At 36.9% G+C, this 144179-nt stretch overlaps 4 protein-coding genes across 7 annotated transcripts; 3 read left to right on the top strand and 1 right to left on the bottom strand.

The window, feature by feature from the left end:
• Nucleotides 1-2128: 2128 nt before the first annotated feature.
• On the top strand, nt 2129-4743 carry LOC132295306 (F-box protein SKIP28). The gene is made up of 2 exons (XM_059793513.1): nt 2129-2727; nt 3937-4743. The coding sequence occupies exons 1-2, from the start codon at nt 2371-2373 to the stop codon at nt 4540-4542; spliced, it is 963 nt and encodes a 320-aa protein (XP_059649496.1). The 5' UTR covers nt 2129-2370; the 3' UTR covers nt 4543-4743.
• A 39744-nt stretch (nt 4744-44487) lies between these two features.
• LOC132295305 (mediator of RNA polymerase II transcription subunit 23) lies at nt 44488-121838 on the top strand. Its single transcript, XM_059793512.1, has 21 exons — nt 44488-44789; nt 44895-44938; nt 54548-54647; nt 54745-55728; nt 56945-57185; nt 73811-74028; nt 74324-74540; nt 78778-79040; nt 89400-89483; nt 91699-91793; nt 92059-92221; nt 92307-92552; nt 93763-93933; nt 94082-94195; nt 94327-94452; nt 102078-102226; nt 107912-108152; nt 108229-109003; nt 110064-110245; nt 121213-121316; nt 121423-121838. Exons 1-21 carry the CDS (start codon nt 44703-44705, stop codon nt 121622-121624), a joined length of 4806 nt encoding a protein of 1601 aa, XP_059649495.1. The 5' UTR covers nt 44488-44702; the 3' UTR covers nt 121625-121838.
• Nucleotides 121839-122959: 1121 nt separating this feature from the next.
• LOC132295304 (cysteine protease ATG4-like) lies at nt 122960-135765 on the bottom strand. 4 transcript variants are annotated; one of them, XM_059793508.1, is made up of 10 exons: nt 135683-135764; nt 135134-135193; nt 134445-134988; nt 134261-134346; nt 134032-134082; nt 133489-133868; nt 131672-131810; nt 123844-123899; nt 123656-123726; nt 122960-123558 (listed from the first exon to the last, which is right to left on the bottom strand). In XM_059793508.1, exons 3-10 carry the CDS (start codon nt 134860-134862, stop codon nt 123338-123340), a joined length of 1422 nt encoding a protein of 473 aa, XP_059649491.1. In that variant the 5' UTR covers nt 134863-134988; nt 135134-135193; nt 135683-135764; the 3' UTR covers nt 122960-123337. The 4 variants fall into 4 exon arrangements, with proteins under 4 accessions (XP_059649491.1, XP_059649490.1, XP_059649493.1 ...); XM_059793507.1 differs by lacking the exon at nt 135134-135193 and having other exon boundaries at nt 135683-135765; XM_059793510.1 differs by lacking the exon at nt 135134-135193 and having other exon boundaries at nt 134445-134725; nt 135683-135762.
• A 961-nt stretch (nt 135766-136726) lies between these two features.
• On the top strand, nt 136727-137713 carry LOC132287541 (uncharacterized). The gene is made up of 2 exons (XM_059789787.1): nt 136727-136982; nt 137128-137713. The coding sequence occupies exons 1-2, from the start codon at nt 136741-136743 to the stop codon at nt 137306-137308; spliced, it is 423 nt and encodes a 140-aa protein (XP_059645770.1). The 5' UTR covers nt 136727-136740; the 3' UTR covers nt 137309-137713.
• The last annotated feature ends 6466 nt before the right edge of the window (nt 137714-144179 follow it).

The following is a 144179-nucleotide window of genomic DNA, read 5'->3' as shown; positions in this document are numbered from 1 at the left end:
TCTAGAAGTTGATACTTGGGTTCTAGATATTTATCCTTTAAATCTTGTATCTTTAAATAGTCAAAATCAAACATAATTTTATCTAGAATTTCATCTTCTAATCTATCATAGAGGACATTAATTTCTTCGGAATCTTTTGGATGGTTATGTTTTACATATTTTATTATTATCAAGAATCTTTTGGATGGTTTTATTAAGATTTGGTAATTCCCATTCAGTTCCTTCGTATATTTCGCTACTTAATTTCCTAACTTCAATCATTTGAACGTATTTACTACTAAATGGCTTAACTATTTCATCAAATTGTGCCTTAAACTTTTGGTTATACTGATTAACTGTTTTTCCCATAAATAAAGTATTAATTAATAGGTTTTCATATTGCTCAGCCATATTATATCCCTTTGTAGATATTGCTATCTTAATATGTTTGCTAAATTCTCTAGTGGTCATTGTGAAATTAGGAATACATCCTACAATGGCTGCGTTAACTGCTAAATCTATTTATGCGTTAGCTATTTGTGCTTGTTGATGGTTAGTCCATATGTCGTCGTAGATATAAACAAGTGTTTTGGTTCCTACTTCTGATCTATTTAATCCTACTATACCAATCATAATAAAACCTAAATGCATAAGATCTAATTTAGTTTTTTCTAATTCATGATAAGCTTCTGGTGTTATGAGATCTAATATTACTTAATTATTAACTACACTTATTCTTCTTTGGCTAAGATGATCATATATTTTACTATGAAAATTTAACAGATTACTAGAATAAAGGTTAACTTTCTTAGGTACTTTCTTCATTCCATTTCCTATATAATTTTGAGCATCATGCTCATTATCAAATAAATATTCTACGCGCATTATTTCTTTAGCTTTGCTAAGAATAATGGCCATTCTTTATATGGTTGTAATAGATTTACTCGCTTGGTGTTTTTAGCCGAGAAATGATTAGTTGATAATTTTAAATTCTTTATTTTATCTAAAAGTTCAGTTTTTTATTTAGAAGATTCTTTAGAAATACTTTCTTACAATACTTCTAATTTCTCTTCAAGTTTATTAACCATTTCAGATAATTGGAGTAATAATTGGACTAAAAAGTTGTCTTGTCGAATATATATATTAGTTGATTTTACGTCTGTCGTAAAACTTATAAATCTTTTAGGTTCTTTATCTATTTTATAAAGCTCGGATAAGGCTTGTAGGTAATCACTGGTACTCATAAATTATTGTAATACCCCTTAGATATCTTCTTTTAGTGATTTTATTGTCTAAATTTCTGAGGCTGGAATTATGATCGATTTGTGTTTTAATATAATCTAAGTTCTTGCCGAGTCGTTTTATCAAGGTGTCTAGGTTATTAAAGTCTATTATGCTCATCAGCTTAACTAAAACCTTTGTCGTCTAGCTTCTAAAATTTTTTGTATAAGAATAATTCTATATCGAAGTTCTTCTATTCTTCGTTAAAGGTTATGTGTTGTATTTCCTAATTCTAATGAAGTGTAACAGTTCCTAAGTGCTACTTGACAATATTTTAGAATTTCTACAAGTTATTCTTTGGGTAAATTGTGCATAAAATAAACTTTAGGGGTGAAAAAATAATTTTAACTTATAAAAGGGGTTCAATTAGAAATTGGTTGTGTGGAAGTAAAATATTTTTTTATTTTTAAAATTTAATAAAAATAATTTATTCATCAATTTTAGACAAATTATATCATATGCTGAAAACAAGGTTCTCGATTTGCTAGTTAAGACGAAAAATAGAACTTATTATTATACTAAGTAATTCTCAGTCACTCGAACTCAACCTTGACCTCAACCTTTACCGAACACAAAAAAATAATAATAATAAATAATAATAATATATTTTACTTTAAAATATATATATTTTCTGAAAAAAAGTATTTTGCTTCGAAACAAATAAAGCCTAATACAAAATCCACAGTATCTAAGCATTTTATAGCTAGACAAAAATGCATTTTGACATGGACTCACATTCTCTTCCATAAACAAATTTTCGAAGTGGTTCATTAGCAAATACTTTGTGAGAGGTTATTATTGGGTTTAAATAAATTATAGGGAACACGTTTGTGGTCCTAAAAAGTTCTGTTCAGAATTTGATTGGATGCTATTTGTGCACATCTTAAAAGAGAAATCAAAATGTGAAACCTCTCTCCACTCTCCAGACAAAAAAGATTATATTTCACCATATTTTTTCTTTTTTCTTTTTTCTTATTCAACAAGTCTTGAATCTTAATCAGTCTTCTTCTCCCCCCATCTCTAAAAACATTTTGAGTTCAACCCACGAGTTCTATTCTTTGAAAACCAAAATTTCTATAACCCAATTATAATTTCTTTGTATACTTGGAAATGAACCCTTCACTTTCTGCTGAGAACAAAGAAGAAGAAGTCATTGATAATTCCACACATAGTAGTCCACCCCATGAAGCCATGTTTCTTGTCTTAGCTTACCTTCCTCTATTTGAGCTTCTGGCCCTGAGTCAAGCTTGTAGGTCACTGAGAGATGCAGTGAACAACGATATACTACCATGGCTTAATAATATTGTCGTGAAAAAGCCGTTAAACTCGCGGCTTTCTGATGATATTCTGATGAAAATAGCTTCCAAATCAAACGGTCGGATGAGGACTTTGGCTTTGGTGAACTGTGTGAAGATCACAGATGATGGACTTCAAAGGGTTGTGGAAAAGAATCCTCTTATTAGCAAGGTATGCTTATTTCTCCTTTAGCAGGTGAAGTATGAGTCAACAAACAATAATACTAGTTTAAATTCATTAATTTATTGTTTAAATTGATTTAATTGAATTATTTTAATGAATCAGTTATTTACTTTCCGAACTGTGATATGCCCCGAGGAAACTTTTTTTTGGGTTTTTGGAGATGGGAAAGGATAAGATATGATTGGTGAGAATTTCATTCCTTTTTTATTTTATTTTTCAATTTTTTCCCCTTCTCACTAGTGGTGAATTTTGATATAGCATCTCTAAAATTTTATAAAATTTTATAAAAATTGAAAACCAAATTAGAGTAAATTAAATAATCTAGTAGTGATTTCCACATCTAAATATACATTCTATTTTTCTCTAGTTATTAAGAACTGGTATGAATTATGGGATTAATTGAGTTTGCTTGGTAATTTGGCATATGATGTCCAGCAGAATTTAACAAACTCGAATACAAAAATGAAATGATTTGAATGATTCCACCGCGTGATGCAACCTCATCAAGGGTTTATTCAACTCAAATTCCTGCTAAATTGCTAGTTAACTTGTAATCCCAATTTATAATTAGTTTCTCAACTTTCTTCCATATAACAATTATCTAAATGGGGCAAATAAATGCGTTTCAATTAACAGGATTGAAAAAAGATTAGAAGATAACGCGTTGGAAGTAATATATAAATCACTGAAATTGCAGACCTGCACTTGGAGTACCTAAAGAAATCTGTATACAGCAGTCAGTAGTAATGCTCTATCAAGCTTTCATATACCCTGATTTTTTTTTTATTAGTCCGTATTATTTTTTTTAAGTAGCAAATTCATCTATTCTGTCTACAGTAGTATGCTCTATCAAGCTTTCATCCCTGTTTTTATGCACCTGTGTCATTACGTTCCTTTAAGTATGGTATACAATTAAGTTATTAAAATAGTGGTTGCATATGTTATTGAGGGACAACAATAACAGAAGCACATTTAGCAGTGTTTGGACAACATTAAACTAGAGTTGAAAACATATATGTATATATATACCCATAAAAATTTGGTTGCTTTCTCAAATGATTATCATGCTTTTCCTGATACATTCCTAGGACATACGTACAACCAAAACTGCTTCAGGAAAGGCTTGGAATTCCTATATAATATGCTTTATTGCTAGCTCAAGCCCAGAAATTCTAACGTTTTTTTCGTGATTTTCAGCTCTATATTCCATCATGCACAGCATTAACACCCGAGGGAGTCATTAACACAGTGAAGATCCTAACTGGCAACAATCTCAGTTTAGTTAGCTTAAAGATTAGCGGTATCTACAACATAAACAAAGAGCACCTCAAAACTCTGCACTCTTATCTTGATATCAACCCAAGACTACAAAGAAGGCAAAAACAACAATGCAGCTTATATGTTGAGTCTAAAAAATTCTCCACATTTGGGCACGACGAAAGTGATTGTCCATTAATTGACATAGATATCTGTCCGAAATGTGATGAAGTAAGGATGGTTTTCGACTGCCCAAAGGAGAGTTGTGAGATCAAGAGGCAGCTCCAACAGATAGAGTGTAGAGGATGCTACCACTGCATTCCGAGGTGTGAAGAGTGCGGGAAATGCATAGGATTTGAAGAGCTGGGAGAGGCAGCTTGTGCAGATTTCTTGTGTTCGGAATGCTGGTTTGAGCTTCCGAAATGTAACTTCTGTAATCAGCCATATTGTAGCCAACACGCTGATCAGCAGTGCAGTCTTCCAGGCTCTTCAGGGTTTGTTTGTGGTGATTGTTATATGAAATTCATTAGCAATTCAAATGATTGAGTTGGTATATAAATTAGCATTCGAGTTATAGAATGTTTTCGTAGATTCTATATAGAGAATACTTCTATAGTCAAGTTGAAATAAAATGTAACTATTATGGATCACCCTATTTATTATTCAGCTTTTGGGGCAACTTTATGTAAATGACTGCTTTAGTTTCTAATACAGATATATGCTCAGAAATAGGTACATTTTTAATCACCATGTATATATATTTTTTTGGGTACTAAGAAATCTTTTTGTGGGTAATCACCAATTTTTTTTTTGGTACTAAGAAATCATAATTTATAAGGTCTCCTTATTTAAGCAATCAAGCTTCATATTCATCATGTCCTTATTCATTTATGTTGCCCCCTATCCCTTCTTTAAAAATAAAATAAGGGAATATATATATCTTAATTTTAGTTTTTTTTTGTTTTTTTTTAAATATATATATTCTTGATATTTGAAAGAGTGAGTTTTGAATGTAAAAGTTATGTAGAAGTTGAGTTTAGGAAATTCTCAAGTTTAAAAAATGGTGCATTTTCAAGCATTAAAGAGTTTTTAACGAATTTCAACAGAATACTGTCCTAGAGCATATTAGGGAACTAACAACCATGTTGGGGTGATGTGATCAGAACCTAATTGTGTCTTAAAAAATAAACATGACCGAAATGCGCTCCTAATGAATAATCAAAATTGTTGCAATAACTGTTAAAATTCCAATTTTTGAGAAAAAAACAAAATTGTTAACATTCCAATTACTGAGAAAAAATCAAATTTGTTAAAATTCCAATTTTTGGGAAAAAAATAAAATAAATTTTTTTTTTTTTATTTTTTTATGGCAAGAATTTTAGGGATAAGTTGTTAGAGGAGAGGAGGAGGGCGCATTACTCCAACACGAGGAGCTATGCAATAACCCGGACAACACGACACTTACAGAGAAAAAAAAAAAAAAGCCATAAAAATGATTTTTCCATAAACAAAACAGGATATAATTATGTTGGCAAAAATGGTTTAATTTTGAAACAATTAGAAAATTAATGTTCTCAAAGGTAATAATGAAGGGTCCATTCTGAACTTCAGCAATTTTTCGGCATACTATTTGGAGCAAAAATATTTTTCTTTTTCAAGTAAAATATAGATCTTTTTTTAATTTCTCGATATTTGATAAGGGTATAAATCAAGGTTGAGATCAAATCTATCTGGTTCGTAAATATTTTATGACAACCAAATGCCAGTAAATAAAAAATATCAAAATTAAAATAAATAAAAAAAATCATGTATACGACACAGTTTGTATTATTTTACATCCAAACAAATGGTGTCGTATACATGAATTTTTTTTTTTTTTTTGTGCAAAATCTAAAATGATTACTCCGTAATTATGATTCGAAAAGCATTGCCTAACCTAATGGACCAAAAATGGTGATATTGTCGTCATTTAGATTGAATCCACAATTGAAAGGATTTTGGGAGATGATAAAAACATTATTTTCAAAATTACTCTATTTATGAAGAAAAAAATAGAGATAATTAAAGAAGAAGCTAATTAATTCCTAATAGAAGACGAACTCCTAGTGCAAAGATATTTGTAGGAAAGAAAATGGAAATAATTAAATAAGGAATTAAATTTCTAATTGAAGACGGAACAATAGGGGATCAGAAATAATATTAAAAGTTCAATACTTTGTAATAAGCTAGCATGACCCACTGCTAAATATTATTTGTCTTTTTGTATCATACAAATTCTACCTAACAAATCGGTCTAATTTTTTTTGTCTAGTTTCACGACTATTTTTTTTAAAAGAAAAATGATATTTGGGCCGACCATTTTGGCAAATTTGTTAGACCGAAGCATACGTGGCCAGCCACATTATGATAATCTCCCACGTTGTCCTGAACCAAAATTAGACTCTTCCGACTAACCAAGTTTCATTGGAGTTGTTGTTCTTGTTGACGCTCACTGTTACTAGAGCATGGCCGAAATCTCAGGTGCCAGAACTAGGTGATCAGTGATGAATGCCAAAGTGAAACTCACAGCCGCCAGAGAAAAGCTGAGACTGCGTTCTCCTCTTCTTAGCAAATTTTTTTTATTTTTCTTTCGGATCGCGAAATTAATTCATCGATATTTTGCTCTTGGTCGGTATTGCTGCCGTGGTCTATAGTTGTGAGTTGAGTCCCTGACTAAGTTGCGATTGATGCTTGTAACAATCGCGATCTAAGGTTCTTTAACGCCGCCATCATGTGTGTAATCTATAGTCCCCGAAGAGTTGTTGTAGAGTTATGGTTGTATCATCACCGTCCATCGTCTATGAGTTTGGATCGATCACCACTGCTAAACTAAACTGGGCCGTGATGTCTTGGTGCTCGCCAGACTGAAAGGAAGAGAAGCTCGCGAATAACGATTTTGGAATAGAAGATTCATAGGTGATGACTCCGGAAGCTTCTCGTAGGCACGTGGCTTGGGTTGAATGGCGCCAGAGGTGAGGTGAGGGGAGCAAATGTGTCGGGCGTGTGGGGCACGTGATTTGGAGGAAGAAGATGCATGAAGTGCGTAAGGTGCGTTATTAACACTCGTGTTATAGACGGAGGTGTGATAAGTTTTTCGTGGCTGCCATGGTCAGATTTGTGATGGTTACCGATGCATGAAGGCTCTCGGTTCAGTCACTGGGCTAAACTGGGTCGTGATGGCTTGGTGCTCGCCTGATTGAAAGGAAGAGAAGCTCTCAAACCACGAGTTCAGTTCGTGCCCGCATCTCTAGCATCAGTCCTTACTCTCGCTAAACACCTCCAGCTTTAGTCCTTACTGCCTACCGTGCAATTGCAAAGAACTGGAGTTTTTCTCCACTTTAGTGGTATGACTAAGCCGCTACTCGCTGGACTAAATTGGGTTTGAGCTCGACGGATTCAGTGGTCAGTGGAGTTACAACAAGAGACAACGTCATAGAAGGAGTCGTCACTGCCTGCGGCAAAGAATCTACCAGAGATTCGCTCGACAGCTGAGTGATGATGAAGATGTTGATGGTGGCCGACACATAAGCGCTTGATGTCAATAATAAAATACCACCCCAATAGAACGAATCATTTGATGCTACTTATAGGGTGTCGAACCTCAGGGGCTACAGTGGTTTATTAGGTCTTCAATTTCTTACTATTTTAATTCAGAGAAAAAGATTTGTTTGATTTGTTGTGTGTCATTAGCATAAATAAAATTAAACTAAATAAAGGAATGAGATTAAAGAGAGAAGATCTTAGGGATTGATTTCACCACGAACCTCATACTATGGTCAATTGTTCAACCTTGGGATTTCAACACTTATGTATAATATGAAATTAAACTCAATAACATTCGTTTAATTCAGATTTAAAGAGAGATATTTCATGAATTTCAATTAATAATAACCTATATTCGGTTGGCATGAATTATCTACCTATGTACTTCTAACTAATATTGTAGTATAACTCATCTTCCCTAGGTATAAACTATAAAAACATTTATTCATAAAAAACATTTGAACACCATTGCATGATCTTTACTCTTATTGTCCTTAGCCGCAAATCTCATACACTAAGAATAGGTTGAATATAATTAATGAACAATTAAATCTAAGAGAAGGTATTAATCATTCAAAAATTATATACTTCATTAAAATCCAATTGATCTAAATCAATTACCCATAATCATGCAACCAAAATGCAGAATAAGTCAAATTCCCAAAGTATAGATCAATCAAATCATAGTATTCGGATTCAGGTTACATCAATGCCCTAAGAAATGATTTAGCTACTCATGACGATGCAAGATATCATCTGTGTTGTTGTGGACTTCATCATCATGGACTACAATCTTCACCTTTAATGTTTCAAATAAAACTCCAAAAACCCTAAAAGCTTCCACTAGATCTAGAATAGAGAAAACTAAAACGAAAGAGTTTTTATGTGGCCTTGTTCATCCTTTTATAGAAGCAACTAATTTCTAACAAAGATAGGATAAGCTTTAGGTCTTCTAGAGTCATCTAGGCCGTCTGGGACGAATTAGGACTTAATTAGAATAAATCCTGCAACTTAGAAATTTAACTTAACAACAAAGGCTCGAGCAGAGAAGCTTTTGCTCGAGCTTTTTGGCATGTGCTCGAGCCTTTTAGATTGTGCTCGAGCAGGAATTCTATACTTAGCCAATATTCTTCAAACAATTTTCGAAGCGTCTTTTTCATCATCGCTTAGAATATTTTAGGATAATTTCTTCATGGTGCTCGATCACCTTGACTCAGTGCTCGAGCCTTAGGACTTCTGCTCGAGCAGAAAGATCTATGCTCGAGCTTTTTAGTCTCTGCTCGAGGTCTGGCAACATGGATCTTCCGAAGCGTCTTTTAATATTCTAAGGCAATTTATACTCGATCCCTTTTGCAAAGGCTCGAGTACCTTGAGTCTGTGCTCGAACATAAAGATCTCTGCTTGAGCCTTTTGGCCTTGGTTATTTTTCTTACTTCAGTTGACTTTGTGCTCCAGCTAAGGAACTTGTGCTCGAGCTTTGGCACTTGAACTTCTCCCAAATCACCATTTTGACTCTGAGCTTGCTTCAGATGATCGACAATGACTCTGTAAACTTTGATATCAGTCTTTTCATTATAAAATCCTGATTTTATCAATTTCTTTTGGAAAGTACCTACAAAAGCAAAGTAAACTAAAATCAGTCTAAAACTAGATAGAAATACTACTTAAGGTCTTAACATACGCATATTTAGGGGCTCGAATATACAACATTCATCACACCCCAAAACTATGATACCCCTCGAATCTAAGACATGGGTTGATCAGGCCCAAGCCCGAACCCGAGGGAATATCAAACAATTAATACTTAAATGAACACAGATTATAAAATGAATTAAGAAATAAATAATTAAAAGCTGAAAGAATTCTAAAATATAATCCTTTAAAAATTAGATACTTTAAATCCAATAATCCCAAACTTTCTAAAACCTCTAATACTTAAACAATTCGGGAATTCATCTCTAGTGAACCCTAATAAAAAATCCAAACTGAAATGTAAATAACTGAAAGAACATCCAAAGTTAAACCACGAAGAGAAGTCTTACATCGTCAGAAGAGTGAGTGATAGTCTCTGCTCAGCATGATCAAGCCTATGACTGGAACTGTCGATTACCTAAAAAAATAGAAGTGGGTCAAGCCCAGGAACAAGTTATATCCTACTATAATCCAGACAGAGACTCGATACGCATGTACATCCTAAACAACTCAACAATAGCTATGTAGTCCGTACATATATATATCCACACTACGGGACTCTCACTGGACTATGAAGAGGGTCTCAACCTGAATAGAAGGCAACACGCAAAACGCACCTGAGTGGGCATGAGTACCTAAGCCTAAACAGGGTATACCTCAACCACATTAGCCAGTTACGCATTCTACTGCATATACACTCCCTAACCGTCGATCCTGAGACTTAAGCTCATATCGAGGTACCATAATCATATATATAAAATCCTATCATATCCATCCGTAAGAAATCCAGTAAGTTATTCAACTTGTGCAGTTTCTTTGACTTAGCATGAATAGCAAGTAATCCAGTTAGTCATTCAGCTTGTGCAGCTTCTTTGGCTTAGCATAAATATAAGTAGGATTTATTTTATAATCCATTCTCTTATTCCGTATAGGTAGGATTTAGTATTTTAAAATTAATCCATCCCTAGTATGCCACCGTCCCATACCGATGCATACAATCCATACATCCAGTAGTTGATAATACAGATAATGAAAATATCAACTAATCCATACATCCAACAATTAATAATTAAAATATTAAATATAAACATCAATTGTTCCATACTAAGTATGTTAAAACTTTGTAATTTAACAGGCTTATTTGATATTACTCCACACAGTCCATTAATTGATAATACAGATCATATATGTAAACATCAATTAATTCCAAGTAAGCATAATAGAATATATAAATTCATATGCTTATTATATAACACTGGAACATGGTTAAACTATAAAACCATTCTTGAAAAATTGGTAAGATAATGCTGAATAATTTAAATCCTCCGCATCCAAAAACAGTATACCAATTTGTGTAAGAATTTTATACTGTTCAAGCTATAATTCAAGGTGGTTTACTATGCATTAACTAAGCCCCTTGGGAGTTTTAAATACGCTTAGGACACCTCTGAAAACCTCCAGTATAGCTTCTAATTAAGTTGGAAACTTCAAAATCCAAGTACCGAAGCAAAACCCTCGCTGAAACTAAAAAAAAAATATGAAAATCCACATTGGAGCAGGCTCCAAAAAAATGTAGAGCAGGCTCCAAAAAAAATGTAGAGCAGGCTCCAAAAATATGTGGAGCCGCCTCCACCCCATGGAGCCGCCTCCAATAAGGTGTGGAGCCACCTCCACTCTTCCCAGCCTCGTCTTCTCCGACGTCGGCTATTCCCTGACTTTCTGATCCTCCGTCCTCCATTCCTAAGATTCTTAGGTGTCTAAAATTAAGTCCCATGTGTTCTAGAAAATATTAAATTCATTATGCATCAATTAACATCAATAAAATCATGAATTACGCAAGAAAGATTTAAAACAAAGAAATACTATTTCATGAATAAATACTGATTTAATCAAATCTAACATGCAAACTAGATTAATCTTTAATGTTTATTTACTCCTGGAGTTATGTTAGGCATGTAAAGAACACAAGCCAAAGGAAAAGAGTTAGGAGTAGAACTTGCCTGCGAGATTTTGAATTAAAATCTCTACGCCGTCTTCCTAGATCTTCCGGCGATCCTACAATGTTCTAACTCCTCTGTTTCCTCATTGGTTCAACAAACGAACCAACACCCCTTTAATCCTTCCTTGGTTCAGCCTTAGTCCCATCTAAACCTTAGTTTTCCTCTCTCTATTTCTCTAAAGTCTCTCTCTGTTTCACTCTGCCTCCAGTACATGAATAGGGTTTTCTAAAGCCCTTGGCGTACCTACTGTTATATTTATAGGCTTAAGCAAAATACCAACCTAAACATATATTAATGAAAGAAAGCAAAGCCCTAATTAAACAATTAAAACAATTAAGTCCACCTAAACATATATTAATGTAAGAAAAATAATAATTAAATCAAATTCTAAATTAAATAAACAATATCAACAAATAATGCAATTAAACACAATTAAACAAGTAAACCAAATAAATAAAATTTAAATTAAACAATTAAGCAAATAATCAAACAAAAATTAAACAATTAAGCAAATAATCAAACAAAATGCAATAAAACCATAATTAAATGCCGAGACTATTCTTTTAAAATTAGGAGTATTACAAAAACTTACATATTGCTAGTCTCTTAGCAATACAGAACTAAAAAGCCGTTTTTGTGGGGATCATGGTTACATTTAACCTATGCAACAAGCCTTTAAACCCCTAGGGTACCCCTAGTGGACGAGTTATAATCTCGTAAGGTTTCCAGTGATGGTACTCATAAACATCTCAAATCCGTGCCTTACTCGCACAATGAGCTCATTTAAACCTGTCTTCACATTATAATGTCCCAGCAATGCATTAATCAATCAAATACAACAAGTATAAAGAATTACATTACTCAAGAAAATTTTCAAACTCTTAATATCCTATCAACAACTATAGTCCCCATGTGTTAGTTTAATCACATATCTAACAATCCCGATACCCAAAATCCTTTTAAGAAGTGAACCTTCAGTTTTAAACATGTGGCTTACTATCCATACTCATATATGTTCCATGATATCCCTTAATTCACTAGTAAACCTCTCAAATCCCGATCCCCAAGGTATTTTTCTTATTTTCACAAGTATGCTTTTATTTCATTCATCACTCAAATTTTTTTTACTTAAGGCACTATGCAATGTTCAGGTCTCTTATACTCTCTAAATCACTTGTATAACGAGTTTTCAGCCAATGACTCCCAAACCAGACGGTTTTAGGGCACTAGGTGTTGAAACAACCCTAAAGACTTAATTGCTCAAGCAATCTAGGTTACAGATCCAAACTTGACCATTTGTTTCTTTTTATTGTCTCTTTCAATTTTCTGTGAGTCCTGAATGCTTAATGAGGTAAGAGTCCCAATTACTTGGTGAAAAATCTCTTTTTATTTTTATTGCATACATACCATTTTTTTTATACCTCGGTTCTCAAAATTATTAAATTCGCCTACTCATCTCAGTTTAACACAAAACATAATAAGATTTCAGGTTTATACCTCACAGAATGCATGTAAGTGTAAACATGTGCAAAATAAAATATTCTAGGAATCAAAATAATCAAATTGCAATTATTTTGACAAAGTGGACCACAGGCCACCAACTGATTTAAAAAATTTTCAAAAATTCATCTTAAACCAATATTAGACTACAAATGGACATCATAACACAACAACGGATTCAAACTCATGCTTAAATAGTTAAAATTCATCCTCTTGTGTATAACATATCAACAGCAAAATTTTAAAGGACACTGCCTTACCCCCATACTTATGATGCACATTGTCCTCAATGTGTGAAAACAAATGCAGAGTTAGAAAGATATTACCAAAATATGCAGAACCAGCAAAGATTACGCAATTAGAACTCTGAAAGGCAAAATAGGCATATCACCCCCAAACTTGGTCCATAGAACCTGACAAAACAATCACACTCCACAGCACATATCAGAGTATCAAGTATATGGAGTAAAATAGATTGTGCACAGTCAAATAGAACATCCATCCATAAACAATGGTAAGATAGGCAATGAACATGTAAATATATGTCAAAATCAGTACAATGCTTTATAATATGACTTAGGGCAGGAATATAGCAGATAAAAGCAAAATAAAACAAAAACATCTGCCCTAGTCAATATAAATGCTTATACATCGAAAAGAAATAAAAAACTGGCCCTAAGCAGCTAATCAGATAGATGAAGGAATGTCTGTAGAAATAAAAGCTGGAGACGAAGAACGGCGAAGAAGCTCATCCAAAGTACTCCGCTGATCAGTCAACAGGCCCCGAATGATATCCAAAGCCTAGGAATGCTCAAAACGAGACTCTAATAGCTCAGCCCTAGACTTGGCTAACTCACTGATCGGTTGATCAACTATACATCAACCTTCGCAATAGCACAAATCATTGTAAAATAGGGCTATTGGTCGGGTAAGTCGAACCACTGGGACTGCGCTAGTCTATGGCAACCTAAGAGTCTAGAATTGTTCTTAGAATGATAAGGGGTAATAAGGGTTTGTTTGATTGGTTTGTCACTAAGCTAGTAATTGAAGTGCATAAAACAATAAATTGCAAGGAAATTAAAGGAGTGAGATACAAGTAGAAAAGACTAGGGAGATGAATCCACACTACACCCTAAGTACATGCTAGATTAAGGCTAAATTGGGGAAGTACAATGTATAAAATGGTCACGGAATATATAGCAACACTAGATTACCATATACCCTTAGAGAAGTTCATTAAATCATTAAACAAGAATAATCCCTCAAAAATTAATACATTTGAGCTACCTAAACTAAAGTGTAGCCTTCAACATACTCACTCAAGCAAGAACTATCAAGTTTGTAATCAAATGATAAAGCACATGAAGTAGGAAACTAGCATAACCCATCAAAGGAAGTTCCTAAGCAATGGACTATCCATTTTCTCTATCAACATGCCTTGAAAATTATTCATAATCCTATCTCCATTGTCACCATGAAGAAGCAAGCATTATGATTACTACAAGAAACCATCTAAGACAAGATAAATCACTTACAACAATCATTTATAAACATTAGAATTCATTACAAGAAGTAATATGCTCTAGATTATGAAAAGACCAAAAAATGATACATCATAATCCCCAAAATAGATCCTAATCTAGAACATAAGCAAAAGGGGAGGCTTCATCACCTCCCTAGATGAGGTTTAGTTACCCATGAGTGAGCCTAGATGAAGGAAGAAGCAAGGCTTTCCCCTCCATTTTCGAGCTTCCTCCTTGAAGCTTCAAGAACTCCTCCTCCTTGCTCTCTTCTCTCTCCTCTATCTTCCCAAAATGAAGCTTAATGATATTGTGTGGCTCTTATCCCTCTTATCTACCACCAAAAGGCCACCAACCAACATCTCCAACCACTTCATTAAAGAGGAAAACAAAATGAAGAAACCAAGGTGCAAGTGGGCTGAAATGAGCCATTTCCGAAGGGCATTCTGCCCAAAATTCGAGCACTCTAAGCAAGGCCTCGAGCACTCGAATTTAGTGTAAAAAGCTCCATGCTTCACTTGCTCCGCCCAGACCTACTTTGGTTAAACAGCCATAACTTTGCGCTCCGAACTCCGAATGATGAACCGTTTGAATATTTACAAAGCTAATTCAGAGGTATAAATATTTCATGTTTTGGTGGAGATCCAATTCTCAAGGATGGTTGGTCGAAAATGAAGATTAAGGCAGAATTTCATTGCTGCCAGGTAGTTCTGCGCACCTCTGGTAACAAGGCCATAACTCTCTGCTCCGAGCTCCGAATGACAAACCGTTTGAAGATTTAGAAAGCTAATTCAGAGCTCTAAATCTTTCATGTTATGAGGGAAGTCCAGTTCTTGAGTTTGGAAGGTCAAAATGGGGAGCAAAGTCCAGGTTCTACTGCTGCCAGAATTCAGCATTGGCACCTTTTGTTGCTCAAGATTCCACAAGGCCTTATTCTTGTTCCATTTTGGCCAATGAACCTGAAAATGCATAAAAACATAGAAATGAAGATAATCTACATAAATTAACATACAACGGACTTTACTAATGCAATTTAGGGCGCTTGAATATACAATATTCGGCGCTTATCACTCACCCCGCAGTTGTGCCACCTTGGCACGTAGGTCTATGAGCTCAGCCTGAGAAGATCTCTCAGACTGTGGTGCAGGCTCTACCTGTCTCTGTGTCTGTGCCTGACCCTTGGAGGTGTCCATGTCCTCCTCAAAACCAGCACTCTCATCATCCTTCTCTCTGTCAACTGGAGGCGCTCTCTCATCAGTAGCATCTCTCTCCTTTGCCTAGGGCTACAAATGAACCAAGCTGTTCATGAACAGCTTGGGCTCGGCTTATTAAAGGCTCAACTCAGGCTTTTTCGTTAAGCAAACGAGCCAAGCTTGAGCCCAATTTTTAGGCTCGTTTAGTAAACGAGTCGAGCTTGAGCAACATTGGGCTCGGCTCGCATAGGCTCGTAAATGTTCGTGAACAAAGCTCGTATAAGGCTCGTTATATTTATATATACATGATTTTATTATAATTTATAGCTTAAGTACCCAAAATAAAATAGATTAAATTTCAAACCTATTGGCTAATATTACACACCTATCAATTGCTCAAAAACCTTATCTCTTGGAAATCTTATCTGTTGGGAAATCTCGATGAAACCTCTTATTATTCAATTTATTCTTATCTCTTGACCGAGTTAACTCTATCTCCATCTTCCCATATTCCCTAATTTATTTATTTTATTATTCTTTATTTTTTTTGGGGTGTGGATTCAGTCGTTTGTTACATTGCTAAACGTGTGATATTTTTTTTGGGTGTGGATTCAGCCATTTATTTTTTAGTTTTCCTCAGCAGCTTCCAATTTCGATATTCCATTGCTAAGTTTGTTTCTCTGGGCTTTTGTGATTCCCCTCGATTCTAAAGCCACGGGTGATCAAGTCCGAGCACAAATTTGATGGATACCAAACAATTAAGTATATAAACAAGTATAGAATACAAGAAGAATTTAAAAATAAATAAATAAAGTTGAAAAGAAACTAAATAATAATCCTTGAATTAATAAATAAATCCTTAAGTTATAATATAAATAAGCCTCCAATAAAACATATCCAAATCCTCTGATATCATTACAACTCAGGATTCTATCCAGTGGACCCCAAATTATATCCAACTAGAAAACAACTGAAGATGAAAAAAACATCAAATAAAGTCCTACGTCAAATCGAAAGAGTGAATGACTGTCTCTACTCAGCACGAACAATTTCTAAGACTAGAACTGTTGAACACCTAAAAAATAATAGTGGATCAGGCCCACGAACAAGTTCTACTCTACTACAATCCAAACAGAGACCCGAAACCCATGTACATCCTAGACAACTCAACAATATCTATATAGTCCACATATATATATATTTAGATACACACTAAAGGGACTCTCACTGGACTACAAGGCAGTCTTAACCTGACTAGTAGGCAACATGCAAAACGCACTTGAAGTAGGCATGAGTACCTAGACCTAACAGGGTACACCACTAACCATAATAGCCAGCTATGCATCCCACTGCATATACGCTCCCTAACCATCGATCCTAAGACTCAAGCTCATAGCGTGGTATATATCCATACATATATAAATCCATCCAAAACTAAGATATGTCATTCAACTATTCGTTAACCTGACACGAATATAAGTATGACTTAACATTGTAGTTAATCTATTCCCTTATACCAGAATAGGTAGGACTTAGCGTTTTGAGCTAATCCATCCCTATTATGCCACCGTCTCATACCGGTGCATATAGTCCATGTGACACCCCTCGATTCTAGAGCCACGGGTGATCAAGTCCGAGTACAGATCCGAGGGATACCAAACAATTAATATGTAAACAAGCAGAAAATAAAAACCGAGTAAAAAAAATAAAAATAAAAATAAAAAAACTTAATAACCATACGCTGGAAGAAAACTAAAATAAGAATCCTCAGACTTGAATTAATAAATTAATATAATTTTAAACCGTACAACTCGGGAATCCACCTAGTGGACCCCTAAACCCAAAACCTCAAAAAAAATTACATAATTAAAAACCAAAATTAAAGTAGAAAGGAAATCCAATGTAACCGAAAGAGTGAGTGTCTGTATCTGCATCAACACGATCAAGCTCCAAGCCTGGTACTGTCAAACACCTGAAAAAATAATAGAGTGGGTCAGGCCCACATGCAAGTCCTGATCTACTACGATCCAAACAGTAATCCGATAAGCTCCAAGCCTGGTACTGTCAAACACCTGAAAAAATAATAAAGTGGGTCAGGCCCACATGCAAGTCCTGATCTACTACAATCCAAACAGTAATCCGATACGCAGATACATCCTAGAAAGACTCAACAATATCTAGAGTAGTCCATATATGTATATATAGTACACACTATAGGACGCTCGCTAGTCCAGTAGGTCTGTCTCAGCCTGAATAGGAGGCAACATGCGAATACGCACTCTAAGGTGGGCATGAGTACCTAGACCTACAAGGGAACAACACCTATGTCCAGTTATCCATCCTAGGCGATATACGCGCCCTAACCATGGTCCTGAGACTCAAGCTCATACCATAGCACATATAATAAATATATAAAGTCCGTATTCCTCCTAGTACAGACTATCATCCATCTGTGTAGTGGTCTGATATCTATATAATAAATCTATTCGGAAACCATAGTAGATCATTCAATTCACAATTGATATGACACATGTAGGTGATGGACTTAACCTTTATGGTTAATCCATTCCTGAATCCAAATTGGGTCGGACTTAGTGTTTTGAACTAATCCATTCCCAATATAGGTAGGTCTTAGTGTTTTGAACTAAGCAATCCCTAATATGACACCGTCCCATACCGGTTCATATACATCCATATAAGTGGGACTTAACCTTTTTATGGTTAATCCAACTCATTCCAAATTAGGTAGGACTTAGTGCTTGAACAAATCCTAACCTAGTATGTCACCGTCCCATACCGGTACATACAATCCTCCAGTTAACATAGTTGATAAATCAATATTAAATAACCATCAACCATTATCCATAATATGCACAAGACAAGTTAATTCATGTACATAAATATTAGACATTTAATGCAGAGCCCAAAATCCAACTCCAATAATGTAAATTGATACATAATTTGCACACATTTACATTCTCCAACATAATCCCTGAATTGATACAATTTAGTACCATTTAAGTATCAAATAAAACCAAATTAAGCATAAGGAAAATTAGTTAATTCCCAATACTTCAAATACTACAGAACTATGATTTATATGTATATTTAAATCATACATAACAACCTTGCCAAGCTCCCGTATATAAACCTACTAAATCCTCCAATATAATCCATGAATTGATACAGTTAATAGATATTTGAGTATCAATTAAACCCAACCTAAGTATAGTTGATTTCTAATTAATTCACCATACTTAACACTGTGTAAAAATACAATTTTACCCAATTAAATCATCAATACGACTTGTTAAGTTCCAGTGGATACAACAGTGTACACTACACTAAGTTTCCCTTAGACTTTGTATTTCTCCCCCAATTAATCCCAGTTTAAATTAATGTTCCTAAAGACTAAGTTTAGGTTTAAAATAGCTCCATACAGTGTTTAAAATAATTTAAACGAAGTCCTAATACACTGCACAGTCAAAACCACGCACAAAATCACACAGTAATGCAATTTCTAGGCAAAAACAGGCTCCAAAATTTGAGAGCCTGCTCTATTTAAAGGGAGAGCCGGCTCTAGGCTCCAAGAGCCGGCTCTAGGGCTGCAAGAGCCGGCTCCCCCATCCTTGGGAGCCGGCTCTAAGAGTAGGAGGAGCCTGCTCTTCCTCTCTTAGATGCCGTCGTCTGTTTTTGCGTCTTCTTCTCCAACTCCGGTGATTACAAAGCCTCTGTGGTATGTTCTAATTCTTATTCTAGGTTCAATATTAGTCCTAAACAAGTTTAAACCACTGAGATCCAACCCTAACATGTGTAGATACACAAGTTCTAAAGCCACAACTACAACACCTCTGTTAACCAATTTTAAGCAAGCTGCGACAGATTTAGTTTAGATTAATTTGATGCCATTAAATACTGTTCTAAGCACCTGTTCTAGAGTTCAAACTCAGTCCTAGATTAATTACTAGGCAACCATACAAATCGTTGATCTCAATTAGATAAGAAAATAAACATGTTACAGGAGAAACCAACTAACAAAAATCTAAAGAATTTTGGTATAACAGTTCCATGCAACGAAGCTAATTATCAGTTTAAACATGCATAATAGATTGTTTAAGCATTAGTTTAATCCCTGGAGTCTTCCTAAGCATGCATAGAACACGAATTAACGGGAAAGAATAGACCAGAACTTGCCTCTAGGTTTCAGTTTGAAACCTTCAACCTTCGTCTGCAAATTCCGGTAAACCTAATACATTCCCTTCCTCCTTTGGTCACTGCCCCTTTTTCCTCTGTTTTGCCTTCTCAAAACTAATACGTGCATAGGGTTTTCTAACCCTAGCAGACTTATTTTGTTCAATATATATAGGCCTTCATTCTATATTTAACCTACTTTTAATTTCGACTAATTTACAAGTCGGCTAAATACTCCCCGTAAAAGAAAACCCTAACCCTAATCTATATCCACGACCATTTAAAATATAAACCAAATGAGTCACCCAAGCATAACTGTAAATAAAGCAAAAAAAAAAAAAAAAAAAAAAAATTAAATAAACAATTAACAAATAAATTATATAAACTAACCAACAATACACGTCAATTAAATCATACTAATAAAATAATTAAATTAAATCACACATAACAGTAATTAAGCAATTTAAATTAAATACACACAACTAATAATTAAGCAACTAAGCAAATACACATAAAATAAATTCCCCAAATAAAACAATCAATTCAAACAACTAAGTCATATAATCAAATAAAAATGAAATAAAAACCAAAATGCAAAATTAAATTCCCATTTTGTCCTTTTGAAAACTAAGGGTATTACAGTCCAACAAATCCAATAATTGATAAAGTAAATAAAAATAAAATATCAATTAAATCTAAAAAGTAAGCATAATAAAAATCAGATTATAACATAACTATATTACACTGCTATCTCATGATTAAAAATCATATTACAAACATTTAAATTGCTAAAACATTACTAAGCAATTAAATCCTTCATTAATAATATGCAAATTTATTGTCAATTTCATATTATTCAAAACCATGCTCACAATAGTGTAGATTACACATTCTATGAATTATTTATGTCCATCTCAGTCATTTAAATGATCTATAGCAACTTAAACAACTCTGTAACACTTTATTTATCAAAAACTGTAGCTAAAAACCATATCCATAGTATTTCCAGCAAGGGAGCCATCTCCATTGGAGATGGAGCTACCTCCATTCCAATGGAGGCACCTCCACTCCTGTTATTCTCCATTTTTTCCGTCTCCAGTGAGTTCTAATCCCTCTATACTCCATTACTAATGGTCCCAAGGGTCTAAACATTGTCCCACATCATTCCAGAAACTCATATAAACCCAATATGCACCATTAACAAAAATTAAAACACATATCATGAAACAATTTATAAGATAAATCAATTTCAATTAAAAACACATAATAAAGTTTAAACTCTAAATTAACATGCATACAAGATGAATTTTAATGTCTGATTAATCCTGGAGATTACCTAGGTATATACAAAACATAAGTCTAGGGGAAAGAGTAAGAGAAAGAACTTGCCTCAAGTTTCAGATTGAAACTTAATCTTCTTCTTCCTAGATTTTTCGGCGACTTCGGCCTACCGTTAAGATCTCTGATGTACTGTCCTAGCCTACGCACAACCTCTCCTTCTTCCTCCTTGGTCTGGTCTTGGACCTTGGCATAACCCTAGCCCTTTTTTTCTCTTTGTTTATCTCTCTGTTCTCGCCTCTCTAATAGATACGTGAATAGGGTTTTCTAAACCCTAAGGCAGACATATAACATATATATATAGGCTTATACAATAACCTAATTCTAATTATATGAGGAGAAGTAAAAGAAAAAGAAAAGAAAATATAATATAAAATAAATATATATAAGTCTGCTACCCACGACGTGATATCGTATATATATATATATATATCAAACCTTAAAGCTATGTAATACATATTTACTGAATATTACTACTAATTTAACCATTAATAATTCAACTAACCTTATATACATATATACCCATATATATATGTATAACTATCCATGGGTAATAACTGTATCCATTTAATCTCTAGTCTATGAGACCCAAACGATTGGTCCATTACTATAATCCAAGCCCAACTCCTTTAAAAAAAAAAAATAAACAGAATAAATATTTAATTTAAACAATTAATTACAACTAAATACTTAGCACACATCATCTAATCACATTATTTAATTAACCAAATTATTCAAATAAAACAACAAATAAACAATTAGATAATGAAATCAATTACATTTTTATTTGATTATGTGATTATATAAATACTGAGACTATCATTTTAAAATTAGAGGTATTATAGCTTTTATTTGTGTCTTTATCTGTTTGAAGTATTCTATTGTAACTTGTAATAATAATAACTTTAGTTACAATTTTATATATATATATGCTTGAATAACATATATTGGCAAAATCGGTAACAGAGTTGTTTCCTGTTAAATATCATTTTTTTTTTCTTGATATACAACTCTGTTACCAATCTTGCCAATACCGATTTTGCCAATATATATTATTTATTATCTCTTTAATTATATTATATGTTTGGATGTTCTCTCTTCTGTTACATATCTTCTTCTTTTTTCTTGATATCCAACTTTGTTACTGATTTTGCCAATATATCTTATTTATCATCTCTTTGGGTTTAAGTTTTACTCTATCGTTATATATATATATATATACAGCTATGTCAAATGAAAATCCAACTTTCTCTTCGAATTCTTCAACATCAGATTCAGAGAGTTTAGAAATAGATAGTAAAAATGAAAATACCAAAAGGCCAATTGATGAAGTTAATGAAGTGATTAATGTTGAGGTCAGTAAAGAAAGCCCATTTCAAACAAAGAAAAGAAAAAAACACATCTCATGTCTGGAATGATTTTGAGATAGTTACAGAGCCGGAAAATGCAAATTTTGCAAGACAAAGCTTGCTACTAAGGTAGGGGGTCCTACAACTCATCTTATTAAGCACTTGAACAACTGTCCACATCATTTACTGGTTGATAAAAAACAAAATGTTCCAAGTGTAGGAAAAGGAGGATTGGGAAGTGAACCAAATATTACAAATTTCAAGTATAATCATGCAAAGGTTAAAGAAGCTGATGCGCACATGATACTCGTATATAAATATTCATTTAACATGATGGAGCATGAATTTTTCAATCAGTTCATGAATACGGCCACCCCACATTATCAAAAGATATCGCGTACTACGGCGAAGAATAATTGTATGGCAGTTTATGAGATGGAGAAGAAAGGATTGAAAACAGCATTTAAAAGTGTTAACAAAGTCAATATCACATCAGATTTCTAGAAGTCTGGTTAGCAGATTGGTTATATGTGCCTTACAGGACATTTTATCAATTCTAAATGGAAATTACATAAGTGGATCTTGAATTTCTGCGATGTGCCGCCTCCTCATACTAGCGTTGTTATAGCTGATACTATTTTTCAATGTCTAATTGATTGGGGAATTGGAAATAAAGTATCAACGATTACTTTTGACAATGTAAGTAATAATGATGCAGCTATCAGGATTTTGAGAGATAACTTCACCATTAAAAGTAAACTGTTTTTTGGTGGAAAGATATTTCATGTACTTTGTTGTGCATATATTTTAAACCTCACAGTGCAAGATGGGCTTAGTGAAATCCAGGATGTGATTGAAATGTTCGTGAGAGTGTTAAGTACTTAAAGGCATCTGAGGCACGGCTTCTCAAATTCAGTGAGATTGTGAAACAGTTGCAATTGCCTTCAAGGAAGTTAATTTTAAATGTTCCGGTCCCACGCGTTGGAATGCAACATATGTTATGTTGAAAGCGGCAACAAAATTTAAGGAGGTGTTTCTAAGATATCAAGCTAGAGATCCCAGTTATAGATGGTTGCCTAGTTTAGCGGATTAGAGTAGAGTAGAGGAGGTGTGTCAATTTTTAAAGGTTTTTCAGGAAGTGACAAACACTATATTTGGAAGTGTGTACCAAACTTCAAACATGTTTCTGCCTGAAGTGTGGAAGATAAAAGAAGCCTTGAGTGAAAATTCCTTGGGTGAAAATATTTATATGCGATCAATAGCCAACAAAATGAAAGAAAAGTTTCACAAGTATTGGGGTGAATGCAATCTTTTGATGGCTATAGGTGCAATTTTGGATCCAAGGTACAAAATGGTGCTTATTGAGTTTTGCTTTCCCAAAATATATTCTGAGATAAAAACATTGACATATTGCGCAAGGCATTATATGATTTATTTAAAGAGTATGTAGAAACTTATACTTCCACCAACTTGGAGCAATGAGTGAATGTAACAGTTTCAGCTATTGATTATGAGTCTAGTCACACTTCTAAGTTCAAAAGTAAAGGAAGGCTTGAATTTGATCTTTTTGTTAGAAAAAATGAGTGTGTTCAGCCTTCAAAATCTGAATTGGACATGTATTTAGAAGAAGGTGTTTTCATTTGTCATGGTGAGATGGATCACTCTTTTGATGCAATAGAATGGTGGAAAGTCAATAATCTCAAATTTCGCATTCTATCCAAAATGGCAGTTGATATTTTGTCAATTCCTATCACTGCAGTTACTTCTGAGGCTGCTTTTAGCACTGGAGGTTGAACTATAGATCCATATCGTGCATCATTATTTACAAAAACAGTGGAAGCTTTGATTTGTGCTAGTAACTGGGTACGTTCTATTCATGGAGTAAAAGAAGTATTAAATGTAAGTATTTATGAACTTTCTAATATAACTTTCATTCTCTTATATTTGAAATTAAATTGAAATAATTTTAATTTTTAATTTTCAATTTTCAATTTTCGTAGAGTACAACTGAAGATATAAAGAAGATAAAACTACCTTAGTCATCCCACAAATGGTAAGTAATTTTTTTTCCCATTTGTATAGATTACTAACATACTTAACTATATTTTAATTCTTAATCTTATTTTATTTCATTTATGTGCAGGTTGGAACTTTTTGGTGATTTTGAGTTTGGAAAATAGAAAACCTGCATAATATTGTTATATAATCCAATTTGGCCAGTTGCTTGGCTAGAAACTATTTCTTTTGGCAAGTAATTTTTTTTTTTTTTTTTTTTTTCATTTGTATAGATTACTAACATACTTAACTAAATTCTAATTCTTAATCTTATTTTATTTCATTTATGGGTAGGTTGGAGCTTTTAGGTGATTTTGATTTTGGAAAAGAGAAAACCTGCATAATATTGTTATATGATCCATTTTGGGCAGTCCCTTGACTGGAAACTATTTCTTTTGGTAAGTAATTTTTTTTTTTCCCATTTGTATAAATTACTAACATAATTAACTAAATTCTAATTCTTAATCTTATTTTATTTCATTTATGGGTAAGTTGGAACTTTTTAGTGATTTTGATTTTGGAAAAGAGAAAACCTGCATAATATTGTTACATGATTCATTTTGGGCAATCCCTTGACTTGAAACTATTTCTTTTGGTAAGTAAATTTTTTTTCTTCCTTTTGTGTAGATTACTAACATACTTAACTAAATTCTAATTCTTAATCTTATTTTATTTCATTTATGTGTAGGTTGGAGCTTTTTGGTGATTTTGATTTTGGAAAAGAGAAAACCTACATAATATTGTTATATGATCCATTTTGGGTAGTCCCTTCATTGGAAACTATTTATTTTGGTAAGTAATTTTTTTTCCATTTGTGTAGATTACTAATATACTTAACTATATTCTAATTCTTAATCTTATTTTATTTCATTTATGTGTAGGTTGGAGCTTTTTGGAGATTTTGATTTTGGAAAAGAGAAAACCTGCATAATATTGTTATAAGAAGTAAGTTTCTATTACTTTTCTAGTGCTGCTGAGTTGTATGTTTCATTTATTGTTATTCTGAATTCATAGGCTTTCTAAATTCTTTACAGGTCTCTTCCACATATTCCTAAAGTTCATCTTCTAAAGAATCCATTCCTCCAGGTTGCCTCTTCCTTGAGGATTGAAATTAACCAAGCTTTTTCTGTGTTGCTTGACATTGCATCTGAAAGAGTTCTAAAGCAGTTTCCATCTGTATGTTACTACTATTTACTTTTTTATTTTTAATATTTTTTTTCCTCTTTGCTAGTCATCATGCATTGGTAAGCTGCAGAATCGTTGCAGTGGTTATTCTTCTTCAGTTAATCTGCAATGATTCTTCCGCAAAAAAATATACCTAAAAAAGCAATTCATGATAGTAATAAATCTTTGAAAAAAAAAGATTATGAATGTTGTACTATTCTTCTTAAGTTATGAAATATTAACTTCTTCCACAGATAAATTTAGGAAATGTATATTTTCTACTCCTGCCTCACAGATGTGATGTCTCTTTCTTATTAATATTATCAAAATTCATTTTTAATTATATTTAGTTCTAAATTTCTAAAAGTCCAGTCCTAACAAATGTATCTCACCTATTCATCCAATCATGGTTCATACTGTGATTAGGCTTGGATTATCTTCATACCTATACAGAAGAACTGGAATTTTGTTCCCCATTTGCTCAACATTTGGTTAGTTAAAGTTGTACTGTATTTCCTTGTATTGCCTTTGTACTGGATTTCCTGTAGGAGGTTTCTTTGTATTGCCTTATATGGCTAATTATGGCACTACCAAGGAGAGTGTTCCTTAGGGGGTGTTGGATTGACTTATGAGTTATGATGCACATATTTTTTCATTTTGTGAGTTCTGTCAATTGGGGGAATTGGTGCAACTTCTTGACGCTATTTTATATAAGTAATGACTTAGATATTTTGTGAATTTTTTTTCTTACATTGAATACATATATATTTATTATAAATGTTGTACTATGTTTTGATTATCATAATTTTCAATGAAACAGCATACGGTGCATACAAAGTATGAGGACCAAGTTGATCACTTTGCAGAAAACGCAAATATTTAAATCAAGTAGCAGTATGCAGTTTTTGATGCCAAAGCTGTGATAAGATTCCAAGAGGGCCATTAAAAGACAAGAAAAAGGCTTAAGAGAAGTGATGTTTCCTTTTTGGTAGACAAATTGGGTGGCTATGAGTTTTTATAGATGTTTACCTAAAATATTAGCTTTCAGTTTTATTTTATGATGTTTCTAGAGGTTGAATTCTCAATTTGGATGAAATTTTACTTTCCTAGCTTGTTTGCTCGGATCATTTGCAGCTATAGTCTGTACTCTGTAGGTTTCCTCTCTGGTAAACACAATGAATATTGTAATGACACAAATATAGCAATTTGTTGTTATTGTTGTGTTTTTTTGCATGATAGTGTGTTGTCTCACTATGGCCTATAGAATACTAATTAATTTTGAATTTTAATTTTATTTTTTTTGTTAAACGAGTCGAGCCTGAGCTGAGCTCAAGCTTTTAAAATCAAGACAAGCCCAAGCCCGAGCTCAAATCTTTGAGCTCGTCACGAGTTGAGCCCGAGCTCAAATTTTTGAGCTCGTCACGAGCTGAGCTCAAGCTGATCCCATAAACAAACGAGCCGAGCCCGAACAGCCTAAAGCTCAGTTTGGCTCAGCTCATTTACAACCCTACCTCTGCCTATCCAACATAAATATTAGTTGGAGCTAGTGGGAATGGAGGTTCATCAGTCACATGCTCCTCACCGTGGGCCTCGGCAGTTACTCATTGTCACTCTTCCTGGATCTTGTCATCCAGGCCCCACTCCCTCTTCCTAAGCTTCAGCATTTAACCCCAAACATTGCTTCATTACTGGGAGCAAAATTTAGGCCACTCCGAGATAAAAGCCTCATTCTGAGGCACTGGAATCTGAGCGAGCTCCAGAAGATGGGTGATAAGGCAGGAGAAAAGAAATGGATAGGTAGGAGGCCGTTTCGTCGGTCCCATCTCCCCCCATGGCTTTCGCAGTTGGCCAAAGACGACTCTGGGTATGAAGACCAAGTGGCCAATGTGGAAAGCATACAAAGCCTTTAAAAATCATTGTGTCGCTCTATCTTGTGTCGGATAGGGCGCGCATTAGCTGCCAGAACTGTGTCATAAAACCAAAATCACCTCGGGAGCTGAGACTTCCGAGTGAACTCCCGGGTACTAGCATATCTCCCCTGGGTTATAGACTGAACCATCCTCTCGTGGGTAAGGCCATGGGGAACTGGTGTAAACTGCTCTCTAAGTGCCTTTGGGACCTTTTGATGGCATCCCACGGCCTCAGCAATGGAGGAGCATGTAATTATAAGCTCTCTGCCCTCTACGGTGGCAGTGAAGAACTCCTCTGCGTCCTCAGCATCATCACTAGTATGTAGAATCAAACTCCAGTAGCAGTCCTTGATGAGCCGAGGGTGTGACGAAAGAACCCTGTGAGCTAGCGAGCTCACAAAGCCTCTACCGACCAAAAAAATGTGTCGGTGTCGCTCAAAATCTCCAACTATAACATCTGTCTCTGTCTGTATGGGAAAAACTGCCATGTAGCGTCTAACGCACCGATCGCAAGCCTAGGTGCTCTCCTCGGTCCTCGAGCTATCACTATATGTAAATATCTACTAAAATAGCTCTCCAATCAAAAAGATCAACTCTAGCCTAAAGCAATGTCAAATACGCCCCCCCCCCCCCCCCCCCCCCCCCGCGCCCCGCCCCCCCAACTCACTAATAATCACTCTACAACAACACACAATGGAAGTAGGCCTAAACAATCCCAACTCTCAAATCTAAACCACAAGGCTCGAGCTCTGAGTGCTGAAAGGCTTGAGAACTCTGCTTGAGCAGAAACTAGGTTTTTGCAAGACGAATCAAACCTCTTCAAAACCTATCCAAAGCCACCAAATCACCTCCACACGTCTCCCTTTGTCAACACACAACCAAACCAACCTCAAAATTCTACCCAAAGCAAGCAAAACACCAACCCCAAACCGTTTTTGTGTTCGCCAAATCCTTTGAGTAGATTCAGAATTTCTGTAAAAATTCGAGGTTTATGGGTTAGGGCTAATGATCTATAAGAATTATAGAGAGTTTTTGAAGAGGTTTAGGGGGATTTTGGGGCTCAATCCAAGAGATATATACTATATATACACGTATATATACACACATATATAGACGTTTTGCAATTTTTCCCTTTTTTCCATTTTTAAGGCATTTTTCATTTTTTTCTGAATTTATTTATTCATCGCCTTGTTTTGCGTGCTAGGCACTGTGGGGTGTGCCATGTGAATCCCGAGAGTTGTTTGGAGTATTTCTTCAAGTTCAAGACTCTTAGAAATGCATTGTCAGCCATTTCGGCATTTTTCAGATTTTCAGGCCAGGAGGTCCTGTGTAGGTCCCATGCCCAGATTTTTCTTGTACGGATAGTCTTTTTGGGTCCATATACATTCATTATTATTATTTGGTATATATATCTATGTGGGTATGCGATTAAATGAGTAATTGTAACATGTATATGTATATATATAATGAAGGAGGCAAAAGAGATATTTTTGAAGCAAGTGGGATCCACAGTTGACTATGTATATGTAAAGACCACATTTTTTCTTTCTTTTTGGTCATTCTTTCCCTTGTTTCTGTTGAGCTTCTCTCTCTCTCTTTCTAAAATTTTTTTATTTCTTTAAAGCTTACACTTTCAAGCCTAGATCTCTTCATTTCTAGTTAGTTTTGATCTTTGCATTGAAGGCAAAGTTGGAGAGCTCGACAAGAGCTTCAAATTGATTGAAGCATATTTCCAACTGGGTGATTTTGGTAAATTTTAAAATTTGAAGAAATTGGGGCTCTTGCTTCAAATCAAGGTAGAGTTGTTTAATTGTCATATTCCTTGGGTTCGGTAGTTGGTTGGATGTTTTTCCCCATTTTTAATGTGCAAATTTGATGTCTAGTTGTATGACTTGATTCTAAGGTTTGGTTTATATTTAAGCTTTATCAAATTGATGTGTTTTATGGAGTTATATGTTATCTTGAGTATAAATTACAAAGAAAATATTGTTAACTTGCTATGTGATGAATTTGATAGTTTTCCTTACATAGTTGTTGTGATGTCTTTGACTAATCACATGCTAGAAGATATTTCAATATTTAAGACATGCTATAAATGTGAATTAATCTTGTTGTGGTCATAAAATTGTCTATAGTATTATGGAAGCATAATGAGTAATGATTGATTATAATTGAAACATTTCTATATGCATGGCATGAGGGTATTCATGACCAAAGGAGTGTTGTGTGGGTCGAGGGAAGTATGTGTGGATATGTGAGGTTGTGGATGTGGTGGAGGGTTGCATTGGGCATTTTATGCATTGCCTTGCATATGGATGGTATGATGATTATTTGAAAATAGAAGTGTTGCATGTGAACCCCTTGCATGATCCCTTGTTCTTTTTCCTATTTATTGTATGTAAGGCATGTGATCACTTACCTTATTTGAGGAGATGCCACTTAGGCAATCTCTACTGGGCCCTGTACTCACTCTTCTACATTTTTTAGGTCACGGGGAAGAGGTGGTGGATGAGGATCCTCCACAAGTGTAGACGGGACTAAAAATGATTTCCTTTCTGCTATATTGTATTAGGATGTATATTTTGTAAGGTCTTATCAAATTTTATGTAATGGCTTTATAGTTGAAATATAATGACCCGGTCATTTCCTTCCTTTTCTTTTTCCTCAAAATTTCACAGATAAATTTTTTTTCGTTGAAATTTCCTTTCTGAGTTTAGTTTCTCGTCACTTAATGTTGTCTCGAGTGCTCGGAAATGGTTTCTGAGACTCTTTCCTTTGGATTGACAACTTACTTTGAGGACCGAGTCATTTCCACATTTTTCGTTTTTCGACACTATTCACTTTTCGTCCTTTTTTCCTGTTTTGTCCTTTTCCTCATTTTGTCTTTTCCTCGTTTGTCACTTTGTTGGCATAACCTCACTCTTTGTGTTCGGAGTTGGTTTTTGACTTCACGTATCTTCATTTTAAGTGGTTTCCACGAAATACGTATATTTACTTTTGCAAGAAAGTACTCTGGCTGCTCCCGGTGTCCATAGGGGCATGGATACAAAGTTCTTTGGAATTATTTTCTTTTCTTGGGGTTTTCATAAATATCTTTTGAAGATATTTTATTTCAGGGGTTTTTAACAAAATATTTTTTGGAATATATTTTCATTCAGGGCCAATAGTGCAGTTTTCACTTTTTGGAGGGGCCATTATGTAATTAATGAAAGTTATTGCAAAATTGCCTCATTTTGATCCGGGATCCTCATACGGGATTCATTTTCACTTTTTGTTGAGTCGTGTACTCATGGAATTTCCTTCTGGTCGTTTTTCTCCAATTTCAGGGTTTCTGGCCCTAGTTGCCGCCGAACTTGTTTAAGGCATAACTCTTTGCTCGGGACTCAGTTTTTGATGCCGCTTCTTTTGTTATTTATATTTTCTCATTTTAAATCTTTTTTGTTCACGGAGTTTTTCCGTTTGAGCGCGTTTGCTCAAAATTTACTTTTCCGGACCCGAAGGGACCCGTTCGGAGCATTTTTGAGATTTTCTATAAATAGGGGGACTTAAAATTAAAAAGTCATCTTCTCCCCTCTCCATGCACAACCAGAACCTGCTATGGCAGCCCAAGGGGGCTGCCACCCTTATTCTTTCATTTGAACCTTCTTCCCTTTGTTAAAAAGTGGAAGTGCCTTCGCATTTTGTGTTTGTCTTGACCACGCGCATCTTTTCCCCTTATTAGAACCCGTTTTTGGCCAAATTTTGAGTTCGGGTTTGAAGTCAAGTTGTGATTTTGATGGGGCTTCTTGTGGGTTCATGTAGATCGGATTCGGAGCACTTTTTTTTCAGTGGGCTTTTAAGATTTTCATCTCAAATTGAGGTAGGGGATGTCTTAGGTTTATATTATTGTTGTATTGATTATTTTATAAGCATATACAACTTGTGAGCATGCCTTGTTCAAGTTTTTAGAATTTAATTTATTTATTTTCTTTGTTTAGGATTTAATTCTAATGATGATATATAATTTAGAATTAAATTGTGGCATGCTAGTAAATTAGGCCTGGTAAGTTGTGTAACATATATTAAATTTGGAGCATTTGAGTAAGAATTGCAAAACTTATTTAATATTTATCTTTTGTGAAAGATTAAATTACATAGTTGAAACAAGTATGAAATCAACTTGTATTGTGATATTAAAGTAGGCATTGGTGAGTTCTTTAACATATATTAAATTGAGGACATTTGGGTATGTTTGAAAATCTGGAGAAAAATTAATTAATTAACTTAATTAATCTTATTTTAAGTGTGTTAATCACTTAAATTGATATTGGATGTAATAGGTTGATAATTACTTGAAATGTAGTCCGTTTAATTACCTTGTGAGCATGCCACTAACTTGTGGTAGAATTAGTACTTGTCACCTCTAAAGATGGTAATTTGACTTAGCATGATATATGATATCATTGTCTTGCATGACTTATTTAAATATATCTTGTGTAGGTATATATAACTTGTTAGAATATTACAATTGTTCACCTTGTAAGCTATTTACTAAATTGGAGCTTATTTAGTACTTATAGCTTGGTTGGTAATGTGGCACAGTTGTTGTAAAATATTCTTGCTTTGTATGTAAATTGCATATTGAGAACATGACATGTCATATGCTATTTAAACTTGAACTCTATGACATGGTTTGTATGAATTCAACCTTCCTTGTGCATGTAAATTGATTCCTAAACATTATTTGAGATGTATAAGTTTGGTTTAACTTATTGATTTTGCATAAGTTCTGAACTTATTATTTTTGGAGGCTTGTAAGGATCATATTCATGTGATGGCTAGGGTTTGGCCCTAGTACGGATTCGTGAGTCTCCTAAGTCATATAAAGTGCGCAATAGGTAGTACCTTGTGAGTCGTAATTACCCGGAATAACTTATACACGTGCACACTAGGTAGTACCTTGCGGGCTAGTAACCCGGAATAACTCGATTGGTCTGCAGCCAAGGATCCTAGTCTTTCCACTATTTGATTTCGCATTTAATTTCAAGTTGTTAATCATGGATTACTTGTAGCTTGAGAATTAATACTTGTTTTGGATATTTGAATCTTATTTAGTATACTTGAAACTGTATACTTGTTTTGTGCATTTAGATCTCATATAGCGTACATGAGCCCCTTTGACATGTTTCACCTTAAGATGATATAATTGTAAAATGCTAAGTCGATGCATGCTCATCTCCTACGAGTAGCTTTATGTTACTCACCCACGTAGTGGGGACATTTTTTAAGTACATGGACCTTGATTTGGGATGCATACCATGCCATAGAAGTTTCGTAGACTTGAAGTATCATTTTCATGAAAATGTTGGCTTGAAATGCCACTTGTAGCCTTATTTGTCAAAATGTGTAGATTTGATTCCAATTATGTAATGTGTACATAAGTACACTCTATGCAATGTATTTGACATGTATGAGATGAGGCCGGAGACCAATGACATGCATTTTGTATTCTATGCAACTTTAACTTCATGAAATATTATGAAAATACTGAAAAATGTTACGTCATTGCTTCATAACTTTTGCATCGGGTGTGGGAATTTCATTTTTATTCTTTCATAGAGTCTTATAAATCATGTTGGAAGTATGGCCAAGGGCCAAACGGTAATTTGAAATCATTTGTTAATTTTGGTTTTCAAATTTCCCTTTTCTTGTTCATTTTTGTCTTTTTGCCCGTTGGGGGGTCAGATTTTGCATCGGTGGTATTTTTAAGCCATGGACCATTGTAGCAGGTCCTAATAGGTAAGTTACGTTTGCGTGCATGGTCGTTTCCGGGCAAACCTTCTTCTTTGGTGAAATGAGCCTCCTATGGACTCATTTTGAAACTTTGTTGCATAATATGATCTAGGGGCTTTTTAGACTTTTCACACCAATTTTATTTTCTTCTTTCAATATGGTCGTATAGAAAGTATGATTTTAGGGGGGGTTTCTTCTTCGTGTTATTCTAGAAAATGTCATCTTGGCATCGGAAATCCCTTGTGAAGTTTCAGCTTCCAGTTTTCAATTGTAGCAGCTTTTTTGCCTTCATGACCAGATTTCATGGAGGGGTATTTTGGGCATTTTACAGTGAGTTTTTTTTTTAATTCTCTTGCAAGTCACATAGAAAACTCAATTTTGAGGGGGGTTTCTTCTTTGTGTTTTTCCAGAAAAATTCGTTTGGTAGCCCGTTTTCGATCTCAGATCCTATAGCAGCTTTTTGCCCTCTTGTCCAGTTCTGATCTAGGGGCATTTTGAGAATTTTGCAGTGAGTTTTTTTCGTTTCCTTCCACACTGTCGGGTAGAAAACTCGATTTTAGGGGGGGTTTCTTCCACGTGTTTTTCCAGAAAAGTTCGTTTCGGCCTCCGTTTCAAGTCTCAGTTCTGGAAAACTTGCTTTGGACCCTTACTTTCAGCATGGGCATGCCATTGGACACCGGCGCGCATGCCGCCATGGGCGCCAGGCTCGCATGGGGCTGCCATGGCCTTCGTCGGGCGACCACGACGTCTCAATTTCTAACACTCGTTTCTCCCTCGTCTGGACTCCAAATCGAGTGAACTTTTTTTTGAACTTGACTAATTTTTCGCTGTCTTTCCAACGGTGTGCTCGGTTGCACCCAGATCTTCCTGGATAATTACTAGTTTACCCTTTTTGCTTTAAGTGCTCGTTTTTCCTTCGTCATGCCATTTCTCCTTCGTCCGGACTCCGAATCATGCGATTCTTGAGTCCATCTTGATTAGTTTTTTGTTGTCCTTCCAGTGGTGTGTTCTGTGGCACCGAGTCCACAGTTTTCAGAAATGACTATTTTGCCCCTAGGGGGCTTATTTGTCATATTTTTGGTCTTTTGCTTCTGCATCAGTTCTCATTGAGTTCCACGACCTCATGGAAGGACACTTTGACTTCTTAGAGTCATGTTTTTTGTTTTCGCTTCCGCACTTTGGATCTATTATCGGGTCAAACTACGGTTCATCATAGGACGCACTGGCTTGAAAAACCAGGGCCGTCACATGAAACCTCGACCATGTAACCATATTCTTTCGGGTATGTTTAAACGCATCTTGGGACTTGTATGTTAAGGTAATAGACTTATTTTATATAGTGTAAACCATGAATGGTGAATGAAACTCAAGTTCTTTTGTATCATTTGGTAGTTGAACCTTATACCAGCTTGTCATGTATATTTTAGATCGTTTGTGAATGTAGTTGGAGCAGATTTACACTATAGTTGAGCTCGCAAATGAGCTCGGTTGCATTCATAACAGTGGAACCTAAGACCTGCAGCTTACCATTCAGTTTCAGGGCCTTTCGGGCGGTTGATCCTCCCTATCAGCCAACCGAAACTCCTCCTTCAGCCAGCTGACACAGGATCGACAGACCATTTTTTGAGATCCCGATATCATACATTTTGATGCATCGTTTTGGCCGACTGACGTAGGACTGTCAACCGACTGACCCCTTTGTTTCAGCCGACCAACAGAAGGCTGCCAGCCGATAGACGTAGCCCTGTCCATTTACTCTTATACCCTTCTTGATCCAGTGACGTTATGGCGTACTACAGACCTTTGAATGATGTAAACAATTATATTTTTGCATTAGAAAAGACCGTGATGCCCTTAGGTTACCCCGGGTTCGAGTAAGGACCCGGATAATGATCGGGTTTAGGTTGTTGCACCATTAATACTGATAGCATGAGTAAGAAGAGACTGTCATAATAACCTTCTTTCTCTCATAGTGTTAGCATCATAACTGTAGATAAGAAAAATTGCAATGGAGAATGAACCAACTCCACCTTAATAAACAAACACTGAACATCCACTAAAATAATATCCACATGTAAGGAGAGTGTATTCCAACCAATCCATTAGAATGACTTGCATAATTATTACATCATCTGTAGTTCTTATTTATACAGCTAAATGTTTTATGAAAATTTCCACTCTTAACTCTAGTCTCAACCAATACTATAATTTAAAGATTAAAAGTTTTAATCCAAGAGCTTACATTTTTTTGCGTTCGAAGCCTATTAAAGCCTCGTACATTCCATAAAAATAATATAAAAAATGTGGGTGGAATAACTCCACCCACTGTACCTCTTGTATCTCTGTTAGTGTGTGGTATCTGTTTCTTCTTAGACTTTTTCTTTCCACCCGAATGAGGGATAATCTCACCCACTGCTTGATTAGTAAAGACCCCTTGCGACACAAAAAAGTCATACTCTAGAATAGAGGTAGAGTTGTCCTCCTCTACAATAGATATTTTAGTAGACTCCATACCCTTAGAGCCCTCAGCCGTCTCAGTTATAACATCAAGCACCACAAAGGTGTTTGGATATTCAACCTGTTGTGGAACAACTATGGTCTTATCATTTGCCTTTCTTTTAGACTTAGGCTAGATAACTATAGCAGTTGAAGTAGGATCGTTCATATGAGTGGTCCCAATGGTCACTCCCACTTCTGGCATATCAACTAACGTACCTCTCATTGACCACCCACCGTTCAACAACCTTTGGTTTTTGCACCTTACTCTAAGCAAGGGTTGGACATTTATTCTCAGCATGATTAATTATGTTGCATGTTTTACAGAAAAATAGTTTCCATTTAACTAAAATCCCTTTTTTAGTGAGACCACCACTCTATTAGAATTCCATTGCTTTTGCACAAAAGCCTTGAAGTGGGGAAAGTAGGGTTGTGGCCCACTATATAGCAGATCACCAAATTTTTCTAGTACTCTATTTTAACCACAATATCTTCATCCAATATTTCAATCTTCTCTAATAAACGACTTTCAGGATGAAAAGTGAGGTTAGTCATTCATTTTTTCTGAATTATCGGCTAACAATGAACTCGAAGATTTTGGGAGAAAGCAAGGGCGTGGAGACGACGTCGCCACTATATTAAGGGAGGAGGAAAGGCCCTCTTCCATGAGAAATCTTCATTCAAACCCCAAAAACCCTACTCGAAAAACCCTAGTAGCACACAGAAACCCTTATGTCAACAGAGCTCTCCCCCTTAATATAAATTTAGATTTTATTTTAAAATGATTTTCATTTTAGGTTTTCTTTTCCTTTTAAAATTTTTAAAAATAGAAATTTAAGAAATTTTTGAAAATTATGCAGCATTAAAGTGATGTTATAATGACGAAAATGCCCCTTAATATTATATTTTTAAAAATTAAAAAGAAAAAGAAAAAGAAAACATAAAATGAAAATTATTTTAAAGAAAACCTATTTTTCTTAAATTTTTATTTAGTGGCATTTTCATTATCTATAATATAATTCTAATGGCTAATTGAGGTTGGGGCTTTATTGTAATATTTGGATACTTAAAGGGGTTTTATGTCAAATCCTTTTTTTGGGAGGCAATGTGCCAAAAATTGAAAGTGAATGGGATTTTAGGCCATTTAAAAAAAAAAAAAAAAGGGAAAAAAAGGGAAAAAAAGAAAAAAAGAAAAATAGTATAATTGCCAAACCCATGATGCGACAACATTTGGAAGTGAAAGGGCCGTTTGGCATGCATTTTGCTTTAGGCGTGTTGTTTTTGGCTAAAACAGAAACAGTGTTTTTACTATTGGAGTGTTTTGGCAAAAATCGGAAACACATTTGGGAATGATGTTTTGTTATGAAAATGTTAGAAACAGAAATATGAAAAACATGTTTGGTAAGTCATGCGTTTCAAAAATTTTGAAAACAAAACATGTTTGGTAACTCCAACTGCTGTGAAAAAAAAAAAAATAAAACAGAAACAAAAAACATGTTTGGATATCATTGTTTTTAATTTATTTTTATAAATTTTAAATTTATTTCTATATAAATAGTCTATATATTTTTAATAAATTTATTGAAATTTGAACACACAAACATGTGTATATATATACAATTGCAAAAAAAATATAGGCTCGGCATATCTAAGCTGTTTATTTCACTTGCCTTGTATATATATATATATACAATGGCAAAAAAAATCCTGTCCTGGCAATCTAGCATTATATAGAAACTGACTAAATAAATCCACTATGCAAACAGATTAGTATACCAAAACAAATAACCAAACACATAAAAAGTTAATGGCTTACTACATATATTATATTCATCATTCTTCAAAAAATCCAGGAAATTTGAGGTTCTTATTGACAGCAACAATTTATCCCCAAGTCCCAGTACATATCCACTTATGACAGAGTACAATATGTCAAACCAGAAAAAAATCACAATCCCAAATGTTTAATTAGATACTACTTTCTCTAATTCCTGTCCGTCTAAGTTTTTCCCAATGAACACAATCTTGTTTATTCTTGGTTCATCTGGACGCCCGATCCGGTGAACCTTGGAATATATCATGAACTCCCTGTTACACAGACACACCATGGATAGGAAAACAGATCATTAACCATCTATGGGCTATAGCATCATTTAAGTATTAAAAGGAACTCCTATTCCCTGAACTAAATTTGCAGAAACAACATCAATAGGTAAGAAATTTGGCATGCCAAAACACAAATAAAAACTAGGTCATAATTTATTTAATACAGGCTCCCGTCTGGCATATAAGAGCATCCAATTTGTTTGGTCGCACAATTCTACTAGACAGCTGAAACTGGGGAGGACATATGTCAGTATTGACAAACATCGAGATTTTGACCAAGTTTGATATCTTGATACATAGACATAGATTGTGAGAGAGTGATTCCAAAGTGGTATTGAATGAACATGCCAATATCAAGAGAAAAATAAAACAAAAAACAAAGCAAAGATTTTGGATTAAATTTGTTAAAAATACATCAAGAGGATCATCTAAAGCCATTTGCAATTTACATAGCACACAATTGGTAAGTATATTAGAAGTGAAGTGAAACTAGAAATAGTACTCCTCAATACTCAACTGAAAATTGGAACCTCACATTCATTGATTGATTAACACAGTTTTCTATTTAACTACATAGCCTTGCTCAATTCACATGCTATAGTATCTTTCTTCTTTAATTCTACTTAATTGTTTCAGAATAACAGTAAAAAGTATATATGGTTATGCGGTATTCAAATTCAACCAATCACTTCAAACTAAAATATACACGCATAGGAAATATGTAATTGTAATGACCCGGATTTTTCAGATAAATTTTTTCCATTGTCTTTTCCCTTTTGAGTTTGGTTTCTTATCGATTAGTGTCGTCTCGAGTGCTCTGGAGTGATTTCCGAGACTCTTTTCTGTGGATTGACAACTTCCTTTGAGGACCGAGTCAATTCCGTATTTTTCGTTTTTCGACACTATTCACTTTTTGTTTTTTTTCCCTATTTTGTCTTTTTCCCTATTTCATCATTTCCTCGTTTATCACTCTATTTGCGTAACCACACTTCTTGTGTTCGGAGTTGGTTTCTGACTTCACGTATCTTCATTCTCGATGATTTTTATGAGATACGTATCTTTACTTTCGTGAGAAACTACTCTGGTTGCCCTCGGTGCCCATAGGGGCATAAGTGCAAAGTTCTTTGGAAACTTTTTCTTTTCTTGGGGTGTTTTTCATAAATATCTTTTAAAGATATTTTATTTCAGGGGTATCTAAGAAAATATCTTTTAGAAAATATTTTTATTCTGGGGCAGTTTCGCAGTTTTCACTTTTTGAAGGGGCCATTGTGCAATTAATGAAAGTTATTGCTCAATGCCTTGTTTTGAGCCTGAATCCTCGTATGGGATTCATTTTCACATTTCGTCGAGTCGTGGACTCTTAGAATTTCCTTCTGGCCCTAGTTTGTGCCAAACTTGTTTTGAGCATAACTCTCTGCTCGGGATTCGGTTTTCAACGCCGTTTCTTCTATTGTCCATATTTTCTCATTTGGAATTTTTTTTGTTTATAGAGTTTTTCTGTTTGAGCATGTCTACTCAGATTTCACTTTTTCGGACCCGGCGGGGCCCGTTCGGGACACTTTTTGAGTTTTTCTATAAATAGGGAGCCTTTAAGTGAAAAAGCAGATTTTTGCTCTCTCTTTCCTCTCTCTTGGCCGGATCTAAAGGCAGCCATGGCTGCCATCTTCTCTCTCTTCTTTTGAGCTTCTTCCCTTTAATGGAATACCTTAATGCCTTAGGGTTTATTCTTCCCCTCGGCGAGGTCTTCGATTTCAACCGATTGGAATCTCATTTTGGCCATTTCTTGAGTTCGGGTTTGAAGTCAAGTTGTGTTTTTGATGGGGCTTCCTTGAGATTCATGTTTGTGGTGTTGTCCCCGACAAAACCTAGGAGTTTCGTCAGATTCGGAGCCGATTTATTTTGGTGGGGATTTGACATTTCATCTCAAATGGAGGTAGGGAATGTTTTAGGCTTTTGTGTGTATTGTATTTAGCATGATTATACAACTTATATATGTGCCTTGTATCAAATCTAAAAAGTTAGAAAATTTTAATTCTTTATATAAGATTTAAAATTCATGATGATATATAACTTTGATTTGAATTGTGGTATGGTAGAAAATCTTGTTTTAACATGTTGATTAACATATATTAAATTTGGATTAATTAACTAAGAATTGCTCTTTTTAATTAATATTTATCTTTTGTGAAAGATTAAAGTTCATGGCCGTACCTTGCATGAAATTGAGTTGTATTATACTTCTAAATTAAGTTTTGGTATGTTTGTTAACATACTTTAATTTGAGAACATTTGGTTGAGTTTGAAAATTTAGAGACTTTAATTAAGAGAATTAATTAAAATCTAATTTTGTGGTTTCATGGGCCTAATTAAGCTTTTGTGGAAATATATGTAATGACCATGATATGTCTATTAGCATATATTAAATTGGGGCTAATTGGAAATGATTTGAAATCTAGAGAGTTTAATCATTTTGATGTAATTAGATTCTATCTTGTTTATCCATGGATTTAATCATATTTTAGAAGGTGCTTCTATTTTAAGATCATGGATTTAGACTTGTGAAGTATTCACTTGATTGTGTTATATGCATTGAAGGGCATTGTTGTTAAATTTATATTCATGAGAGTATGTTTCTATATGAATATATTGTTGGCTGGTGATTTCGTAGCATTATGGATATGAAATGCTTATTATGCACAATTGAGAGTTATATTGCTAACTTGTTACTATGTAGTGGTAATATGTATAAGTTATGAACTTATTTGGCTTATTTTGGAATCTTAGAACATTGTTGAGTTGAGATGGCTAGGGTTTGGCTCTAGTACGGGGACGTGAGTCCTTTAAGTCATTGAGATAGTGCGCACTTAGGGTGGTCTTCCCTACGGGTTAGTGCCCGGAATAACTATTGAGGTCTCGACAGAATTTCGAGCATGATGTCCAAGTCTTCCACTATTTGTTTTCGCATTCAATTCCAAGTTGACAATTATGTTTACCTTGTTGACTTGTGGTTTTGGCTATTGGCGATTTTGATTTTATTAAGTACATCCATACTAAATTGATATATTTAGTTGATTTCACACTTTTAGATTTCTAGTTGATAACCTAGAGAATCTATGTCTTGATGTGTGGTATTAGATATTCTAATTATGCTAAATTATTATATTTAGTTAATGTTGCATTTTAGACTTCAAGTTGATAACCTTGAGAATCTATATGTTATGGCTTTGTGTAAGCATGCTCCTATGTTGTTGCTTTGTGTAAGCATGCTCCTATGTTGTTGCTTTGTGTAAGCATGACCCTATGTTGCTAAAATTGCATGAATGAGGTGATTGATGCTAGAAATGATCTGAGGTAGCTAGGATGCTCCTTGAGTCTCACCTTTGACATAGACGTTAGGTGGAATGAACCACAATAATTAAATCATGCAAACTTGTAAAACGTAGGTTGATGCATGCTCATTTCCTACAAGTGGTTTTATGTTACTCACCCCTACGATACTGGGGCATATTTCAGGTACAAGAATTAAAGTTGAGACTTCCATTATGCTTAGATGACTTGTGGACTTGAAGGCTTCCATTTTTGTGAAGGTTGGCTCAGAATGCCAATTGTAGTCTTAATTGTTAAATGTGTATATTTGATTCGAAACTTGTAATGTGTGCCTAAGTACAATTTTGATTCTCATTTTATGTATATGACATGAGGCCAAGGGCCAAACTTCTTTTAGAATCACATTTATGTCATGGATGTTGATTTTTGCCTTTAATGAGATTATATGAAATTCATGAGTTTTAGTATGCTATTTTGTACCGGAGCGTGTATTGTGTATGAAATTCGTTATCTAGAATTCATTTAATATGTATGAGGTGTGGCCAAAGGCCAAACGGTATTTTGAAGTCATTTCATAATTTTGAATTCCAAGTTTTCATTCCAAATTATATTTTTGGCATTTTGGCCGTTGGGGGGGTCATATTTTGTATCGGCCATATTTTTGGGCCATGGACCATTGTAGCACATCTTACTAGGTAAATTACGTTTGCATGCATGGTCGTTTCCGGGCAAAGCTTCTTTTTTGGTGAGATGAGCCTCCCACGGACTCATTTTACACTTTTGTTGCATATTCTGACCTAAGGGTATTTTGTGAATTTTCTTTAGGAAATAAATTCCGTTCTTTACATGGTTGAATAAAAACATTATTTTAGGGGGGGTTTCCTTTTTGTGTTTTTCCAGAAAATGTCGTCTTGGCATCGAAAATCGATCCCAAAGTTCAGCATTCTGTTTTTTAATTTAGCAGCTTTTTGGACCCTCTGGACCAGTTTTCTTGGGAGGGCATTTTGGGCATTTCACACTGCGTATTTTTCGATTTTTCTTCAAAGTCATGTAGAAAACTCAATTTTGAGGGAGGTTTCTTCTTCGTGTTTTTCCAGAAAATGTCATCTAGGGCCTCAAAATCCCATTTTTTTCTGAAAAAACCCTTGCTGCCAGGATTTCTTACTACCCATTCTGCCCCCTTCATATCTAAATGGTTAGATGGGGTTCGTAACCGGTTACATGTGCATGGGCAGTGTTTTAGTCGAGTTTTTTGGTCTCCTAACCGGTTAGGAAGGCTTGGTAACCGGTTAGATGACCTAGGGTTTGCACTTTTTGACCGTTTTGCCCCTTCTTCTTCCGTTAGCCATATCTCCTTCATTCGGACTTCAAATCAAGTGATATTTGAGTCTAAGTTCATTGATTTTTCATTGTCTTTCCAATGGTGTGCTCGATGGCACACACTTTAAAGCTAGAAATGACATTTTTGCCCCTAGGTTCATTCTTATTTGTTTTTGAAACGTTACTTCCACATTTGATTCCTTTGGGTTCCGTGACCTCGTTGAGGGTCACATTGGCGTCTTAGAGTCATGTTGTATCTCTAGAGACCGTTATTTGTCTTTTGCTTCCGCATTTCGGATTTGTTATCGGGTCATCTTTCGGTTCATCACTGACGCACCGGGTTGAAAAACTTGGGCCGTCACAGTAATCTAGAGTTATGAATCTTAGAGAGGAAAACCACTTACAAGTTGCATCAAGTGATAAAGTTTGGGTGTCAGTATACAACACCAATGCCTTCTCATAAACAGGTTTAATTTTGCCAGAAGCTAGAAATATATGAGGGTCACTGCAACACTGAACCATAAAATGATGTTTCGTAATTACAAGTATACAAAAAGTGCAAGAATTTGTCTACTTTTTGAAAGCCTCTGAAGCTATAAAACAGCAAAGAGAATGGGAAAAATGCACCTCAACAACAATTTTAACACCAACGAATTCAATCTGTGGATGAGGATTTATGGCAAAATAATGTTTGAATTCGAGGGCAACCACATTATGCAAGAAATAATAAAAAAGACGGTAAAAAAATTTCACCAAATAGGATTTAGTTTTCAAAACAAGAATTACAAAACTTGATTAATTGATTGCTTAAAAAAAATTAAAACAAAACCCATACATACAAGTTAGCAGTTGCAGAGAGAGGGCTTGAGAGTTAAGAGACTACTCAATTTCCCAAAATTGAAAAATTGCCCAAAAGAGAGATTACTCAATTTCCCAAAATTGAAAAATTGCCGTGTATATAAAATTGCATCTATAATTAAAACAATGCGTATATGGTCTTTCTGGGGATTCCAATTCTCCAATCGAACTTCATTATTTTTAGGAGTTTTTCAAAAATAAAAATTAAATATGCGACGAAAATATAACCTAAATCAAACTTAAATCGATCACAGACAACTTGAAAACCAACATAAATATGAGACAGACCCAATCTCCAACAGGCCAAGACAAGAGGTCCAACAGGCCAAGACAAGAGACATTTGGAAGCAACTTGATTCATTCATAAACAAATAAATAAGCATGATTTTGAAGAAAAATGAACCAAATCGAACCTCAGAAAACTTGCATTTGTGGTCATTTTTCAGAAGAAAAAAAAAAATAGGGTTTCAAATCAATGAACTTAAATGTTTAGGAAATAAAAAGGCAAAATTTGCTCAAACCTGCCTTGATTTTCGACGAAGACAACAAAATGGTAAAGATCGGTGGTCAGATTGAGCGAAAACACCACTGAAAGCAAGGATCGGTCATCGTTTTTAGCCAAACAAGCGCATAGTGTAGAGTCGCCACAAAATCGCCACAATCGCTTATATGACGACCCATTTTCGAGCCACAATCATTTCAGATTCTCCGATTCCTGCCTTGTTCTTCGACCAAGACAACAAAAGAGCAAAGATCGGTGGTCGGTTTGGTGGATTTCAGCCAAACAAGCACACACAGCACAGTTGCCCCAAAATCACCTCCGCTTGAGCTCTCTAGAAACCCTAGAAAATGACTGAAATGTTTTAAGTTTGGTTTATATACGTGTTGCAAGTCTGGTTTAAGTGGTGTTTTTACTTCTTCCGCTACAGTGATTATTTGGGCCAACAGTACCCAAAACACGGTAACACAGTACCCAAAACACGGTAATATTTGGCCCAAAAATTGAATATGTTTTGACACTATTGGCAACAAAGTAGACCGAACCAAACTTGTTTTGGGCTAAAAAATTACTACGCCTGCAACAAAAACACATTAAGCAAAACAAATACCGGCCCAAAGTCCATGCTGTATGAACTGGCGATATCAAATCCAAAAAGCCCCCATTTAACTCTACAGTGGGTGTCGACTAGTCGGCGAATCTAGAGAAGGGTCTCTCGTCTCTGCCCTTTGCCAAAGTTTTGTTCTTTCGGAAATTCATACTCCCAAGTGAGCTCTGTACCAAAGTTGTTGAGAGGTCGGAGAATTACTGTGGTCGCCCAACCCAACCCAGAAAATGGATCAGAGCCAGAGGGCTTCGAGGACTTACCAGTTCCACCCTGCCAGACCCGCCATTATCGACCTCTTCAACCTCTACTTAGGAGTGAGTAATAATAATTCTCTATTCCATCTTTTTTATTTTATCTATTTCAAAACCAAAACTTTGTTTCTTTCTCATTTTATTTCCATTTTTTCTTCAATTTTGCAGAGAAGTGCCCGCCAAAAGCCAGAAGACTCAATCCGAGAACCACCGTAAGTTTATTTATTGTTTTTGAAGTTTTAGTTTTGCTTTTGAACTTCTAAGATCATGATGGGTTTGTTCTTCAGTTATTTTTTAGGGTTTATGTTTTTGGGTGCAAGTTGTATGTCGTGATGATGATTTAATTATTTACTCTAATTTAATTTGAGATAGATTACATAGGGGTGTTTATATTCGAGTTTGATTTTTATGGTTGCTATCTAATTGTCAGCAAATTGTTAGTCAGGTACAAGTATTGGTTTTAATTTTATATTATATATATTTATATATATATACTGTAGTAAAAAAGACAAGTGCAATGAACATTATTAAAAGCTACATAAAGTTATCAGAACTTAAGAGTAAACCAACAATGTATTGGAAAGTTATAGTAAATTGATAATCATCTAAATTGGGAAAGAAACATAATAACAATATATATATTCAATATAAATGTAATAACTATGATAATTATGATAATATTTTGTATTTACAAACACAATTATTGAAAAATATACAATATCAATTTGAAATCGTAGGACCTTGAAAATCTAGAAGAACAAAAATGATTTGGATTGGTAGCATAGGTTTTGCTTGCACTTAGGAATTATACGGAATATTCAGAAAGAGAAAGTGGAATAAAAAGAAGCACAGTTTGAGAAATCTTAATAATCACACCTTTAGAATAAAGCTTTAAAACTGCAGTGTAAAAATACGTGTCACATTTCTCTCTCTCTCTCTCTCTCTCTATTTATATATATATATATATAAGTACATATCCTTACATGTGTGTTGGGTAGATATGCATATATATTAAATCAATTAGTTTGCATATTCTGAAGTCAGATATGAGAGAATTTCTAAACTAATTCGATGTATTATATATAGAGTTTCTGATTTGAAAGCTCTTTGCTTACAAGTACAGTTTTGTCCCAAAAATAGAATTAAAAAAAGAAGAAGAGAGAGTTAGTGTTTACCAGTAGAGTTTGTCAAAAGTAAAAAGAATAATTTGTGTTTAAGATGGTCTCTGGCTCTTGTATACCTTTTTGATAAAATAGTATAATATTAGATAAAAATTAGAAGCGTGAATTACTTTGACCACCCCTGAGGTTTGCCTTTATTACTCATGGTTCAAACATTTTGAAGTATAACCGACACCCCTGTCAGAGTTAACATTTGTTAGATTTGTTAACAGTAGGGGTGAGTTTTCCATTATAACCCCACATGTGAAGTACGCGTCATGCTAACGCAAGATACCCAAAGTGCGAAAGACGATTTTGCTTTACGATTATATGGATAGTATATCTCACCAAATCTTCCTGAGAAAGCAAGATGATTTATATGAATATGATTAGATAACGGGCCAAACTCCAACTCGGAGGGGGAGGGGGGGGGGGGGGGATTTGCCCAAAGCTGCTTCTATTATGCCATCTCCTTGTTGTCCCCGACCTTGGACTAATGTATGTGTGTATATATAGATATACACATACTGCATATTTTATATACATATTAGCTCTCGTTCTTACTATCTTTTCTGCAATTTTCAGTGTTTCTCAATATCCCACTCCAAACCCTAAACGCCCTTATGTATGGGCTACAAGAGAGTAGTAAACAGGGTCCATGACCCGCAAAAAAAAAAAAAAAAGAAAAAAGGGTCAATCAATGGGTCATCGGGTTGTGACCCAAAACCAAATTCGGGCCACAACATCACAAATCTCCACCATGGCTCGAATTATACCAAGCTCCACAATCTCAAGCTACTTCTTTCGCCTCCTTCACATTTCCCAAAGGGCCTTGACAACTATAAACACCAATCAAGTCCAGACAGTGTCTGAACTTAATAGTAGAAACGACCTTAGTCATCATATCCGCCGGATTTTCTATTGTCCCATTCTTCCTCAGTACAATAGCACCTCGTGCAATCTGAAGTGCAACCTGACATTAATTTACTTGGTCTTCTCATGGAACATCCAATTTTTAATCGCACTCTAGCTTTTGCAGAACACAATCAAATCATCCTGCTGCAAGCCCAAATCACCAACCAAACCTTTCAACCAGATAGCTTCACTATGGGCCTCAGTAGTAGACAATTGACTACAAAGTCTGAAGTGAGCTACCGATGGAGTACTCACAGGTTTGGTGCTTGCTCACTAAAGCCTTCCAGCACCTTCTCAATGTATTTCCTCCGTGACAAATACAATCTGCCTACTAGTCTATCCTTGTGAATTTCCATTCCAAAAATTCTCTTTGCAGCACCAAGATCCTTTATCTCAAATGCACTACTAAGCTAAGCCTTCAACATGTTAATTTCCGACATGTTTCTGCAAGCTATCAACATGGCATCACCATTCAGCAACAAGTATAAATATGAACCATCAAAGAGCAACATGTGATGCACACAATTGTCAAACTCACCTTATAATAGCCACTCCTAACCATAAAAGTGTCAAATCGCTTGTACCACTGCCTATGAGATTCAGTAGTTGAATTGCCCGACCGACGCCCCTCTTGCCCGACTACCTTAGCCCATACAAGGATTTCTTTAGTAGGCAAACATGATCTTCCTTTCCCAGAATCTCAAACCCCTCAGGTTGACGCATATAAATCTGCTCTTCCAACTCACCATGCAAGAAAGCAGTCTTCATATCAAGTTGCTTAAGCTCCAAGTCATATAGAACAACCATAGCAAGTAACACCCTGATTGTGCTATGTTTTACCATAGGAGAAAAAACTTCATAGATTTCCACCCCTTCCCTCTGTGCATAGCCCTTCGCTACCAAGCGTGCCTTGATCCTCGCATCTTCCACTCTTGGAGTTCCTTCCTAATTCTTGAAGACCCATTTACAGCTCACAATCTTCTGACCCTTAGGCTTCTCAACTAGCTCCCTAGTCTAGTTCTTATGAAGAGACTCAATCTCCTCCTCACTCATGGCAACAGACCATTGTACTGACTCTCCACCTGTGATGGCCTAATGATAACTACCGGGTACTTGCTCATTAATATCCTCTGCCACACTAAGTGCATAAGCAACCGAATCAACATGAGAAAACCCATACTGAGGTGGCCTAGTCTCCGTCCTTGGTCTGTCTCTTCCTAGTTTAATTAGGTTTCTTTTTTAAAGTTGTATTTTATATTGGTAATTTCTTGTTTGACAAGTCTTGAGCTCTAAGGAATTGTAAACCTTGGCCAACAAGGAATCGTGTTTGTACCTTTATAAATAGATACCTTTGGGTTGAGACTTATGAGATTAAGAGAGATGTAGTCTCATAAGGGAGTTGACGGGTAGAGGTAATTTATGGATTGGTAGAGTAGGAAAAACACCGGTGACATTGGTAGCGAGGACATAGGTTCGTGAAGTGGTTCATGGTGAAAAGGCATGTAAACAATGTTGGTACTCTAGTGTGTATACGGAATCATAGTGGAATCTCTTCTCATCCGTGGATGTAGACTTGTTTTGGTCAAACTAAGTTATATTTTGTATTTTTGTGTGATTTTTTTGTTGGCTTTCATTGGATCTTTGTATTGTGCGTTTTCGCTGTCCGAACAAATTGTTATCAGAGTTAAAGGTGAAGGAGATCCAGAAAACACAGGGAGTCTCAACACGTGTTGCAACAGGTTTCGCCGTTTCGGTTGTAGGCAGGGGCGAAGCCAGTGAATGCCCAAGGGGGCATGTGCCCCCATTGCCCTGGCCTGCCCACTATAATAGGTCCCTAATTGGCTTGCCCACTATAATAGGTCCCCCATTGCCCTGCCTTGATTTTCTCTCTCTTTTTCAGATTCCTGTTTCTGTGGCTGAGAGAATTGAGAGATTGCACTGTAATTTTCTGTGTTGGGGGGGGGGGGGGGGGGAGTGTGTAAGCCGATTCAGAGGGGAGTTTTAGGGATTAGGAGGTTGGTGCCTTTCAATAAGGCTTTCCTTGGGAAATGGTTGTGGAGGTTTGGGTGGAGAGGCATTGGCTTTGGAGGAGGGTTGTCACAAACAGGTTTGGGGAAAGCAGTGGAGGGTGGAGCTCTCTTGAGGTGCATTGTCCTAGGGGGGTGGGCGTTTGGAGATTTATTTGGAAGGGGTGGGATGATTTCTTCAAACATGTTCGTTTTTGGATCAAGGATGGTAGGAGGATCAGATTTTGGGAGGATCCTTGGTGTGGGGAGCTTCCGCTTGCTCTTGCTTTCCCACGGTTCTTCAGGATTGCTTCGGATAGGCAGGCCATGGTGGTTAACTGTTATAATCTTGATAACGGGAGACTATTTTGGGATGTTCATTTTAAGAGGCCCTTTTAGGACTGGGAGATTGAGGATGTCATTCATTTTTTGGAGTTGTTGTATCGTTAGGTGATTATGGCTGGGGATTCTGATAGTTGGTTTTGGGATTCAAACTCTTAGGGTCGTTTTGAGGTTCGTTCCTTCTTCAGTTGTCTTACGGAAGAGTCTGGAGGCCACTTCCCTTGGAAGTCTGTTTGGCGTTCCAAGGCTCCCCTCAAGGTGGCCTTCTTTGCTTGGACCTCTGTCTTGGGTAGGATTTTAACCCAGGATAATTTGAGGAGGAGGAATCAGGTGGTGGTTAATTGTTGTTACTTGTGCTTGCGTGATGAGGAGATAGTGGATCACCTTCTTTTACATTGCAGCATGGCCAAGAACTGTTGGGTTTTGATGCTTGGTTTGTTTGGGATTCCTTGGGTTATGCCTAGATTCTCTAGAGGGATGATTGAGGCTTGGAGAGGTGTTTTAGTGGGGGCTCTTTTTCAGGATGCTTGGAGGGCTACGCCTCTTTGTATTTGGTGGTGTATTTGGCTAGAGAGAAATCAAAGATATTTCGATGGAAAGGAGAAGCCTATTTCTATGTTTAAGTTATCTATTATTTTCACTTTTTTTGTTGGGTTACAGGGAGATATTATAGATCTATAGAGGAGATTGTGGTTTTTTTAGCCTCTTTGAAGGCTTGAGGCGTTTTTTTAGCCTTGTATGTTTCTTTGGGATTCGCTCCCCTTTTGAGCGCTTTTTATAAATTTTTACTATTTAAAAAAAAAAAAAAAAAAAAAAAAGATTTAATGGAGAAATCAGTGGAGGGACATCTTTTAGTAATTGATGTTGTTTCCTATTATTGAAGATTTAGTGTTATAGAGGAATCAGTGGAGAAAAATCCTTCTTGTTTCCTATTTTCTATCTCTTTCCATTCTCATAATTTTTTCTCCTATATAAAAGAGCCTCCACCATTGTATTGTGCATGAATTAAGAGAGAATGTAATGAAAGAGATGTAACCCTCTAGGCTCTTTGTGTCGTGGATGTAAGCCCTAGTGGTTGAACCACATTATATTTTGTGTTCTTTATGTTTTAATTTCTCTCTTCAACTTTTATTTTTCTTTCAACATGGTATCAGGGCATAATTTATCTTCCTAGGTTCGGACCCCTATTTTGGGGTATTCCCTTAGCATTTGAAATGTTGCTAAGGGTTTCTCGGTGCTATTTGTGACTTGTTTGGGCTGTCGGTTTGTTCGGCAGTAATGTTCTTCGCCTTTGCCGTGTTTTCGGCAGTTTTTATGGACTTGTTTGGGCTGTCAGTGTGTTCGGTGGCATTGTCTTCGTCTTTGCCGTGTCTTCAGCAGTTTTTATCGGCTTGTTTGGGTTGCCGATGTGTTTGGTAGCATTGTCCTCGCCTTGCCGTGTCTCCGGCAGTTTTTTGTTGGCTTGTTTGGGCTGCCGGTGTGTTCAGTAACATTGTTCTTCGTCTTCTCTCTTCATCATTCACACTTGTTGCTAGTTGTTATCTCAATGGCAAGTTGGGCATTCATGCTCTAACTTGAGGGGGGGTATTGAAGATTTAATGAAGAAATCAGTGGAGGAAAATCTTTCAGTAATTGATGTTGTTTCCTATTATTGAAGATTTGGTGTTATAGATCAGTAATTGATGTTGTTTCCTATTATTGAAGATTTGGTGTTATTGAGGAATCAATGGAGAAAAATCCTCCTTGTTTCCTATATTCTATCTCTTTCTTTTTTCATAATTTCTTTTCCTGGAGCTTCCACCATTGTATTGTGTATGAATTGAAAAAGTATTATAATAAAGTGATGTAGCCCTTTGAGCTCCTTGTGTCGTGGATATAGGCCCTAGTGGCTGAACCACGTAATATCTGTGTGTTCTACTCGTTTGATTTATCTCTTCGCTTCCGTTTTATGCTCATTTTTCTCCTCTTTTACTCTTTAAATTCCTTTTATTTCTTAAAAAAAAGAGAGTTAATTTTCCCATCTCAACTACGCTCTAATTCTTTTCCTTTCAAAGTTTTTGTCATTTTTCTTTCCTTTTTAATCTTCTTCTTTGTTTTTTCCATCTACTTCTTATAATAATAATTTCCTTCTTCATTATTTACCCTCCCAACCCAACTTATCAAAAAAAAAAAAAAAACCCAGCGAGTTGAAGTCCTGGCTCTGCCCCTGGTTGCAGGTGGAGTCAATTGACTTGGTTGGTCATGATGGTCAAAAAATTGTGATGGGTTACATGGCATGAAACTCGAGTAGTCAAGGTGGAGCGTTGGAAGTTTGACTGATCTTGGAGCGTGCAAGGTGGACAATTGAAGTTTTGTAGGAGGATTGTCAAGGCTGAAGCTGTAATGAATTGTCATGATTTGCTGGATGGAATTTGAGCCAAGGTGAAGATTGTTAGAAATTTTGTTTCAAATTCCTAGTCTAATTAGATTTCTATTTTAGAGTTGTATTTTATTAGATAATTTCTTGTTATACAAGTTTTGGGTTTCAAGAAATTGTAATCCTTGTCCAACAAAGAATTGTGTTTATAACTCTATAAATAAATACTTAGGTTTTGGGTTGAGATTATGAAATTGAGAGAGATGTAGTCTCATAAGGGAGTTGATGGGTAGAGGTAGTTTATGGGTTGGTACAATAGGAAAAACACTGGTAGCGAGGAGATGGGCTCGTGAAACTTTAGGGATATTCCGTATCAGTTGCCCCCTGTTCCTGAGCTTGCCTGTCAAACTTAAGGAATGCTAAGTAGCCTTCGCTCTCCTTTTCCTGACTGAAAGCTGTTTTGAAGATCATGTTCTGGTGCCCCGACCAGCGTGCTCTATTTAGGCAATGCCCATGATTTGACATTTGTTTTCCAAGGATGTCCAACAGAAACCCTTACTTTTATCGTCGGATTGTGCTACTTTTAATATGGACGAAGCATACTTGAACGTCATTGTCTCGCCCCTTTAGTTAGGGGAGTAGTTTGACCCCTCGTCCATTTAACAAGGGAAGGAGGTGAAGTTGACCCCTCATCCCTTTAATGAGGGAAGGAGGCATAGGTGGCCTCTCGTCCCTTTAATGAGGGAAGGACAATTACGAGCTTCACTCAGCCCACCCCTTTAAGAAGGGGGGCCTTTAAATACGGAGTGTGATGATTTTGATCTCCTTTAATAAGGGACAATTACGAGCTTCACTTCAATCGTGAATCAAAAGAAGCAAAAGAGTCCATCCACAGGATGAAAGACTGACCTCAGTGCCAAGAACACAAGAAAAGGGGGTGGGTGAAAGGACATCTGATATAACAATAGACTAATAAAGGTGACTCCCTTCTTGAAGGAATATATCGGGTAGGGTAGCCGTGGAGTACCTTCCTTCAATATGAACTAGTAACTTGAGCAATACCTATTCTCTTTGCTCTTGTGAAACTACAATTATGACTTCACTCAGCATAGACCCTTTTAATACGGAGCACGTCAATTTTGATCCCTTTTAGTACGGGGAACGGCAATTACGAGCTTCACTCAGCCTAGGTCCTTTTAGTATGGGGTAGGTTGATTTCGATCCCTTTTAGTAAGGGGAACGTGTCCGCCCCTTTAGTAAAGGGGTTGTACCAAGATACGTAGTAGACCGCCAGCATTTATATCACTTTTTGATGAGAGTCAAGTGCATTTTTGTGCATGGTAGGCCAATAATATCCTGACCGAATACGTGTCCCTCGTATTACCTCCACGAATACCTTCGTGTATCTTCTCAAAATATAGTCAGCCTTCCATCACCTAAATAGGATAAAGAGAAAGCCTTTTTATTTATTTATTATTATTATTGTTTTTATAGACTACTCCCTTGATGTGAATATACTTGGATGCTTGGATTTTCACCTTCCGAACGCCTATCCGGTCTAATGGAAGCTTTCCATTCTTAATGCATACTTGACGGTCTTGGGGGTTGGCTCTCTTTTTTGGTGTTTCTAGAACTATTGGCCTCGAGGCCTTGGGTATTCTGAGTTTGAGACCCTTGTGCTTGATGTGGACAAGACCTGGCTTGGGGCCCAGTGGACGAGTGCTTCGTACCCGAGCCGAGTGCTTTGTGTCCGGCGGACGAGTGCTTTTTGCCCTACCGGTGGACCAGTGCTTGATGCCGGACCGGCAGATGAGTGCTTGATGCCCGGCGGCAATGGGGGGGCCTATTGTTCCGACGCTGCCACACCTTACAATCATCTGGGATGGTGAGCTGTATTTTGGACAATTCCCCTTTTTAGAAACTCGCATTGACTGGCTGCCCCCGACATTCATATCCGATCATATTCGAACCATGATTTCTTTAAGGAAACTAGTATATGTTCCAGTAGACAGCGTCAACTGTTGATGCAAAATTCTGCACGGTCCGAAGTCGGGGCCTTTCCCGCAAGAAAAGAGAAATTACGACCGGTGTGGTGCCGGCTGGGGGCAATTTGACGATCAAGTTATTTCTTGAGCCATTATAAGTCAAAGAAAGACTTTGTATTTAATTTTTGGCGTACCTTTTTCAGTTGACCGATTACTCATTTTACAGAAGCATTAATGGTGGTAGTGTTTTGTCATGAAACCAATTCATTTTCCTTGCCCATAACGAATTGAAAGAGTCATCGGAGAGGGTGGTAGTAGTTATCTTTATCTCCTTGAGTTTATCCATACCCTTCGGTTTCTGTGTGGGTTGGACTTCCTAAACGGTCGAATTCTGTATCACGTGCTTCATTTTGTTTTAATTTACTTTTTGGTTAAATGGTTGTTCTGATTAGCATGATGGATTGATTGGTATTTGATAAATTTGAAATTGTCAGTTAGTCAGTTAAGATTCAAAAACTAGTTAAAACTACCAGGAAGACATATTCACTACCCATCTAGGTCTAGATCACGGACCTTGTGCCAACTCCCTATCAGGGCCTAGGGTTTTGGTCCTCACTCCATCAACCTTATTTATTAATAATGATGTGTGTGTGTGTATATATATTCTTGATGATAGTGGAAGAATCTTCTCTTCCAACAACGCAGACCATGTAACAGGTGTAAACAATTTATTGATTTTTTAATTTTTTTTAGTAAAAATATCCAATAAAGCTAACTTATCAAAAAAAAAAAAAAAAAAAAAAAAAAAAAAAAAAAAAAAAATCCAATAAAGCTGCTAAAATGGTGGCAAGCCATGTTCATGCATTGTGCAGTACAAGATTGTAGAAGTACCCATAAAAAACAAAATAGTCAGAATTATATGCAGATTCGTAAAAAACTTTGCAGAGGGTATACCGTCCTCACCCAACAAAACAAACAACTGAAGTGCTGCTCTTCAGTATATAAGTATCTGTCTGCTTTGTTTATGTGTGTTCAGTAATGATAAATTGATGTTCAGGAACAAAACACAGAAGCGTGTAACTGCTCTTAACAGAGAGCTTCCTCCACGGAATGAACAGTTCCTTTTAGACTTCGAGCAGCTTCAGAGCCAGTTTGCTGTAAGTTCCGAATTTGAATTATTAGCATTGCACGATTGGTTCCCCTGATTTTGTTTTTTCTTCTGTTATACTAATTTAATCCACCGATATGGTTCAGGACCAGGAGCAATTGCGTGCTGTAACAGAATCTGTTCTTATATCTATGGTTATTCAGTGTAGTTGTCATGCACCCCGGGCAGAATTTCTTCTCTTTGCTTTACGTAGTTTGTGCAGTATAGGTTACATTCAATGGGATACTTTTCTGCCGTCCCTCCTTTCTTCAGTGCCCTCTGCAGAGATGTCAGTTGGTCAGGGAAATCAATTATTGGCTGCTGTCTCTTCTGCAACTTTATCACAGTCTGGGCTGTTGCCATCTTCAAGCACAATTCCTAATTCCTCTAATTTTCAATCTTCAAATCCTGCATCTCCTTTGCCTTCAGTTCATGGTATTGGATCCCCTACTCAATCAGCAACTGAACCATCATCTTGTGCAACTTTGTCAGCAGTAAAATCATCTGACATCAACTCTGTTGGACAGCAATCTACAGCAAGGATCAATTCATCAATAAGAGAGAATGCTATAAGCAGTCTCCGTCACCTGTGTTGCAAGATCATTTTAACTGGTCTAGAATCCAATTTAAAGCCGGTGACTCATGCCAACATTTTTTACCATATGCTAAATTGGCTGGTTAATTGGGACCAAAGACAACAGGGGATTGATGAATTTGATGGTGCAAAATCTTGGAAACAAGGCAAGGCTCTAACTGAATGGCTGCACAGCTGTTTAGATGTGATTTGGCTGTTGGTTGAGGATGATAGGTGCCGTGTGCCCTTTTATGAACTCTTACGCAGTAGCTTGCAGTTCATAGAAAACATACCAGATGATGAAGCATTGTTCACACTCATTTTGGAGATCCATAGGAGGCGAGATATGATGGCTACGCATATGCAAATGTTAGATCAACACCTTCACTGCCCTACATTTGGAACCCATCGGCTTTTGTCTCAGGCCACTGCTAATATATCAGGTGAAGCTGTGACAAGCATGCGTTATTCACCAATTACATACCCAAGTGTACTTGGAGAACCATTGCATGGAGAGGTGATAACATATTCTACTAAACTATGATGAAAGTTTGATTTTGTTGTACTTTTCCTTTCTTTGTTGATAATAGGAAACTAGAAACTAAAGAGCATTACTAAGAACCCAGATAGGAAACTGGAAACTAAAGAACATTACTAAGAACCCAAAGGGATCAGGAAAATGAAGAAGAGTGAGGAATCTTTTTAAAGAATACTAAACAAGTGAAGAAAATGAAGAACTAAAATGGAAACAAAAACCCCAAATCTCATGAAACCCCTAATCCTCGGGGAGTTGAAAATGGCCTCTGTAAAACTCCATAATGGAAGCTCGATCAGCTGCTAGAGAATTTTTCCTCCTTTTGCTGATTGTGGAATCCACTTGATCTTGGCCGTCAGGGACGCATCAATAGAAGATTTTATGCATTAAGTTTGCATAATGCCAGCACTGAAATTAATAGGAGCCTAACTAACTTGCCACAAAATTTCTGACATCCTTAATAAATAATAGCTGCATTGCTTATAAAGTGCTTCCTGATGGCCTTGCCAAAAGAGCTAGAACCTCCCTCAGTAGTACATTCCACTCCCAATGGTTTGGAGAGAATGTTCGAGTAATTAGTCAAACCTTTTAGAACAAGTTTTTCTTATTGTTGGAAGTCCATGCAATAGGGTAATTTTGCTTTAAGGCTTCACATCTTTTCTATCCTCTTCTGACATGTTTGCATTTCTGGACAAATGAAACTTGACGCCAAATTTATATATTGACTGAATACTAAATCATCTAAATGAGGTTAACTCAATTTTTTTAGAATTATTAGCTTACCTCGTTTGCTTTTATGAGGAAGCGCTATTTGTAAGTATAATAGAAAAAATGTTATTCTTGATGGGTGGGGGAATACTGAAGAATTCTGTTTTATTTTGTTATGTTTTTTCACCCATAGGTTTATAAAACCGAACTTACATGCTTAGCTTATGGAAAACCATATTGAGCTTCTAGGGTTAATAAAACCTCTATCCATTTATCTTTTGTTTGTATTGGCAGAGAAATTAATTTGCTTAACCTTTCTTTTTTTTTTTTTTTTTTTTTGTTTTGTTTTCGTTTTGAGTTAGAGCTGCTGCAACAAAAGATTTATGCAGTTGGATGTCACAAGAATATATTAAGCCTATTATAGTAGTTGTGCAATTTGTATAATGCATCCAACAAAAGTTGGTTTAAACAGTTAATCTTATTGGTATAGGATCTTGCCGCTTCTATTCAAAGGGGAAGTCTGGACTGGGAAAGAGCTTTGCGTTGTATAAAGCATGCTCTTCGTAACACTCCATCACCTGATTGGTGGAAGCGTGTGCTTCTTGTGGCTCCTTGTTACAGGGACAGGATTAATGCTCAAGGACCTACTCCTGGTGCTGTATTTACTTCGGAAATGATTTGTGAGGCAACCATAAATAGAATTGTTGAACTATTGAAGTTGACAAACTCAGGCAATCCTCTCATACTTAATTTTTTTTTTTTGTTTCACTTTTGATTTAAAATATAGTCAAGAATCAGTATAAATACTATGACTTTTTGATGATATTTTACCGATTGCGTTACACTGCTGCTATTATATAGTAAATGGAATCATGTGATGTTTATACTTCTTTTTCCCTATTGCTTCAAAAGTACCAGTGTCTTGTTGATAATAATGGTTATATGGAGATCAAAAGTGTGCTGCGTTAGGCTACTGGAACTAGTTCAAGTTAAATCAAGGTAGTTACATTTGACCAGCCTTTGTTAGCTGAAGTGGCTTCAATTTCTGCTACGAGTTTTCATCATCATCATCGTCCATCCTTGCCTTAATCCCATATGAATGGGGTAGGCCACATGAATTCTCTTTTTCCATTCTTTTCTATTATAAGCATCTCTCCTCTAATATTTAACTTTTTAAAATCATTTCTAATGATTTCATTGAAATTAATTTTAGGCGCCGTCTCTGCATCCTACCCTCTATGCAAATTAACCTTCTCTTCTCACCAGCGCATCTATAGGTCTTCTATGTATATGTCCATACCACCTAAGTCAACCCTCTATAATCTTATCACTTATAGGTGCCACGGCCAAATTTCTCCATCACATTTTGGTTGGTTACCCTATCCTTTCTAGTCACTCCTATAATCCATTTGAACATCCTCATTTCCGCCTAACACTTTGCGGCATATAAAATAGTTGTCTAATAACTACTTATCAAAAAAAAAAAAAAAAAAAAAATAGTTGTCTAATAACTGTTCTATAAAATTTTCCTTTTAGTTATATGGTATACGTTTATCACTCAAAACACCACTCGCTTGCCTCCATTTTATCCAACCTGCTCCAATTCTACTAATTATATAACCATCTATCTCCCCCATGTTTTGTATCAATGACCCTAAATACTGAAATTGTTCACTTTGGATAATCTTCTGATTTTAAAGTGCAACCATTACATCATTAATATCCGTCTCCTTACTAAATTTGCATTCCTTATATACAGTTCTAGTCCTACTAACCCTTAATTCTTTTGATTTTTACGTGTTTCTTCCCCTTTCCAATTTAATTGCTAAGTTTTCTTTAGAAGTGTCCAATAGTACTATGTCATCAGTGAACGATATGCACCAAGGGATGTTTTCTTGTAACTCTTTTGTAATCTCATCTAGGAATAATGTGAATAAATATGGATTAAGTGCAGACACTTGGTGCAACCCCACCTTTATAGGAAGATCTCTAGTCTCACCGCATGTAACGCGAACTTTGTCTTGGGTATTTAGATACATATCCTGAATAATCTTTATAATATGTAGATGTATTTGTATTCTTTGTAATACCCACCAAATTATTTATCTGGGCAACCTATCCTAAGCATTTTCTAGGTCTATATAAAGACTATATGTAGATCGTATTACTTTGTCCTACATTCTAAGACCGGTAGATCCTTTTACTTACTCCTACATTCTAAGACTCGTTGTCTAAGCCAGTAAATAGCTTCCATTGTGGATTCCTTGGCATAAATCCAAATTGATTATTGAACATGTCGAAATATTTTATTATTTTTATTTTTATTAGTTGTTTTTAGCCTTTTATTAGGTGTTTTTATGTAAGATCCCTATAATCATGGGATCACGTAGATAAGATCCCTGTAATTATGGGATCTTGTAGATAAGATCCCCATAATCATGGGATCATGTAGATTTTGGCATTTTTTCTATCTTTCTTTGATTTGGTTTCCTTTCTTTGTACCCTATTCTTGTATATAAATATAGATATTGGCTTTCGGTTTGAGTAAGCCAAAACCCAAAACTTCTTCTTTTTGGTATCAGAGCTAAACAAAAACCTTCTTCTCCCCATCTTCCTCCCCAACGCCGCCACCTTCTCTCTCCCTCTCCATTTTCCCTCACCTCCGGCGCACCTCCATCTCCTCCCAGCCCTTGCGCGGAACCCCTCGGGTTACCCTCTGTTTTTGACTCCTTTTTTAGGAGAATTCCCTTAGGTTTTTTTTATGATCTAAGGGTACTTCTGGGTTTTATTTTTTTTATTTTTTTATTTTTTGTTTTGTGGGCTGCCAGTGTTTGTTCGGCAGCATATTTGGAGGAAAGCGCTGATTTTCAGGCCTTGTTTTTCTCTTCCTCCCTCTTCGAGTTGTGGACCGGCCTTAATTTGGTACTATGAGTGATTCTAGTAGCCAAAATGACACTTTATCTTCGAGCCCACTGCCACAGTAGCCGATACTATTGGTGGGTATACTACTCCCCATATTGTTGTCCCTCCTGCTTCAACTCCTATCAGACCATCTTTTCAAGACTTCAAACAGTTATAGTCCCAGATTGGTCAGCTTCAGCAGTTTGGAGCCTTATCTACCAGGGCCGACTCTTCTACTCCCACAACTACTATAGCTACAGGTACTCCTTCTGCTTATTATGTTAAAGCAGGAAAACCTACTTGGGTTATGGATTCCGGAGCCAATGATCACATGAATGGTGAGTTGTCATTATTTTCTACTCCCGTTACCCCTATTAATCAGGTTGTTAGTCTAGCCGATGGGTCAACCACCATTATTCGTAACAAAGAAAAAGTTCATCTATCCCTGATATTATTTTGGCATCTGTTCTTTATGTTCCTAACTTTGCATTTAATCTTTTATCGGTTAGCAAACTTGCCAAATTACTAAACTGTGTAGTGATTTTCTTTCCTCATGACTGTGTTTTAAAGGATGTGTGTTTGAAGAGGATTTTTGGCAGGGGATATGAGCACGATGGCCTCTACTACTTTAGGGATCCTCCACCGACACCTCCTCCACTTGCTTCAAGCCTTCAAGCCTCTGTTCTTCCAGTTTCCAGGTCTTGTGATTTTTTTTTTCAGACTTTAAGTTTATGGCATGCTCGCCTTGGGCATCTAAACTTTAGGTATTTTTGTCTACTTTTCCCTTCATTAATAACGGCTTGTAACGATAATAAGTCTCAATGTGAGATTTGTGAGCTTTCTAAGCATACTAGAACCAGTTATATTTCTCCTATGCATCGTGCACCTAGTATGTTTGATCTCATACATTCTGATGTGTGGGGTCCTTCTCCAGTTATTGCTTTTTCGGGACATCGTTATTATGTCACATTCATTGATGATTATTCTCGTTGCATATGGGTATATTTACTTAAAAAGAAATCTGAAGTTTTTCCCTTGTTCACTCAATTCCTCTAAATGATCAAAACTCAATATAAAATTGTTGTTAGGATTATTAGGTCTGACAATGGTCGTGAATATGTTTCCAATGAGTTTCGGTCTCAACTTAACCAACGGTGTATTCTTCATCAACTTACTTGCCCATATACCACTTAACAAAATGGTGTTGCAGAGCGTAAAAACCGCTAACTAATGTCAGTTGTTCGATATCTTTTAAGTGGTATGAATGTGCCAAAGTCATTTTGGCACATGGCGGTTCTTACAGGTACTTTTTTCATTAATCGTACCCCTAGTAGAGTCTTAAATGGTAAGGCCCACTTAGCTTGATATTACTCTTTTTTCCATCATGCCTCGGGTGATTGGATGTACATGTTTTGTTTAGAATCGTAGCCCTTCTTGTATTAAACTTAATGACAAGGCCATTAAATGTATCTTTTTAGGATACTCTACCATGTCAAACGGTTACCGGTGTTATGTTCCAGTACACAAACATATGTATCACTCTCTTGATGTCACCTTTCATGAGCATACCTCTTTTTATGGTTCAAACACTATCTTGCAGGAAACTTATACTCTCGATCAAGAGGCTTCTCATCTTGCTCGTCCTCTTCCTATTTTCTAAGAAGAGCCTTCTCTTGTTGTTTCCTCACCCCTTTGCAGGTCTATTCATGTCGCCTTCGTGCTCCGCCTCCGCTGCCTTCATCCTCCTCAAACTCAGTTTCAGGTACATCTCTTTCTTCTTTACATTGCCCTAACCCTGTTCCTAAGTTTCGGTATCTAACTCGGGACCCCAAACCCCCTGCTAGATTTGTATTCTCTTGTAGTACTGATCATGCTATTTCGCAGTATATCTCTTCTGATGGTCTTTCAGGGTCTTACCGAGCCTTTCTAGGCAAACTTGATTCCATTTCCATTCCCAAAAAGTTGTATGAGGCTTTCCGAAATCCCAATTGGATGTCTACTATGAAGGTAGAAATGGATGCTTTGCAACATAATGAAACATGGGAGCTTGTATCTCTCCCTCTTGATGAAAAGATTGTTGGTTGCAAATGGGTATTTAGTGTTAAATATCTAGCTGATGGCTTTATTGATCGGTATAAAGCTTGTTTGGTGGCTAAAGGGTTTAATGATACCTTCGCTCTAGTGGCTAAATTGACCTCAGTTCGTTTGCTTGTCTCCTTTGCTGCCTCTTGCAATTTGCCTCTTTATTAGCTTGAAGTGAAGAATGCTTTCCTTAACGGTGATCTTCTTGAGACTATTTACATGGATCCTCCACCCGATTTTCGGGCTGAGGGGGAGTATGCTGGAAAGATCTGTCGATTGCGGAAGTCTTTGTATGGATTAAACAATCTCCCGGATCTTGGTTCAACCGTTTCAATGATGTAATTCTATCCATGGAATTTGTTAAATGCCATTCTAACCATACATGTTGTATCCACCGTTCCTCCACTGGTTGATGTATCATTTTGCTTGTCTATGTTGATGATATCATCATTACTGTCAATGACATCCTTGGGATTGCTCAAGTAAAGCTTCAATTGGTTAAATCTTTTGATGTGAAAGACCTTGGGCAGCTCAGATATTTTTTGGGAATTAAGGTTGCTAGATCTAAGCAGGGGATCCCCTTATCGCAGAGGAAGTATGTCTTTGATCGTCTTCGAGACACGGGTATGCTTGGGTGTAAACCTGCTTCCACTCCTATGGATCCTAATATGAAGATCTCGACTGAGTTCGGAGATTTCTTTTCTGATCCCTCGCATATCAGCGCTTGGTAGGAAGATTGATTTATTTTACCAACACCCGTCCTAATTTGGCTTTTGCGGTTAGTGTTGTGAGCTAGTTTATGCATACTCCTCGTACAACTCATATGGATGCAGTATATCATATTCTTCGATATCTTAAGTCCTGTCCTGGACTTGGATTATTCTACTCTTCTAGCAAGCAGGTTGGGCTATCCTGTTTCAGTGATGCAGACTATGCTAGGTCCAAAACTGACAGACGTTCCACATCTGGCTTATGTACTTTCTATAGAGACCATCTTATATCCTGGAAAAGTAAGAAACAACCTGTAACCTGTAGTTTCGAGATATTCAGCAGAGCTAAGTATCATGCCATGGCTTAGGGTACTTGTGAGATTCTCTGGCTTCGATCTTTCTTGGAGGAGCTAGGGCTAGGTGAAAAATAGTCCTCAGACTTGTTTTGTGATAATAAGTCAGCCATCATGCTTGCTTCGGATTCTGTTCTTCATTGGAGGGCTAAACATATAGAGGTGGACATTCATTTTATCAGAGAGAAGGTTTGTTCGGGAATTATCAAGCCGTGCTTTGTTCGTTCCTTTAATTAGTCGGCCGATGTGTTCACCAAATCTGTTGGTCCATCTTTGCTTCATTCCTCGATTACCAAGCTGGGCTTGATTGATATCTTCACTCCAGCTTGAGGGAGAGTGTTGAAATATCTTTATTATTATTATTTTTATTTTTATTAGCTATTTTTAGCCTTTTATTAGGTGTTTTATGTAAGATCCCTATAATCATGGGATCATGTAGATAAGATCCCTGTAATTATGGGAACCCGTAGATAAGATTCCCATAATCATGGGATCATGTAGTTTTTGGCATATTTTCTGTCTTTCTTTGATTTGGTTTCTTTTTTTTGTACCTTATTCAATTATATAAATATAGATCTTGGCTCTCGGTTTGAGTAAGCCAAAACCCAAAACAACTTCTTTTGAACACATTGGATTCCTTCATCTTTGCTCCATCACCTTTTTCCATAGTTTCATTGTATGATTCATTAATTTAATTCCTAGATAATTACTACAATTTTGTATACCTCATTTGTTTTTGTAAATAGGTATTATTGTGCTTTTCCTCCACTCATTTGGCATCTTCTCTTCTAGAATTTTGTTAAATAACTACTACTTCGACCAGTCACCGGAATCATCCATTCCGGTGAAATCATCTGTTACCGTTTCTTTGCTTTTCTCTCTTTTCACTTGTTTTCTTCTGTGTTTCTTCGGGGTTTGATTTTCAGATCTGTCAATGAGAGCTCTGGATGGTCAGGGATTGCTGTTTCTTGAGGTTGCAAGGCTTCCTCCTTTGGATCTAAAAGGGGATGTGGAATCTGAAATTACAAATAGAGGGCCTGGTCTTAGGGTGGACAACATGTGTACCAACAATCGTGAATCCATGCTCAAGTGTTGTGTTGTTAGGTGGTTCAACAGAGAAGTGGGATCTATGGATGATATTGAGCGGTGGGCGTCGGAGACATGTTAAATCTCGTGTGGGGTTAGGGTTTCTACTCTGGTCGATGGGTTGCTTTTGTTCAGATTCCCGACGATATTGGAAGCTCAGGAGGTTTTCAACAGGGGTAAGAAAGTTTGGGGTGATGCACAGTTGTTTATTGATTTGTGGTGTTATCGGGTCGGGTGCTCTGGGTTGAGGAAGAAGACCTTGCACCGACGAGTCATTTTGTATGGCCTTCTTGTGCCTCTTTAGTGTCAAAAGCTTTTTGTAGCCATTGGTGACCTTTGTGGAGGGTATTGGGATGTTGAGGCTTATGAAATGAGCAATACGGAGAGAATCGTCATTACTGTGCTCGAAGGTGGTTAGATACTAGAGTTTATCACCGTGGAAGACAGGTGGTGGGCTTTCAGAGTTCCGTTAACCGAAGAAATTTGCCTTCCTTGTGCCTCTTTCCAATTCTTATGCTGGGAGTGATAAGTTGAGACCTCATGTGATTTTGGATAGGAGACTCGAGCGTATCGATGGCCCGGCAGGATCAGAATGCTGATTGTCACAGTGGTCACACCCAAGGATAGGGACTTGCGCTGTTGCACGCGTCGAAGGAGAGTGGGGTGAGCAGAGATAGGAGCGGTACACGTGGTTGGTGCACATGTGCTTCCCGTTGTAGGTGCAAGACAGCTCCCTCCGCATGTGACTTGACATGTGAGCGTGTGGGATATTTAAATTATGCTAAGGATGGGCTTACGAAGATTTGGTCTGGAACTGGGCCATAGTATGGGTGACATGGACTAAATGATATAGCTGGGCCTCATTAGATTAAGTCCAAGCCCAAGTGTGTTGGGTCATCCTCTTCAGCTGGACCGCACCAGACTAAGCCCAAGTCCATTGGGTTAATATCATCGACTGAGCTTCTTCATACTAAGCTCATGTCCAGATTGGGTAAGTCAAGAAGGGATAGGGTGGTGGTTTGGGGCCCGAACAAGGGTCTTGTTGTTTCTTGTAAAGGGAAGCAGTCCAACCCACTGGTTGCTAAGGAGTCCAGATGTTCATGAGGCCCAATCCATTGCTTCATCTTCTACGCAGATTAAAGTCCCTTCGACGACTAAGTCGGTGGCTAAACAATGGTCTAGGGGTGGAGAAAGATAACTGGGTCAAGGTTAGTGACTATTTACATGGAGATGGATTGACAACTAAGAGGTTCTGTCACAGCGAGTGCTGCAAAAATTTGCTGTCTGGGAACAGATTTGGTCTGCTGCATACCGGAATTTCCAGTGATGCTTCAGATGATTATGGTTAGTCGGATAACGCAGTTTGTCAAAGAAAATTACGATACAACACCCTGGCAACGATGGACTAGGAAGCAAAAACATAAATGGGTTGCTCGTAAGGACAGAGAACTTGAACTTGGTATGTATCCTTCTTCCCACTCTCGGAGCTCTCTTTCTGCTCCTCTTCCTTCTACTCCTTGTAGGGTGATGAGGATTGGTTTTTTTTTTTTTTTTTTTTGGGTTGTTGGGGGGGGGGGGGGGGGGGGGGGTGTTTCAATGAAGTCTCGGATGCTTTCACTTGTGGTGGAGGTGGGGCCAAAGGCTGAGTTGTTTGACTCGGATTCGAATGGTATTGGGCTTTTTGGGCTATCAGAAAGGGATGAGAAGGCCGGTGTTCGTCATTTTGGGCTATTAGAAAGGGATGGGATGGCCGGTGTTGATTATTGCACTGACTTGGAATGCTTGGGGAATGAGGGGTCCTTTTCTGATTTTTCTTCATTGGTTCAGACTTTTTCGGATGGAGAGGAGCTAGGTTGGATTTTTCTTCGTTTTACCTCTGTTAGTACAGGAATTGTTGAAACACAGGACTCTGTTTGTTGATCATGGTGTTACTCCGGACATTCAGGCCAATGGAATGGATGGTGGGGAGGACAGTGTTATTGATTGGATGTCGTGTTTTGGGTTGGGGGGGGGTTTGGGTTTAGCAGAGTGGGGCTTTTGACATGATTGTGTGTGGGCTAAAGAGGGACATCCAAATTAAGGAGTAGTTGATCCCTTGGCTGTTCTGGGATTGATGGGTGCTTGGTAGGATTGTGCTGATGTTGGTAAGGAGTGGGTGAATGATCATATTGGTGTTTCTAGCGAGCTGTTGGGTGTATCCTTCAACGGTGATCGGAACTAGGCATTGTCGATCCTACATGCAATGGTGGAGGGGAGATGAAGAAGTCTAGGGGGGGGGGGGGGGGGGGGGGTTCAAACGAAGAGGACTGCCCCCTATTGGAAAGGGGAGAGGGAGTTGAGAAATCTTTTCTCTAATGTGAATTATGAAAATTGGGGTGGGGGGGTAGGATTGTGCTGATGTTGGTAAGGAGTGGGTGAATGATCATATTGGTGTTTCTAGCGAGCTGTTGGGTGTATCCTTCAACGGTAATCGGAACTAGGCATTGTCGATCCTACATGCAATGGTGGAGGGGAGATGAAGAAGTCGGGGGGGGGGGGGGGGGGGGGGGAGAGGGAGTTGAGAAATCTTTTCTCTAATGTGAATTATGAAAATAGGGTGGGGGGGAGGGAGGGAATTCAAATGAAGAGGACTGCCCCCTATTGGAAAGGGGAGAGGGAGTTGAGAAATCTTTTCTCTAATGTGAATTATGAAAATAACAAGAGGGGGGGAGGGAGGGAGGGGGGTGGGGGTGATTCGAACGAAGAGGTCTGCCCCCTATTGGAAAGGGGAAAGGGAGTTGAGAAATCTTTTCCCTAATGTGAATTATGAAAATAACAGGGAGCTTATGTGGTTTGCTTGCAAGAAACGAAGATTGCTTTGATGACAGGTAGGGTGGTTGAATGGGAGGTGTTGGATTCTTCAGGGGCTTATGAAGGTATTCTTATCATGTGGGATAGGAGATGGATGGCAAGGGTGGATGTGTGGGGAGGGAGATTCTCCATCTCATGCGCCTTTGTGATGGAGGAGGATGGCTTTAAATGGACATTGTTTGGTGTCTATGGGCCGGTAGAGGATAATGGGAGAGTTGTGCTGTGGGAGGAGCTCGGTGTTGTGAAAGAGACATGGACTCTTCCTTGGTGTGTAACGGGGATTTTAATGTGGTTAGGTCCTCATCAGAGAGATCTATAGATGGTAGATGGTCTTCGGCTATGATACAATTTTTAGAGTTCATTGATGGACATCATCTTATTGATCTTCCTTTAAGGGGGCACTCTTTTACTTGGTCCAGCGGTAGGGAATCGCCCACTTTTTTCCGCCTGGACAAATTCTTGATCTGTGGAGAGTGGGAGGAGAAGTTCTTGAATGTGGTTCAAGCTGCTTGGCTAGGGTGACTTGTGATCATATTCCGTTGGTTTTGGATTGTGGAGGTTTGAGGCCACGGTGTACTCTTTTTAGATTTGAGAACATGTGGCTTAGAATGGATGATTTTCAAGGAAAAAGTGCGGGGTTGGTGGGAGGAAGCCTCGATGGTGGTTACTCAGAGCTTCATTTTGGCTGGTAAGCTTCGGTTCCTTAAGACGGAGCTTAAAAGATGGAATAAGGAGGTTTTCGGGAATTTGGAGTGGAGGAAGAACATGGCTTTTGCTGAGATCCTTAAGATTAATCAGTTGGAATAGTGGGGTGGGGAATAGGGGGGGTGGTATCATTGACTCCCACTGAAATAGGAGAGTAGTTTGTCAGGTGGAGATTGCAGAGATTGCTGTTATGGAGGAGATTTCGTGGCACCAAAAATCTCAAGCTCTTTGGCTCAAGGAAGGAAACCGTAATACGAAGTTCTTTTTTATTTTTTTATAGACTAGCCATGCCCACAGAAGGGGCAATCACATTGGGCGGATTCTAGTGGAGTTGTGTACGGAGGAGGAGGTGCGTAAGGGGATTGCTTCTTTTTACCAGAGGCTTTACTCCGAGCCGTTACAGTGGATATCACTTGTCTTGATGGCCTTCATTTTGACTAAATATCTACGATTGACAGGGATGGCTTGGAAAATCCCTTTTCAGAGGAGGAGTTGTTGAGGGCGTTGAAGAGTTGCAACGGTGATAAGGCTCCGGGTCCGGATGGATTTACTATGAGATTTTTGTTAAAAAGCTGTGGTGAGACATAAGGTGATGGGTTCCTTTTATGAGTTTCATTCTAATGGGGTTCGAAAAGTCGCTAAATGCATATTTCATTGCTCTCATTCCTAAGAAAGGTGTTCTGTCCGATGTTAAGGATTTTAGACCAATAAGTTTGTTGGGTTGTATTTATAAGCTTATTGCTAAAATTCTAGGGAGGTTCGGGACGGTGTCATCTCAGAGTCTTAAATTGCATTTATTAAGGGCAGGCACATTTTGGATTCCGCTCTTATTGCCAGCGAATGTGTGGGACTTTAGGTTGAGGAGCAGTGTTCTTGGAGTTCTGTGCAAGCTTGATATTGAGAAAGCATATGATTATGTTAGTTGGAATTTCCTTTATATCTGCTGAGGAGGATGGGATTTGGGGAAAGATGGAGGAAATGGACCGAGGCTTGTATTTCTTTTGTTATATTCTCTGTACTGGTAAATGGGTCTCCATCCCGGTTTTTTTGGAAGCTTTCGAGGTTTGAGACAAGGGGACCCCCTTTCTCCTTTTCTGTTTATTATTGTTATGGAGGCCCTTAGCAAATCGATGAAGAGGGCAGTGGAGTTTGTCTGTATCAGGGGATTCAGGATGGGCCTGGATAAGGGTCAGCATATGGATATCTTTCATTTACTGTTTGCGGATGATACTTTGGTTTTCTGTGATGCGGATGTGTCCCAACTCAGATATTTTAGGTGCGTTTTGGTCTGCTTTCAGGCAGTGTCAGGTTTGAAAGTTAACGTGGGAAAAGTTAACATGGGAAAGAGTGTGCTTGTCCCAGTGGGGGAGGTTCAGGAGGTGACTTCACTTGCTTTAGTTTTAGGATGTGGGACGAGTTCCTTTCTTATTGTTTAGTTAGGTTTGCCTTTGGGTGCTTTGTCCAATAGGGTGGATGTTTGGGACCCAGTGATTCAGCGTTTTGAGAATAGATTGGCTGGATGGAAGAAGCAATATCTTTTGAAGGGCGGGAAGATCACTCTTGTGAAGAGCACCTTGTCTAGTCTCCCAACATACTTCATATCCCTCTTTCGTGCACTATTGCTGAAAGACTTGAGAGTCTCCAACGAAATTTTCTCTGGGTGGGTCGGGGTGAGGAGTTCAAGTATCATCTTATCAGGTGGGAGCAAGTTTGCAGGCCTGTTCAGATGGGCGGTCTTAGGATTAAGAGCTGATCCATTTTAATAGGGTGCTCCTTGGGAAGTGGTTATGGAGATTTGATAGTGAAAGATGTCGTTTATGGAGGAGGGTTATCTCGTGTCGTTTTGGAGAGGAGAGAGGGGGTTGGTCTTAGAGGCCGGTTGGATCCTCTACTGGTGTGGGAGTATGGAAATTCATTTGAAAGGGATGGGATGAGCTCTCTAAGCATGTTAGGTTCAAAGTTTGGGAGGGCAGGGATGTCTAGTTCTGGGAGGATTCTTGGTGTGGTGATTGCCCGTTGTTTGTTTGTTTCCAAGACTTTTTAGAATTGCTGCGGAAAGACATGCTATGGTAGCGAACTGTTATCAGCTTGATAGTGGAAGGCTTGCATAGGATGTGCGATTTTGGCATTCCTTTCAAGATTGGGAACTTGATGATGTCTCTGGCTTGCTGAATCTTGTGTAAGACAAAACGTGTACGGGAGAGGGTCTGGTTCCTTGGTTTGGATGTGCTCTCCTCAGGGGAGGTTTAATGTCCGTTCTTTGTTCCTTTGCCTTGCCCGTTTTCATGGTTCAAATTTCCCGTGGAAGATGGTTTGGCGTTCGAAGGCCCCTCTCAGGGTGGCCTTTTTTGTTTGGACTGCAGGTTGGGGAAAGATTTAGACTCTCGACAATTTGAGAAAGAGAAGACAGATGATAGTCAACTGGTGTCGTATTTGTAAAAATGATAGAGAGTATGTGGATTACCTTCTTTTGCATTGCTCTGTGGCTTACAATTGCTAGAGTCTTATCAAAAAATGATTGCTAGAGTCTTATTTTTGGTCTTTTTGGCATTCATTAGGTTATGCCTCAGTCTTCAAGGGAGTTGGAGTTGATTGACGTTTAGAGGGGCCACAGTGTGGGGGCTCACGCTCGTGACCGTTGGAGGGTGACCCCCCCTCTGTGTTTGGTGGAGCATTTGGAAAGAGCCAAATAAAATATCTTTTGATGGGGAGGAATCCTCTATTGGGGCACTGAAATTTTCTATTATTAGTTCTCTTTTAAGTTGGGTGATGGGGGGAAATTGTTATCTTTAGATGAAATCGTGGATTTTTTGGGTTCTTTGGGTCCTTAGGATTTATTTTTTGGCTTCGTTCTTCTTATAGCTCTTGGGATGCGTTCCCCTTTTGAACGCCTTCTAATACAATTTTATTTATCAATTTTTTTTTAAAAAAAAAAAAAAAATTAAATTCATGAGTCATTGAATTCCTACATTTCCTAATGCTCTCCATGCCTTGATAGGGATGCTATCTGGCCCAGCTGCTTTATCTTCCCCCTCTTTTTTAGTGGGTCACCGACTTCTTTGTTGTTAGTTTTACTTTTATGCACCACTCTTACATTAAATTCATTACTTTCCACTTCTTCTATAGTATATTCCTCATTTAGAAGGTGTTGAAAGTAATTCTTCCATCTATCTAGTATATCAAGATCCTTCGGCAACATTTTAATGTCAACATCCTTATCTCAACACTCCATCATGTTTCTTTTTTGATAAATTTCTTCCCTTTGGTCTCCCCCAAGATATCCTTTGTCATATTCCTAATATTACTTGCCATATCCCCCCATATGTTATTTATGTAATCATTTCCTTTTTTTTTTTTTTTTTTTTAACATTCATTCTCTATCTACTAGCCTAATATGACTTGCCATGTCTCCCCATTTGTTATTTATGTTATCATTTTCATTTCCATTGCATTTTTTTCAACATTAGTTCTCTATCTACTACCTCCTCCTTACTTTTTTGATCTTTCCACTTTATATTTTGATGACATTTCCTCGTTTTTTTTTATATATTTAAATCCTTTAATTACTATGTCCAAGACTAGTAGTTGGTGTTGTTTTTTTAGGCTTTCACCGGGGATTACTTTACAACTCTTCCTACATCATCCATTGCACCTTGCTTAGCCATGACTAACCTAACTAGTCAAGCCCTGCTCCACAACTCTTCCATTCTCAATCACAATCCTTCACATATTTGATCCCGATAACAACTTTGAATCCATTAACCCTCTCCTCTATGCAACTCCAAATACCCCTATTCTTCTCTATCCTTTCCTCTCTTTCCTCACAATGTCCCCTTAATACACCAATCTAGCCACACAACCTTACTCGTTAATCTAATGTATCTCATTGGTAACAGTTTGTGGTATTTTCCTTCTCTTTCCAATAGAAGAGTGTGGATTGCGTGTATACATATATATATATATTTACAATTTGTGTGCACACACGCACACATATAACATGTATTCCTATATATGGATATGCCAATCTAATGTATCTCATTGGTAACAGTTTGTGGTATTTTCCTTCTCTTTCCAATAGAAGAGTGTGGATTGAGTGTATACATATATATATATACATATATATATATGTGCACACACGCACATATATATAACACGCACATACATTTACAATTTGTGTGCACACACGCACACATATAACATGTATTCCTATATATGGATATTCCTATATATGGATATGCCAATCTAATGTATCTCATTGGTAACAGTTTGTGGTATTTTCCTTCTCTTTCCAATAGAAGAGTGTGGATTGAGTGTATACATATATATATATACATATATATATATGTGCACACACGCACATATATATAACACGCACATACATTTACAATTTGTGTGCACACACGCACACATATAACATGTATTCCTATATATGGATATGTATATATACATATATATATATACATATATATATATGTGCACACACGCACATATATATAACACGCACATACATTTACAATTTGTGTGCACACACGCACACATATAACATGTATTCCTATATATGGATATGCCATATATAGGAATACATGTTATATGTGTGCGTGTGTGCACACAAATTGTAAATGTATGTGCGTGTTATATATATGTGCGTGTGTGCACATATATATATATGTATGTATATTTTTGGAGTTTATATACACATGCATATCCATATATAGGAATACATGTTATATGTGTGCGTGTGTGCACACAAATTGTAAAGGGATTTTGGGAAACTAGAGAAGAAAAGGAGGGTTTGATTTGAGATTGAAGAGTTGTCAAATAGAGTGAAATGAGAAGGTGATGGTGAGCGGTGTTGAACGTGGTTGTTGCATACCTTAGTTATGTTGGGGGCATATCCCTCAGCGATAGAAATATAGCATAGGGTGTAATAATATCTCTCTCTGCCTTTTTTTCTTTTCATTTTTTTTTTTTTTTTTTTCCAAATCTATCCAGATTTTAGGACATGGACACAACTAAATTGTATACATTTTCATAATTTTCTAATTTTCTTTTCCCTTTTCCATGGTTAAAATCAATTGTCTTTGTAAAAAGTGTGGAATCATCACTTCTGATAAAACAAGCGTGTTAAATAGGAGTAATAAGCAAAGCAACTTCAGGAACTTACAAGCACGCTAGGAAAGATTCTATCTCTTTATTTCATTTGATGCTTGTTTGGCGCATGTCCAAAGATTTGACATGTAAAGAAGTTCATGCAATGAAGCCCTTTAATGAAGAAAACCTAGATGAGAAAAATCATGGCCAGCTAGTAGAACAAGTTTGATTGCAGGGAAAGATTGTGGAAGAACTATAACTAGAGTTGGACTTTGGCATTGTTGAGTCTAGGGTCACTCTCGTGTATTAGTATCTAAAAGATATACAATTCGTCTTGTTTGTTTGGATATAAATTGTTTTCTCCGTATGGTAAGCAACTTTGCTAAAGATACTGGTCCAAATACTATTTATGAAAAAAATTTAATTTATGAAAAAAAAAAAAAAAATACTACTTTAGGCTTTCGGAGTTGTTTTTTCCATGAGTGTGGTAAAATTTCACTTCTGTTTAATATTTAACGGGTTACAAAATTAACTTGATTTCAGCATGGCTTGCAAGACGCATAAATTTATCTCGTGTTAACGTGATTTTTTTTGTTTTTGTCAGCATCTCATGAAAAATTCTGTACGTGTCACCGGGTATTGTTCGACATCATAACTGTTGGATATTACAACTGTTAACCACTATCTACTCTAAAAGCTTAAGCTATTAGAGAGGGCGTAACTTAAATATATAAATCCTTCAACACGCCCCCTCACTTGTGGCCTTCTTTTGGTCCAACACGTGCTTCAATTTTACATTTGAGGGTGACAGTGAGGTTTGAACTCAAGACCTTTGGCTTTGATACCATGTTAATCACCATCTACTCTAAAAGCTTAAGCTATTAGAGAGGGTGTAACTATAATATATAATCCTTCAACAACTATCAAGGTTCCAAATGGGTTGGACATTACCGATGGACACTTTATGCTTTAGTCTATGGACTTCTATGAAATGGTCTTTGGTAACATTTTTGGTTACTATTAATGGCAGGAAAAGGATGAAAAAAATTATTTGGACATTATAAAAAAGCAACGTGGAATTTAACCAAAAATTTTTTGGAGCAACATATTAACAAGATGAAAGCTTCATATGTGTGGGGACTTTAAATAACAATGTAAATGGTGTTATATAAAACCCATTTCAACAAGGATTCTACTTGCACAATGTGTTAATAAAATGCATCTCACACACCTCTACTCTAACATTTCCTTTGGCTTCCTAATCAACCTCCAATAGCCAGTCTTATTCAGAGCCCATCTTAAAACTACAGATCTGCAGCTCTCTGTCTTTTACCTTGTGCACCTCTTTTAAACCATCATCTCTCTTTTTTTGTACGTTCTGTGAATATTCAAACTGAAATTTCTTCATAAAATCTGCTTATCTAGTGATCTGTATTTTCAATTATATATATATTTTTAATTAAACTTATGCTTTATAAATGCTTGTTCTTGCATACATTGCAGGAATTTCCAAGTTCTTTTCTCATTATGTTTCCATTTTCAAGCTAATATCAATTTGTTCTTACCAATTTGTTGCAGAGACACTTTGCTGGCAGGAGTGGCTTGTATTTTCAGATTTATTTTTTTTCCTATTGAAAAGTGGGTGTATTGATTTTGTTGATTTTGTGGACAAGCTAGTTTCACACCTCACTGAGGGTGATCAACATATTCTAAGGACGAATCATGTCACGTGGTTACTTGCACAAATTATTAGGGTTGAGCTCGTGATGGATGCTCTTAAAACCGACTCAAGAAAGGTTGTGTCTGAAATGTTTAAATTTATTCCTTTTCAACTGCTACCATGTATTTCTTCCCATCCTTCTCCATCCCACTTCTGATACAAGATCATCGATCCATTGTTGGTCTCATAGTGTATTTATTTTTTGATGTACTTGCATTTTTAGATGCTTAATTTTCAATTTTTTTCATTATAATAATTTTTCATGTTCAGAATTATTGGTTTTTTAGCTATTATTATTATTATTTTTATGTGCTTGAATTAATCTTTTGACGTGTTGTAAGTTTACTTAGAAATTACAATTTTGCTGGCAGGTGGAAACAACCAGAAAGATTCTGTCATTTCATAAAGAAGATAGAAGCTCTGATCCTAATAATCCCCAAAGTATCCTACTTGACTTTATAAGCAGTTGTCAAAACCTGCGTATATGGTCATTAAACACAACCACCAGAGAATATATAAATAATGAACAGCTTCAGAAAGGAAAGCAGATAGATGAATGGTGGAGGCAAGTGCCGCAAAATAGCAAAGGTATATATTTATTACCTAGGGAATAAGAAAGAAAAAAAAAAAAAAGAAGGTATATATGTATTTTATTAGGTTCATCTTCATTATATGATGTTTTCACAATATTTTATATGTAGGACACTCTTTTACATTAATTATGTTGTATAAGAGATACAAAGTTCTGCTCCTAATAAAACCTATTTACCGAAAAAAGAAGAAGCTCTGATCCTAATAAGAACTAATAAAAATATAGGAAATCCTGCCCTACGATCTTTAAAATGACAAGTAAAAATAAAGGTTATTACCTGCTACCGTGTTCCCTTGTTTTTGAGTAATGGGATGGTGGATGAAGAAAAAAACTTAAAATTTGGTTTTTTGTACTAGAGGTTTCCCTTGAACTGGAATTTGCCATTAAAATATTTCGTGGACTTGATTTTTCTATGCTTTTGATCCAACATGATCTAGAGAATCATGCTGCAGTGGCTTGTGTTTAAGGGTTGAGTGGCAGCTTCTCATGAAGGTGTGATGTTATATACCATTTAATTGTCTGAACATTTTAAACGTAGTCTCAGTATCCTCAATTTAAGGGTTTCAATTAGTTGTTGAAGCAATATCACTTAGACATCCAAGAAACGTAGCTCTCTCTCTCTTTCTCTGACAAGTAAAGCTTAGTTCTCAGAAGTTGATGGAGTATTTTGGTGGAGTGATGAACAATATCTTCAAATTAGACGTAAAGAAGACCATGATCATGTCAACTGAGGCTTCATGTTGTACCTTTGGACATTTTGGGTACCAAAAAATGTGAAGTGGATATTTTTGTATATTGACTATGGAATTTTTAAAGCTGATGGATGCAAGTCCACCAAGTTCCCTAGTTTGCTAATTCTTTATCCTGGTGATGGACATTTTTGGTAAATTGATAGAAAGGACTGTTGATGTAGTGGGTCTGATTTTTAAAGTTTAAAGTCAAGGGTTGGTATTGGAGCCAATTTCTTGTCTTTGTATGCCAGCCATACCTTGATCCTTCAGGGTGGAAATAAATTTCTAAGTTTACGATGCACAGAAGACTATTGTAGGTCGTATATTAGAATACAGAGGGAGAATACATTTACAAGAATATAATATGCCCTAAACTAATAAAGAGAGGGAAAAGACATTTGTGGATCTGGTGTTTAAAGTCAAGGGTTGGTTTTGGAGCCAATTTGTTGTCTTTGTATGCCAGCCATACTTTGATCTTTTAGGGTGGAAATAAATTGATAAGTTTATGATGCACAGAAGAATATCGTAGGTTGTATGTTAGAATACACACGAAGAATACGTATACAAGAATATAATATGTCCTAAACTAATAAAGAGAGCAAAAAGACATTTCTACCCTCAATAATAAAAGAAATCCCACAAACTCACAATGTGACATTTAGAAGCATTGAGAGTTTGCCTAAAAGAAAACGAAAACCGCAAAATAGTATGGGACTCAGTGAAGAAATTAGCCAACTGCATAGAAGAAGAAACAGACAAGAGAGAGAGAGATATGGTGCCAAGCTGAAGATGATGGCGCACGAAATTATAATAAATCTCGATATGCTTTGTACAGTCATGAAAGAATGAGTTAAGTGCAATCTGAATGGCACTCTTGTTACCACAATACATGGGAGTAGGAATGGAAAGAGGAACACCCATATCACCAAGCAACCATCTGAATATCTATTCCGACTAGGTTCGATCAATTGAAAGTTGTGAAAGATAGTATCCAAATCTGAATTGAATAGTTCTAAACCTAAATATTTTCACCCCCCAAGGTTTATAAATTGGACCCTAAGTCCTCAGAATACCTATTCCGAGAGAATACAAGTATATGCAAGTCTACATCAAGCATAGGGAGCATATATTGAGCATATTATATTTGTGAGACAACTCTAGGGTGCATCCTTGCAAGTAGCAATCTCTGTTTCTTTCATCATGAGCCATGCATATAGATGGGGAGCGCTTGTGGATGTTGAAACATACAATTAACAGAGTTTAAGCTTTTCAACACCTATGTTCCACATTACAAACAACCAATCTGACAAGTTAGTGTATAATACCTTCATTCTGATTGTAAATTTGATTTACCTGGACTAGGTTCCTTGCCTTTTCCCTCTGGACGGTGTTTATGTGCGTGGATGGTTTTATGGTTTATATTTTTGGACTTTAATTATTTTTACATGTTTATCGCTTGATAATTAAATTTCAGTTAATTATGACAATTTAAATTTGAAATCCGGTTTTTAAAAAAAATTAGTTATTAAGACAGACATATTCACCCTCTCTAGGTCTAGATTGGGCCTTGCTCACTCTGACTATCAGAGCCTTGGGTCCACAGTCCTTCATTATACTCTACATTAGAGCCTAGGGTAATGGTCCTTAGATTCCTCAAATAGTATCAGAGCGATATGTAGATCCAAATATTATTATCGAATAGGCATTGTGTGTTTAGAGACACAACTCTCTGAAAAATTAATTTAAAACATATGAAGAATTTCTCTCCAGCTGTGGTACTGAAAATTTTCATCGCTTTTGTTCACGAACCTATGTGTTTAAAATTTGAATTGTCACACCTTGGTAGTTTGTGAGCTCAAATTCTTCGGTAAGATACAAAAATTGCTTATGGATTTGCACAAGGAGAAAAAGAAAAAAATAAAAATTTAAATGAAGTTTATACTAGTTGAGCATGAAGATCTTAAATTAGAAATTAAAAAACTTAAAAGACTGTTGAGTGTGAACCTGATCAACTTTAGTGAGTAAATTAATCCACTTGGAATAAAAGGACTTAAACATGATTCCCCTATGGTTGATCTAGAAAACTCTCAATTCTTAGTTACATAATAAAAAATTGAAAAGGAAAATTTTATCAGCTAAACTTTGGTTGAGGAACTAGAGGATGAAAAGAATGATTTACTTGGTAAACTAATGTTTCTTGAACAAGAAGTAAGTAAGAGAATGAACAGAAAATCAATTTTTTTGAAAGATTAGAAGACCCAGAAACTGAATTGAAAAGGTGTAAAGAAATTGCATAAAGTTTTTGCAGAGAACTGAAAACATGGAAAAATTACTCATAATAGGAAAGTCTTCTTCCGATTAGTCTGGTTTAGGCTTTAAATCAAATGGTATTACTTTGAATCAAAGCTTTAATTTTGTTTTAGAAACTCATCCAGCACTATCTAGAAACACTTTTAGGAATGTCACTCAAATTTGTGGGAATAGATTCCCTATACCAAATTTTAGGAAGAACTATTTTCAACCTCCAACAAATGGCGAGATTCTCTGTGGCAACGAAGCTATACTAGTGGTGGTGATGAACAGAGACATGACATTGAGGATAATACAAGGACAAAGGAAAGAGAAATAAGAGTTGAGGTTTTAAGGAAAGACATGATAGCATGTGTGTTAACTAGTGGTCCCAGCAGTTGAATGAAGAAATATGTTCTTGATCCCATTTGGCATGTCTTGGGTGTTCCCAAGATCCACAGTGGATTTGATAGAGGCTTGGAGAGGGTGTCTAGTGGAGAGCCGAGCCAGGGATTGAATGGCCATTCCCCTTTGTTTATGGTTGGGTTTGTGGTGTGAGAGGAATAGGAGATCCTTCGAGGGAGAGAGACTCCTATTTGGTCTCTCCAATACAATATACTGTATACTTTTATTTTTTTGGGTTAATGGACGTAATTGTAAATCTTTGGGGCATCTTTTGGATTTTGTGGATAGCTTAAAGCTATAGTTGTCGCCTTTGACGTCTTGTGTATTCTCTTGGGAGCGCTCCCCGCTTGAGCTGGTTCTATGAAATCTTACTTATCAAAAAAAAATGCTGGAAGTAATAATTTATGTAAACTTTGCAGTTTTTGAGATTGTTACTTTGTTTGGCTTCATTACATCACAAAAAAAAGGGTCCTTTTCACCAAACGAATTGACTTAGGTTAGACTGATACAATGACTTGATCTAATGATGCCTGAACCAGACTCTAAACCATGACTACTCCGTGTTCATGTTCCAGATTGTATATGAATTAAAAACCAATATGCATAACAACTTCAACTTCTTCAATTTTTTTATACCTTTAGACCTTTATTCCGGAAGGCAGAATTTAGTATTATTACTTCAATACCACCTCTCTGGAATGGTTCCAAAACATAGTGGTTTTGTTTGGTTCGACTCTCAGGTTAAATGCAATAATTGAAGTACATGACTGAGCATTTTTTTCTCTTGACATTTTCTTATTTATATCAGGGGAGCGCCTGATGGATTTTATGAATTTGGATGATAGATCAATTGGGATGTTTTGGGTTGTGTCTTACGCCATGGCACAGCCTGCATGTGAAACTGTGATAAGTTGGTTGACATCTTATGGAGAAACAGATCTGTTACCAGGATCAAATTTAATGGTGATGAGAGAAGTTTGCCCACTGCCACTATCATTATTATCAGGCTTCGCAATCAACTTGTGTTTGAAATTGTCTTATCAGATGGAAGATTTGTTGTTTTCTGGACAGGTACTTAGTATGCTTTCTGGTTTAAGTAGCTTTTTATGTGCTTTCTGGTTTAAGTAGCTTTTTATGCTGGAATTGATATCATACATAGGATTGTCGGCCTTTTCCTCTATAAGACAGCCTAGCGGTACCAGACCCCTACTTCCCAAAGGGAGGTAAGGGGTTCGAACCTCGGTGGAGGCATGTGTGTGTGAGTACCAACTAGGAAAAAAAATATATATATATATATTTGCTAACTTAAATATGGGAAACCTTGTCTGCCATAAAATTTGGATTAAGAGTTGGTGTCATAATTCCAAACATGCAAAAATTGGAAATGTCCTAAAAATAATGGAAGTGTAGTGAGATCTCTGAATGAAATTTGGACATGCACAGGAACTTTCTAGGAATTTGTTCATAATTTATTAATATGCGAAGGTAAGCTCAGAGAGCGCGATGAATCAAGTATATTAAGGACTCATACTCTCATTCACATGATAAGACAATAATGGAGAACCATAAAGAATGTAGGAACCATATTGAATGTACGGTATGCGTGGATCTATAGGATCACAACTAACGAGGTGATGATATAAAAAATTTCTATATTAAAGACTCACTAAAAATATAGTTATAATTTTGGTATATAGTATTTTTAGTGAAACTCCACTTGTTTTGTGTTTGCTATCTTGTCCTTGCATTGTCTATCCCAAGCTTAAAATGGATGATTATGTTAGGTAGCTCATAGTTAGCATAAAAGATTTATCATATCACTTATGAATATGAAGTGTTACTGCCATATTATATGATCGGCAAAAACTCATTGAGTTGAAACAAGAATTTATAGAACAACAGAACCAGTAAGCTAGTTATGCTTTGTAAATATAATGTTGGATTCAATATCTTCATGCACACTTCCAATTTCTGGATCGTTATTACTGCAAATACATATGTACATTTGTTTCAAATCTCTTATAACTGTTTTCTTCTAGTACCCGTGTGCCTTCTTATCCAATTTTATGAACACACACACACACATACGTATATACATATACAGCACCGTAATTAAGGTTACAATTTTGTTTTTTATTTTAATTTCTGATTCTTCTAGTGTTCTGTCTGCTAAGGATTTCATTTCATGTGTGTCCTGTTGATGAGGAATGACTTCTAAGAACATTTGAAATCCATATCAGAGAGGGTTCAATCAATGATTTGGTGGAACTATTTTGTGAATTTTAACCCTGGGAAAGTTTCATCTTTTTGTGAGTTAAAAGAAAGTTTAGCATGTTATTTGTTTTTCCACTGTAAATAAGATAATAAAGAATTGTTTTTTTCCCCTCAATGTGAAGACAAGAATGGATTCAATTAGTAAGTAGCCATAGAGAAAAAGGAAAGAAGTTGTGAATAAAAATAATAACAACAATAATAATATTGCCACAGGATCATCACATGCACTTTGATCTTGTTTGCTCCTAGTTAATCAAACACTTATGCTAAGTTAAATGGAAGTGATAGCTTATGCTTCTCTTCTTCTTTGTAAAAGCGAAAGTAAAAGCTATGCCAAACGAGGCCTAAGATGGTTTGGTCATTTGAAGTAAACTGATAACAAAACCTCTAAAATAAGAGTCTGATATGATCCACATTGAGAATTGTTAGAGGATTTAAATATTAAAGTCCACCCCCTCTAATAGCTTAAACTTTTGGAGTAGATGGTGGAGCACGCATGGTCCGGAGTTCAAACCTCACCATCTCCATAATAATAAAAATTGAAACACGTGTTGAACCAAAAGAAGGCCACGCGTGAGGGGGAGTGTTGGAGGATTTAAATATTAAACACTCTCTCTGATAGCTTAAACTTTTAGGCTACAATCGGTGCACAAGAATGAAATGGAATTGGAATGGAATGGAATGGTTTTTGGTTGCAAAAATGAAATAATGTAGGAATGGAATGACGATCACCATTCTAGTAATTGGTTGGACAAATTTAAAGCCTAGAATGGAATGAATTCTGAATTGAGAGAGAGGGAGGGCTCTATTTTCTTATGAATTGAACAATAAACCCTAGGTCAGAGCTAATCTAGATTATAGAGAGAGAATGATTTTTTTTTTTGTCTTTAAGTTATTTTATTTTATTTCTAGGTGAAAATGGAATAACCATCCTTAGGTCAAGAAGGGGAATGGTCATTCCACCTTTTTGGTGGAATGGGCATTCCAAGGGAATGACTATCCCGCCTTTAATATTGCACCCTAAACAAAAGATTAGGAATCAAAAGGTGGAATGACCATTTTATTCCATTTGATTCATACGTACCAAACGTAGCATTGGAGTAGATGGTGATTGACAAGAATAATGGTAGGGAAAGAGGAAGTCTGAAATTTGTGTTAGTTGAGAAGTTGAGATGTGAAGTGAAACATGGTAGAGTGTTTTTTAACTGAATATATGGCCCTAGACAGAGTGGAATGATGAAGATTGGGTTGACAGTTTTAACTAGGTTTCATTTAGTTGAGCAGTAAAAGAGAAACAATAAATGAATGACTCTTCTAAACCGCTTGTAGTGTTTACTCAGTGTTTAAATATCTTTATTATTATTATTTTTATTAGCCATTTTTAGCTTTTTATTAGGTGTTTTATGTAAGATCCCTATAATCATGGGATCACGTAGATAAGATCCCCGTATTCAAGAGATCACGTAGATAAGATCCCCATAATCATGGGATTTCGTAGATTTTGGCATATTTCCTATTTTTCCTTGATTTGGTTTCCTTTCTTTATACCTTATTGTTGTATATAAATATTACTCTTGGCCCTCGGTTTGAGTAAGTTAAAACCCAAAACTTCTTCTATTTGGTATTAGAGCGAAAACGAAAAACCTTTGCCTCCTCATCTTCTTTCCCCAATGCCGCCACCTTCTCTCTTTCCCTCTCTCCTCTTTCCCTCACCTCCGACGCACCTCCATCACCTCCAGGGGCTTGCGCGCATAGCAGAGGGGTAACCCTCTCTTTTTGACTCCTTTTTAAGGAGAATTCCCTTGGATTGTTTATGACTAAAGGGTCCTTCTAGTGTCTTTTTTCCTTTGTGGGCTGCCGTGTTTGTTCAGCAGCGTCTTTGAAGGAATTTGCCGATTTTTTCGGCCTTATTTTTCTCTTTCCTCCCTTTTTGACGTGTGAACCAGCCTTATTTTGGTACTATGAGTGATTCTATTAGCCAAAAGGACACTTTATCTTCGGCACAACATACCTCGGCGCAGCGAGTTACTAGTGGGCTCTTAAGTTGGCGTAACTCTATATCTTGGAGGGAAAGGGAAAACTGGTTGGCTTCTGGGTCTAGTCAAGGAACCGAAATAGACAAATACTAAATATATTGCATGGGATATGGACAGATACACCATTATAGGTTGGATCTTCAACTCAATGGAGGAGCGTAACTATAATATGTTTATGTTTCACACTTCCGTTTTTTGTCTGTGGCAAGCCCCTAAGAAGATGTATGCCCACTCCCGCAATGACGCTCGTATCTTTGAACTTTATTAGGAGTTTGCTCATGCATCTTAGGAGACACTCAAGCTGTCAGTATCAGAGTATTTTGGGTACCTCCAATCTAGGTGGGAAGAATTAGCACAGTATGAACCTCTCTTCGATTTCTCTGAAGCTGCAACTCTTTTGGTCAAGAGATTTGACCGCCAGCATACCTACCAGTTTTTTATGGGTTTACGATCTGACTATGATGCTCTTAGAACTCAAATCATAAACACCTCTCTTGTACCTGCTTTATATGATGTTTTCGCTCCAAATCGGAAAAGAGAAGACTCGGGACCTAAACGTTTGGGATGAAGCGAACTGGGTGCCGCTATTGGATACTGTTGACCATGAGGAGCATAGATGTCAGATCTCTCAGCCAGTAGCTTTACCAGAGACTTCAGGTGGCTCTTGCTGCTAATTCTAGACTTTCAGAGGGAAAGGTTATTTGTGAATATTGTGGAGCCACGGGTTATGTAAAGGATCGCTGCTTTAAGCTTCATCCCGAGCTAAAGTTGAAAATTTCTCGCAATTGTCCTTTGGGCCGTGGCTGCACTGCCGCAGTAGCCGATACTATTGGTGGGTATAGTACTCCACAGATTGTTGTCCCTCTGGCTTCAACTCCTCCTAGACCATCTTTTCAGGACTTCAATTAGTTACAGTCCTAGATTGGTCGCTTCAGGAGCAGTTCGGAGCTTTATCTACCAAGGTTGGCTCTTCTACTCCCACGGCTACGATAGCTACAGGTACTCCTTTTGTTTTTCATGTTAAAGCGGGAAAACGTACTTGGGTTCTGGATTTCAGAGCCAATGATCACATGACTGGTGAGTTATCATTATTTTCTACTCCCCTTATTGCTGTTAATCAGGCTGTTAGTCTATTTGAAGGGTCAACCACCATTATTCACAGTAAAGGAGATGTTCATCCATTCTCTGATATTATTTTGCCATATGTTCTTCATGTTCCTGACTTTGCATTTAATCTTTTATCTGATAGCAAATTTGCTAAATTACTAAACTGTGCAGTGATTTTCTTTCCTCATTACTGTGTTTTACAGGATCCTCCACCGACACCTCCTCCACTTGCTTCAAGCCTTTAAGCCTCTGTTCTTCTAGTTTCTAGGTCTTATGATTTTTCTTTTCGGATTTTAAATTTATGGCATGGTGACTTTCAGTATTTATATCTTGTTTTCCCTTCATTAATAACGGCTTGTAAGGATAAATATAATAAATTTCAATGTGAGATTTGTGAGCTTTCTAAACATACTAGAACCAGTTATATTTCTCATATGTATCGTGCACTTAGTATGTTTGATCTAATACATTTTGATGTGTGGGTCCTTTTCCTGTTATTGCTTTTTGGGGGCATCGTTATTATGTCACATTCATTGGTGATTATTCCCGCTGCACGTGGGTATATTTACTTAAAAAGAAATTTGAAGTTTTTCCCTTATTCACTCAATTCCTCCAAATGATCAAAAGTCAATATAAAGCTGTTATTAGGAATATTAGGTCTGACAATGGTCGTGAATATGTTTCCAACGAATTTCGTTCTCAACTTAACCAACAGAGTATTCTTCATCAGTTCACTTGTCCATATACCCCTGAACAAAATGGTGTGGCAGAGCGTAAAAACCGCCAACTAATGTCAATTGTTCGATGTCTTTTAAGTTGTATGAATGTGCTAAAGTCATATGGGCACATGACGGTTCTTACAGCTACTTTCTCATTTATCATACCCCTAGAAGAGTATTAAATGGTAAGGCCCTCTTACAAGTGCTTCAGACTGATATTACTTTTTTTTCCATCATGCCTCGGGTGTTTGGATGTACATGTTTTGTTCAGAATCGTAGCCCTTCTCGTACTAAACTTGACGACAACGCCATTAACTGTATCTTTTTAGGATACTCTTCAATGTCAAAAGGTTACCGGTGATATAATCCTGTACACAAACACATGTATCACTCTCTTGATGTCACATTTCATTAGCATACCCCTTTTATGGTTTTAACACTATCTTGCAGGAAACTTCTACTCCCGATCAAGAGGCTCCTCCTTTTGCTCGTCCTCTTCCTATTTTTCAAGAAGAGTCTTCTCTTGTGGTTTCCTCACCCCATTTGCAGGTTTATTCTCGCCGCCCTTGTGCTCCGCCTCCATTGCCTTCATCCTCCTCAAATACAGGTTCAGGTACATCTCCTCTCTCTCCTTTACATTTCCCTAACCTATAACGATCTAACCCGGAGGTCCAAATCGCTAACCGGGTCCTAAGAGTAAAATGGTCCTTTCAAGTCAAAATAAGAGGACGAAACCCACACCATGTGAAAGAGGGTTTAAAACCGTGCAACTTCAACTCAAGAATGAGTCTAATCGGGTTTGAAACGAGTAAGATATGATACATCAAAGTTCGGATTGAAAATACAAGAAAAGGGGAAAATTTGGCTAAGTATGGGAGCGACGACCAATGCCCAGAGTTCGCTATTGGTCATCCAGCACCTTGGACAAGCCCCAGGCACATATGATGCGCCCCCAGCGCTTGCGTATGACAAGCGACGACCGGTAGCCAAAGTTGGCTACTGGTCGTCCATTGCTGGATCTGCTGGTGAATAGTGTTTTTGGGCCAAAAATGGAAAAATGCAATTTTCTTCTCCAAACTCCTTTGGCTTGGCCCTTGGTCCTAGATTATATTTTGGTCTCATAGACCACATAATACCTATCCCAACTCACGTGCGCAATTAATAAGTTAATTAACAGCGTCATGCATCATTTTAAAAATATAATTGGTTTAATTTCATTGTAAGATTCACATAATTGACAAGAATGAACATTACAATCGTTTAATTACTTACATGCCCGGAAATAGTACCAAAAGTTGTTTAAGAAGTTACGATTACATAGATAAGGCCTTTAAGACCGAAATTACAATACTTCTCACAAAAATAACTTTTTATAGTCCTTATACAAAAATGGTCGTTGTCGCTAACATTGATATACAAAATCTACAAATGAAGGTTTTAACGACATCAACTATACTTGTGGAGGTCTGTCATCAATCACGTCCTTGCCGTGACCTGAAAAATGTTAAAGGAAGGGGTGAGTATGGAGGCTCAGTAGAAGATGCCTAAGGCGCCAACTTTGGAATCCCTTGAGCCCCACAACACATAATGGGGATTTAGAGAAACCGGGATCATACTTAGGGGATTTTATAGCATTTAAATCACAAATCAATCCCATCAATGTCACTTTCATAACACAACACAATCTTGCATGGAAATGTAAAACAATGCACAATTGTTCCCAAACTTGGTCTCTACCGACCCTAACTCGTTCCGAAAACCGTTAACTGACTAAACCGAGGCGAGATTGATTAATTATCCCTGGTTCCAAATCTGGCAACCATTTGGGGGCCTAGTAATTAACTTTACACGTCCACAACCAGCACACGCTCCCTCTAGGTCCAATTAGCTCTGGACTTGCGAAATCTGGTTTATTTTATACAAAATTCATTTCATGCCCTTTCTCATTTCCCTTTCCCGCCATGTCATGCATATGCATCAATCTCATCAATTTAACTTCAATCTTATTCATGTAACAACAACGGCATAAACATGGCATTCTCTGTAATATAATCATAACATGGCATTTTCTATAATCCAACTACGAGTATGCTTATCATACAATTACTTATCCAAAAAAAAAAAGTATGCTTATCATACAATTCACATCATCTCAATCATGTTAGCATTTAACATTCAACATCGAATGACACCTTTCCTTCACATAAGCATGCTTGGAACACATTAACACATTAACATTCAACTAGCAACAAATTCATAATATTGCATTCAACTTGAATTTAATGGAAGGGCAAAACAATATTTCTCAGTGAAAGACAAAGTTTAGAGCATTAGGAAACCCCTACCTCAAGTGTGTTAGCCAAACAAGCCCTTAAGTTAGCCCCCAATTTCGAAATTCTCCAAACCCTAGCAATGGTGGTCTAAAATGAAAGCTCTTGTCAAGGGCTCCAACTTCTCCTTCTTGCTCCTCTCACCGATCCCACTCTAAACCCCTCAAATGGAAGCTTTAAACATTGTGGTATATACGTGTATAGATAGATATAGAGAGAGAAAGAGAGGAGATAGAGAGAGAAGGTGATGGCTGAAAATGGGGAGGAAGAGAGGGTGATGGCTGTCTTCATTTTGGTTCCTTGGTTCAAAGCATGCCACTTGTCATTCTTTGGGTGATTACTAACTTTTGACAAAGTTACTCCTTTGCCCTTACTCTTTCATTACACTACCATCTATATCCTCAAAATATCTCCTCAATGCATATATATATGTATATGTATATGTGGGTGACATGCCAATAGTGCCCCTTAATGAAGATAATAAAACCGGGAGAAGTTCCCGAGCCCGAAAGTCGTCCCGACTTCTAAAAAAGATCCCGTCAATTCTAATTAGCTCAAAATAAATAAAAATGCATTTCTAAAACCCCCAGCTAGAGAAAATGACCTAAACGGCCCTCGGGACAGCGTGACACGCAAAACGAGGTACAAAAAATAAGTAAAACAAAAATCCGAGACATTATATAACCCTGTTCCTCAACCTCGGTGTCCCCCTCGGGACCGCAAACCCTTGCTCGATTTGGATTCCTTTATAGTACTGATCATCCTTTTTCGCAATATATCTCTTATGATGGTCTTTCAGGGTCTTACCGAGCTTTTCTAGGCAAACTTGATTCCATTTGCATTCCCAGAAATGTGTCTGAGGCTCTTTGAAATCCCAATTGGATGTTTGCTATGAAGGTAGAAATGGATGCTTTGCAGCATAATGAAATATGGGAGCTTGTATCTCTCCCTCCTGGTGAAAAGGCTATTTGTTGCAAATGGGTATTCAGTGTTAAATATCTGGTTGATGGCTCTATTGATCGGTATAAGGCCCGTTTGGTGGCTAAAGGGTTTACTCAGATTCTTGGTAAAGACTTTAATGATACCTTCGTTCCAGTGGCTAAATTGACCTCAATTCGTTTGCTTATATCCCTGGCTGCCTCTCACAATTGGCCTCTTCATTAGCTTGATGTGAATAATGCTTTCCTTAACGGTGATCTTCTTGAGAATATTTACATGGATCCTCCACCTGGTTTTCGGGCTAAGGGGGAGTGTGCTAGAAAGATCTGTCAATTGCGGAAGTCTTTGTATTGGTTAAAATAATCTCCCATAGCTTGGTTCTTTAGTGATGTAATTGTATACATGGAGTTTGTTAGATGCTATTCTGACCATACATGTTTTATCCACCGTTTCTCCACTGGTCTATGTATCGTTCTTTTTGTCTATGTTGATGATATCATCATTACTGGCAATGACATCCCTAGGATTGCTCAAGTAAAGCTTCAATAGGCCAAAGCCTTTAATGTGAAAGACCTTGGGCAACTCAGATTTTTCTTGGGAATTGAGGTTGCTAGATCTTAGCAGGGTATCTCTTTATCGCAAAGGAAGTATGTCTAGGATCTTCTTCAAGACACGTGTATGCTTGGATGTAAACCTGCTTCCACTCTTATGTATCCTAATATGAAGATCTCGGCTGTCTGGAGATCTCCTTTCTGATCCCTCGCAGTATCAGCGCTTGGTAGGAAGGTTGATTTATCTTGCCAACACCTGTCCTAATTTGGCTTTTGCAGTTAGTGTTGTAAGCCAATTTATGCATGTTCTTCGTACAGCTCATATGGATACGGTATATCATATTCTTCAATATCTTAAGTCCTGCCCTAGACTTGGATTATTCTATTCTTCTAACAGGCAGGTTGAACTATGCTGGGTCTAAGATTGACAGATGTTCCACACCTGGATTCTATACTTTATTTGGAGACCATCTTATATCTTGGAAAAGTAAGAAGCAATCTGTAGATTCGAGATCTTCAGCAGAGGCTGAGTATCGTACCATGGCTTAGGGTACTTGTGAGATTCTCTGGCTTCGATCTTTCTTGGAAGAGCTAGGGCTAAGTGAAAAATAGTCCTCAGACTTGTTTTGTGATAATAAGTCAGCCATCATACTTGCTTCAGATTTTGTTCTGTATGAGAGGACTAAACATATAAAGGTGGACATTCATTTTATCAGAGAGAAGGTTCTTTTGGGAATTATCAAGTCATGCTTTGTTCGATCCTCTAATCAGTCGGCTGGTGTGTTCACCAAATCCGTTGGTCTATCTTTGCTTCATTCCTCAATTACCAAGTTAGGTTTGATTGATATCTTCACTCCAGCTTGAGGGGGAGTGTTAAAATATCTTTGTTATTATTATTATTTTTTTTATTAGATGTTTTTAGCTTTTTATTAGGTGTTTTATGTAAGATCCCTATAATCATGGGATCACGTAGATTTGATCCCCATATTCACGGGACCACGTAGATTTTGGTGTATTTCTTGTTTTTCTTTGTACCATATTCTTGTATATAAATATAGCTCTTGGCTCTCAGTTTGAGTTGGCTAAAACCCAAAACAACTTCTTTTATCATCATATATACATACACACACATTTGTCATTTTTATCTTGTTAAGCCATTTTCCCGCATTTGATTACTAATTACCAGTTTGGAAATATTTTGATGAATATGAATTGTAAGTATAAATAATTTATAATTTTATATGCATGGGGTTTAGATACCACGTTCATTTATTCAATGAAATTTCCATGGTTTTCATACAATGTCTGTAGTAAGCATATTCTGTATAGAGTAGGGATTAGATATTGACATCTTCTTGACGAGTTCCTGCAATGGCTGAATGGATTTTATTTTATTTTATTCTTTTATTGGTGCTATTGTGAGTCCATTTATTTTGGAACTATTTTAATGTTCCAATTCAACATTTAAATGCAGGTCGTCCCTAACATTGCGATGGTTGAAACTTATGCTAGACTGCTCCTCATTGCACCACATACTTTGTTTCGATCACACTTAAGCGTAATTTCTTTCTCCCTATTTCTTTTTCTCATTTAAAGGTTGTAGTTCTTTAGGCCTGTAAATGTTTTGTAAGTTACTGTATATTATATCAGTTAATTAACTAGTTTTCATAGTGTAATAGGATTGACCCAATAATGAGATCTATTATGGGTTCTTCTCCAAGTTTGCCTTTTTTCTTTTTTCTTTTATATGAGGATGCTTTATGATTAAACAAACTATGTGCATAAAAACCATCATGAATGGACTGTTGGCATCAACTGTTTATAATCTACACCATTTAAGAGCCTAAAATACAAGCTTAACTCTCTTCAAAAAATGAATTTTGGTTCAAGGAAAACCATCCTGTGTAGTTTCAGGTCATTCCTGCTTTCAAATTGATTTGGTTTCTGGCACTCCATTATTCCTATTTTTCATATTTAAAAATAGGAACTGTTTTTAAGTTATTTGCTTATTCATTTTTTGATTAATGAAAAGAAATTATATTTTAGTAAAGGTAGAAGAGAAGAGTGCAATGGGGTTGGATGAGAATGTAAATCAGAAAGGCCAAACAACGGATACACAACCTATTAAATAGAGTCCTACAGGCATCCCATCCCAATTTCTGCTCAAGGAGGGTTTAAATGTCCCCTAACTAGCCATCAATGAAGCTCCATAATTCCCAAGCATCGGCTTCATCATTGGATTACCTCTGAATCCAGTTAATTTCCTTCTCTGGAGCCTTGAAAAGTCAATTTCTCTCACAGGTTTATGACTCTTATCAAATGGTTCACTAACGTAGTATTGTCGTCTCTTCCTTCTAAAAACGCTATTAAAATTTTGTTATAATTCTGTAAGAACTTCTGTTGAAGTACTGCTGCTAATTCATGGATACTTCAAGAAAAGTCGAAGGAAAAAAGGAGAACTAAGAAAAATAAAAGAAAATAAAGAAGTGCATAATCAATTATCGGTTTTGATCTGTTACCATGTAATAGAAACATAGATGTGAAAGCTGAGAATGAGAAGAGATATAATGCAGTTCAAATTGCATATTTAGCAATGCTGGCCATGAGTTTATTAATTTACTATTTCGCTGAAATAACAATGATACCCCTCCACCCCCATGTAGATCTTTAATGTAATCATCGCAAAGGAATGATGTTCATATTTTGAAAATTGAGTTTTTATATGCGACCTTGTTTTAATTTTTTGATTTGAAGTACTTAGTGTTTCACACGATATTTGTCATGTAAATGAACATTTCTTGTTATGGAAGTCATCTCATACTAATTTATTATCTTTTACTTACTTTTGGTCAATAGAATTTTGAGAGTTGAGGTGCATTATACCACCATACATGATGTGAAAATGCAAAATTTGATACACAATGTAAAAACCATTACCATATGTTAGTGTGAGGATACAATTATGAGTCCTAGTGCAGCCACCTTGCACAAAATTATCCAAAAGGTTTGGTCTTTTTTTATTCTTCCTCTCCCAACACCTTACAAGTGCGGGACCAACACTGGGTAATTAAAATCCTAACAATATGTAAAAAGTTTTGTTGTAAGAAAATCTGAAGGTCTTTTAGACAAAACCACTCCGTGCTCTTTAAAGTGCCTTTGATCATTTCTAATGCTGTAATCAAGCACTTTCTTGTTTGGGGTTGTGGTTCTAAAGATTCAAAACTGTATTTGGATTCTGTAATCTTTGGGTGATATGCAGCTGAAGATTCTGTTCTGTTCCATTATTTATAAAAGTTACTGTGGGATCATCCATTGCCCATAATCTGGATAATGCTTTATGCACCTCCTCCATCTATATTTTTTTTTTTTTTTTTTGCAGTTGTGCCATCTGCAGCTGTAATAATTCATAGTCATAGGCCTGCAAGCAAAATCAAAGAACAATAAACAATGAGAAATCTGTATTTAGGGGATTGTGAGTCCGTAACTGGTGGGGCATTGGCATTGGGAAAGTTTTGCCATTCTCCACTCTTCTTAGTTTTTCTTTTTCTTCTTCTTCTTCTTCTTATTATTTTGTATAGAGTTGGCCAATTCATTTTGTTATCTTAGGCTTTCCAAACTAGTGCTTCTTTGTTGATATTACCCTTTGCAATATCTCATAAGAAGATCTTTTCTTCTGGATCAGATTTATTTTTGTGGTTTTGCTCATCTATATATGACTGTCTTGCTCATTACTACATTTGATAACGTGCCTTAAATCTGCAATACATTTGCAGCATTTGACACAGAGGAATCCCGCCACTTTGAGTAAGCCTGGAGTGTCTCTTTTGGTGCTTGAAATTTTGAACTACCGCTTGCTTTCACTCTACAGGTGAGTGAGTGATTGGTTCATCTGGTGAAACCACTCTTCTTTTGCTAAGAACTAGTTTTCATTTGAGCATACCCCAACCAGAACAAGACAGAAGCTTTTTATTTGTAGAAATTGTGTTTTAATCTATGTCTCTTGGGATCTCTGGGTTTCAGCTGTTACTGAAGTAATTGAACCATATAGAACAAATAAAAAAGTATCTTTTAAGTATATGCAATTTCATGTTTATGACATTAATTTGTAACTTTATATGTTTATTTCACTGTAGGTACCAAGGCAAAGCCAAAAATTTAATGTATGATGTCACGAAGATAATATCTACACTAAAAGGGAAACGTGGTGACCATCGTATATTCAGATTGGCTGAAAACTTGTGCATGAATCTTATTTTGTCATTGAGAGAGTTCTTTTTTGTGAAGAAGGAAGGGAAGGTAGGAAATATGCTCTCAAATTTCAAGTTTCAAGTGTACTTTTTGCTTCATTATAAAAAATTTAAATCCATTTAATCTTCTACAGGGTCCAACTGAATTCACAGAAACCTTGAATCGGATAACTATAACTACTCTTGCCATTATCATTAAGACACGTGGTGTTGCTGAGGCTGAGCATCTGCTCTATCTTCAAACTATGTTGGAACAGATATTGGCGACCAGTCAGCATACATGGTCAGAAAAAACACTCCGCTATTTTCCTTCTATTCTTCGTGATGCTTTGATTGGACGCATGGACAAAAGGGGCTTAACAATCCAAGCATGGCAGCAGGTTTTTGATCAGCCTCACTCTGTTCTGCATTTTTTAAGATCTACCAATTTCATGTTGTTTCTTTTTTGATTGGCATGAATTCTTTATTCTTCCATTGAAACTTAAATCTTTTTACTACCATAATCATTTTCTGAAAATGTTCTATCTGCTGCCACTTGTTTAATCTACAAAATTAGTGGAATTTGACGTTCTTTGGATTTTTTATCATGTCATCTAATTAGGAGAATTGGTGGAAGGAAAAGAGAAAAGGTCAAGACAGTTAGGGACAACATTAAGAAATGTACTTTGCTTTCTTCTTTTGGAGGTTGAAGTAGCCTCATTATTTTGTTCATTGCAGGAAAAGGATATTGTGAATTTTGTTTCAGATATTGAAAGAGATAATCTCTATCCTGATAGCTTTTACTTGGTTCTCTGTAAGAGATTTTTAGGCATTTCTGTATTGGACTTTTTGCTGCCTTTCTTGAAAGAGAGAAGGGGAGAGGAGAGGGGTTAGGTGGAGAACGGGCTCACTTGCAATATTCTTTCGCTTATTTTAAGAGGTGGAAGAGGCTTAGGCTTTGGCATATTGTTTGTCAAGTGAAGCATACAGAGAACAGAAGTCTTCTTACAGCAGTAAGAAAGACTAGAGTTCCTCCAATCAACATTGGAGCCTAGATTTCTAAAGGGAAATCTGGGAAAAGGGTTAAGAGACGTTTATAATCTGAAAATATCTCGAAATTATATTGATTAAGACCTGTCCCTTATATAATACAACTGTTAATGACACTTGTCTTTTTTAAGCATACTTTTCAGCTACCCACAAAGCATCAATAACAGTTTTACTATTCCCATGACCTCTTCAGATTCCCATACCATAATTACTACTAAATAAACTTTGACTGGACCCTTTTCAAGACATTATTGACTGCATCTGCTTCCCATAAGTAAAGAAAACTGTTCCTTCAATTTTTAACATGAATTCCCTCAAGACAAAAATGAGTGTTGGCTTTCATTTCAATTGAAAGTAAAGGAATAGGTGATTAACAAGTTTTGAGAGTTTTGTGTCTCCGGATTGAAATCTTAGTAACAAAATCTTAAAACGCTAAAATCAGAACCATGGAGATAATCAATGTGATGTTCTTGTAGTTTTGAATTTATCCATTTTTGTTTTCTAGACTTCATTAAGTTACAAAATATCATTTTTTTTCTTCTTTTTTTCTTTTTTGGGCAGGCAGAAACAACTGTGATTAATCAATGCACCCAGCTTCTTTCACCTTCAGCTGAGCCTAATTATGTCATGACTTATATCAGTCATAGTTTCCCTCAACACCGTCAATATCTTTGTGCTGGTGCATGGGTACTGATGAATGCTCGCCCCGAGAGCATTAATGGTGCAAACCTGGTACGACACAGTAACTTTTTACTTCATATGGCATGGAAATGTTTTATGAGTTTCTCTGTTGTGCGGTTATTTTTCTTCTCTTGCGAAATTTAATATTGTTATGGAAACTCTCTCTCTCTCTCTCTCTCTCTCTCTCTGTGCAATACAGGGGCATGTCTTGAGAGAATTTTCCCCAGAAGAAGTGACAGCAAATATATATACAATGGTGGATGTCCTTCTTCATACCATTCAATTGGAGCTACAACATGGACATTCCATGCAGGTTCTGCATTGTTCCTTTTCTTTTTCATTCTCTCTCTCTTTTCTTTTTCAGAAAGAAAGGATTCTGAATACAGTACTCTGTGTAATCTGTTATGTTTGTTTCAATGTTCCCTTTTGGTTGTTCTTTTCCAGGACCTTATATTGAAGGCTTGCGCAAATCTGGCATTCTTTATTTGGACCCATGAACTTCTTCCTTTGGACATTTTGCTTCTAGCACTTACTGACCGAGACGATGACCCTCATGCCTTGCGTATTGTGGTTCGTTTATGAAATATTTATACCTTACTTATCTTCATCTATGAGTTTTGCCTGTCAATTATTAGTATACCGTCACATGATTTGCACATATACTTAATATTTTTTTTTTCCTTAATTTTGATTCGACTCGCAATATATTGCAGAAGTCTGGTCTAGATATTTTCCTTAACAAAGATGTTTCTTTTTATTCTATTTCTTGTTTGTTGAGGCATGAATGAGGAATGAATGTTAATGGCTCTTTACCACAAGTTTTAGATCCAAAATTTCTTTCAGAGATCCATTTCGATTCAAACGTATGTGAAAATTTGTCTTGGAAATAATCTAGGTTTCAAGAAATAGAATAGTGGTGCCACAAGAGAAAGTGTAACTATTTCAGACAGTATTTTAACTATACCTTGCTTTTAACTTTCCATAAAGGTCATCTTAAAACTTATCTACAGGCTTATTCATATCTTTTTTTTTTTTTTGTCCTTCTTAAATCTTGATATGCTCATGTATGAGTTTTTGCTTTTCTTACTCTGGTAGCAGAATTATCATTTCATTAAAGGGAAATAATTAGAAGGATTGATTGGTCCTCCGAGGATGTGCAAGGCAAAAAGAATCGTATAAGAGTGACTAGCACTAATGGCCATTTGGAGGAGATGTAAATAGTTATGGATCTTTATCAAACTAGGGTTTTTCTAGGTCTAACTCTTTTTTGGATAACATAAATGGTCTCTGCAAAAATTCGTTAAAGACAAAACCAACAAAAACTCATCCCCAAACAGTGGATTTTAAGGGGAAAAGCAGTGATGTTCCTTCCAATTGTTTGAAGATTGAATCATCTTGGAACAACTTTAAGCCTTTTATGGATTCTAAAGTGGCTCAAGTGTTATCAAGTATGCAACATGGTGTAAGAAACTCATGATAATATGTTGATGGAGATTATTTTATGACTTGCGCATAGGTCACATGTGATTCGCCTCTCTTTTGGAGAAGGGGCAAGGATAGATAAAATTAGGGTTCAAATTTGATTTATTTTTAGTTTTTTGGAGATATTTAATTTTTAGGGTTATTTTCATATTTTCTTATTTTTTGGATTCAGAGTTATGAGTTCTCCTAATTTCTTTCTTCTCCCCCTTATTCTTGCTCTTCTTAATCAGTTAGTTTATCTTATCTCACCACTTTCATTTTTCTTCTCATCCCCTTCGTCTTTCTTTCCATCCTCTGCTTTCTTTCTAATTGTATTATCCGGGCACTTTTTGTCTTACACCGCCTAATCATTCTGCATTAATTTTGGTACTTGAGAGAAAGATCTAAGCAAACCCCTTCCAAGCCTACCGTTATTTCTTTTTTCAGAAGGTCAAGCCTACCGTTATTGTCATCCACCTAAAACCTAGATTCGCTGATTTGATTGCAAACAAGATGGCAACCACAGCCAAAAGAAAGTCATAACCCTGTCGATCCAACCTCAAAGCTCTACAACAAACCCACTGCACAGAAACTGAAACAAACCTAAACTCAAACAACATAATTGTGTCATCCTTCTGCAAAACCCATCACCCCATCCGAACTTTAAAATACAAAACAACACAACTATTGTAACAGTCACAAATCACCATCCAAACAAACCTTAGCCATCGCCTTTGTTATCGACAACTGAACAAGACTCAACAGCTGAAATCCGTAATGAACTCCTTCAAAGCCAACAGCCTTTCACCCATCTCACCCATTCATTTGAAACAAGCAACAGCCATGCTGCCAGGATATCCAGCCATTGCCCACCATCACAGTGCCATCAGCAGCCTCCTTAGCCGCCATCATAACTAACTGCCGGAGTACCACCATGGCCTCCTTTTCATGTTCGTCTTCAGTTGCCGGACTCTTTCTTGCCGTCAACCAGCGACCTTCATCTTGCACATCTGCACACTATCCATCATAGTTTTTGTAGTCATCCTCGTGTTGTCATTGCTGTCTTCTTGTCTCGCTGGTTGTCATTTACAGTCGGTCATCACTGCCATCTACTCCGAGAGTGATATTGTACTTGAGAGTACACATACTTCACTTGAGAGCACTTTCATCTATTTGATTTGTCTTAAGAAATTTTGCGAAAGGACCTAGCTAAACCTATCTCCACTTGCTGAACCTATTTATTTGCTCATTTGTTTCTTTAATTTTTTCCCTGCCCCATAATATTTGGCTTTTGCCATCCTTGATCTGTCATTTTCCTCCTTGAGATTAATTTAAATTACAACTCAAATGAACTTCCATTATAGTAGAAATATATAAAAAGAAGAGAAAGGACAGAATTGCATAAAGGCTTGAATGATATTAATTACTCATTCACAGCTCTAGTATTTATAGATAAATGAGCACATGCTCATATTACAAGAAAGGAAACTTAATCAAATCAAAATCAAATCACAACTTATTCTAAAGCATGTCCTATGGCATATTCTATAGCATAGTCAAATCTCTGCTATTATGGTAAGTCATACCATAAATCGTGGTATCATATATGCTAACACTCCCCCTCAAGTTGGTGCGTGGATATCTGAAACGCCTAACTTGGACAATGCATTCTCAAACACAATCTTGCTGATGTCCTTTGTAAGAATGTCTGCAAGCTGCTGAGAGCTTGTGACAAATGGAGTGTAAATTTGACCAGAGATGATCTTCTCTCGAATGAAGTGACGGTCCACCTCTATATGCTTAGTCCTGTCATGCTAAACAGGATTTGCTGCTATGCTAATGGCAGACTTATTGTCACAGTAGAGTGAGAATGGAAGCGACACTGGAAGGCAAAAGTCTGTCATCAAGGTTTTCAGCCAAAGCAACTCACCTACCCCAAGAGCCATAGCCCTATACTCTGCCTCTGCACTAGATCGAGAGACAATATCCTGCTTCTTACTGCGCCAAGTAACCAAGTTACCACCAATAGTGGTACAATAACCTAAAGTAGACCTCCTATCTGAAATTGATCCTGCATAATCAACATCTGTCCAAGCCTCAACACGTAAGTGACCATGATTGGCAAACAAAATACCACGTCCTGGACACCCTTTTAAGTAGCGAAGGATCCGAATAGCTGCATCAAGGCGAGGGGCACGAGGAGAGTGCATGAATTGACTCACGACACTCACGGCATAAGCAATGTCAGGTCGAGTCATGGATAAATAGATGAGCTTCCCCACAAGTCGTTGATACTGACCAATATCTGACAACAACTCCCCCTCAGAATCAGCCAACCGATGATTCTACTCAATCGAAGTATCAGCACGATGAGCGCCAAGCTGACCAAAAGTAGAAAGCAAGTCAAGAACATACTTGGGTTGAGAGATGAAAATGTTAGTCTTGGAGCGAGCCGCCTCAATGCCCAAGAAGTACCGTAGGGGACCAAGATCCTTAATCTCAAATTGACGGCCAAGATAGCTCTTAACCTCATCGATTCCGGTAGTATCATCGCCGGTAAGAACAATATCATCGACATACATAATGAAAGCAACTGTCTTACCGCCTGAATGACGTAAAAACAAGGTATGATCAGTTGCACTTTGATGGAAACCAAACTTGAGCATAGCAGTGCCAAAGTGATCAGACCAAGCTCGAGGAGACTGCTTGAGGCCATACAGAGAACGACGAAGACGACATACTGTACCAGAATGAGCAGGAGAATGAAAGCCCGGAGGAGGAACCATGTACACCACCTCCTGCAAATCACCATTGAGAAAGGCATTCTTGACATCTAACTGAAATAGAGGCCAAAATCGAATTGCAGCAATGGAAAATAATACACGGATGGTATTCATCTTGGCAACAGGGGCAAAAGTCTCCTGATAATCTATGCCATAACTTTGAGCATAACCCTTGGAAACCAATCGGGCCTTGTAACGAGCAACTGACCCATATGGATTATGCTTAACTGTAAACACCCAATGACAACCCACAGCCTTTCGTCCAATAGGAAGCGGAATCATGTCCCAAGTCTGATTTTTCTCAAGTGCTTGTAGTTCTTCTGTCATAGCATCAAGCCATTGAGGTTGTGCTAGTGCATCTGCAACACTAGAAGGAACAGGAACCGAGGCAACAGAAACAAGAAAACTCCGATAGGAGGGTGAGAGAGCATAATCAGAAACAAAATTAGAAATAAGGTAAGTACAAGAACGTTTACCCTTTCGAAGAGCAATGGGGCGATCATCAGGCGAAACAATAGCTTGAGAAGGCAGAGCTGGTGCCGAAGGAACAGGGCAGTCGATCGTGGGAGTAGAAGCTTGTACCTGTTGTCTCCGACTATAAACCTGTGAAAAAGGAACAATTCCCCCTGCTGGAGGGGGATCATGAGGAGGAATCATAGAAGAAGAAACAGGTAATGGTAGAGGAGTTGAAGACGGAAGAAGGTGATCATCCATTATATTCAATGGGAACCATTCACTCTGAGAACCAACTGAACCACTATAGTATGGTGTATGCTCAAAGAAAGAAACATCCATGGATATAAACCGCCGACGACTGGGAGGATGGTAACACCTATAACCTTTTTGAGAGTGAGAATAGCCCAAAAACACACACTTTAAAGCCTTAGGGTCAAGCTTTGTACGAGTCTGCCCTAACTACTGAACAAAGCACACACACCCGAAGACTCGCGGAGGAATCAGAAAAAGAGATGAATTGGGATGTAAGATTGAGAGTAGGGCTGCAAAGTTAAGAATCCTAAAAGGAGTCCTATTAATGATGTAAACAGCGGTAAGAACTGCATCTCCGCAAAATGACTGGGGAACATTCATGCCAATGCAGATTGCTCTGGCTAAGTCAAGGATGTGGCGATTCTTTCTCTCAGAACAACCATGCTGTTGAGGAGTTTTAACATTAGCCATTTGATGCTCAATCCCAAATTCTTTACATAACCGTTGTACCTCCCCATAAGTGTACTCTGTACCCCAGTCAGATCGGAATTTTTTAATGGTACGACTATATTAAGTCTGAACCATTGTCATAAATTTTTAAAAATGGTGTATACCTCATTTTTGGTTTTCATTAGATAAACCCAAGTAACACAACTATGATCATCAATGAACAACACGAAATATCGAAATTCAAGACTAGAAGTAACTGGGCAAGGACCCCACACATCTGAATGAACAAGATCAAAAGGTGTTAAAGCAGACTTATTACTACTAGTAGGAAAATCGGAACAAACATGTTTCGCCATATGACATGTTTCACAGGATAAATCTAACACTGCCACGTTACAAAATAAGGAAGGAAATAAATGTTTCAAATAACCAAAAGAAATATGTCCTAAACGTATGTGCCAACGCATAAGCTGGGCTTTATTAGATGAAACAATATTAGAAAATGAAGCTGAATGTGCTTAAGGTGACAAAGGAGCATCCAACAAGTATAAACCGTCCACTTCACGCCCACTGCCAATCGTCCATTTCGACACCAGATCCTGCAAAATACAATGAGAGGGAAAGAACGTTATATTACAATTTAATTGTTTGGTAACGCCACAAACAGAAATAAGATTTGTAGTCAACTTTGGAACGTGAAGTGTATTTGACAAAGTTAATGAAGGAGTAACTGATATGTGACCCTTCCCAACAATGGAAGATGGAGAGCCATCCGCAAGACGGACCTTGCATTGGCTAGAGCAGATACTATAAGATTGGAAGAGTGAGGACATACCAATCATATTGTCTGAAGCACCAGAATCAATATCCATGGTGTTGAAGATGTAGATACGCTATGTGCAGACGCAATAGTACCTGAGTGGGCATAAGTGGAGGTTGGTTGAGATGATGCCTCCATTTGGTTGAAGAATTGCTTGAACTTGTCCAAATCAGCTTGAGTCAAGGTAACTGTGGCAGAAGATGTAGAGGTGGGGTTGTCAGGAGTTGACAACGAGACTGGTTGTGTAACAGAATGTGCAAAGGATCGAAACTGTTGTTTCTGTTGTGGTGGACGTCAATGTAGAGCATAACAACGAGATTTGATGTGACCAATTTTTCCGCAATGGTCACACCGTCCACGTTGTCGTCCCAGAGGAGGACCGGTGGTAGTGCTCTGAACTGACTAGGGTGGTGAAGTTCCTGAAAGGTTAGGAACCCGAACTGCCATAGTAGAACGATCAACAGAAGCAACACCTAATGGATGAGTCCGGCGGCTCTCATCTGACAACACATAGGAGTATGCATCCTCAAGAGTAGGGAATGAAGATAAGCCCAATAAATGAACACGAGCATACTCAAACTCGTCGTTCAACCCGGCAAGAAACTAAAACACTTGATTCTTCTCCACAATTCCTGCATATAAAACTGCATCATTTGGATCCTTCCAAGAGTGGAAGGAATCATAATATGACATCTCCTCCCTAATAGCACGAAGTTTGGCGATGTAACCTGAAACTGTCAAGTCACCCTGAGAAATCCTGGTGATATCTCGCCCTAACTGGAAAATTCGTGCCTTATTCTGCCTCTGAGAATAAGTGCGTTGAGCTAAATCCCAAATCTGCTTAGCAGTCTTCATAAACATATAGCCAACAGCTATGTTTGGTTACATCTAATTGACTAGCCAAGACATAACTATAACGTTATCTGCAAACCACTGTGGATATGCCTTCTCTGACTCAGCTGGCTCTTTCTCAGAACCAGTAATATAGCCAATCTTGCCTTTGCCACTAATGAACATCTTCGCAGATTATGCCCAAATCAAATAGTTGGAACCATCCGACTTTGCTGTAGTGATTTGAAGTCCTGGATTTTCTGATGAGTTGGTAGGAAAAATGGCACCACCACCCACAGAACGTGAGCCAAGAGAATTAACAGTCGAGGACCCTGAATATGCCATAATCTGTCACACGACAATAAAAAACTCCAAAAACATCACAAATTCTGTTAATAAATCAATGAGTCTCCTCAGACCATAAACAATAACAATGTCTCTTCAAACCATTCCTGAAAAATTCAAATACATACCTTTTTTAAGGAGCGCTGTCCGCTTACATCTGGCCAAACAACCTCCTCCTTAATATCCGGAACCTCTTTGTAGACTAATTTTTTTTTTTTACCCAAGCCCTTCTAGGTGTTGGAAACCAACTATCCCAATTTACCCAACCCTAGAAGAGTGAAAAAGAAATTGTAAAACTTAAAAATACTTGTTTTTGATCACAAAACAGCAACACAGAAAAACGTGTAGGCAACGTCACACGATGTCACAAACAGCCTAAGGTAGCTGTCGCACAAGTAGCAAGACTGCTGAAAAGTGTGGAAAGGTGTTGGCTCTGATACTAAGTAGAAATATATAAAAAGAAGAGAAAGGAGAGAATTGCGTAAAGGCTTGAATGATATTAATTACTCATTCACAGCTCTAGTATTTATAAATAAAATGAGCACATGCTCATATTACAAGAAAGGAAACTAAATCAATTCAAAATCAAATCACAACTTATTCTAAAGCACATTCTATGGCATATTCTATAGCATAGTCAAATCTCTGCTATTATGGTAAGTCATACCATAAATCGTGGTATCATATATGCTAACAATTATAGATACTGTAAATCGCTGGTAAGTGGTATCCTTGTAGACTAATGTCATATTTCAGGAAACTTAAAGCTATTATTTATGTGGTAATCTATTTTGCAGTTGAGTCTTCTTGAGAGGCAAGAGCTTCAGCAGAGAATAAAATTTTACCTTATGAATCGTGGCCTGCCAGAGCATTGGCTTTCCAACGGAATGTTTAAGCGAGTTGAGTTGCAAAAGGCTCTTGGTAATCATCTCTCCTGGAAGGAAAGGTGACGTCTTATAAACTGTAATATTCCTTACCAGAATCTATGGAACGCGATTTGTATGCTCAGTTCAATGTTATAAACTTTATACAAAACTAAATGCATCCTCTTCTATATGATATGCCAGTACCTTGAGGAGAAGGTGCCATCTTGAGGTTATAGATAATTCCTTGGTCATCCCAATTGCATAACATTCCTATGTGAAGCCAATTAAATAGTTTCTCTTTTGGTAACTTCTATGCATTTATGTATTTAATCCATTCCTTTTAAAACCTTTTTTAAAAAATAACCCTTCTAGGCTTCTACTATGAAATGCAAGTCTACAGCATGTCGGTGGCCTATCCATAGCATATACATTTTTTCAAGTCTCCCAAGTTGGTATAACATAGCATATCCATAAGTGCATCCTCTTCTACATGATTCTTTTTTTTTTTTTTTTTCTTTCTTTTTTTGTAAGGAAAAAAAAAGAGTACATACCACTAGGCCACATGCCATTAACTGTTAAAATTAGAAGTGCAATTTATTACGTATAAAGAAATTTATCAAGAATTTTTATAGAAATATGATTTAGATTTAGACTAGCAATTATATTGGTTTGTCTTATTACATCTATTCATCTGTAATAGCTTAATGGGCATTTCCTCTTGTTGGAAATTTGACTTTTTATTTTCTTTACTTATTTTAAGGCTTGATGTTTCCTTATTTTCTTTCCTTATGTTAAGGCTTGATGTACTCCATATGTTAAGGTTTGATGCAAGGCTTGAAGTACTCTTTTGTATATAAAGAGTGGATGGTCTCATTACTTGTCAAGCCAATTTACACACATTTTACTTTTTGGTATCAGAGCCTAATTTCTTTCTTCTCTCATCTTTCTCTTTGCATCAATTTTTTTTCTCTCCTCCCTCTAAGTTGCAACCAACCCTAGATCATAAACCTCTCTCCCCTTCTCTTTTTTCTTTTGTTGTGACTTCCTTGGTACAGAAAAACTTATGGTAGTTGTGACAGTGTAGGGAAGATCTCTTCCCAGGTTTGGACCCCTATTTTGGGGTCTTCTCTTGGCATCTGAAATGTGCTAAGGGTCCCTCAACAATGTAGGGAAGATCTCTTCTCAGGTTCGGCCTATTTTGGGGTATTCCTTTAGCATCTAAAATGTCCTAAGGGTCTCTCGGTCATATTTGTGAGTCTGTGACTTGTTTAGGCTGCCGGTGTGTTCGGGAGCAGTGTTCTTCATGTTTGTTGTGTCTCCAGAAGTTTTATTGGTATGTATTGGACTAGTTTTTGCTACTTATTGAATCATTCCAGATATCTTTTGTTATAGATACGGGTATTGTTTCTGCAATTTGTCATATTTCCTATTGGTGGATATTGGGAATTATTGGACTGTTTTGTCAGTCTTGTTCTTGGTTTGCGTCTAGGGCTTCAAATGAGCCGAGCCGTTCGCAAACGGATTGGGCTCAGCTCGTTAATTACTCGGCTCAAGCTCGTTTATTAAATAAGTGAACCAAGCTCGAGCCAAATCATGAGGCTCGATTTATAAATGAGTTGAGTCTGAACATCAGTATACTCGACTCGTTTGTTCATGAAACGTTCATGAACTGGGCTCGATAATGCGTTCACGAACATACTCGATTATAATACACACACACACACACACACACACACACATACCCAATTATAATATATACAAAGTTGGGGTCAGGTTGTAAGATTGTAACTATATGTAGATATATATTTATGTTGGGGTCAGATTTTAATTGTATATAGAGTTTGTGGTTATTATGCAAATAGGCCTATCTTGTCTTTGTATATAAACCCTTCTATGTTTAGGGTTGATGGAATAATAAAGAGTATTGCGCCTCCATCTGTTCTCTCTCTCTCACATGTAAACTTGTACATGTATGTATATATATATATATATATATATACAAAAGTATCTTCTCACTTTTCTATCTTTTCTCTTTCATTCTTGCCTGTTTGTACACAGCAGCACTCCTCACCTACTTCCATGGCCACCAATGGACCATTTTTCCGATCACATTTCTCTCTCTCCCAAAAACTCTTTGTTTTCTTCAATTAATCGTCTTTCATCCAAACTGACTTTTAGTATAAATTTTGGGGTTTACTATTGATCTGTGCATCTCTCAACTTCTTCCATCAAAATCAACTCTGGTAAGTTTAATTTTTGACCAAATTTATCACTTTCTTTCTCTTTTTCTCTCAAACTTCTCTCTTTTTATTGCTGCAAATCTATTTCTCTCTAAAACTTTTTTTATTTTATTTTTTGTTCCAGATCTGTTAGAACTTAGATGCGAAGTACCACCAACAAAAAAAATATAAAAAATTAAACGAGCTATCGAGCTCTTGGCTCGAAGCTCGTCAAACATAGCCGAGCCGAGCTCGAACTAAATTTTCTAGGCTCGACTCGAGCTCGAGCCGAGCTTTAGCAGTCTATTACCTGACCGAGCCTAGCTCGAGCACACCATTACTCGTCTCTAGTCGGCTCAGCTCGTTTACAGCCCTATTTGCGTCTGTGATCTTTTTTGGAATTATTTGATGACATGGGTGACTAGTGGAAAGGATATGGGTGTTTCACGTACTCACTTGGCTTTCCTCAACACACTTGCTCAACATGTCACTAGTGTGTTGTTGAATGGGAGAAACTTTGCCTCGTTCTAATCATTTCGTCTCTATATTGGGGGTAAAGGAAAAACAGGTTGGCTTTTGGGAACCCAAAAAAACCTGATATCGAGGACACTAAATATGCTCAGTGGGATATGGATAATTGTACTGTTCTGGGGTGGTTATTCAATTCCATGGAAGAGTGAATTTATAATATGTTCATGTTTTATGATACAACATATGACCTTTGGACTGTGTTGCTAAGATGTTTGCGCATGCGCGCAATGATGGCCGAATCTTTGAGTTGTATCAGGATATGTCTCATGCATCCCAAGAAACTTTGGGATTGTTTGTGACATATTACTTTGGGTATTTATAGTCCAGATGGGTGGAGTTGGCTCAGTATGAGCCCCTAAGTGAATTTCCAACACCTATTTTGTTCACAGTAATAATTATTGATTGAATTTTAAAACCCCTACGCACATTAACTGAAGTTGTAAAAAGAGAGATAAATGTAACATTTGTCTTGAGAATACATTTAAAATATAGTCAAACTCCCAGTTTCCACTAATACTGACAAATGACTAAAAAATAAAATATAAATGAATTAAAATGTAACAATATATCCACTCTATAAAAACATATCTGAAATTCCATGAAAGTTGGAGGATGTTTTTGGGTTCTTGGAATTGCTTTGCCGTTTGTGGGAGAGGGTTGTGATTGCTGCATTTGTTGCGCGGTTGCTTTATAGATGCCTCATGGATGATCCAGGGCCTCCTTTTCTGTGGAAGGCTGTATGGCAGTCCAAGGCCCCCCTCAAGGTGGCTTTTTTTGCCTGGACAATTTTTCTAAGGAAGATTCTTACTTTGGACTACCTGAGGAGGAGGAAACAAATTGTGTTTAATTGGTTTTGCATTTGCAAGAGAAATGAGGAGATGGTTGATCATCTTTTGTCGCACTATCCTGTGGCCCAAGATAATACCCAAGCCCGCGACTTTTGGAGGGTAACGCCTCTATGTGTTTGGTGGTGTTTATGGACAGAAAGGATTAGGAGATCCTTCGATGGCAAGGCGACTCCTATTGGAATGCTTACGTTCTCTATTATTTCTTTTTTTGTTGGGTTTTGGGGAGAAATTGTAAATCCATGGGGGAGATGGTTGATTTTTTGGACTCTTTGAGAGTTTAGTGGCTTTTTGGCCTTTCTCCTCCTCCTTCAGGAACGGAGCCAGCATGGGCCTAGTGGGGCACATGCCCCCCCTGCCCATGCTGGCCCATTACTATTTTTTTGCTTTTTATACCTCTAGTTCATTAATTTATACAAAATGCCCCCCCTGAATTTTTCTTTTTCAAACCTGCCCCCTGTGCCATGCTAGCCTATTAAATTCTTTTACATTTTATGCATATAATTTATTAATTATACAAACTGACCCCCTAAATTATATATTTTTTTCAAAAAAATCCTTCTTTCTTTCCCTTAGTCTTTTTCTTCTTCTTTTTTTTTTTTTAATTCTCTTCAATGAAAATTGCATCCCCCCCCCCGGGGGCGCGCCCCGCCCCCGCGAGTCCATGCTTCCACTTCTCCTCTCTAACCCTAGAAACAAATTACCCTCACAAGCTCTAACTTGTTATCAGAGCAGCGTATCAAAGCCAAGAACTCATCTTTGTCAAGTTGCAGAACATCGGAAGGGGTTGACATCAGCAGCACACGCTGATGTCATCTAACGCATGCTGATGTCAGAATTTTTTTGGGTTGAAATTTGTACAGCTTGGATCGCCTAATTTTTGGATCTAAGGGGTTTGGCTGACCTGCTTTCTATAATCTGGGACTGTTTTTGGAACTCTCTGCCTTCTAAATGCTTTTTCAATGCTTGGGCTGCTAGAATTTGTACTTAAATTTGCCTCGAGATGCATCGTAACATTGCCAGCCAGGTTTTGCACTCTGTTTGGAGTTTCTGATCCATTTTTGAATCCGTTCCAGCACTTATATCATCTACCGCTTCTGTTATTTTGCCTCCTAGTTCTTATTTTCTGGTCTGAAATTTCCTTTTGAATCTGCTCTTTATTTTATTTTGATCCAAACTTTTCCATGGCTGAGAATAAACCACAACCACCACTCAAGGATGATAATATGCCTAAGGTGATTACTTCGACAAAATTGAATGATGTTAATTATCTTGCTTGGCCCATGCCATACAGATTTGTTTTTGCGAGGGTGAAGAAAATTGAAATACTTGACTTATGATCCCCCGCCCCCTAAAAAAAAAAAAAAAAAACATTGACACGAAGTCTAAGCAATATGAGGATTCTATTGTTGTGGGATTGTTATGGCATAGTATAGAACCTCGTATTGCTACTATAGTTGCATTTTGCGAGTCCTCTAAGATCTGTGAATCTCTTGCTGAGTTGTTCTCTCAACAGAGCAATGTTTCTCGAGTTTATGACTTGTATGAGCAGATTTTTATTACTAAGCAGTCTAGACTACCCATCATTATCTGAGTACTACGGCACCCTTAAAAATTTGTGGGATCAGTAATTGCAACATCGACCTTTTACAATTGACTTAAGAGCAACAGAAGCGTCACTGGGAGGAGTCTATGATTGCTTCATTGCTATCCGGTTTAGACTCTGGGTCTTCGCGGCTTTAAACATCAGATTCTTGCTAGTGAAAAGTTACCTTCGGCTGCCAATGCACATTCTTGGTTATTGAGGCATTTTAGGAGATTAGTGACCACAATTTCAAGAAACTTTATGCATTGTCAGCATGCACTTATGAAGGCAAATTGGACCACCATATTTTGGGTACAAAATGTGAAGGAGACCTCGTCTTTGAGGGGACAGTTTTATTGTCTTTATTACAACTATTTTTTTGACATGCACGGAGTGGTTCATGTAAATTGGAGCTCCCATTTATTTCATATACATATCAAGAATATCACTTACCTTTTTATCTTCATATTCTCCTGGTGTGTTATTTAATGCATTTTCCAGTATACGATTTGAACTTTATGGTATGTCACATTTATTGTGATAGGCATAATGAATTCTCTCATCTCCTCATTTGGCACTTTGCAGGTATCCCCCATTTTTTGATGATTTTGCAGCACGGTTGCTTCCAGTCATCCCCTTAATCATCTACAGACTTATTGAAAATGATGCCACAGATGCAGCTGACAGAGTTCTACAATTGTATTCTACCTTTCTTCATTACTACCCTTTCAATTTTACATTTGTCCGTGATACACTTGCATATTTTTATGGTCAACTTCCAGGAAAACTCATTCTCCGAATACTGAATGTACTAGATATTAAAAAGGTAATGATGCTTCTTCTCACCTCCCCTTTCCCTTCCCTTCCTGCAATCTCATATATTGATTTGTGTTTTGTTTCAGGTCCCATTTTCTGAATCATTCCCTCAACATATTAATTCATCAAATGCTGCAATGTGCCCGCCATTGGACTATTTTGCAACTCTCTTACTGGGACTTGTGAATAATGTTATCCCTCCTCTAAATAATAACTCAAAATCTGGATCAATGGGAGATACTTCAAATAATCCATTGCGTGCTCCGCATAACAAGAATCAACCAATATCTCAGTCGGGGCCTACAAATTCTTCTGAAAGCCAGAAAGCATTCTATCAAATCCAAGATCCTGGCACTTATACTCAGCTGATTCTTGAAACAGCAGTCATAGAAATTCTCTCTCTCCCTGTCTCTGCATCTCAAATTGTATCATCACTAATTCAAATTATTGTTCACATACAACCAACACTTATTCAATCCAGCAACGGTCTTCATGGTGCTCCTAATGGTGTTGGGCAAGGTTCTGTTTTGCCAACTTCCCCTTCAGGGGGAAGCACTGATTCCTTGAGTGCGGGCAGATCAACTCCTTCAGTTTCTGGAATCAACGCATCAAACTTTGTTTCCAGAAGTGGTTATACATGCCAGCAGTTGTCTTGTTTGCTGATCCAAGCATGTGGTCTCCTATTGGCTCAGCTCCCTCCAGATTTTCACGTACAACTCTACATAGAGGCATCCCGAGTAATAAAAGAGAGTTGGTGGCTTACGGATGGGAAAAGGTCATTGGGAGAACTGGACTCTGCTGTTGGCTATGCATTGTTAGATCCAACATGGGCAGCCCAAGACAATACCTCAACGGCCATTGGTGAGTTCCCGTATACAAAGTTTATTTACTGATAACCTTCAATTTATATCTGTAGCTGATCACCGGCTACTGTTTGTTTTTTTCTCCTCCTCATAATCCTGTATTCTGTAATGATGTACGCTATTTAGCCATTTTTCTTTTCAATATCTTCAATCAATAAAACCAGATTTTATCCCTTGGAGGTAGTGATGTTGCATCTAAATTGTTTTCCTTGTGATAATGAATTGAATAGAATTTGAGTTTTAAACTGGTACATCATTCTTTAGGAGAACATTTCATAGTGCTAATAACAATCTCTCTCTCTCTCCCTGTGTGCGCGCGCGCGCGCTTGTGTGAGCATAATTAAAGCTTCTTTTAAAACCTAATAGTTGTGAGTGTAATTTGTAAAGTAATTGAAGCAAATTAGTAAAATAATTGAAGCAAATTAATTGTAGAATACAAAATGTTTATATTCACATGAGCTGTAAACTAAATTATTCAGAAACCAACTTACTAACTTTTATGGTTGGTTGCTAATAGACTGGAAGTGTTCATGAATAATTCAAGCCCGACTCATTAAAGGCTCAGCCCATACTGTCCATAAAGTAAATGAGGACCTTGAGTCTCAATTCTGAGCTCCTTTAACAAATTAGCTGAGCTTGAACAATGATAGGCTCAGCTCATACTGGCCTATGAACACATCTTAGAGGGTTTTCTTTATGATTTTGATATGTTTCATACCAATTTATATTTAAAACAGTAAAATATAATAAAAACAAAAAGATATATTAAAAGATAATATGTATTACGAGCTTGTGAACAACGTGAGTCGAGTTTGAGCTCAGCTTCTGAGCTCATTAAGAATTCACGTGATGCCCAATCTTAGCCATGCTCAGACAGACTTGTGCTTGGCGCGGTTCATATGCAGCTCAGGAATCATTCATAGTGATAATCATATTTGTGTACTTCTCAGACTAGTTGGTTGAACATCACCACCATGAATCAGTATCATGCTAGTTTTTTTTTACATTATGTTCTGTACTGGAACTCTCATCCTGTCATACAATTTTTGCATTGCCAGGAAATATTGTGGCCCTGCTTCATTCTTTCTTCTGTAACCTTCCGCAAGAATGGCTAGAAGGGACACATCTTATTATTAAACATCTCAGGCCAGTAACATCAGTTGCAGTGTTGAGAATAGCATTTCGTATTATGGGTCCATTGCTTCCTAGATTAGCCAATGCTCATTCTCTCTTCAGTAAGGTACAAAAAGTTGTGAACTCATTTCGACCTTAATTTTGTACGAACATTTTCTTTGTATTTTTAATTCCCATTACTCAGCTATGTTGTTGGTGATAAAAGATAAATGTATATTGCAGAACATCCCCCTGAACTATACTTGTGTCGTAGAAAACTGTCGTGTTGCAAAAGATATCCTAAACCAAGTAAAAGTTTCAAATCCCCTACGGAGTTTGTATGCCATTGACATGAATATGAAATTTCTACTTTGTCCCTGTGAGAGAGAAGAAAAATTTGCAAAAAATCCCCCTAAACTATCATTTTTTTTGCAACAAACCCTTAACACTATTATTAAGTCCAAAAATCTCCCCTATTTGTTTTAAATAGCAAAATATAAGTGAAGAGAAATGAAACAAGAAGACCACAAAGATTTTACATGATTCAGCCACTAGGACCTACATCAACGGCACACAGAGTCCAAAGAGCTACATCACTTATATAATATCCTCTCTTAGTTTTTGCATACAATGATCACCTCTATTTATAGGTGAAAGAATACAAACATGTGATAAATATGATATAGGAAAGATTCCTAAAATCACTTCCATGATTCACTCATATCAATATTCTATCAAGGAGTGAGGACTGAATGGGGCTTGGAGAGGGTGTCTAGTGGGTGTCCAAGCTCGTTATTTTTGGAGGGCAGTGCCTTTGTGTGTTTGGTGGTGCTTTTGGATTGAACGTAATAGGAGATATTTTGAGGGAGCGGAGTCTTCTATTGGGGGTGCTGAAGTTCTCTATTCTTAGCTCTCTTTTTGTTGGGTTCTTGGGAGAAATTGTAAGTCTATGGGGGAGATACTTGATTTTTTTGTCTCTTTGAGAGTTTGGGGGCCCTATTAGGCCTTGTGTAGCTTTTGTGAGATGCGTTCCCCGAACGCTTTCTATTACATCTTTACTTATAAAAATAAAAATTAAAAAAAAAAACGGGGTAAATGGAGAAAGCCCGTTTCCAGAAAATCCAAAAGAACAGCAAAACACAACTGTTAACTAGCATCAAACACAGCAAGCAAGTCTGCAAGAGTCAAACTCAAAGCATGAAGAAGATCCCATACAATAACATTGACAGTGGACATAGGCTGAGTATCACCATAATGTAGAGTATCATTTCTCTTCAACCAAATTCTCCAAATAGCATAAGAGAACAGAGAGCATAACACTTTTGTTGAAACTCTTTCCATGAGTACTCAGTGACAGCCTCAAACTGTTGGAAAGGAACCCCTAACACATCAAATAACACCCTCCAAACAGTCATAGCAAAAGAGCAAGAACAGAACTGATGCAGCAGCGGGTAGGGGCGATTCAAAATCAGAATTCAAGTAGAATAAGAAAGAGATTGAGAGAAAGGGAATAAGAATAGAGGGAAAGAAATCAGAAGAGAAGAAGAATTTAGAAGAGAAGAAGAATTCAGAGGGAGAAGAAATCACAAATAATCTCAAATTCAATGTCAATAATAATCATAAAAAGCTCACTTTCCCAATGTCTGAACCAACATATAAATAGACATCAAAGAAAACCCTAATCAACCTATTACCATAAATAAAACCCTAAATTGCTGAAATATCCCATAATAATAATAAATAAACAAAAATCCCTAATTCTATCTTTCTTTCCCACGTCTCCAATAATAGGCATGGGCTGTATGGACTTCAAGCTCTTGGGCTAGGCCCGGTTCTTCATCATTCCCTCCCGGTTGAGAAGAACTCTCCTCTGGAGAGTAAATTCATAAGTATATCTCCAAAAAGTATGGGTCAATACTCCGTCTGGTATTTAAAACTGAAAAACCCTTCCATCAAACAAGGTAATAGTCAATATCTCCAAGATAAGGGCCATCACTCTGATAATCAACAATATCCTTTGTCCAAGCCATATAATGCGACTGAAAAGATAGATGAACTAATTCCATTGCTGAGGAAAATGTAAATCCACCTGTAGGAACACATGCCAATAAAATAGGAGGCTCAAAGGTGCCTCGGTTAGGTAACAGATACTTCACATCAAAAATTGAACATATCCAAAGACCGGTCAAAGAAATACACATTAGGTCCTGATTTTTGAATGATGTGGCAAAGTCTATCAATTTTGGCATGTTTCATCTGGAAGGAGTTTTTATGACAAGGTTGAGGCAGTGCACAAATTATAGCATAATCTCCTTCATTAAATTCATGATTCCTATGACGAGCATGTGCAATGAGTTCATAATTCTTTTTACTTAAGACAATTTCTTGTCGCATATCGGCATAAAAATCATGAACAAGCTGAACGAAGGAATCAACAAAGTCAAGTGAATACATACATGGAGGTGAGGGAACATGATCAATGGACTGGCATGGAAATGAATTATAGACAATTTCGAAAAAATAATTGCCAGTAAATTGATTTGTTAAACTTGTATAGGCATATTCCATTATGGGCAATAACAAATTCCAAGTGTCTAGGTGCACATTAGTAAGAAAACTAACCAACTTTCCTAGACCTTGTTTCACAACCTCAATTTTTCTATCATTCAAAGGACAAGGTGCAAAAGGAAACTTCAATTTGTTTCTAAGAATGTCCAAAGTGTCTTCCAGAAATTACTATTGTACTTGACATCTTTGTTTGACACAATAGATTCTTTTTCAGACACATCTTGACCAATAGAAGTGACTACTTCAGCAAAATCAATGGACAAAAGGACCATGGATGGTAAAGCTTTTGAAAGACAAGACTTAAGAATTGTGGCACAATTGTTCAAAACTTTTTCTCCTAACTTATAAGATTGAGGTGAAATAGTTTGATTTCCCCTCTTAACACTAGTTAGAAGAGGACGAAGTAGCTCTACTGATATATGGTCGCTTTCTTCCAGGACAAGAGTCATAATTTTCTCCATGGATGAAAAGACACTATCGGAGTGATAATAACCTATTTCCCTTAAAAAGTGTTCAAACATCTCAACAATTAATTCATTACAATCCAAATCAAGCATAACCAAACATGACTTGACATTTGCAAATGTGTGGATAATTTTGATCCTTTTACCATAAGATGGACTAGATGCATCGGATAAATTTTCAAAAGATGATACAATCATCTGAAATACTTCTACCATTTGGTCATCATTGTAGGGAAAATCTAGTGCTGTAACCCTTGTTAACTCACTAAGGCATGAGGCTACTGCAACTCTAACATCACAATCTGAATGCTGTAAAAATTCTTTAGCAATTAAAGCCTTCATTATTGGAGAGAGTGTAGCTTGCATTGAAGCACATGGGTCCTGGTTTACTTTGCAAAGCAAGTGATCAGTTTTGGTAAGCAACCAAATGAGCTGACTGATTGAGGATGGAGGTTGAAAAAGCCTATTTCCAATTTTCAGAAGTTGTTCCAAATTTATTTTCAGTGTTGTTTTTGTTTCCCTTTCATTTTCACACCAGTTAATTATATTTCCGTGTGATGGGAGGCTTGGTTTGGACTCAACAATCTTAACCTTGCTTGGCTTAGAACAAAGCCAATGGGGACACAAAACGATGTTCTCCTCTGGCATCGTTAAGAAGATGCATCAGCTAGGTCTGGACAAAGTTTAAAGAAGGTTGTTGATGGTTATGGTGGAAAGGTATGACATAAGAATGGTAGAGGATAGTGCCAACAAAGAACTCAAATTGAATTAAGTAAACTAAATTATAAACTAGAACAATGCACAACTAAGAAAATCATAATGCAATAAAATCGATTATGCCAAAATTCATGCACTGATTGTAAGTGTTTAGGTGCAAAAATAAGGTGGAAAACCTTTGGCAAGAAAAGCACTCAAAGGAAAATAATAGTAAAAGAAATAAATAATTTGGTTCAATAATCAAATGGGTTCAATTAGGACCTTTTGCAATTTCTAAACCAATCAAAAAGATAAAAGTACTAAAACAATTTTCAAGTGAAGAACGTGTACCTTTTCCAAAGTACTGTGTAGATCCCAATTGCATGGTCCGAGTGTTGAAGATTTTACCCCAAAATAGCTGCTCAAACTGAAGTAGGAATTCTGTGCTCTCTTTTCTTTTCTTTTTTTTGTCAGTCTACTACTGAACAGGCTGAACTATTCTGTTGTGGCTCTGAAATTTGGTCTGATCTTCTGAACTGGGCTAAGCTTGGGCCTGAATACTCAATCTGCTACTTCCTGATATGGGCTGGATCTGACTATTTTAAATTTGAGTTTGGTCAAATCTGGTTTATAAGGAAACAAAATATATCCTTTCCAAACCCAAATCTGAACTTTCCAAACCAGACGGGATAATCCAAAGTTGACTTTCCAAAATCAGTAGTGCTAAAATTTATTTTGGTGACAATAAGGATTGCAAAGATTTTCAATAACCCAAAGTTGACCTTCCAAAATAGTTGCGCAGATTGCAATAATCCAAAGTTGACTTTCCAAAATCAGTCACGCCGAAATTTTGGTGAATAAATATTCCAAAATTGACTTTCCAGAATAATGCTGAAATCTCGGTGAGAGTTGCAATAGAGTGCACAAAGTTCTTGGCTGAAGTTAGACTTACGAGCTACGCAAGGCTTGGATGACGTGAGGATGGCAGCAGTGACGGCGAGAGAAAACTACTGCGACTGATTTCCGGCAAGGGCTATTGTTGATGACGACAATCACACAAGGATTTCCGATGGCGAGGGCTAAAAGCGTGGATCTCTTTGTTTTTTTTTTTTTTTTTGGCTTGGTTGGTTTTAGGGTTGATGTTGGGATTGGTGCTAGGGTTTGTAGATGGCTTGTGTTTGATGACTGATTTGGTTAAGACGACAGTGAACAGTGGGTAAATACTATGATGGTTGTGATGGATGATGGCAGCGGCAGTGGTGGCTAGGGTTTGCTTGGGTTTTAGGGTTGAACAGTACTGGTTTGATTGCTGTGAAAAGTAGTGTGTGGTTTGGTTGCTGTGACCAGTAGAGAAATCTATGGATCTTTGCTCTGATACCAATTGATGCAGCAGCGGGTTGGGGCGATTCGAAATCAGAGTTCAAGTAGAATAAGAAAGAGATTGATAGAGAAAGGGAATAAGAATAGAGGGAAACAAATCAGAAGAGAAGAAGAATTCAGAGGGAGAAGAAATCACAGATAATCTCAAATTCAATATCAATAATAATCATAAAAAGCTGACTTTCCCAATGTCTAAACCAACGTATAAATAGACATCAAAGAAAACCCTAATCAACCTATTACCATAAATAAAACCCTAAATTACTGAAATATCCCATAATAATAATAAATAAACAAAAATCTCTAATTCTATCTTTCTTTCCCACGTCTCCAATAATAGGCATGGGCCGTATGGACTTCAAGCTCTCGGGCCAGGCCCGGTTCTTCATCAAGAACAAATGATCATTATTATCCTCATCCGCCATACAATTATGACAGATTGCAGGCATACTCATAACTCTCCTTAAGTTGAAAAAAGAGAGATTCTTGTTATGGAGTATGATAACAACAAGCACAACAACTCTAGGCCTGCAGTATTGTTAGCAAAGAGAAGCCCATCTCACCTTCTGTCCTTTAGATCTTGACACCTTCAGCACCGAATTCAAAGAAAAACATCCATGTTTCCAGACTATCTCATCTGCAGACTGTCTAATATACAGTCTTTCAATGTATTCTCTAGCAACAACAGGAAACTAATTAGGAAGTACCCATCTACCATTTAGGATCACAGAAGAAACAAGAGCCATTTTGTCCATCCTTCTGAAAGTTGTAGAACCAAGCTTTTGAATCAAGGAGCTTCCATCACACCAAGGGTCCAACATTAAGGTGGAAATAGAACCATTTCCAAGTTTGTAAGAAATGTTGGAGATCATAAAGCCCCTAACTTCCAAGATTTGTTTCCAAACAAAAGAATCACTTTGTTTAGAAAAAAACAGACCAAAAATTTCCTTGTTTAAGATACCTAGCATGGATCTGTGTACCCACAACTTATCTTTCATGAGCAGAAAATCCCAGCAAAGAGTTACTTTGGTTGCAAAGTCAATATCCTCAACCTTTCTAACATTAAAACCTCCTTCTCAATAAGGGAGAGTAACTTGAATCCATTTAATCTGTTGTGCAGTCTTCTTAGATTCAGATTTTTCACTCCGCAAGAAATGTTTAAACTTCTTTTTCTACTAAATTTAGCAACTCCATGGAATTTTAAATCCAAATAGCCAAAAGTAGAGATAAGGAAACAAAACAGCCTCAGCAGCTCCAACCTACCTGCCATAGACTGGTTTAGAGTGCTCTAAAGGTCCAATTTGGCATTCACCTTATCTAATAAAGGTCTGAATTCCATTACTCCTCACACTTCTACTAGAAAGAGGTACACTCTGATATTTGAATGGAAATTGTTCAACTTTGAACTGCAGTATGCCTTGAATCCTTCTTCTCCTTCTAACAGCTGTGGAAAAAATGACTGAGCTTTTATCCTTATTAACACAGACGTGAAACAGCTTGAAACTTCTTGAAAATGTCTTCAGTATTCTTAGCATTAGAAAGATTTGCCTTCACAACTACGAATAAATCAGCAACATAGAAAGCATAAGAGATCTTCATACCAGCCTTGATAACTGAATTGCATAGTTATTAAGCTTGGATTAGAACTGCCAGAGCTATTGCATCTTCTTTGAATTATTTTGCTATCCTATCTGGTTTGTCTGTTATTAAAGAAAAGAGTCAGATTTTCTTTTCCAACTCTGTTAGAAATAAAAGGAGAATTAAAGCTATGTTTGGTTGTTCTCAAGGAAATTTTCCTATTACTTACTCAGACTCCTCCTTAGTACTCAAGTTCCTAAGAAACATGATTGTTCTTCTTTGTTGGACAAAGTTAACTCTAGACTATGTTCTTGGAATGGTTTGAATTTGTCCTTCGCGGGCAGGCTTGAATTGATTAGGACTGTTCTATACACTTTTGTCTGCTATTAGTTTTCTGTATTTAATCTTCCTTCCTCTATTATAATTGCAATTGAGAAGAAGATAAGGGACTTTCTTTGGGGTTCTTCAGACGGTAACGGGAAGACTATTTGCCTTGGATAGGTTGTTGTGACTACCCCTAAATCTGAGTGTTGTTTAGGACTCAGAAAATTTTCTGATATTTGTGATATTATGGCCCGAATTTGGTGCTGGGTTGCGTTGAGACCCACTTATGACCCGACGACCTGTTTGACCCGTTTTTTGCTCATGGGTCGTGGACCCTAATTAGTCTCTTGTAGCCTAATATATAAGGGCGCTTAGGGTTTGCAGTGGTGTGATATTCGTACAGAATCAGAGTGGGATTGAAAACTTGTAATCTCCGATTTTACACAGTGAAAACTTTTGCCGGATCCCAACCGTGGACATAGGCTGTTGCCGAACCACATATAAATCTGTGTTCTTTGTGTGGCATGTTTAATTTCTGTCTTGATTCAACTTGGGTTCGTTGCGTTTGTCATAACAATATCAATGTTGTCTCTATTTCAAAGTTTGGCTTGGGATTTTTTTAGATCTAAAGATTTCTTTTGGGTTGCTTGGTTCAAGGGGAAATATCCAAATTCTTTTTGGTCTTGTGTCCTAGTTGCCTCTCATTCAAGGATTTGGGAATCTATTTTGGAAACTAGACATTTCCTAGCTGAGAATATATCTTATAAATTGGGTAAGGTTCTACTGTTGAAACTATTTTTGGATCCATGGTGCAATGGTAAAACCTTTATTTAGATTTTTTCTCATAGAATCTACAGAGCTCTGGATCTTCCAAAGAATGCATAAGTCAGCTCATTGATTAGAAATGGAAGGTGGCAGATACCTACACCTTCTTCCTCAATTTTGCAGCAGTTTAACAACTTAATCCTTTTTATTCCTATTTATTCTGGTCATGATAAATTGGAGTGGGATAAGGGTGGTTTTACTTTCAGAAGGGCTTGGAACTGTTGGAGAACTCATAAGCCTAAGTGCACTGGTCTACTCTGTGTTGGAATGGTTGTAGACCTAGGGTCTCAGTATACTGCTGTCTCTTCTTTCATGATAAACATCTATCTCTTTTTAATCTGAGAAAGAGAGGCGTCATCACTGTTTCTATTTGTCATTTATGCCTTGATGCAGATGATTCAACCGATCATCTATTCATTCAGTGTCCTTTTCCAAGATATGTTTAGGACTGGTTCCGGCTTATCACCGGCAGTCTGTTTAGGGTGACGTGACGGGAGTAGCTAAAGGAAGGAAGAACAATTTCTTCTATTATATTATTCCTCTCGATCTTTATGTGAGGGTCATAGCTTTGACTTGTGCCAAGGTTAACATAAGTCATCACCCATGTAATCCATTTATCAGGAAACCGTACAACTGAAGAAGTGATCTGAGAAATTTCCAATCAAACTGTGTCATAAGCTTTTCTCAAGTGCACCTTCAAAGTCATAGAAGGATCCCCCTTTTACTGCCAAAACCCTTAATAAGATCAGCAGCAAGCAAAATGTTATCCTGTATCCTTCTACTTCTCAGAAATGTAGACTGCTCCATACCAACTGAATGAAGAACTTTACCAAGCCTGTTTGGTAGGATCGTTGCTATTATCTTATAGATGAAATTAGAAAGAGAGGTCTGTAATTTGCAATTTTATCTCCCTGATTTGCCTTTGGAATGAGAGTGAGAAATGTTGAGTTGACCCCCATAGGAAGACAAGATGAATTAAAAAACAAAAACTGCAATACTGCTTCACCTCCACTGCATTAAACTCGCTTTCCAAACTTGAAGCATCTGCAAAAGAAACTTGTCTTCTGGGTTTCAACGGAGTGGTTCAGTAGCATCTATAGCATATAAATGTTCATAAAAACAAATCAACCATTCCTTGAAAACTTTAGGGTCTTCAGCAATATCTCCATTCAAATTCTGTAATTTGGTAATGGCATTATGGCACCTTCTCTGTTTAACCATGGGATAAAAATAAAAGGTACATCTATCACCCTCTTGCAGCCACTTGATTCTAGACTTTTTAGCCCAAAGCATTTCTTCCAATTCCATACCCGTTTAGTAGAATCTCTCAAAAGCTTCATTTGAATGTACTGCAATCCCATTCTAGCTTCCTGTACCTGATTAGAAACCTTTCCTTTCTTCTTATTCCAATCCTTCACTGCTGCCTTTTCCCCCCCCCCCCCCCCCCTTTTTGGAAGGATAAGCAAACACACATACCCGTGCCTCCACTGTGGCTCGAACACCCGACCTCCCCTTTGGGGAGGAGAGCTTGTACCAGCTGGGCTATTGCCCATTTGGTTTCACTGTTTGACTACACTACGCTTTTGCTGCATTTGATGCAGTCGTCCCCATGACTGGAGAATTCCATGTTTGAGTAACCACACCTTCAACCTCTTGTTGGAAACACCAAATCTTCAACACTTTAACATGCATGTGTTACTTTATATGAACGGAGATATAAAGTTGGAAGGAGTATCCACATAAAACATTGAGGTTAATTCCAGAAAAGCCCCCTAAACTATACAAAATTTGCACATTACCCCCTTGGAATAAAATTAATCCCTCCTAATCAAATGGAAGTTTGCAAACAAAGCCAACGAACTACATTTCTTAGGCGACCGTTAAATTTGTCTTGAAAATTATTAAATTGCCCTTAGATTTAGTGCACAAAAACCCCTTAAATTATAAGAAATTTGCATGTTACACCCCCTATCTAGTGGATAACATCCAAATTTCTTATGGTTAAGGGGTTTATTCAATTAATCCAAAGGGTAAATTAGGATTTTCAAAACAAGTAAAAAACTAGGATTTTCAAAAAGTCCTGCTACTTTGATTGTTTATTTCTTGACTATAACTTAATGGAAGAGCGTGTCTCGCAAAATTTTTGATATTTCAAAGTGGTCATCTACTAAAAATTTAGTATGGGAGGCGATGTGCAATTTTTTTATAGTTCAAGGGTATACAATTACCCCTAACCACTGCAATGTAGAGTTCTCAGCTTGGAGTAGATGGATACAGATCCAATTTGTCATTGTGTGTACAATTTTAGAAACTTAAAACTCATATTCGTGCTTGGTAGGCATCAAGTAATGACCCATAGTCTTTGAAATGGTATGCGATTATAAATCCATGTTTTATTGCATATAAACAGATTTGTACAAGAATAGCTCAAGCTCAGCTCAATATTGGTTTTGTTCAAGCTCATTTATCTAACAAACAAGAAAAGCTTAAGGCTAGTTTTAAAGCTCATTTAGTTAATGAGCTGAGCCTAAACAAGCCCAAGGCCGGGTCATTAGTCACATTAACATAAGGTAGTGATATAGTTTTAAGGGAGCATTTGCACCAATACTAGAAAGTGAGATATTTCTAATCTAAAGCCTTTAACTTTTGAGACGCTCTTATAGTGTAGTGTTTCAGTTACTCAGTGCAATCTAAGATGAGTCGTGGATGATTTTCTGATGAGATTTTGCATCATTTTCCATCTATATTAGATTTTCTTCTAAGATTTCACTCTTAGATTATGCCATTCATTCTTTAGAGTTTGGTATTGATTTCAAAAATAAGATTTAGGTTGCATTTGGGAATCTGGATTTGGCTTTGATAGAATTTAAACCCTTGGATATTCCTTGATTACAAATCCATTATTTCAAATTTCAGATTTGGAAAAATATTTAGGAAGAATTTGAAATCCAGATGATTCTGAAAACAAAATGGAAATGTCAATTGACCAAATTGAGAACACTAAGCAAATTAATAGAATGATTGAAGTGATGGAGAAAAGAAAATTATTTCTCTATATTTCTAGTCGTGGGCACCCATTTCTGTGGTCTTCGGGGTTGATTGTTTGTTGGGGTGTGTTTGTGTGTTTACCATTGCAAGGGCTACTACCTCACTTCACTCCCCTATACAGCTTGTGGTAGCTTTGTTGAATTTTTAAGATACGGTTTGGTCTTTCTATGCGATTATTGATATTATGATTTTTGCCAAAATTTTCTGTCAGACTCTGTCTTTGCTTTTAAATATCATGGCGGATGTGTTCGGGAGGAACTCACAGCCATCAACTCTGGTTGAAGCATCAGAAATAGCAGATCTCATCGACTTCCTGTAAGATCATTTCTTGTCCTTTAATCAAACTTGTGGAATATGATACTAGTTCATTTCCTTACCATATAAACTTCGCATACGTTATTGATCCATTTGTGTTCCTCAGCCATCATGTTGTACACTATGAAGGGCAAGGAGGGCCAGTGCAGGCCAACAGCAAACCTAGACCAGATATTTTGTCTCTCTGTGGAAGAGCATCCGAAAACTTACGAGCAGACATACAGCATCTTCTTTCCCACTTGAAAACTGACGGAAGTTCTTCCATCTATGCTGCAACTCACCCGAAGCTGGTTCAGACTCCCTCGTAAAAATTGTGCCTATTTATCATTCACTGTAACCTGGTTGAGAGATGGTACTTGCCCTGAAATTAAGTTGTTACTGCTAGAGAAGGCATTTCTTTATGAAGATTAGTCACATGTATTTATAGTTGAAGGACGTTCTATTTATGGTTTTTGCTGATTTGCAATGGATTGTAAATATGCTGCTTCTTTTTTAAAATAAATTAATTGATCTTAGATGGTATGGACATGTATAATGAAGACCTACAAATACACCGGCAATGAATCCTCTCCAGTACCGAGTTTTTGCTGTTCTCTGGATTGGTGAATTTCACCACTTTCAATGGCGACTTTTACCACTATAATGGTAAAATTTTACGAACAAACGAATTTAAATAGGTAAAATTGGAATTGTTAGTGGAGAGAATTTTGATTCATGATATGTTACTGTATTTGATATGTATGTGAATCGGAGGAGATAATTGAGTAAAAAAACTATGAGAGTATCTCATGACAAGCAAAAACTCTATTTATGAACCAGTAGATTGAGAACAAATTTTGAAATATGTGAAAAGTCCGAACAATTTTTTTAATAAATCTCTCAATTCAAATGTTAATAAAGAAAGTTCATGACCCTTTGCTAGGGGTACACAAAGAACCCGTTGAAACCAAATTGTTGGACTGGAACCGGTGTTTTGGTTCTAATTTTTAGGAACCGTTGGGAATGTTTTCGATTTTAGACTTCGGAACCGTATAATAATTACTAATATATGTCTATTAATACATACAAAAGGATATATAATAAAAGTATGTTCTCATGTACAATGCTATAGATCAAAACGTCACAAATGGGTTTAGAGTCATTATTACTATTATTTTTTGAAAGAAAAAACCGGAACCAAACCCTAAAACTAATTCGGGTTGGTTATGGTCCCAACGGTTCCAATTCCAATTTCTAAGAATCGATAGGACAGGGCACCCCTACTCTTTGCCACGAGAGACTCTTAAGTAAGCATGTTCAAACTCGAGGCTTTCTGCTAATTGACTATGAGTTACCATTTACGTTTGGAATTGAACTTTTGAACTCATTTATTTCATTTTCATCCAACAAAAACATCTCATCATCTTCAACGTGAGCATTTAAAAATTGTATTTCCTTAAAAAGCAAAAAGGTCAAATAATGGTTAAAACCTCGTAGGTTTAACATGCCATAAACAACTGTACAATGCGAGTACGAAGTTAAGCTTGATAGAAAATATTTGTTTGAGAATATATATAATGTATAAACACTTCCTCTTCATCACCACGTTGAATTCCTTGCCACCCAAAAAACATAAAAATAAAATAAAATCTTGAACAAAAGGGTTACGTTCAACAGTCCTTTAAACATAATTTAAGATAATTATAATAAATAAAAAATACACACAAGCACATACCACAGCACTGTCAAATGCAAATAATCTACACTCAATTGGTATATCGATCACCGAATTCAAAATGGGTAGCGGCATTACCGTACACCACGCAAATTTGATCAACTCAACAGTGACAGGACGGAAAATGAAAGAAGCTTGATGAAGATTTTTCTACGTGTAAAATCTAACTTATCAATGAACTAAATGCAGAAGTCAGTTGAAAATGTGGTTGTGCTGATGAGAGACACCATGGGTTGGATAGACAACAGATAAAAGGACATATTGGCCATATTATGTACAAGCTTCCAAACCCAAACTAGAACCAAATTCAAAGGAGTTGCCAGTCATCCTCTTGCGTGCCGCCCTCTGCATCACTAGCAGGCACCATATCAAAGGAATTATCCTCTTGAACTCCACCGCTATCACCCAACACGTCACGGCTAGCAGCTGGCTTCGATGAATTCCGGGCTCGAGTAACAGTAAATAATGGAGCACCATTTGATTCATCCGCAAGCTTGGAAGCCAGGAAACAAAAATGATCAAAATCATCTGCCAACCAAAAAAGAGACGTTGAGGTCCAAATCAACATATTTTCGCTGCATTGATGAATGAATTCATTATATCCAATCAAGAGTAGAAAGCATACCTTTGTCTCCACAATAAAACCCTATTGCCAAAGACGGATCAAGTGAGTCCAGGGGAATGTGCCGTACTTCACTGGAACCATTGTCAAAGAAGATAAGGAAAAAGAAGAACAAAGAACATAACATTGAAGAAACAACACAACTGAATACATAATAATGAAGCAAATCAAACCTTAGCCACAGAACTTACTCGCAGTGATAAGACGAAGTATCAGCCTCTAAATTATCCCTCCTGATATCAACTGCCTGATAAGCCACCAGCATTGAGAAATGTACTTAATGTGAATGCTAACAGCTAAAGAAAAACAAATGAAAACAAAAAAATAAGCAAACAGTGACACAAATGCTGGGACTCACATCAATCAACCACCTAGACTTTGAGTCACTAATAGTTATATTGTTAAATGTGCAGTTTCTCCTCCAAAATGACTTCTCTAGTCGAGGAACACATCAGATGTTTTTACCTAAACTAGTAGGTCCTTGAGTGGATCCGACGTTAGTCCCAAGATGGTCTTTAACTAGAAAAGTAAACATTTAAGCTTAAGAAGCTTCTGGTCTAGTGGGTCCGTAACACTCGCTAGGATAAGTGGTATTATTGAACCAGACAAACCAACAAGCAATGAAACCAAAAACAAATAAATCACGTAACCTGTAAGATAAGTAAGCCTCTTCAGACCAGCCAAGTACACGCCAAGTCCATGCAAAGGGTTTGTTTAAGCTATGCCAGATAAATTTAGGTAAGCCTCTTCAGACCAGCCAAGTACACAACAAGCCCATGCAAAGGGTTTGTTTAAGATATGCCAGATAAATTTAGCATGGCTAACACATTTGAAAAGGGGGGGGAAGGTATTTCAGGAAGAAGAAAAAAATGAATACCCAGGGAATTCCCAGACTCCCGGACTTTCTCCAAGGCCCAAGCAAGCATGCACTGTCGGCAATTACCAGGTTGTTACTTTGAGAGACAGCGATCTTTTTTAAAAATTATGTTTATGATCACTTAACCCTCATCTCATTTCTTCACTACCACTAGAACTGCATTTTGCAAAGCAATAAAATATCATCTTCGATTTTCAGAAGGATTCTCGATTTGTGTCGGTGTTTTCTTGGTACAAACATCAATTTATCTGTTACTATGTCTCTTTACAGGGGCTTCAACAATTTACTGATGCCTCAAAGATTGCCATACACTTTTTCTTGTCTTTTTTCTTTTATTTGTATTTTTTGGGCCAAACAAAATGTTTCCAAGCCCCCTTAATCTCATATCCCAAGCTTTGAACTCCAAACCTCTCTTAACTAATGCTCCGTTTGGTTGGAGTGATGGAAAAATGGACAGAAGGGAGAGGGGGAGGGATGGATGAGGCATCCCTAAGGAAGGGAAGGTGTCTCACACACTTTTTGTTTGGTTGAATGGAAGGGGTAGTAGAAATGATGGATGGAGCGACACTTTTTTTAGTTTGGTTGGAAGGAAGAAGAGAGTTTTTATATCCTTTTACCAATACACCCTCATTATATAAAATTATAAAAAATAAAAACAACTTTTTTTTTAAACGTCAAAATTGGTATTTTATTCACTCTTTCCCTCCTCTCTTCCACCCTATTTTGGACAGCTAAGAAAACATAAAGCAAGGAGGGATGCTTCATCCCTTCCTTGCTTCCTCCCTCTCTTCCCTTCCTTCCAACCAAACATGAGAAGGCTCATCCATCCCTCCTCTCTTCCATCCCTCCAACCAAACATAGCAAAAGGCTTTTCAGGGCTCACTCATACCACGTGACCTACAGATCTATGTTGATTGCTTTCACTTAAAATGACAAAATACTGTCAAATGTATTGTGATTGGAAAATTCACACACAAATAGAATAATCTCATTGCACAGAAATATCTAATGAACGTCAAGTTCAGGTATTGCAGATAGATGTGAGAATTACAAAACCGAAACAACCTAACACACACACACACACACACACACACTAAGTGATCAGTGCGTAAAGCAAGATAGTGAAGCGGGCCAGGAATGGGGTTGGGAGAGACAACTCCAATATTAATATAGCTTATGGTATATTTGCCCGAATCAATGGATTTGAAATTATTGAAGATTTAATGGAGGAATCAGTGAAGGAAAATCTTCTAGTAATTTATGTTGTTTCCTATTATTGAAGATTTATTCTTACTAGAGGAATCAGTGGGGAAAAATCATCTTTGTTTCCTATTTTCTCTCTTTCCATTCTCATCATTTTTTCTCCTATATAAAGAAGCGTAGCTTTGTATTGTGTATGAGTTGAGAGAGTATTATAAAAATGATGTAGCCTTTTGGACTCTTTCTGCCGTGGATGTATGCCCTAGTGGCTGAACCACCGAATATCTTTGTTCTTCTTGTTTTATTTCACGCTTCACTTATGTTTTATGCTTTACAACATGGTATCAGAGCCTAATTTCTCTTCCTAGGTTCAGACCCCTATTTTGGGGTATCCTTTAGCATCTGAAATGTTGCCAAGGGTTTTTCGGTGCTATTTGTGACTTGTTTGGACTGCCGGTGTGTTCAATAGCATTGTTCTTTGCCTTCATTGTGTCTCCGGCAGTTTTTATTGACTTTTTTGGGCTACTGGCGTGTTCGGGAGCATTGTCTTCTTCTTTGCCGTGTCTCCAACAGTTTTTTGTTCATTTGTTTGGGCTGCCGGTGTGTTCGGTAGCATTGTTCTTCGCCTTCTCTCTTCTCTCTTCTCTCTTCTCTCTTCTCTCTTTCATCATTCACACTTGTTGCTACTCGTCATCTCAATGGCAAGTTGGGCATTCATGCTCCAACTTGAGAGGGATAATTGAAGATTTAATGAAGGAATCAGTGGAGAAAATTCATCCTTGTTTCCTATTTTCTATCTCTTTCCATTCTCATCATTTCTTCTCCTATATAAAGGAGCCTCCAACTTTGTATCGTGTATGAGTTGAGAGAGTATTATATAAAGTGATGTAGTCTTTTGGACTCTGTGTGCCATGAATGTTAGCCCTAGTGGCTGAACCTCTGAATATCTTTGTTGTTCTTGTTTTATTTCTCTCTTCACTTATGGTTTATGCTTTACAACATAAATGAAGGGAATTGGGTTTGGATAATAGTTTCACTGCTGGAGTTAGTTTGGGAGGCGAAAGGGACTGTTAAGTGTAGAGATTTGAAAGATCTATTCCATTAAGATTATTGTGCATCTAGAATCTTTGTTGGAATGAATTTCAAATAACACATTTCACATTATTATTATAAATCTACACATATAAGGCTCTCTAACCAATCTATGCATCTTGTTGAAACCTAAATCTGAACTATTAAATCAAAATCTAAGCTATACTCCCTAAATAATTGAGACCAAATCCATCCAATTTACATCCCTCTATCCAAGTGGAACCTTAACCCACAAAAAGGTTTAAAAGTAATCAAGTTCATTTGTGCATGAATATGATTTCACATGCAAGTACAAATGAATAAAAAAAAAATTTTAAATTTATAAGTTGATATCTTTAAAAGCATATTAATATATTCTGGTATAAGTTTAAAATGGATTTGAGAAATAACAAGAACCTAGTGCTGGCCTGGTAGTCACCGATTGTTCTATAATATAAAGCTACAAATTGAGTAGGGCTACAAAGAAACCAAGCATGAACAGCTCAGGCTTGACACTATTGTTTGTTCATTCAACCCATGAACATGAGGAGTATATTACGCAATTGCCAACTTAGAAGGGGTGATTAAGATACTTCAATATTTTTGAAGCATGTTATACTGATTTAATTTTAAAACCTATTGAAGGGGTGATTAAGATACTTCAATATTTTTGAAGCATGTTATACTGATTTAATTTTAAAACCTATTTACCATCTGAAAACTCCAGTCATCTCAAAGTCTACACAAAAAATGGGACGCAAAGGGGCTTCTTCTGCAAAGAGATCACGACTCCAATTACTTGAACAATGTGATGGTGATTTTCTGTCCATCCTTTTCTTCTTGATCTGCTACTTTTTCTATGGTTTCATTCTTCGGCTCGCTCAGTCAATTAACAGCATCTGACTTAGATCCGAACACAAGGATTTGGGTTCCTTACAGTTTATATATCTAGGGTTCAGTGTAGAAAAATATGACAGAAGATTTGATATTAGTTTTCAGACAAGGGTTTTGTTCTTATTCTTTCCAGTCAAAATGGCTCGCATAAGCCGACTAGAGCTCGGCATGCCAAAAGGAAAACAAGACGAACTCCAACACATCTGGCCAAGCTCGACTCAGATAAAGCCAAGTCAGAATGCCAATTCAAAAGCAGATCTTGAACAAGCTAATATTAGGAAGAATACAATTCACTTGTAGGCTTGTAGCCCAATGATCACGTCTTCTATATAATATAGGCTAAATTCCAGAAAACCCCCTGAACTATACATATGTGGCAGAAAACCACCCTCTTGCAAAAAGAAAAAAAAATCCTGAACTAAGAAAAGTTGCAAACCAAGTTTGGCTGCCATTAATATTGAATGTAAAACTACTAATTTATCCTTCATGAATGGAAGTATGAAACCAGAACATGAAACTCTAATAGAGAGTCGCGCAAGGTCCATTGATCTAGAAATAGGTCAATAGGTCATGTAGGATTAATTGTTTTAACTAATTTTTAAATTAAAACAGAAGTATTAGAGTCCTGCAAGGTCCACTGATCCAGACCTAGAGAGGGGTGAATAGGTTTTGTAAAACTGATTAACTGTTTTAACTAATTTTTAAATTAAAACAGAATTAACAAAAAAAATGAACTCTAAATCTAGCAAACAGTAAAAATCATACGCAATCCACAGCAATTTAAAGTAATACAACAATAAACAGTAGACACTAGATTTTTATGTGAAAAATCCTAGAAAGGAAAAAACCACGGGACTAATCCAGGCAAACCAAATCTACTAGCGAGAAACAAGGTTCACAACCTATGTTAATAGACTTAAACCCAAGAATACCCTAGTTACCTCCTTGACACAAAAGACACCAAACTTTTCCACCAAAAAGTTTTAAAGCAAGTTTTCCACTTGTCAACAGCGTTCACTCTTCACAAACCTGCTTCTCTAGTAAATCCGGTCTCAGCCACTAGTCGTCCAAGCGTCAATCTGATTGTGGATTGGACTGTAGTGTTGAATTAACCTTTTGAGTATGCAGTAATAGATGTCAACACATATGAACACACTCACGAACTAATGCAGATTATGAATGTGAAAGAAAAGGAGTGATGCACTCAAAAACTCACAAAGAAATCTGCTTCAAGTAGTGGACAGATTAAGTTATTTGCAGAGTGAAAAAAACTTGGAAATTGCTGTTTTTAACAGTAGACACTAGATTTTTACGTGAAAATTCCTAGAAAGGAAAAAACCACGGGACCTAATCCAGGCAAACCAAATCCACTAGGGATAAGTTTCACAACCTATGTTAATAGACTCTACCCAAGAATACCCTACTTACCTCCTTGACACAAAAGACACCAAACTTTTCCACCAAAAAGTCTTAAAGCACCTCTTCCACTCGTCAATAGCGTTCACTGCTTCTCTAGTGAATCCGGTCTCAGCCACTAGTTGTCCAAGCATCAATCTGATTGTGGATTGGACTGTAGTGTTGAATTAATCTTAATGCAGCAATAGATGTCAACACATATGAACACACTCACCAACTAATGCAGATCATTAATGTGAAAGAAAAGGAGTGATACACTCAAAAACTCACAAAGAAATCTCCTCTCAAGTAGTGGACAGATTAAGTTATTTGCAGAGTTAAAAAAAAAATAAATAAATAACTTGGAAATTGCTGTTTCGAACAGCTTGATCATCGATCGAATTTGATCTTCTGAAGGTTTAAACTTAAAAAAAAATTAATATAGAAGTTTCCAAAACATATTTCATACAAGTTTAAATCTTTTAAGGGAATCAAAATATGATTAAAACTTGGAAATTTAGAAAACCTAGATATGTAATGCATGAGGATTATCGATATGTTAATTTACTTTTATACCCTAGTAGATGAAGATTATCAATTATACCCTTGAATGTAGCATGAATTCCTTCTTCGACCTTGGGAGGCAACTAACACTAACTTTTGAGAGAAAAAAGAACAAATTGCAAAGAACCCACTAGAACAATAATTTTTTTGCAACAAACCCACTAACTATTTTTGAGCCAAAGAAACCCCCTCTTATCTTTCAAAATCGTGTAAAAACCCCCCTCTTGTTAGATGGCCATCAAGTCTCCACTAACTTATAATGTGAAATTTCTAATGTGCCCCTAGTAATGAACTTGAAAATTACTATATAAAATACCAATAGGGAATCAATTAATTACATTCATATGACACTGTTTTGTTTGGAGTAGTTATTGGTGTTTTATATATTGCTACATTATTAGTTTCATATCATAAATTAATGGAGGCTTAACGTTGGTGGTAAGGGGGCATTTTGCATGATTTTGCAAGAAGGGAATTTGTTGCAAAGAGTAATTTTATCAAAAGAGTAAATTTGTTATTATCAAAGTCACACCATTATCGCTAACAACTATTTTTAAACCGCATCCTAATTCGGTTTTTTTTTTTTTTTGGGGAGTGGGGGGGGGGGGGGGGGGGGTTGCAGTTTTCTGCAATTTACCCAAATAAGATAAAGCTTACCCATGCATTGGCAAGAAGTCATAGTCCATTGTATTTCTATGAATCCAGATAATACGCATAATATACCCAGACAACTTGTTAAAGCATACAGATTGTTCAACTGGTGTGAAATTAATTTTAAAAACCCAATTAGACTTTTTTACTTGGTGGCTTTGTTGAAGTTGTGAAGTTAGTCACAAAATCAATTTTTCCTTGGCTCCTAAAAACAATCAACATTCAATTCGAACTGAAAATAGGGAAGAAGATCAAATTAAAGGAAAAAGAGTGCTAGAGTAATGAAGATCTCTGACCTAGTAGTAATAGTAAAAAGATTATAACTTTACATATAGAGGGAAAGAGAGAGGCCAAAACAATACAGGAATATACGATTACACAAGTCAAGGTTAAGGCACACCCCAAGCAAGCATATAATATCAAGGCCACCATTTCTTCCAAAACAAATCTGCTTCAGTGTCAAACAATCTAGTAATAAGAGATAGTAGATGTGTGTTTAAAAGATTCAGTGTCTCCTTCACCAGTGGGCTATTCAAAACACTGTTAATCGCTGAAAACTGAAGATTCAGTGGCTCTTTTGCCAAGTGCACTTGAAAACTCAGAAAGACAAACTTAAAAAATAAAGTGTACTTAAAAGCGAATGAATGACCTGACTTATCACCACAAGATTGGTTTACCCTGAACTAATAAATTTACCCTTGAATTTTCAGTTCTAAATTCAGTTCTTAAATTTTTCTAGCACCCCTAATTCAGCACTAAAATCTTTTTTGGTGCTTAATTTTTAATATCATCATCGAACAGAGCCTCGATGAGAATCTCTAAAGAATGGACCATGATTTTCAATCCATTCAACAATGTTAGAAGCACGGAGTTCAAAAATGAAACCTGGAATAGAACAAGAATTTGATTTCTTATTGCATCTCAAAAAAGCAAGGAGCAACACAAGTTTTCACAACTTTCCAAAAATAAATAAAGGTTCTATCATGGTCTTCTTGTAAACCTCCAATCTCAGAAGACCCATAATATTCAAACTAAGCTCATTATTGCAGGAGGGCAATTGAAATCAGACCATGGAGATATTGTTCTTAGAAGGGTGAGATGAACATGTAATAGTGTCTTGGATGATGTATAACAACTACATCCACATCTGATTTGTATGCCATGTTCAAGTCATAATAACCAGAAGCATAATAATCAGGGTAAATAGTATTGGACCGTGGGGCTTTTACTGAATATCTATCACCGTTCAGGAAGTAATTTGATTGATATGCATGCACATTTTATGTGTTATTATTGCCATCTGTATATGTAAATATAGCATAAATAAGTAACCATATAGGGAGAAACAAACTAGGATTGCACTGTACCAGCTGAACTACATGTGGATCAAGGTAAATTGCTTTTTCATCTTGCACACCAACAATATACGTTGAAGCACCAGGCCTGCCACCCAATATGCCAAGGCTCTGGGGAAAGGTGAATGTTTTCCTTAACAATGGAATGTACCTGATAAGAAATTAGGAAGTTAATTCAACTTATGAATAAGGCAGAAACTTGAATACAAGTTGTATACTTCCAATTTTATATTTTACACAAAAGGCATAATTCTCCCATTATCTTCAACAAGACAAAGCTATAACAACAAAATCAATATCAAAGTCATAGAATTAGCTAAAAATTAAACAAAGTGACCAACGAATGGCATCTGGCATAGAAGCAGCTTTAACCTCTTAAGATGATTCATTTGAATCTTTTCACCCCAGTGATATCTAACTATTTTCTAATTGTTCATCTTCAAATGCATCATTAGCAACTATTTCTACAAAATCCATGTATGAAAGGCCCATGAACTCCAGACTTCTCGGAACCGAGACTTAAGAATAGTAGCACAGGTGTTCAGGACCTTTTCTCCAAACCTCCAACAATGAGGAAGAATATTCTGACCCATCTAGACACTAGTTGAAAGAGGTCAAATTAGTTCCATTGAAATAAAGTCAATTTCGTCCAGTATAAGAGAATTTTTCTCCATCAATAGAAAGATGCTATCTGGGTGAAGATCCCTAATCATATTTTAAAAAGGAAAACAAAAAATATGTGATACATCTCAATGATTAACTTGATTTCTGCAACTGCATGAAGCATCAAAATAGCCTTCTCAAAAGCCAATTTGGTCATCTGGTGCAGTAATTCTAATAATGTCGTCGATGCAAGAGACAATTGAAAAACACACACCATATCAAGGTGTCTGAATAATTCATTTACAAAATTACAAGTAATGCCCTTATTGATGGAAACAATGCAATTTGAACAGTTATAGAGGGTGCTTGTTCCACCTTGAATAAAAGAAGTTCTAGCTCATCCAAAAGACGAAGGAATTCATAAACAAAAGATACCTATCAAAAACAAAAATCATAAACAAAAGATAAAGCCCAGAGAAGCGCATTTCTAAATTTCATGAGATGTAATTCTAATTCTCTTTTTGCCATTGAACTGTGCAAGCATTTCAGACACCAACTATATTCTAGAAGGATCTAGCTATTTTAAAGGGAAACAGTGGAAAGCCTGCAATGCAATGTCATACGGAAGTCAATCCTATGAATATCCTCACACACATGCTGCAGGCCTATGAGGTATGTGAGGTATGAAGGACGCTTATGAGAACCCTTTTTGGAGAATACTGTGAAGGCCAAGTGCGCAATCTGTGGTGAATAAAAACCGTTGAACAGTAAGGTTCTTGCTGCAATAGAGCAATAGCGATGCAAGATGAGCTTCTATGCATACAGAAATTTAATTTACAGAGGAAACTATCAAAGACTCTAATTTTATGTAAGCATAGCAATTTTCTCCTCATATATGCTTGCAAGAATAAATAACCTCATAAAATCATAGTGAACTGGAAGCTCTGCACATGACTAATTGACTACAATCAAAATTGCAAATAGAATGAAGAAAATAAATAACATTTCAGAATGTTCAATAACTAGTAAATGATACCTAATGTTTTGCTTAATGATGATCTAATCAGCTAAAATTCCCAAGTTAAGCCACAAAAAGTGCCCCCTTTGTTTCATGGACCAGACAATCAGTTGCTCATATACTATGAATTGAAATAGATTTTGCAAACTAGGTTCCCAGACTCCCATTATAACCAAAGGAAAAGCACTGTCATCAAAATGTTACATACCTAGGATTAACTTTGTCAAGTCCTAAAACCAAAGGAACCAATAAAAGAATGGGTGACCAATTAACTTGGCCTCTTGAAAACTCGAAACAATGCCTAGAGGCATCTTCAATGCAAACAACTGGAGCTCCACCTCTCTCCCCATCTTCATCACCAGAAACTACATAAACAGCCATAGGCAATGACCGGTCTTCAAGCTCAGTATCCACTCTCTTACAACGGACTAGAGTTTCCCAGGTGCGACACATGGCGTATGGCCCTACCCATAACCCAGCAGCGAGGTCATAAGCCTTTCCAGCATGGAGAAGATTATGAATAGAGAAAGCTGACGCCTCAGAATCACCAAAAAGGTGCAATATCTCAATATAGTCTTGATCGAGTGGCTGCATAATTAAAAAGTAAGCAATTGAGCATACCCGGGGAACAGAAAAGGAATAATTATGGCACCACATCCAAGATTCGTCAGATTGCAACTTTAAATTTACAAAAACATAAATTATTAGATAGATATAACAATAAAATATCATATTCAGCCATTTAGGTTACCTTATGTGAAGGTTTTCTCCAAGATCGCCCAAGTCGATGAATAAGTAATGCCTGAGCACATATGAAAATCAGTCACGCCTCAATTAATTAGAAAGAAATCATACTTGTAAAAGAACAATATGTAGCTCTTCTTAGCCCGAAATCATATCTGATAGATTAATGCTAGTCAGGAAAGTATTTGGCATAATTAATGGGAAAATAAAGGAGGTGAAACAAAGTGGCACTGTACTTGAGCAACGAGCATCTGGCTGCTTCGAAGCATGCAACCCCAATTTTGATCACTGGTATACTTCGAATCTCCGATGGCATCAAAACCTGCAATTAACAAACGGAAAATCCTTTTATCCTTAACATCATAGTTTGCTATTCAAATCAATCCATCCAGAAAAGGAACAAAAATTTACAAAATTAACCTTTGCGATAGGTCAACAAAATTCTTGATGAGAAATCTTCAATAAATGTAGCTAACCCATTGCTAGAAGCCGGATCGCCAGATAAATCCTCCTGAGAAATTTTATAACAGACACCCAGAAGCCATATGTCACTCGTTAAACTAGAAATCCCAGTCTTGTTCAGCCCTAGTACACGCTCGTGAAGTCTCCTCATTAAGCCACCATTCATAACTCTCTTCACAGCAGTTGTCCACCCATTGCTTCTAGTACGGAATGCCTTCTTCTGACAACCTTTCGACTCACTATGCGTTTCAAAGATTGAGGAAGCAGAAAGAAAGAAACCAGACCATAAGCAAATCTTTGAGAGCTTACTATCACTGGAACCCGGTTGCGAACAAGTGGCACCCGGATTACTATTTGGGGAATCAGTAGAACTCATACAAGAATATGTTGAATTAACACAGCATGGAATGACATCAATTCATAGGAGCTACCCAAATTTCCAATATTAATCAGCAGTCCAGAGGTAAAAGATGAATCAACTTGTGGAAAGAAACTAAGATGCCTGAAAAGACATGACCCAACGATTAAGGAAGCCCATTCTCAGTTTTCAATAATTTATCAAAAAGCAATATGCATCACAAAAGCTACCAAATTCCTAATTTTTCAGAAGTCATGTTTAACGAATCTAGTTAAGGTCAAAGCCTGACCTCAACAGACTAGGAACCTGTATTGCCTAAGGCGCTTGGTGCACTGCACAGAAGCAATTCCTGAAAACGGTCCAAATGTATCTTTGAAATACAAATTCATATACATATATTACTATACTAATTTATGATTGTATTGAATTTTTTCGTGAGAGACATATGTATAGAATTATGCAAGCACGTGCAGATTTGCAAAAGTATATAAACGCAAGAAATTAAATACCAGAATCAAAACAATAGAACTTAAAAACACTATCATCACAACAAATTCAAATTGCTCACATAAAGAAAGAATTTCAAGCAGGTAATGAATGCTATTACAAGTAGAAACTCAAGAAGTATAATTCGTACCAGAAATCGAATTGAGATCAATTAGAACTAATCAACGAGATTGGGATGGACTTCGAGTTAGACATTTAAGGGCAAATTTCATGATCTGATTTCCTATTTTTCTCTACAAGAATATATATATATATATATATATATATATATATATATATGTATGTATATATATTGCATATGTCTATGTAGACGCAAAGAGAGGTCTCTTACCTGTTCGAGAGAGAGAGAGAGCAGAGACGCTGGTGACGTTCGGTTCAAACCAAGATGCGACTCGCGAGTCGCGAACCCAAAACTGTCTTATAAATCTTAAATCAGGCTTGCACGTTTCCACAACCAAGATCTCTTATACCACTCGCGCACGTGACGCGTGGAGTGTACGAAGATATTGCTATTATTTATTTAGGGCAGATTTTTCAAAACCCCCGATTATTAAAAAGTGACCATAAAATCCTAATCAGTTTTAAAAATTCCCAACAATATAACAACATTATCATTTTACCCAAACTGACCGTTAAAGGTATGTGAAATAATTAAATTACCTTTATTATATTCTCTTTTATTTCAAAAACAAAAAAATCATATTTTAAAAATTACAATATTATCCTCTGCTGTATACCTAACAGTGAATTTCACTCCTCTATCTCTCTCGCATAGCAACCATGGACGACCTTCCATTACAGAAGATACAAATATCGGGCCCCACGTTAGCCTCTTTGATCCAACATTTCTCTTCCTCTGTAGGTGACGTGAATCAGAAATTGTCAATCCCATTTATGGATGAAAGTTGCGGGGTTGGTGGTGGTGACGAACGGGACAACGACGAAGAAGAGGTCATCGGTGGACACTCCCAGAGGGACTTGGACGGAGAGGAATTTTTTGAGGATTTGTATTTGGGAATCCGATGGTGAAGCTGGTGATATCACTTGCGATATAATCGATAATGTGGAGGCTTGGATGCTTTACAGTGATGGTTCTGGGTCGGATCATGATGGGGTTAAGCAGTTTCGAAAGGGTCCATGTTGTTTCACTGGGGAAGTGAAGAAACCGGGTCAAATTATATCGAAAGGGCATAAGAATTACGATTTGATGCTGAATCTCCAACTGGGTATTAGGTAATTTGATGAATTGGTTTGTGGGTTTGTTGATTTTCATTGTAATTGTTTGTCATTTTTGATTGATTAGCTTTTGAGTTTGATTAGGGTTTCAATTTTGTGCTGTGGGCATTGAATCAAAATATTATAGAATGAAGGCACCACTGGGTTTCAACCATGTGGTGCCTTCATTCTCAATCTTCAATTCTTCCCTTGGTTTTGCAGCTCAAACACAGACAACTATTAGAGACACCTAAACTATTTCGGCTCACCAGCTATGAACCCACTACGCCTCTGCGTAGGCAAAACATTCCAACCACAATTCATGTGAGTACCAAGGCCATCAGCACTTCAATTGTTCTTGGTGTCACTGCACCAGCAGAATCCGGCGGTGACATAACTGTCTTACTTCAAACAAGGTTGGTTGGTTCTCTTCACTTCCAATTCCATTATATTTCTATGATTCTAATATGCTTTATTAGAAAGAATGATACAATAATATCATTATCAATGCTACAATAATATCAATGTTTCAATAATATCAATGTTTGACCTGGTTAACAGTGCAGTATTTCTCTTTGTGTACTGGATTGCCAACTTTGTGGTGCCGGATATCATCTCCAAGGATCTTCAGTTCGACAAGACCAGCGAAGACCAGAGAGCTGATGTTGATAATCTTACAGAAGAAGAGAAAGCAAAGAAGTACCGAAGACGAAAAACGACCTTGCAAAGCCTCTCGTGTTGACCACTCGAAAGAACCAGAAGGAAATAAAGAACAAAGAGAAATATGCGAAAAGTTTTTAGATGATCCTCCATGGAGTAACCTACAGTTAATTTTATCACTTCAGAACAAAGATATTGATGTCCGAGTGTTAGTTTCTTTCTTTCTCTCACTACATATATGCACACATAGAATATAAATGTACTATACCTTATTCATTTCTCTGCCTGAAAGTATTGGCATTGTATGCAAAAAAAATAATAATAATAAATAAATAATAATAATAATAATAAAAGAAAGTTGGGCTCCGTTTTGGATTTGAAAATTGATTCGTTTATCAAAACAAAGTGAAAATTACAGAAAGAATCGAGAAGAGGGAGAAAAGAAATTGAAGTTTAGAATCTGAGATGTTTCATTCTTCATTTGGCTTACTCCGTGCGAGCTCTTTGTTTTTATTGGAAATCAATGAAATTCAGATTTTATTTTTTGTTCTTTAATTTGATAATCACTTCCGCTGCTTTCTATAATGGATGAAATAATGGTGGCTTTTAGGGCTACCTGAAACTCATGCATGGAGGAGAGAAGATGAACTGAAACGATGACATTGTGGGTGTGTTTTTACTATTACAAGCTTGAGGGTATTTTCGGTATAACACATTTAAATACACATCACTTCTTTGGTACATGTGACAGCAGGGGTATTTTTATCACAAAAGTTAATTTGTCAAAGCATTTGTTAATCACGCGTTGGATTAGCGGTGCCAATTGACAGAGTTGGGGTAAAATGATAACATTGTTATATTGTTGGGGGGTTTTAAAAATTGGTTGGGGTTTTATGATCACTTTTTAATAGTTTTGGGGGTTTTGAGAAATTTGCTCATTTATTTATTATGCATACAATGGGGTTATTAGAACTTATTTTTATACTTCTCTGCTTAATTTTTTTTTAATAAATGAAATGTCATAATTACTTAATTTTTAAATGATTTTAAAATAAAATTAATGTCATATATATATATATATATATATATATATATATATATATATATATATAATAAAAAAATAAATAAATAAATAAATAAAAAGTGAGAATATTGTAGGGGATAGATTTAGCAGAGCCTATATGGGTTAGACACATCGTCAACAATGACCACAAGTTAAATTGTCAACGGTCAAATTTGCATGACACCTGCCATGCCATCAGTAAAACTCCAACAAAAGATCGAAAACTTAAAAACCTGAGTTGGGAGTAGGTCTCTGACTTATTTGGGATCCAAGGAGGTACTTGGTTTGGTGGTTGAAGTCTAATGTCTACCATGTCAACACTCGGCCTCACTTACAGAGAGCCCATCTCATGTTGATGGACCCATGAGCGATGTCATGCGATGATGTCACCCAACCTATCGCTTGGTCTATAAAAGGAAATACTCCAAGACGAAGAAAGATAGAACAAAAAGGGAGAGGAAACAACCTCATAAGAGAACTTTTGGAGCTCTCTCACTCATGATATTTCCATATATCTTCATCAAGGGAGTCAATGCTATATCATTGCGGTGCCATCTTTACACTCTCTCTCGGGTTTGCCAATGCTTCCATCTCTTTCAATTCACCTAAAATTCTATGTTATCTGAATCATTCAGGGCCTATTTGGTTAGTGTTTTTGCTTCGTATTTTTTGTTTTTACTAGTGTACTCTAACGAAGCAAAAGCATGAAACATGTTTGGTAATATTTATTGTACTTTTGAATAGTAACAAAGCACTTCCAAAATTAAGCGTTCATAAAATAAATAAATTCTAAAATAACATTTTTAACTAACCATTCTAAAATAACATTTTTAACTAACCATTCCAATTTTCAATCTTGCACTTCTTACCAAACAAGCTTTCATGTTTTTACTTCTAAAAATCTTGTAACAAATTATGTTACCAAACAAACTTCTAAATAGTGTTGAACACACTTTAAAAATAAAAATATTACTTTTATTTCTAATCAAAGTAAAAGCACAAAAACTGTGGTTACCAAACAGACTATCACATTAACTGTGGTTACCAAACAGGCTATCACATTTTGTGCTTTTCGATATTACCTGCTACTTGTAGAACTATCGTATTTAACAACCCCCACAAGTATTATTTGTTCTCACCACTTTTTACAGGTCTCGTGTTTTAAATTCAAACAAAGAAGTCAAATGAAAGGCTATTTTGTAAATCTAACTATAGGTTTCATAAATGTTTTTAATGAGAGTATGTATAGCATCTCAAATTTGACTTTTACAGTTTTACTTACTAAAGTAATTAGAAAAAGGCTCGAGTGTTGGTATATTTATTACTGTTACCGTTAATGTAATATATTATTTCATAAAAAAATTCATAATGGTCTTTCATTATACATAATCTCTTTCACTTTATTCTGATATATTAGTAGTGCATTTGAATTTTCCTGCTTTAAGAGACTTCTATATATTTTAAAAATATATATTTTTATGAAAACAATTGTGTATAATGAAGCTATCCTACCAAAAAAATTAATTCATCTATGCTTCAATATGAATTTGTAGAATCATATTTAATTTTTTTTTTTTTGTTTTAAAAAAAAAAAGCTGTATCGAATATAATATTCTTTCTACATGGTTTTGCCATAATGAAATGATAAAAACACTAATCACATGTGTTGAAAATTGAAAATTAACTTGTGCAATATTACAAGATATTCCATCAAAAATAATGTAAACCAAAGCAACCATTAATATCTTTTGCTCTCGTGAACGAATTTGTAGACGTTTATATTCGTCTCAACTCATGAGCTAGAATAATATAGGTTGGTTCATTTGCGGTTATTATAAGGTGAAAGTAGTTAGGCTTGTTAACACCTAAAATATAATTCGAAGCAATTGTGCCACGTGGTCAGAAACCATGAAGTCTGAACTTTGGATCAACCCATGATCATCAGGGCCAAAGATTAATCATAGTGATCCGATTTAAGGCTGAGAAGGAAGAAGAGTGGAATTTTTAGGCCATTAAAACTGATATGAAGTTCTGAGCTCATAACCGGCCATGATTGAGACTCTCGGTCTCAGTCATCATGATCATGAGTTTAGGCCAAAATTCTCTCAGTCACTATGGTCATGAGAGTCTCAGTCATCATGATCATGAGTTTAGGCCAAAATCCTCTCAGTCGCTATGGTCATGGGAGTCTTAGTCATCATGATCATGAGTCCCGGCCAAAATCCTCTCAGTCACTATGGTCATGAGAGTCTCAGTCTCATGGTCATGAGTTTAGGCTATTTTTCTCTCAGTCTCGTGATCATGAGTCTCGGCCAAAATCCTCTCAGTCATCATGGTCATGAACTTAGGCCAAAATCTTCTCAGTCACTATGGTCATGAGAGTCTCAGTCTTCATGATCATGAGTCTTAGGTGAAAATCCTCTCAATCTTCATGATCACGAGTTTAGGCCAAAATCTTCTCAGTCACTATGGTCATGAGAGTCTCAGTCACTATAGTCATGAATTTAGGCGAAAATCCTCTCAGTCTTCATGATTATGAGTCTTAGGCGAAAATCCTCACAGTCTTCATGATCATGAGTTTTAGGCTAAAATCTTCTCAGTCACTATGATCATGAGAGTCTCAGTCTTATGGTCATGAGTTTAGGCCAAAACCTTCTTAGTCACTATAGTTATGACGTTCAGTCTCAATGGTCATGATCATGAGTTTTCAGTCAAAATCCTATCAGTCACTATGGTTATGAGAGTCTCAGTCTCATGGTCATGAGTTTAGGCCAAAGTACTCTCAGTCACAACTTTCTCAGTCACAACGGTCATGGTCATGAGACTCTCAGTTATAATGGTCACGATCTAAAATCTCTCCAAAGACTCATAACCAGCCATGATCAAGAGTCTCGACCGTTATTTCTCTCGATCATAATGATCATAAGACTCTCGGTCATAATAGTCATGATCATGAATCTTAACCAAGATTTTTAGTCACTATAGCCATGATCAAGACTCATGACCAAATATGGTCATCATCAGGGGTCTCGGGTCATAATCACTTGAAGAATCTTTGGGGTAATTAAAATAAAGATCGGCTGTGAATCCCAATGATTTAAGAACCCAACAAGTCAGGTCTAGAAACGTGACAAGAGTTTGAAATAGAAAAGGACAACTTGACCATGTCAGAGGTCCAGAGATTCAGAACCCCAGATGGAAGGTTCTCACCTACATCTGATGAAGAAAGTCAGATTTGTCAGTAATCAGATGATGCCAAGCCGGTGTACAGATCAAGCCAAGCATGACAGGTGCATAGAGCTGAAAATAGCTTGAAGGCCAAAATCATCAAGCATGAAAGAATATGCACCATCTAGTCAAAAATACTATGTAAGACATACTTGTATCTGCCTATAGAGGGATGTGCAAATCAGTCAACCTGACCAGCTCAGCAAGGTGGTTAGGTAAAATCACTTTCAACTTACAACCAATCAATTTCAAGAGAAACGGTTAAAAGGGACAACACTAGATGGAGGCTTCTATAAATACCCACTCAAAGTTTACAAGGAGGGGGTCCAAGACCATTTCTAAAGTTCAACCTTTAGCATTCATATCACTTAGCACTTAGCTTTTATTTCATCAAGTTCAGTTTAGCACTTAGCTTTTATTTCAGTAAGTTCAGTTTAGCACTATCAGTTTAGTTCTAATTTCATCCTTCAGCATTCAAAACTTTAGTTTCCATTTCAATCAAGAGTTTGTAATTCATTCATCATTGTAATCACTTAAGTTCAATGAAGAAAGGTTTGTAGATTCATGTATATTTATTGTTCAGTTTAAGTTGCTTCTAATTGATATTCATCTTAAATGTTTAAAGTCCTTTCTTAAAGGAAATAACAACCTTAAGGAGAGGGTCATTCCTACTTTCCAACTTTCGCTTGAATCACCTTAGGTCGGTGACCCGACCCGATATGAATAATTTGGCAAGAAACATTCGAGTCGATCAAGACTTTGGCACGCCCGCGTTCTAGGTCAGCCATTCATTGGCTAGCGACCTCAGACCACTTTGTGAGCCAAACAACTTTGGCACGCTCGGTGGGACAAGTGTTTTATTCGTGAATGGTCGTCGAGACTAGGTCACAGACTCAAACTTTAGCTGGACAAGCTAACCCTCAAAGGGAAGATCAGGAAGAAAATCAGCCTACTCCCAGCATGCAAGATTCCAGGTCTGAGCATGAAGAGGGACATCAGGTCAGCCACCAAATGCGGCCGAAAGTGTCAGCAATATGGTGACATGATTTGAAAGTAGAGTGGAGGCTTCCCAACGCCAAGTCGCTTGGGAAATCAACAAAAATATGGAGCCATTGGTGGCTTCATCCCACATGACTAATACTCAGCTCCAACAGCTGAATGAGGTGATTAATGCCTTAGTGACTTGTATTGATAGGCTGGTTATTGCTCAGCCGCCTAGGTTAGAAAACCAAAATGATAGACCAGTGGACCAGTTTCCTCCTCAACAAGTTGGTCAACTAGAAAGAGGTGCCCAGCCACATCCCATGGTTAATGGTCCTCGACCAGTAGCTCCAATTCCACCACAAGTTCATCCAGTAGAGCCAGGAGTGAATGGTCACCAACAACCAAGATGGAGGAATCATGACCAACCTAATGGTCGACCTCATCATTTTCAACCTCAAGTCTTGCCACCTCAGGCTGCGAACCAAGGGGGGCAAGAGGGACATAACCCTTGGCCCAATATTCCTTTTCAGAACCAAGTCCCACCTATGGTCATGACTAGGGAGCAATTGGCTGAGGTCATACAAAAACAGTATGGACCAGCCTTAAAAAGGGCTACTCGACCTACTTTTGGGCACCCATTTCCTGACTGGATAGATTGGATGGATCTTCCCCAAAATTTTTGGGTGCCAAACTTTGCAACCTTCTCAGGAGAAGGCAACCAATCGACTCTTGAGCACATTGGCCATTTCACATTAAAATGTGGGCCACTCAGTAACAACGATTGGTATAAAATGAAGCTATTCTCTAACACCCTCACTGAGACTGCCTTCAAGTGGTATCTAAACTTGCCACCAAATTCCATCCACACTTGGTGACAGATGTAGGATGTGTTCCATGATCAGTTCTACAGGACAGAACCAGAAGTCTCTATGTCCAACCTATCTAGGATCCATCAGTTTCCAAATGAGGATGTTGAGACATTTTTGGCTAGGTTTAAGGAGGCACGAAATAGGTGCCAACTTACTTTGCCTGAAGAAGAGTTTGTCAACTTGGCTCTTAGCGGCTTAGACTTTGAACTACGAAAGAAGTTCGAGGGTACTCATTTTGGAGATTTATTCCAATTAGACGATAGGGTTACCAAGTATGAAAAAATCCTACGAGAGGAAAAACTCCTTTCGGGGGACCTATTATAAGGACCCTAATTATGAAATACACATGGTTGATAGAGTATACGATGACCTAGAGGTCGATGTTGTTGAAATTATTTCAAAAAAAACCATAGGTATGTAAAGCTTTAGCTAAGCCCTTAGAGACTGTTAGCGATGTTCAACCCTCATCATCTTCAGCCAAAAGGAATAGCTTTGAGGCTGGCAAACAATATGCTTTCGATATAAGTAAAGCAAAACAAATCTTTGACCACCTGTTGTCTGATAAAATTATCAAAGTCACTGGGGTACATAAAATACCTTCAGCTAACGAAATCAAGGGTCGAGAGTATTGCAAATATCATAACTCCTGGAATCATACAAATAATAATTGTGTTGTCTTTCATAATGTGATTCAGGCACAGATCGAGAAAGGGGCATGGAAGTTCCCAGAGAAGAAGAAAGAGGTGATGAGCGTTGACAGTGATCCATTCCCAGCCTTGGTCAGTAGTAACATGGTCGAAATCTCAATG

The sequence above is a fragment of the Cornus florida genome, unplaced genomic scaffold (assembly GCF_030987335.1).
Source record: "Cornus florida cultivar Cherokee Brave unplaced genomic scaffold, ASM3098733v1 CherokeeBrave_3.0.0_Hap2_Chr02, whole genome shotgun sequence".
Lineage (NCBI taxonomy): Eukaryota > Viridiplantae > Streptophyta > Magnoliopsida > Cornales > Cornaceae > Cornus > Cornus florida.
The sequence above is the reverse complement of the archived record's forward strand: the minus strand, read 5'-3'. Positions and strand labels throughout refer to the sequence as shown.

What these genes read in the sequence shown, in the direction of transcription:
- LOC132295306 (XM_059793513.1), top strand. Translation starts at nt 2,371, where the DNA reads ATGAACCCTTCACTTTCTGCTGAGAACAAAGAAGAAGAAGTCATTGAT. An exon ending in AGAATCCTCTTATTAGCAAG is followed by an intron (nt 2,728 to 3,936) that starts GTATGCTTATTT and finishes CGTGATTTTCAG; the next exon opens with CTCTATATTCCATCATGCAC.
- LOC132295305 (XM_059793512.1), top strand. Translation starts at nt 44,703, where the DNA reads ATGGATCAGAGCCAGAGGGCTTCGAGGACTTACCAGTTCCACCCTGCC. An exon ending in ATTGAAGTTGACAAACTCAG is followed by an intron (nt 57,186 to 73,810) that starts GCAATCCTCTCA and finishes AATTTGTTGCAG; the next exon opens with AGACACTTTGCTGGCAGGAG. An exon ending in TTAAAACCGACTCAAGAAAG is followed by an intron (nt 74,029 to 74,323) that starts GTTGTGTCTGAA and finishes TTTTGCTGGCAG; the next exon opens with GTGGAAACAACCAGAAAGAT.
- LOC132295304 (XM_059793507.1), bottom strand. Translation starts at nt 134,862, where the DNA reads ATGAGTTCTACTGATTCCCCAAATAGTAATCCGGGTGCCACTTGTTCG. An exon ending in CTTGACAAAGTTAATCCTAG is followed by an intron (nt 131,811 to 133,488) that starts GTATGTAACATT and finishes ATTTCTTATCAG; the next exon opens with GTACATTCCATTGTTAAGGA. An exon ending in ATCCACATGTAGTTCAGCTG is followed by an intron (nt 123,900 to 131,671) that starts GTACAGTGCAAT and finishes GTGGCTTATCAG; the next exon opens with GCAGTTGATATCAGGAGGGA.
- LOC132287541 (XM_059789787.1), top strand. Translation starts at nt 136,741, where the DNA reads ATGTGGTGCCTTCATTCTCAATCTTCAATTCTTCCCTTGGTTTTGCAG. An exon ending in ACTGTCTTACTTCAAACAAG is followed by an intron (nt 136,983 to 137,127) that starts GTTGGTTGGTTC and finishes CCTGGTTAACAG; the next exon opens with TGCAGTATTTCTCTTTGTGT.